Below are 131,206 nucleotides of genomic sequence, written 5' to 3' on the forward strand. Positions count from 1 at the left end.
TCCTATCTTGCAATCTCAGTTAAGTGTTTCACAGCTCCTCAAACATAATGAAACAATTGTAGGCTGTGTGTGACTGATTGCAGGCAGCTCGTCCAAGGGCCACCTTGACCACTCGGCACACGGCACATGGCAAGGCCAAGGCTGACTGGCCATTTGCTTGCGCTCTTTCCGGGCAAGTTCTGGTATTTGGTAATCCACTGGCCAGAGAGAAAATGATGAGGAGTTGAAAGCAGTTTAATAAACAGATCTCGCCACACAGTGTGTCTGCAGGGTTAGCATAGCTGGAAAACAGTTTTTATTTTCCATAACCATTTCCCTCAACTGTCCTCTGCCTTCCAACATCTCAGTTGTTTAGGAATCATAACATAGGGGTTGCTTGGGTAACCAAAATTTGTCTGACCACCTATATCCAGCTGTCTAGGAGACGCCATGTTCCAGGATGTGGACAAATCCTGGAAAGAAATCTTGGCTAGATCTGGCCTGGTTTCATTGTCACAGGCTCCAGCAAGGTGCACTCAGTGAACTGAGAGCTGTGCACGCAGATAACTGCTGACGTGATGCAAGGAGGGAATTCACATTGTGGTTTCCGGCCAGGGCACCTCTATGGGACAGCAGCATTTAACATTTGCACCCTCACGCAACTCAAAAGAATATGCTGGCTGTTTCCAATAATCGTGAGCCCATAGGATGAACATGTTGGTCTTCTGAGGAGCACAGTCATGTTGTTTGTTCAGTCCAGGCTGATGGCTGGGGAGCACCTCTCCAGCAGGGAAGAATAAGCAGGACCTGCCAGGCTTTCGGAAAATCTTTCTGGAGAAGAGTTGGTACATGTATCCATCTCAATCCATTGTTATATCCTCAGGGTGCTTGCTTTAGTCACAGTTTCTTTTTATTCATGTAATGTTTCTGAATCCATAAATGTGATTTTCGGTCAGAACTCTGTATGCCGTGTTAAGGATGTGTACTTAGGCTTGAAATGAATGATTGTAGCATATAGGGCACAAGTGCAGATGGTGTGGAACTATGTCTGGAAGCACCTTGTGTGCTAATGCTGGGTTGATGTTATCAGGCTCGTGCCTCAGGAAAAGCTCAAGGCTTCTTCCTTTTTCTTTTTAACTCTATTTGCCCGATATGTTTCTTTGAAATAAATACAGAGAGGAGACTACCCATGTTTTGTCATTGATTTACCAGAATGAGAAGGGTTGATGGATACTGTTTGTGCAAGCTGAGATTTCAGGACATGGCTCTCCCAGCCCTGTCAGGTCAGGGAGGCTCTCAGGCACCCTTCAATGAACAGACGCTCTCCTGGGCACCTGTACAAACTCAGTTTCTCATAAATTACCTGTTTCTCCTTGTTCATGCAATCCTTTCAAACTAATGAAACACTTGATGTCCTAAAAATTTTCATATAATAATGAGGTTTCTCAGGCCTCAAAACAGCTCTTCCTGTTTTGAAGCCAGCTGTTCCTCAAATTCTTCTCACAGTGTTGTATTCATCTGCTCCTTCTTATGGAACACACTAGCATTAGCCCTCAGTGGATTTTTAGTGTTTTAATTTTGATTTTAATGTCTCTTTGTTTGTTTCTGAGAGATAGGATTGATACTCTTGAAAAAAAATGTTATCTCTTCACCATTGAAATGTACATAAGCATCTGCTACAGGTATTAGAAGATGTGTTCTTGGAGACACTGAAAACTAAGCTGGGTAAAACAACAGGGTGGTATCACACAAGTAATCCCGCTATGCAAGAGAACAGGAGACAGCCCAGCATATTTCCTCCTGAGAGGCCACTGTCCTTCCTTCTGGAAGCAGCAGAGTTTGGTTACAGCTCAGATGAATCTGCAGGAAAGGTTCCTCATCGTGCCACTGCCCTGCTCCTCTGTCCACAATATTTTCAATGTGTATAGGTTTGCCTGTCCTCTTTGAGAGCTTTCCCAGATCTTTGCCTGGATCTCTAATTCTTCACCCTACCTTCAAGCAGACCCTGTCCTCCCTGCGGTCGTTCAAGTCATTTCCTTTTAACAGCTCTGTTAGGTAAGGGAGTGCTAACCTTATCTGAGAGATGGGGAATAAGGATTCTGTATGAGCTGCTCAAGACTTTCTGAAACATCTCTCATGGAGAAGGGAACTGAATCCCAGTAAATCCTTAGGTAATACCTAAATCACTGGATCCTGCTGCTTCTCTGAGCTTCTGGACAGTGCCCACTGTCCAGGCCACTGGCATTACTGAAAATAACTAGGAGCTTTATTTAAGATTTCAGTGGAACCACAACCTTACTCAGTGAGATTAGTAATAATTAAAACCTCTGTATATAGCTGATCCTAGAGTCACTGAATAATTTTCTTAATTTATGCTGGATTGCTAAAGCATAGCTTAACTTGCAGAAAGTAATACCCTTCTTTGTTACCAGAAAGCTACATAGTCCCTTGGATAAGAAGATAATAGTGCAGGGTGGCACTGGCTAACCTCGCAGCATATCCTTGCAACCTAGTTAACCCTGCAATGTGTATCCACAGACACAGAACACACCATCTCAGAGTACTGTCTTATTGTTCTGCCTTCAAACCATTGCTGTTTCATGACTGGTAGGTTAAATGCTTCCAGAAATTCGGTGCAGTGGATGGCCTTTTTTTTTTTTCCTGACAGGTGCAAAATCAGTTGTACCTGTCCTTTCCCCACAAATTATGGGCAGTCTTACAAACGCAAAAGTAAGCAGATGAATTGAGTACTGGGAACATTATTTTTTAAAATCTCTGTCATCTTTCCTACCATAGAATGCTAAACTCTAAGGTACGATGAAGAGGAAGACTCAACTTGGGAGCCGAGGGAAGAGGGGAATGAGCTGGCTTCCCTGATGCTTGACTGGAGCCCCAGTGGTTTTCAGAACTGCTTTGCCAGTATGTATGTTCATGTATGTATCTTCATGTATGTTTTGAGCTGCACATCCTGATTTGACTGTATGCTGGAAAGTTTCAGCCTGTCCCCTGAGGACACTGTGCCAAAAATCTTTTCCTCTATCTAATTTTCATAACTTATGTCATCCTAGTCCCTCTTAATTAATCTGATTGCTTGTGTCGTGCTGCCGCTTTCACAGTTATCCCTATAACCATTATTAGAAGTGTGATGAATCATTTGTCTTTTTCTGGAAATGTACTTGAATATTCTTCAGACTTGCCTTAAGTCCATCTTCTCCCTTCTAATCCAAAAATCTGCACGTGTGTCTGCTGTGCTGTGTGGCTGGAAAGTTTTACTGAGTTCAGGACTGATCTGCTCTAAGCATGGGTTCAAAGAGTTGTTACAACAACATGTTCCTTTAAAAATAATCATTTATGCCACTTTCTCCAAAAAATATGCAGTGATAACAGAAAAAATGTGAGCTCCTTGCTCTGGATGTCCGTATTGCAGTAGCATTTCAGCACTACAGCCTGAGAGCCCATTGCAGTAGGTAAGGTCTAAACATAGGGCAGATGGTCCTAATCCAAAATGCTTACAATCTAATTGCCATGTCCATGTTTTCGTTAGCACGTGGGCACTTTTCCCAGTCAGTGATGCTTGGCTGTATGTAAGCCTGGACTGCTTATCAAAGTAACGACACTCGTGCTTATCTGCTCTGGTTTCTCATTGTAACTGCTAGCAATATTGGCCCCAGCTTGCCAACCTCTTGAACTGTCTTCACGGCTTCTTTGTTGCCAGTTGGCCTACTCCTGCAGAGAAACTTGCAAAGCCATCACACCAATCTTCTCTATTACTGATTTGTGTTGTATCACTTGTCAATGTGTCCACCAGGCAGCGAGGCAGGTGGCAAGCCATGAGAGTGGCCCATGTTGTGCTTATTTGGTCCTGTTAATAGGCACTTGAATACCCATCAGTGCATACTGATTAGCTAGAAAAATGTTCTCTCTTGTTTCTGTCACCTGTATGTCCCTTCACAGAATGGTTGAGGCTAGAAAGGAGCTGTGCAGATCATCTAGTCCAACTTCCCTAGTCAAGCAGGGTCACCTAGACAACATTGCCCAGGACCCTGTCCAGATAGCTTCTGAATATCTCCAAGGATGGAGACTCAACAGCCTCTCTGGGAAAACTGCTACAGTGCTCATCCATCCTCACAGTAAAGAAGTTTTCCCCCGTTCCTGTGTTTCAGTTTGTGCCTGTTGCCTCTCGTCCTATTGCTGGGCATGACTGAAAAGAGTCTGGTCCTCTCCTCTTTATACTTCAGATACTCATATATGTTGATACAATGCCCCCTCAATCTTCGATTCTCCAGGCTGAACAGACCCAGCTCTTGCAGCATCTCCTCATATGAGAGATGCTCCAGTCCTTTGATCATCTTAGTAGCCCTTTGCTGGGCTCTCTCCAGTAGCTCCATGTCTCTCTTGCACTGGGAAGCCCAGCATTGGACATAGTACTCGAGATGAGGCCTCCCCAGGGCTGAAGAGAGGGGAGGATCACCTCCCTCGACCTGCTGGCAACACTCTTCCTAATGCACCCCAGGATACTGCTGGTCATCCTGGCCACAAGGCATGTTGCTGCCTCATGGTTAACTTGTCCACCAGGATTCCCAAAATCACAGAACTGGTAAGGCTGGAAGGGACCTCTGCAGTTCATCTAGTCCAACACCCCTGCTCAAGCAGGGTCACCTAGAGCATGTTAGACAGGGTTGCATCCAGGCGGGCCTTGAAGATCTCCAGAGAAGGAGACTCCACAACCTCTCTGGGCAACCTGTTTCAGTGCTAAACTTTTCCAGGTTCTTATCTGCAGAGCTGCTCTCCAGCTGGCTAGCCTGCAGCCTGTACTCGTGCCTAGCGTTATTTTTCCCTAGATGCAGGACTCTACACTTGCACTTGTTGAACCTCACAAGGTTCCTCTCTGCCCAGATCTTCAGCCTGTCCAGGTCTCGCTGAGTGGCAGCACAGCCCTCTGGTGGATCAGCCACTCCTCTCCATTTTGTATCATCAGCAAACTTGCTGAGGAGGCACTCTGTCCCCTCTTCCAGGTCGTTGATGAATAAGTTGAACAGGATGGGACCCAGTACTGAGCCTTGGGGGACGCCACTAGCCACAGGCCTCCAACTAGACTCCACACCACTGATGACGACTCTCTGGGCTCTGCCTTTCAGCCAGTTCTCAATCCACCTCACTGTCCACTCATATAGCCTGTACCTCATCAGCTTGCCTGGGAGGATGTTATGGGAGACAGTGTCAAAAGCCTTGCTGAAGTCAAGGTGCACAATGTCCATTGCTCTCCCCTCATCTACCCAGCCAGTCACTCCATCATAGAAGGCTATCAGATTGGGTAAGTATGATTTCCCCTTGATGAATCCATGCTGGCTGCTCCTGATCACCTTCTTATCTTTCACATGCTTGAAGATGGTGTCCAGGACGAGCTGCTCCATCATCTTTCCAGGGATGGAGGTGAGGCTGACTGGCCTGTAGCTCAGTCTGGCAGTCTTCCCTAGAAACACATATGTTACTATAAGAAATGGTAGCAGTAGATGATAAATGAACCTGTGTCTACCTGAAAGGCATGTTCTGTACCCATTTTAGAATCAGAATAGCTGTCCAAGGCTCACTTACCCTCATTTTGTGTTTTCTTCCTGCTATGAGTGATGCTGTGGTTATCTTTTGTTTTTCATACTTCTAATTTACTTTCTCTGAAAATATCTGCAAGTAGTTAAACGGTGCTAATATATATCCATCAAGAGATGCTGTAAATTTTTTTAATGGTGATTTGTGTGTTTGGCAGACAAAGGTAGATTGTTCTGTCTTTCCATGATCTCACACATCACATAGGGGTGAACAAGGGATTTTCTAAACTGAAAAATCCCAGTGCTGCTGTCATTCAGCAATGCTGGAAACATACATTGAACAGCTCCTATTTTTATTGGAAGTATTTCACTACATCAGAATGGGTTTGAAAAACAAAAAACCATCCAGTTTCTCAGCCCCAGAGGTGGCTCCCCAGAGAGAGTCAGGGTTGAATGGCTCTGGAGGATGCTGTGGTTGGGGAAGTCTGCACTTTTGTGCTCTGTAGATAAAATTCACCCTGGAATATAGGATTTGGTTAGGAACTTTGGTGCCTAGGCCTTGTATTTTCCCTTTTTACTGAGCTGAATTCCACCCTACAGGAACAGAAATGAGCATTCTTCAGAGACTTCATTCAGATACTTTTAAGAAAAAAATCACATTACAAATATAGAGAAATAGACAACTTCTCTGTATTGCATACACCAGGAACATACTGGCACACGGATTATCATGTTCCTGCTGTAACCTACTGAATATCACATGCGCTCAGTCACACCAAGGGCCACGAAATAGGAAAATGCAGTACATGTTGATCTTTCAGATGCTTTCTGGTTTTATATGTTCCCGTGCTGAGTGATTTCTCTTGCTTTTTAACACACACTGAAATACGCTATAGAGGAATCTGAGCAGAAGGCTTTATTTCAGTGGTTGTGGCTGGAACAGCTTTATGTTGGTGCTGAGTATATGTTTATGTTGATAATAATGACACATAAGATTGAATTACACACAATGAATTACATGCAGATTAGTCCCATACCTATAAAGCCAAAAGGATTACTCATTTTGCATAAGGTTAAGCATGCACATATATCTATGCAGAAGCTGGATCTCAGCTCACACACTGTAGAGAGCTGTACAGTTTCAAAACATTCTCCAGACTTTACCGCAAATTGCTGAACTAGTGGACTCTGTACTCAGATCCAGCCAGAAGCTTCTCAGATGTGATTTAACTGCACAGAGTGCCAGGGAACAACCTGCTCCAGGAGCCTCAGCATCCCATGAGCCAGGCTGATTTTGCACAGGAGAGGGCAGTATCCTGGAGAGTGCAACTCCCCCGCTGTCAGGGTCAAAGAAAAGCTTTTTACTACTTCCAAAAAGCTCAGTTGCAGGAGCACACTTGGTAGCCAGTTTGCTACAGCTTTACTATCTGCATGGAGTTATACCTGCTTCACAAATTTCTGAAAAGGATCTGTGCAGAGCAGCAAGCTGCGTAGAGGAAGCTTGCAGAGAAACCTTCACTTTCTGCAGTGGGGAAATAGTGAGAAGAAGGGATTTCAGATGTTAATTCTTAAGGCTTTCCTATTTCCTAGTAGCAACTTCTCAGAAAGAGGGAAAAAAAAAAAAAAAAAAAAAAAAAAAAGAGAGAGAGACAGAACAAATCTGTCTCTCTCTATTTTATTTTATTTTATTTTATTTTTTTGGAAATGTAATCTGGTACATAATGTTCTGAGTTATCAGTCTCTGATATTCTGTTGCTTCAACTACTCTAAATATCATCACTTTCTGCAGTGTGTTTTTTGTTTTGGTGTGTACATCTTTGAAAGGTCCTGGAGAACTGGAGAGGTGCCTGAGGACTGGAGGAAAGCCAATGTCACTCCAGTCTTCAAGAAGGGCAAGAAGGAGGAGCCAGGCATCTATAGGCCAGTCAGGCTCACCTCCATCCCTGGAAAAGTGATGGAACAGCTCATTCTGGATGTCATCTCCAGGCATATGGAGGAGAAGAAGGTGATCAGGAGCAGCCAGCATGGATTCACCAAGGGGAAATCATGCTTAACCAATCTGATAGCCTTCTCTGATGGCATGACTGGCTGGGTAGATGAGGGGAGAGCAGTGGACTTTGTCTCCCTTGACTTCAGCAAAGCTTTTGACACAGTCTCCCCTAACATCCTCCTAGGCAAGCTCAGGAAGTGTGGGTTAGAGGAGTGGACAGTGAGGTGGATTGAGAACTGGCTGAAAGGCAGAGCCCAGAGAGTTGTCATCAGTGGTGTGGAGTCTAGTTGGAGGCCTGTGGCTAGTGGCGTCCCCCAAGGCTCAGTACTGGGTCCCATCCTGTTCAACTTATTCATCAATGACCTGGATGAGGGGACAGAGTGCCTCCTCAGCAAGTTTGTTGATGATACAAAATGGAGAGGAGTGGCTGATCCACCAGAGGGCTGTGCTGCCCTTCAGAGACACCTGGACAGGCTGAAGATCTGGGCAGAGAGGAACCTCGTGAGGTTCAACAAGGACAAGTGCAGAGTCCTGCACCTAGGGAGAAATAACCGTAGGCACCAGTACAAACTGGGGGCTGACCTTCTGGATAGCAGCTCTGCAGAGAAGGATCTGGGAGTGCTGGTGGACAACGAATTGACCATGAGACAGCAATGTGCCCTTGTGGCCAAGAAGGCCAATGGTCTCCTGGGGTGCATTAGGAAGAGTGCTGCCAGCAGGTGGAGGGAGGTCCACCTGATCCTGTGATCCTGCCCCTCTCCTCAGCCCTGGGGAGGCCTCATCTGGAGTCCTGTGTCCAGTTCTGGGCTCCCCACTACGAAAGAGACATGGAGCTACTGGAGAGAGTCTGGCGTAGGGCTGCGAAGATGATCAGAGGGCTGGAGCACCTGCCCTACGAGGAATGGCTGTGAGAGCTGGTCCTCTTCAGCCTGGGGACAAGAAGACTGAGGGGGGATCTGATCAATGTGTACAAATATCTGAAAGGAGAGTGTCAAGGGGACAGGGACAAACTCTTTTCAGTTGTCCTGTGTGACAGGACAGGGCAGTAACTGAAGCACAGGAAGTTCCACCTGCCTGTGAGGGGGAATTTCTTCCCTGTGAGAGTGACAGAGCACTGGCACAGGTTGCCCAGAGAGGTTGTGGAGTCTCCTTCTCTGGAGATCTTCAAGGGCCTGCCTGGATGCAACCTTGTCTGCCATGCTCTAGGTGACCCTGCTTGAGCAGGGAGGTTGGACTAGATGATCTCCAGAGGTCCCTTCCAACCTTACTGATTCTATGATTCTATCATCTGTGGCCTTACCCCGAATGATTAAAGAGTACCATGAATATTTATTATTCAATATCTACAGCAATAAAGTTTCTCTTCAGTAACTAACCACTATTTTCCCCATAAATGTCTTGGCACTAGAAAGCCATTTTATTTATGTGGTCACAATTCATTAAAATATGCAAGTGTCCTTAACTTTGGGACATTCATATAGATGCTTTAGCAAAATACATCAGGACATGCTGAAACCCTCCTGAAAGCAATTCAAATGTAGGGCTAAATGTACCTCTGCCACTTGAATCGACAATAAAGGAAACAGAGTTCTCAGTTTTTAGCTTTGAGAATCAGTCGCTGCACGGGTGCTTTCAGCAGGCAGGGAACCAAAGGCACTGGCAGATCTGATGCCGTGTGCCGTGGACTGCAGTGCTAGTGTATGGTCTCACAGTACGCGATCGGTAGTATCACCAGCACGTACTGCCAAACCCCGCGCTGCGGCGTTTCCAAGGAGATATTACATCATGTCACCCTCTCGTAGGAGTCTGAAACCGGCCCCATCTGACATGTTATTTAATATTTCCATTAATAGAGCTTTGTGAAACTACCAATTTATGGACAAATTTCTCTCCAGTCTCTGTAGCAGAGACCAATAAGTCTCCCTGCATGCTGAAGAGAGTTTCGGTGTTCACATGTTAAAGGACATCAAAAAAAGTGCAGAAGGGAGCTTCAAAAATGCTGCAAGGTTAGAGAGACAACCTGGAATGAGAGACCTCAGCAGACTCTTTGGGTTGCTGGGGACAGGAACGAGAGCAGAGATGGTCAGAAAAATCTTCAGTGGAGCAGAGGAACTCACCAAGAACCTGTGTCTGTCAAAACGGAAATGTTTTGTGTTAGCACTGTGCACCTTACTTGTTTTGGAGGTAAAAAGGGGAAACCACTGACCTCTTATGTATGAAACTCGACGGTTTTTCTTTCTGAACAGTGACATCCTTTTCAATAGCGATTGAGCACAGAATACACAAGAGACATTTCCAGGGCAGATTAGAGAAGGAAACTCTTTTCCTCAGCCCACAGGGGAGAGGCTAGTGGAGAAACAGTGCTAACCTTTACCCCCTGAAATGTTCTTTCACTCCCTCGCCTGTTCTCACCTATCACAAATCATGAATTTGTCAGCAATAGTTTCACTAGTTAGGCAGTGGTGGAGTTTTGACCCCAAACCCTATAAATTAGCAATAAGCACTAAGAACCCTCTTATCAGTTGTTACATTACCTCCCTCTGGAGCAATGTGGCACAGAGGAGGTAATCAGCTAAACTTGCAGCAGAGAGATTTAATTTTCAAACTTTCTAATTATAAGGATAATTAAAGATTTTTAAGACAAGGTCAGAGAAACATCTGCCGGGGATGGCCTGGATGTGTTGCAGCCCATTTCAGCACGGGGGTTTGGACAGCATTTTCTCCCCAGGGGCTTTCCAGCCCTGTGCTTTCTTGCCTTCTGATTCCGTCGGAGCAATGCAGCCTGCTCTGTGCTGAATGCAGCAAGCTGCCTCACCGCCTCTGCCGTAGGAGGCTTTTTCGGCAGAGGAATGCGGGAAGCTCTCCAGGTGTTAGGACTTCAAAACTGAAAGCAAATACAATCTTGCACTGTAAATGCCAGAGCTGAATCTCTTCTTATGTGTGCCAGATTTGCTCATTTGTCACCCCATTGACTTAAATTTTACTCTTGCTTTTTGTTAGTGGAAGTGAGGACTGGATCATAGGCTATTACTCCAGAGTGCAGCTGCCTTCAGTAAACCCTTGCACGCCTGTGTCTTTCAGCCTCAGGAGAGGCTTTCATGCGAACTGCAGTCACTCTTCAATGAGCGATGTAGGTCATACCTGATAATTTCTTTTATATGATTAGTGGACAAAGAAGAAAGAGTAGGCAGGATGTATCCAGTGGCCAGGGGCACATTTAATACTGCATTACACAACAGATAGACTCGCAAGGTCAGAAAGCATGGTATAAAATAGGCAGAAAAATACTGAAAGGGATTAAAAATGGTCTAAGGGCAATGCCATTAAGGGTAAAAATTTTAAGCACATTATCCTTATTACTGAGCCTTTTTTTACTGCCTATCACCTTGAGGAAAGGTCCTGGGAAAACAGCAAAGGGAGGGAGAATGTTATAATCTTAGAAGGTACCAAAGGATGCAAACCCAGATCTGAGACATCTTCATGTAGCTCTTTTTGCCCTAAGCAGCAAGGCACCAGTCTACATCAGCTGCTGATTGACCTAGGAAGCAGATCACATTTATGGACAGAGGAGTCAGTCTCTTTCTGGGTGAAGCTAGCATTCCTGCTTGCATACAAGAGGCAATAGAATAACTGAGATTTTCCCCTTAGCTCTCACACCTCTGCTAGTTCGTCTCTTGTTTGAAAAAGACATATAAGAACCTGCTTCTGATTCAGCCAAAAAAACCAATTCTTCCTTCTGATGATGCCAGGGCATGGTGATGCTCAAGGGCTTCTCTTGTTTCTCTTTGCCACCTGTCTGGCCAGGCTAGGTAGTGCTGAAGCCATAATCCACAACATTTTGGGAAGACTTTACAGAATGAATAACACAGAGAAGGCCAGCTCCTCTTCATCTTTCTAAACATTTCAGTAAAAATGGTTAGAATGTGACACTTTGAACACAGCCTGGCTGTAGCCATCTGTGAGGAGTTCTGACTCCTTCCTGGCTTGAGAAAAATTACAGTTAAGAAATGTGCAAATTTAGATTCCCCAGCAGTGCTATCTTGCCTCATTTTTATCTTTCCTGTTACCACTTTCAGATAAACTTCTCTACACGATAATTAGCAGGCTTAATGTAGCCAAGATAACACTGTTCTTGGAAACTCTTTTTTTCTGTTGTTTTGTTTTCCTGCTTCTTCCTGGTTTTTAGATTTAACACATTTTCTTTTCTCAGCTATATGCTAAGTAACATCAAACTGCTATGAGAGAGAGTAATTTAAAAAATAGCTTAAAACAGCCAAGAGTTATAAAAATAACATATCTTGTGGGTTGCATCCAAAAGACTTTCTATCATGCTGACTGACTAGAAGGCTCACTTAATTGTCTTTAGGCAAATTTTGTGTCACCAATCCTTGACATTCAGAAATCCTGAAATTTTTAAACTTAAATGTTCACATCACTTTATTTGCATTTGCTGATTCTGTTACCTCCAGACTACAAGGAGTCTTGTGTTTTCAAAATTAAGAAAATACATAGATTTCAGTTTCAGAATCTCCTTTTTCCAATATTAACACATTTCCACAAGCAATTGGACTCACTGTTTGTTTGGACTCACCATCTGGTGGCTGTTGGGCTTTTTACTTGACCAACAGTGTGAAATGGACCGGGCTTGGTAGAAAAAATAGGCCATGTAACATAACTTTTTCAGGACTACATCCTAGAGGATGTAAAGTCTTGATTTCAAGGTCTTCTGCAATCAGTGGAAAGGGCCTCACTGCTCTTCCTTGTTTCAGTTATGCCCATCACTGTTTGTGATATACACCATGAAAGCTCACTATTGCTTTACATTAGACTTCTTTAATACGCCTCAAGAGCATCTCCACTCCCGTCCCCATCTTGTGTGAAGAAAGCATGACAGGGCTGCACCCACAAGCCTTCTGGCTGCTACCTGGAGGTGCAAATCCAATGTATCCCAAGGGAAGCTGGGCTCCCTGCAACGTTCACCCAAAACACGTGGTGACAACAGCTTCAGAGCTGGCCATGATGGGGATAGCCACCCCCATCGGCACCTTTCCCAACAGAGGTATGCGCTCTGGTTTGGGACCAGAGGATCTCGCCACCAGAGTGGGTGGGATTGGTGTCCATCTTATGCAAGGGCAGGTTGGGCTGTGAGGATGGACTCGGTGGATTAGGAAGTACACAGTCTGCAGGCATATACTAGTTTTTGTTTCTCTCAGCATGTTCTTCAGTAAAGGTCGGCTAATGTTTCTCTCTATCTCTCTGCTGGCTTCTGTTTTACACTCTGTTGTTTTCAGGCCTTTTGCCAGAACCCAGCAGTGCAGAGGCGTGTGATCGCGTCTGAAAGCCATTGAGTCCCTTCCTCTACCACTTGCTGTGCTTTGTGGCAGAATCCAGTATTCTCCCAGAAAAGAAAATGCTGCTTATATTTCCATCTCTGCAGGCTGATGTGCTGTATGTTTACAGGATTTTTAAAAATATTTAACATTGCAGTGAGATGGCTTCAATAAATTGCTGCTGGCCATTGCACAGCTGTGTGCATTCTTTCCTTAGGTGAGCCTTCCAGGCTCCACAGCGTCCAAAATTTCATGGATGGGAAAAGAAAGTTTCTTTCCCTGCAGAGATCCACTGTTGACAGCAGACAGGCGTTAGAGCATGTTATGATGCAGCCAAGAGGGGAGAGCTGGCGGTAGGGTTCATGGGCTCTCGAGGATGGAGCGCAAGGGGAGGCACAGTGTGGCCATTGCTTTCGGTGACAACGATTTGATGAGTCCTGATGCCAAAAAGGTAGGAGAGACTTTAATTTCTGAGGTCAAAGCCTGCCCAAGGTGTTGCTAAATGCAACCTGTATGTTGATTATTCAACAGCACTGGGAGCTAATCAGTTTAGCTCTCAGATTTTCCTGTAGCTGAAGACACATACGTTAGCCAACAGGTTTACAGAAGGAAGCAGTCTCAGTAGCAGTCACATTGTCCCTAGCCAAACTCTTTAAAGTTTATCACCATCCACATTTTGGAGGATTTAGTTAAATCAGGGATCTATTTGATCAAATAAGCCAATGTCTTAAAGTTTAAAAGTTATGTAAAAGTGATATAACTATGTTATCAGTTCTAACACCAAATATGAATGTGGCTATAACTGAGCTTTGCGTGTATTGTTATTCTTTAAAAACGACAATCAGGCCAGGCTCTTCTTGATTAAGAGCAGCCAGATGGACACCGTAAATCAGCTTGAAAACTCTGTGCCAAACTCCATGCTCTGACAGATTCATACAGCTCCATTTAATGTCACAAGTGGGATTTGTGCAAATGGAACCCAGATCAGAATTTGGCCTTTTATGTTTGTTTAGATTAAGAAATTTGGACAGTAAAAGCCCAATTATATTCTGGCTAGCAGGCTGGGTATTACCGCACTCTGACTAGTGGGAAGCCCAGACAGATGGCTACATGAATCACAGCGAAGTAGGTCTGATTATATCGATATTTTCCATGTGGTAAAGCCGAGGGACATTGTGCCATATGGTAGAATATGGTTGAGAGACCCTTAGCAGCTGAGCGGGATGTGAGCTTTTTCATATGCAAGTATCATAGTAAAGCACTCACTCCTGCGATGAGATGGAAAGACAAGGTGGAGGAGGCTTTCTGGGACAGCCATAGATGCTGCTCCATTGGAGCAGCAGTGTCTTGTGAGGGTGGGACAGTAAAACGACACAGAACTCATATGCCATAGGTGTCTGGATTGCAAGGATAAATGGTGAGGTGTTTAGTGGCCGAAGGGTGGTGAGATGCCAGTTGTGTGCAACTCAAAGCTCCACAGCCTGTGGCAACACAACCTTTGGTGAAGACCGCTTTTCAGGGTGGCCTCCCAGTGAAAGGGTGCATGGGTCTGCTGGGGAAAATGAAGATCCCCGTGCTTAACTTAAGGTGCTTTGATTTGAGCACAGCTTTGTTTTTTGAGTGCAAACCAAACTGCAGAACATATGAGTATTGCAATGATTAGGACCTTCCGTAGTCAGAAAAGCAGCGGTTGGACAGGGCTGGCCAGCGTTGTTCAGAGCCAGGAGGGCAGGCAGCTCTCATTGCGTCATGGGGCCAGAAGCACATCATGGCACAGGGCAACAGGGAGGGAGAAAGCGAATGATTTAGTTGCAGATGAAAAAAGAGAGAGGGAAGATAAATTTTGAATGGAAGAGAAGGAAAACCAGCAGCTTTTATGGAGCAGAGAGTCTGCAGAAAGTTTGAAAGAAGCAAAAGACCAGTGCTGTCAGTGGAGAACAGATATATCTACCTTCTGCTTCCAAATGGGCGCTGCTGGACCACATAGGCACACTTTGCCTGCTACCCTGGAATAGAAACAGGCAATAGTTTGCAGCTCTGTGTTCTTCTGAAAACCACATACAAAAAGGAAATTGCAAAAAAGAGTGGATTTCCACAAGCTGTTTTTTAAACTGAACTTGTGCATCAAGATCATTTAGAGCCACTTCACCTTCGTGATTTGTCAACTGAGGTTGTTGGTCAGAGGCTTTCCATTTCGTGTATAGCAAATCCATTTGCAGAATATTGCATTTTTTGAAAAAGATACTACCTCAAAGCAAGGAAATTTGTTCTTCTAAAGCAATCGAAGAAGAAAGTGGTTTTATTCTTTGGGACCTAATGACAGCAACGGATACGAAAGAGCAATGTTTGGAACAGCCTCCAGCACAGGTTGCTGCCTGATGCTGGGTTTTGGTGGGAGGCTAGAAGAGCTCTCCTACAAATGGGGCCTGGGACCTGCTGTGGGCCTGCGCTGGGGGCAACATTGGGGCCGTGAAGCTCGATGCTGCTTCTGAAAACACGGCGCTCACTGCGAGGCTCACCAAGGACAGCTCTGCCCCAGCATACTGCTTGGGCCAGTCACCTCGACCGCCAACCCAGAGCAGGAAGAAACACCCGCAGCAGCTTCGAAGGCATTTAGCAGCAGCTCTTTGGTTAAGAGAGGAATGTGGGGCTGGTCTGCAGCACACACCGAACGCTGGAGAGGGAGCAGGCGCTGAGGAGGGAGCCTGGAGCAGGCTGCAGGGAGAAACGCACGGGCCTGGATCGCAGCTTGGCCAGCGTTGGCCGAAGGGATGTTTTATTTCAGGGGCTCGCAGGAAAATTGCACATATTTAAATTGGGGAAGTATTACAAGTTGTTTGTGTCTGATAGCAGATAAAAGAGGGAAATGAGGAATGAGTTTTCTTTTGTTTGGGTTCTGTGGTTTGCTTGCTGAAGCCTATGGCTGGCTGTATATTTAGCAGCTCTGAGAAATACAGCTCGGCACATCAGCAAGCAAGTGGAAAAGTACTGGAAAGAAACCTCACGAGGGCTGCCCAGCCGCTACCGCATAGCCTGGCCGAGCGCGGGAGCTTTGGGCAGCCGCTTGGCCGAGGAGCACCTCTGCCCCACGGCCCATCGTTTCGCTGATGGCCGATGCGGCTCCGCTCTGTTCAGGGCCATCTGCGAGCAGAGGTTTTGTTCCCAGGAATAAAAGCACTTCCGGAGTGTCTGCAGGGTGGATTCCTGGTCCCCATCCTCAAAAGGCACCAGGCCTGCAGGCAGAATGGAAAGGGAACATTGGAAAGCCAAGTTAAACCCTTTTAATAGGCAAAATATCAATAGTTTAAACTGTAAGTAATAAATACAGATAACTCTAGCTAAAAATAACAAGTATTTTCAGACCAAATGCCTAACTTTACACATACTCATGTGTAGCTGCCATTCAGGTAGCAGCTCCCATTGACTGATCTCTAGCCGCGTAATTCCAGAGTAAAACCATAATTTCTACAGTAGACTTTTCTGTAAGGTGCTTTGACTACAGGTGCTGGTAATACAGTGGCAATTTTTATTTTTTCAAAATGGAGTTACACCCTACTTTTTCACTTTAAGAAGAAGGCAGGCTTGAAATTTCTTGCAATGAAGTCATTATCCAATAAAATAACCAATTCCCTTTTGCATGCTGAAGAAATAGTTAATATATCCATTTTGTCATTAGAACATAAAATGGACAGATGACACAAAAGAGGAACTCTGGCCTTTCGCATGGAGCAATAGCTGTGTGCAGTAAGTAACGGCCTTTTGAGTTAGCGCACAGCTTTGTCAAGAAATATGGGATACATTTGCACAGACATAAAAGTGCCAGGGCTTTACTGACTTCTTGCTATAGGTATTTAATAAGAGAGACCCCAGGGCATGGAAGAGGTATGGAGCAATCTCATTATGTTCGTGAGGTGTGGTTGAACAGCAAGTTACAGTGCATGTAGGAATGATTAACCATGGTTGTCAAAAAACAGGATTTAGGGTGAGAAAAGGAAATTGATATCAAATTTAATGCTGAGGCATTTCATGGAATGACTTTGGCAATTTGTTATCCAGATCAACATATGATTTCTACTTAGAGAGGAAAGGTTCGTCTCTGTTAGACATGCCACGAAGAGGAATGGATGCTGGTGGAAACAAAAAAAGGCCCATTTGCCTCACCTGGCTTCCTGCTAAATGTCTTTTATTTTCAGTAGTTTATGGTTTCTATCTTTTCTGCATAATTCTGCACTGCTTGGTTAAGAAATATCTCCAGATAAACCCAAATAAAATGAATTCAGAGGCACAGACATCAAATCACTTGGCAGCAATGACACAGCAAGTGGCTGAGCAAGGAACCAGCAGCCCTGATGCTGAGTTCCCAGTGCAGCCATCTGCCTGGGTGAAGCAGTACTGCTCCCAGCCTGAGCTCTGCTCTGGCGAATGCCAGGGACGGGGTGCAGCTAAATGAGATGTTCCTCTCCCAGATCTCTCCTGAGCTCAGCAATGACGTAGGTGAAAAGGAAGAAGCAAAAGAAATTTGACTTCTGCTTCATGGGAAGGATGGGGAAGGACTGGGGAATCAGACAAGCAGAGCTTGAGGAGGGAGGGGGAAATGGATAATATCCAGAAACCTGGGAACACTAGCCATAAAGAGAGGAAAAGACCCTCTCTGGGAGTGACAGAAAGTAGGTCAGTGGCTGGGGACAGGTTCTCAGTGAGCTTCAACGCATACCCAGCTGCTGGGGCCTCCATGAAAAACAGTTACCTGAAGGGGTTGTGAAAGTCGGAGCTCCCATTTCGCGAAACTGATGTGGATTTGCTGCTTTGCTTGAGTTCTACGACTGTAATATAATAACGTAGTGTGTGCAACGACTGAACGGCAACTACCCAGTTTCAGAACTGAAGTCACTTTCATTACTGCCATGGATCCTCTTCGTCGTAATAAATAAAAGCTTCCCGGCGCAGCGTCTCGAAGCCCGGCAAAGGAGCTCAGCCACGCCGTGAGTCCGGCTTGCAAAGCGCAGCCCCTGACGCTTACTTTTTAAGGTGTTCACCTTCACGCAAGGACTGCAGGGGCCATTGCCCAGCTGGGCTGCTCTCCCGCTCGCACAGCTCTGCGTACTGGCCTAACCTCAAAACGGCGGGAAGTTACGTGGCTCCGCTCGCCTTTCCAGCAGGGCCGCAGGAGGGAGGGACGCGCAGCCTCTTCACAACTCGAAGCCAAGACAACGTGTTCGGCTCCTGCTACAGCTTCCTGGGATGCAGCAGAGCAGGAAGAAAATAGGAGTGCTTGGGAAGGGCACGGGGCGGGAGCCCGGCGCACGGTGCCATCACGCTCCTGCGAGCGGCCAGAGCAGCCGGCTGAAAACTGACTGGGGAAATCGGAGCAGATGGTGGGCAGAAGACTAATGAAGCTGTCTAGACAGGTGTATGTGTGTGTGAATGTGTGCACACGCGAGAGGTTCAGGGAGCTTGAAGGGCCAGAAATACATACAAGCGAACCCTCTGGAATAAACAGAAAAGATTATAGCGCCTTATATTTATCCCGAAGGAGTTTTTTCCTTGGTGTTACAGGGAAAAAAAATATATGTTGTTGTTGGTTTTTGGTGATCAAGAGAAAAATCTGGTGATCTGCCACTACAACAATCCAGAAAGCCTGAGTGTGTATAGTGTGATACTGAGTTTTGCTGGGTAAAGAGAGAACAGATCAGAAATGCCCAAGTACAACATGCTAAGCAAGAATCACACCTAAAGGACACCAAGGAGTCCACCGTTCCTCGCTGTGGGAAGCTCACTGTGGACAAGTGCACGCAGAGGTGACATTTGAGATCACTTCTCCGGCAGACAACAACAACCAAAAGCAACAAGAAAATGCATTTTCTGTAGTTTTGCACACAAATGTCAGCTGTTTTCTTTTCCACATTTGCATATTCATCCCATGACCTTTTATTCACAGTTTCAACACATAGTTCTCCCTGAAATATCAGGCCTCACTTCTTTATATGACAAGTAGTAATAATCACAAATACTCAGTGCCTGGTCAAAAGCCAATTTAAGCAGCAGAAAGCTTGTGAAAGGCATTTGATTTTACTTTTTTGTTTCAGACACAGTCTTGTCCTATAAAAGTAATTTTTACTCCCTTCAGTAGTTTCTAGAGCCCTCATCTTTCAGAAATATGGGATTGGGTGTTACCCTGTGAGATCATTTGCTCCAACAGCCATCACCGAGCCAGGACCAAGTTCACCTCCAGCATCCCTAGGAGATGTTTGTTCAGTCTGTTCCCACAAATCTCCCTGGATGGTGACTCTGTGGCACGGCTGGGAGGGTTGCAAAATAAGAGCTAACGTTCCCATCCATTGCAACACTTGTGGGATACTTTACCAGAATACTTGATTTTTTATTCTTTCTGAAGAAGATCCAAGACGAGCCATCAGAAAATGCACAGATTTTTGGAGCTTCTATGGAGCTGAATTTTACCTATTAGACCCTGTTTAGGATCAGTTTAACTAAACTGATCTTCAGAATCCAAAACATTGGGGATTGCTTAGGTAGGCATGAAAAACTACGTTGCAAACACTGCCCTGCTTGGGTTGTTTTTATTGTTGTTGTTTCCTTTTTTATGATGGGCTTAGTCCTGACCTGAGCCTGGATAAAGGTCAGATTTCACTCAGACTGAGTCTGATTCACCTCAGTTACTTTCCTTTCTCCTGGGCATCAGCCCCTCATTCTCAGCAGGACACTGCTGTTTCCCCCTCTGCTACTTCTAACTGTACCACTGTGAGCTGAACTCATCTCTTTCAGTGCTGATTTCAGAACAGAAAATAGACTTTAGCTAATTTAGTGACTCAACAGCTTTCCACAGGATAACTTAATCTAGGGACATCATCAAAATTCCGGATCTCTCAGGCATAGAAAAGTTGTAGCCCACTCACAGGTAACTCAGTGACTTTACATCTCTGTTAAGTTCAACGACTGCCTGTCGAGTCGCACATGGAATAACAGCTCGTGCGAAATGCAGTTTCAGTGCAAGTGTAGGAAAAACAACTGAAAATATTTCTGGGCAAAATTGACAAAATCACTGACTGGCCCAAAGCTGCTGTCTTCGTCTGCAGGAGGACCGACATAAAATACTGGCTCAGCACAAACTTGTCTACAGTGAAAAGCCCACAATGAAGAAGACAAGCGAACCATTTCAGCCACTATGTTGGTGAGAATTCTGTGCAGGTACCGTACAGCACAGCTCCATCCCCTTCTTGTCAAGTGGATGCCGTAAACTATAAATCAAGTAACATTATCTCTGACATCTTGGCTATAAGAAGGCCAGACCAAAAGATTTATATCTTGATCAGCAGAAAGTAGTTACAGCTTGTGTCTTTTGAGAAAAAAATCACAGCTGGAATTTGATGTCAGTTTTAAAATTTCTTTCTCCTTAAATCAAAACCTATTTATTATGGTGATTTAATTCAACCTATCTCCTGTCCTTACCACCAGCTGCTCAGAGATGCTTACTCAGCTTTCAGCTAGTAAAATAAATCTTTCTAGGAAGTCCCACCAGTGTTTTGACGCTATTGAGGCAAAAATAGAGACTCCATTTGAAGAAATTCAACTTCAGTCATATCAGAAATACGAGCCACCTCCTTCCAAACAACCAGTTCATTTTTCTCTTACATACTGAATGCATGTCTTTCATCTCTGCAAACACATCTGTAAGATTTCCAAGCACAAAATGTATATTTTGTCCCCTCACCTTAGGTTCATATATATATTAAAATATAATTTATTTAGTTGTCCCTGATGGTTCTCTATTAAGCATATAACAGTTTATTTTCAAACCTGCTCTCCCTGCAGTTAGTAGTAAACCATGCAGTTAAAGGAGTAGCTGGGTACACTCAAAGTGACCAAAAAGCCTACAGAGATGGAATTTCTGACTGGGGATAACATATTTAAACCTCAAAAACTTCCACGCACATGAGGCTGTATTTTAGGAAAAGTACATATACCTAAAAAAAAAGGACCAGATAGCTATAGAAGAAATGTGTCTTCCCACTTTCACGCCACATTAATGCAATGTTAAGGTTGAAAATGCAATTTTAAAAATTGGATTAATCTTTTCCTTTGGAATTTTCCAATTTCTCCACGTGCAAATGTTCTGTAGAAAGAGGTCAACCTGACGGGGCCGTGCAGGGCTGCGGCTGGGCTGCTGAGCCCGGTGGGCTGGCAGGGAGTCGAGTGCCGGGCGGCGGGGACCCGCCGCCGCCCACGCAGGGGTCCCGCAGCCAGCAGGTTCCCAGGACAGGCAGCGCGGGAGCACAGATGAGAGAGGTCAGCCAGCGGGTAACACGGACTGTATTGCTCCCCTGGGGGATCTGAAAACTGTAAAGAAATAAAGATTTCCTGACAATCACCCTTTTTCTCATCGCTAAAGATTTGGGAAAAGAACTTTTAGAATGGAAGGGAAAAGAAAGCTGAAGGCAATTAGTGCAGCAAATCTCTCCTGAATCTTCCCCCCACCTCAAGTGCTGTTTTTTTACACATTTTTCATTGGCTGGGGCTTGACTTACTACGCTAACTTGTGGTAAACCATGGCACAGTGGTAAACCACCACTCTGAGCTGAGAAAGTTCCTAAAACTTTTATTGCATTGGCATTGCTAGTGCATTTTACAAGTATTATATCTGCAAGTGATGAGACAAAATTTTTTTGGTTTGCGAAAGTAATAAACATCTGGGGGGAAAGGATGACCTTCTCACTGAGAATTAATGATAAAATAAACAGCCTAAACCATGTGGAAGAATAATGTAGTTCCCCTTGCATATGTGCTCTGCATTATAGTAAATGCATATATGAATTAAAATGATTAGGCAGGTATGAAACACACTTTTCCTCCTCCTTCCCCCTATATTAATGTAACATTAAGATCGAAAATATAATCATGAAACATCAAGAGGGCAATGGAATTATGTGCAATAAGCCACATGTGTTTCTAAATAAAAGATCTTGCCAGACAGTCTTGATTACATTTTATGATGGAGTTTTACCATTGCTGGACAAAGGGAATGACGTAAAGGAAATATTCTGTGATTTTAGTAAAGCAAATGATAGGGTATCTCACACGAAAGAATAATAATCAAAATTGGCCTGGAAATGAACATTGTCACATGGATTGAAAACTGGCTGGAGAACTACAAACAAAGTGCTAGGAAGGATAACGGAACAGCTTGTAAAGGAACCTCAGAAGGCACCAGGGATACCAGCCCTTGATTCATGCTTTCTTAAAAACTGGGTCTAACGGCCAGCCCTCGGGGTAGTCAACCTACAGATCAGGGCAATATACTGCCTAGAGCAGTTTATCGTCTGGCCTACAGTCTACTTTTTGCTGCCAGCTATCCCCAGAGTCGCCTCAGGCATAGGCAGGAAGTGAGCACTATCGAGAATAAATGACTAATGCTAGCAGATATTCAGAAAGATGAACAAAAAACAAACTGGGATGAAACATGGGAAAATACATTTTTATACCTCAGAAAATACTCCTTGCTGTAGGTGTCTGTGGCAGGTAGAGAAGATGTGATTATACTGAAAGGAAATTAACCTTGAAATCAAGCAAAATCAAAGTTCTCAGAGGTTTTCAGGTATTACCGTCCCATTTGTCCCTTGTGCAGGACAGCTAAGATATACCAGTCACAATATATCGGCCACAATTATGCTACTGAGTTACATTTCATTTCTCCACTTTCATTTCTTACACTTTCTCCAGTACTGTGAGGATATTCACTCCAGGAAGTCTCTGGTGCCACTCAGAAGCAAACATCAGTACTTTATTGGTGAATACGAAAATGTCTACCACAGCCGATGCAATACTACAATCTGAGACCTGCACATTTGTAAACGCTTTGTGGAGGTGCTGAGTGGCATTTCAGCCAAGAAAGCTCCTGGTTCAGATCCACTGTCAGCAATTCTCACTTGACAACAGCAACAAGCAGTAGATAAAATCATACCCACTCTACATCAGTCAATGTCTATACCAGAAAGTAAGTCAGATTTATAATGGAAGTCTTTCCAGGATGTCATTTAGCTATTAATTTAGCAGCAGGATCCTATTATTCCCTAACAAAAAGGTATTTATTTTACTGTCATACTTAATAGTATTTAAAGCACTGAGTGAAAGAAGTCGCTTTTAGTAATCAGCCCACTCTGATTGCTAGCCTTTTTGGTGCAACTCCCTGGAACAGTAAATCATTGTTATCCCTATTGTTAAGCACATTATTCGTTAGCTAATGCATATACGCCAATTATATACCAATCTTTAAATGCTAATTAAGCAATTGCAAAGCAATTGCAAAAGCCACCAAAGCCACAGGCTGGCAAGTCAAGCTCACCTTAGTCTCGAACGCAGTTCAAAGAAATATCTGGGTTTTGTTAGGTACCATGTGAATGCGTATCTGAAAATACTTGTCACCCTCCCTGCGTGCGGTCTGGTGCATATGGAGCAGTATAGCCGTGCAGTATAGCCCTGCAGCTGCAATCACCTCCAGAGCGAGCCCTGGGCACCTTTCTCTGCACTAGTGCTAATTCCCTGAGGACTACCCCGCGGAGCAGGGGACGGCCGCAGCGAAGGAGGGCCCCGGGTATGGCAGGGGGCTGGGGCGGCGAGAGAGAGCAGCTCGCAGCTCTCTATTTCCAGATACTTTGAAAAACAAAGGGAGGCAGGTAGAGGCTGCAGTTTTCTGGCATATTGTTGTAATTTAGCAGGTTAATGAATTTGCAACTGATCTTGATCTGCTGGACTGCGTGACTGGCCAGGGTTTAAAAAGTGGATTCTCAAGTTATAACTTAAAGAGCCGACATAAATTCTTTCCATCAAGACTTGTTACATGCTACAGTACAGGCAAGACTTGCTTGGCATAGGGGCTGTTTATATGCACTAAAAACTACCATGTAATTTAGAGATGCACCAAATTTCCCTGTAAAAGCCTGAAAGACTACGTACAACTTTGCCTTTACACTAGACTTCCTTCCACTTACTTTGTACTAGAAAAGGGCCTTAAAAGAAAGGGATCTTTCATTTAACGTAAGGAGCCCTTTACATTGCTGGAGTGGTCTAAAAGGGCCTTACTGCAAATGGGAAGCAGGTTCTGCATTGGACAACAGCAATACTGTAGTGTTTTGGGACCAATACTGCAGAGTAGTCAGGACTTTGGAATTTGCAATGTAAACTATTCACGAGATGGGATGGAGGATTTTTATTATTCTGCCAATAGAAGCTTTTGAACTAAAAAGAACGGGAAAGCTCTTAAACTGATGTAATTCAGAGAGGTTCCACTGATATCGCTGGAGGTATATGAACATATATCATGTGAGCTCGCTTCTGCCTCAATTTGCTTTTCAAACACAGTGTTAGTCTAGAGTCTTTATTAACATTAGATTATAATCCCCTGTAAAAGAAATATGATTTACAAGCATCTTTCATGTTAATACAGAAGAAGACCTTTTCTGGAATATTTTAAATACATTTGCATTCAGGTAGAGGAGAAGGAGAGGTGAGTAAGGCAGTGACTGGTGACTTAGTATGTGAAATAACATTCATTTGGCAGCTTTTTACTTTTCCTCATCAATCCAGTGAGGTGACTGTGAAATTATGGCATCCAAATAACATTGCAAAGCATTAAATAAAGCGTAGGACCAGAAAATATTTTCAAATAAGTGGATAACATGACATCAGGGTCAGTTCAACCTTTCAAACATAGCAGAAGTGTTCTGAGGGCATAAAAATATGTGTCACTATGTCATACTGCAAAGCCTAAAAAGTCCTGCAAACTCTAGATTATACATCTATATGCATTTTAATTTGAGCTATTGAATTGGATTTTTTGCTGCCTTGGTTACCAAAGCTGGCTTACTAAGCACATGACTTGGCCAGACCCTCTAATTCACTGATTTTCTTGACAGGCCCCTCAGGTTCAACATTTTCCACTGACCTGTAAGTCTTCTAGCCAAAGGCAAACTGCTTCTGTGCAGAATTAAGCGCTGAAGCTTGAATGGCAGCAGAATCAGGATGATAGTCTTGATTACTTAATTTCATCATTCTATTTAATAAATGCACAACTATCTTCGCGACACTAATTTTAGCCTATATTTTAAATTTTATGGCCTAGTATGCATCCCCACAGCCAACTATGCTTTGACATCTGCAAATATATAAGATGTGAAGCTAGCAGACTTGCATTTCATCCTGAGAAGATGGTACCAGGGCATCTAATAGTGATTAACTATGCAATTCCATTTATTTTTCCTGAGGCCTACCATTAGCATATCTCTTTAGTACTCTCTCCATTCTTTTAATTAAATGGATAGATCCGGATCCTGTTGTATTAATGACTATCTGTGCTGCTTTCCATTACATTAAAATAATTTTAAGGGCTTTTTTTTTAGGTTATATGATAAAAGCTTGTTTCCACAAGCACAAAAGAGCAGGCAGGGCAACCCGAATTGCCAGCTCAGAGGAACGAGTACCCTGTTGCAGGAAACCAGAGGGAAAAGGGGGACAGTGCGCTTGTCCGGCCATGCCCTGTGCCTGATGAGCACTGTCCTATCTTCTTGCTAGGTGCCTTTCTAACTGGTTTTCTGGGTGAGGACTCTACTCAATGTGCCCTGGGAGCTTGTACGCTCAGGAGCCATCAACTGGGGAGACTGGGGATCCAGAGGCAGCTTCTGGGTGGCTTGGCTAAGCCCAGCTACCAGAGGGATGACATTGTACATGAGTAGATATATGTCCTGCAGCAGGACCTTCCCCCTGATCAGCCAGAGGGGAACAGGGTGAGACTTGTGCAAGTACCGCCTGTGTCTGCCTGGGTTGATCTGTGCGACTGTGCGACATATATATGTATGCGTGTGTGTGTTGAATAGATGTATTTGTGTGGGCCCTACTGGGGATACACGCTCAGCCTTGCCCCTGTCTGGACCTGGGCACATGGAGCTGCAGCAGCCTTGCTCCGTCGAGTGACCGGGTCTGGCCTCCTTACCTAATGCTCATACGCAGTTGTGTTGCAGCGTGTTGCAGCATGTACTAATGGTATATTGCTAACTATAATTTAAGGAGACCAGCTATCAGACTCCAAGCCTGAGGGTGCTCTCACAGACAGCTAGATCCTCTAAGTGCGATATTTAAAAGCATCTAAAAGAAAAAAAATCGTGTTCCTTTAAGAAAAAAGCATGGCTTTCAATGAAGTCATTTTAACATGCCTCTCATTAATTAGTTTTTTTCCACACTCTACCCTTCTAACAGTTATAATTAATGCATGCACAATATTTACGTAGCTATTTTTAGATTCAAGGAACACCCAGTTGTTCACTCGCCAAGCGTATGCTGCTCCCGGCTCCCAAGGCAAGTCAGGCAAAGGAGCCAAGAGGTTTCCCATCTGGTCTGTACAGGTCAACCATGAACAATGCACAGGTAACAATATCAGTAAACCAACAAAAATGATGCCGATGGTTGTTATATATTCAGCCCATATACCACAAAGGGCTGTACCTGTATCATTCGTGCCAGTGCCTTTTCCCTTCTGGCTGCACGTGCTGTTCCTTGCGGCAGTGTCCCTGCGGCTGTCAGCTCTGTGCCTACTCTTCCTCCCACGTCACCCTTCCCACCCCCTTCTCTTGGCTTCTCATCCTCTCTCACTGCTCCTGTGCTCAAAATCCTGAATATTCACAGAGATGTACTTTTTCACTCTTCCAGAGTGCTGGAGGATTTTTTTTTTTCAAAACAGATTAGCAAGTTTGTGGGTGTCTTTTTTTTCTTTTCTACATTGTGATCTGCAAAAGCTTAATTTTAAACAAAGTTTACAGGTAATCTGAAAAGTTTCTGTTTCGAAGAGGATGAGAGCTGCTGTAGTAATGAAACTTTTTTTTTCAAGTTTGAATCCTGAAATAAGTGTTCCATGGTTTAGGTTTCCACCCACACGTATGCACTTCAGCAGCAATTACCTTTCTGTTGATTTACAAATAATAACCATTTAGGAAGAGATCGTATTTTGCTTGATAACAAGGGCCAATATCCTGCTGATATAGTTGAAATGCTAGGTCACAGCTTTCATATAGAGAAATGAGTATGAATATCTGCCGAAATCTTATCTAAACTTACACCATCCAAATATTTTAATAACTGTAAGTGTATTTTCTGGCTTTAACATTTATAATGACACTTAGGAAACATAAAACTAATATATTTTTCCTTGCTAAATGCTCCTTCCTGTCACCATGGAGAACAATGAATATTAAAAAAAATATTAATGATGGGCTGCCAACCTTCTCATACCCCTTCAACAATTTCACCTTTCTTCAGTTAATAAAAGAGCTGAGAAATATTTTGTTTTGGAAGTGGGGTGTGAAAGGAAGGGAAATGTGCATGATCACATAGTCCTTAAAAACAAAATGTATCTAGCTTTGGACATCTTAGCTCAAAAAGGGTATGTACCAAACAGGAAGAATTTAGAGGAGCACAGGATTGATCAGAGGTCCAGAAATTATGAACTGCAAAGAAAACCCGAAGGAATTTGTATTGTTTAGTCTAGAAAAGAGGATTGTGGGGAGATAGTGACCAAACATGTAAATGGTAGCTCTAAATAGGACAGAATAAACTCTTTTCATATCCCCTGGGTTTAGGACAAGTTGTAATAAGCTTAACTGAAGAGAAAGCAATTTCAGTCAGATATCAGGAAAAAATAGTTTCTAACTGTAAGGTCAATGCAGTGCAGAGACAGGCTGACAAGGGAGGCTGCAAACACTCATCGATGGGAATTTCTATGAACAAGTTATCTAGGTGTCCTTTAGGAAAGACATTGGTAAAGCTGATTAGTGAATGAGGTTATCTGATCTCCTGAGGTCCTTTCTAGCTCTGTTTCTTATCATTATGATGTTGGCCTCAGGAAAAGCTTGGATACATCCTGAACCCATTGCTTTTTTCTCTTAAAATGGTGTGATATTGCAGGTAGTTCTTAAGAGGCATTGGGGACCCTGTGGGAACTGTGGAGCGGTGATGGAGTTTGGCAGCTAGCAAGGGACTCCACAGAGCTGCTCTGTGCTGATGCCGGATTTCCAGGAATTAAACCATCTGTCACTGCAGCACAAGTCAATGCAGTCAAGCTCCATTTGGAGTCTGGCGCTCCTCATTGCCCACATCAGCTAGTAGATCCACAAACTGGAACCCAGGAATTTCAGTCCCCGTTAAATGGACCATTCAATCTGTAAACCCCTAGTGGTATGGTTAGAGCTTGATACAATCAGGAGAGCCCAGTCCTCACTTGATATACTGTAGTAAAGCTCGGGTTCCCATCTTGGTTTACAGAAGCTGAGGATATGGCCATCAGGTTATACTGAGTAATTCAACACTGGATACAAGAAAAAAATAGCTATTTCTGCTTGAAGTCCCAGTCAGCGGGAGGATGTCTAGCTCATTTTTTATTCATCTGAGTCAGTTTTAAAAGCATCCCACTCTTGCAGTGAAAGATTTTGCAATGCGTTGTGAAAGGACAGCTAAAAATCCTGCTCATAATTTTTTTATGTCTGTCATTCACAGCTTGACAGTCCCACAAGTTGTTAGAAAAAGAGACTTCTCTATGGTGAATGGAAAATAGTAAATCTAGGGAGAGATCAGAAGTGGAATACAATCCATCAGTGTGTAAAAACACAAACTGACAAAAAATATGGTCCTCTGGGTTCTTAAACACACTCACAGCAAAAGCTGTCTAGGTTGTGAATTAGAGAGAGTGAAACCAATACCTGAAATGAATCCACAGCAAGGATGATAATGTGATAACTTTTATGGATGATTGCGTGTTACACTCGAAAGGGTCCCCTGTTCAAAGGAGATTCCTTCATGTTTCCTTAAGAGCCAATGTCAACAGTCTCCTTTCTGTTTCCAATAAATTTAAGTCCCATTAGCCATAAAACAAAGATGTTATATTCTTAACGTAACCCCAGTGACTTCCCATTCTAGGTACTATAAATGTTCCTGTTATGAATGTAAAATTCTCACAGGGCACATATATGCCAACCTTACTCATGTTATGTAATTTATTGCTCCGTGCCTCAGACCACTGAAATGAGAATCAGGCTGTCCATATGGCCAACATTTTGTAGAGCTCCAGGGAATCTGCCAGCAAAACCTGGCCAAAAAAAAAAAAAAAAAAAAAAAAAAAAAAAAAAAAAAGTTATTTACAAGCTGTATGCAGACAATAGCTTTCTCACCAGTAGTTTTGGGACCAGCATTGATAACACACCGTCATCACATTTTAGGTGTATATCTCAAATATACCTTGATGAATAGAAACCAATCCCATGCTGAGCATCGTTGTGAGTCTTGTAAACTGTGGGTCTTCCAGGTCATTCCAGTAAGGTGATGGGTATACAGTGAGATTTAAGAAAGTTCAAGCTTGTACTAAAGAATTGTGTCCCCTGCACATATTTGAATACTTAGTGTGTGTTTCCTCAAAGCTGACCTCCCTTCTTTTAGTGGCACCTGCATTTTGTATTTATGATTACATTGCAGGTACTGCTCTAAATATTTGCATCACTACCCGTCTAGCTGAGAGCACAAGTTAAACAGCTCCAGGTGCAAGTGCACAGATTTACTTCAGAAATATTGCCCAAAAGGAAGAGATTAGGCCTTATCTTAAATTAAATGCTGTTCTTCCATGTCAAATACTTACCTCCCATGTGAGATGTCTCATGGATGACTATCTACTTACTGACTTTTAACTTTGCCTCACAATTTGCAATTGAAAGCTTGGACTCTGGGCAACAACAGTAAGAAATCTTCAGTGATGAGAAACCAAAAATAAATAATCTTAGAAGTGTATTAATATGAACAAAAGAAATAATACATAAAAATAAAAAGTAAAATATAAGGAAAACATGGAAAATGTGAATGCTAGAAAAATATGAATAGCACTCACTTATGGGTGGTTGATATCAGGCCATATGCATGTTTAGGCATTTATGCTGGTCCTATTTGTTCACAAGAATAGTACTGGTTTAACTACACTGATTACAAAATCAAACCAAGTCAAACCAGAGCAATGTTTGCATGCAGGAAACATGCAGCCCTTCAAAGGCGAAACTCTCTTTGATGTGCTGGACTGAATTTCATACAGCATATGTAATAAGACCGAAATGGATACTAAAAATTGGTGGGATCATCAAGAGTGGTTCCTATGCAAGGCCATGTTGTGACAATCTTTCCGTATTTTGGGAGGACAGCTCTAGCTGGACCATAGCTCTGAAATCTAAACCTGAAACACTGGCCTAAACATAATGCAGAGCCAAGGGCTCTCCAAAGGACATTGCTGGGATGGAAATAAATGCGAGTAGTGAGGATATCATGTGAAGCACTTAACACTCGGGCTCTGCCAGCACTTGTACTGTACAATACCCTATTTGTGCAGTACAGTTGTTAACTGGGGTTCCCACTAAGGGATGCATGTTCGTTACAGCTCCTGGAAAGACTCCACGTTCTGCAGACTCTGACTCGTCATTCAAACTGGGCCAGTCTACATTTTTGGAGAGAGGAAGAGCTGGTACCTCTTTGTTTATTTGACAAGCTTTAAAAGAACTACACAAGGGAGCTATTTTCCGGAATTTACAGAGTCTCTGAAGCAGAGCATCTGGCATAAAAAACCTGTAAACTTTTGAGCATGCAGGTGGACAGAACAGGGTATTTCCTGTTAATGTGAACCTGTATGAAAAAAAGTGTTAATAACTGCTGTGGCCTGAATCCCAGAAAGTTTGAGTTGCACTTACCAATTGCACACATAACATTCAACAATTATATTAGCAAAAAATAATTCAACAATTATATTATGAAACAAGAAAACAGGGCTTGGTATCTGGGCTTTCTTCTGTCTCTTCCCTTGGGGATCATGGAGCATGGAAGATGTTCTTAGCTTATCACAGCCTTTTTGGCATGGAGCAGCAGCAAATACTGTGAAGATGAGCAATGAGGGATTCACACCACAGGGGAACCTTCTGTTGGTAAATATCTGCTGCTAAATCTCCTGTGCTGAATTCCAGAAAACAGAAAGAATGACTTTTAGTTAGCATTCCCAAAGAATGCTCTAATTTATGCTAAGAACCAGCTGGACAACTCCAAGCTGAGGAAAATGTGAAGCTGTTAGTGTCATCCACCCAATTCTTCTTTTCCAGATTTTCTTTTCAGTTCAGCTTTTCTCTATTTGAAGAGTTCCAATCCGCCCACAATATAGTCCTCTGCAAGCCCTGTTTTCAGCTGCTTATAATGCATGAGCAGCACTAGATTCTAGGTATTAGGTTATTAGAACAGAAATTTGGTACATCAAATGTTGCTGAAAGTATAATTGTGTCTGGAGTTTAGATCTACTGTATGGCTTTAATTGTATGCAGCATTTATGAGTTTCATAAAATTAGCGTGCAGGCAGACATCTTTCGCAGGTAGGTTTGGTAGAATCATATTTATTCAGTGCATCCTGGTAAGTTAAGTAACACTCACTCATTTCTAGCCTAACATACTTCCTTGGATATCATGATTTTCTTGGAAGCAAAAGTCTGCTAGTGCTAACATGTTTAGAAAGCTCATAAAAACTGGAAGTAGCTACAGCTTGTGTATCTAGCATTTATTAACAGTTCACTGTGGGTTTTCCTAATTTACAGGGTCATATTTCCATCTTGGATGGGTTTGCCCTTGAGTAATTTTTCTGTGTCTTGTGCACAAACACGTTTTTTTCCTACAACACCTATATATTTCTATGTCCCAGCTCCCCCCTCTGTCCCCACAGGATTTCATCTTCAGACAACACTGACCAAGACAAGACAAAAGAAATAAAATCTTTCTATTACCATATATGTTCTTTTCTGTGCCTTGTATGTCTTTTCTAGCACGTTTTCTAGCTCAGGTAGCATTGTAGCTGGTATTGGTGATAAGTGGTGCAGTTTAAGGAAGAGCTGTCCAGTAGTCTTTCCAGTAACATGGCGCATGTCTGAGAGGGTCTATTACCGAACCCCAGCACCATCCTGTGTGCTCTGGCTCAGGCACGAATAGAGCCCTCTTTGCTGTTCTCCCCAGTCCAAGGAAAACTCGTTAGCTGCACTTCAGTTCCTGCACCATCATGCATTAATGCTCTGAAGTAGCTGAGCCCCACTGGGCAGGGGGCATCAGAGTGGGGCTAGGCTCAAGCTGATAACCAGAAGCACTGAGGGAGCAGTATGGAGGCTGGGGCTGGCCACGAGCTCTCATCCTGCATGCTGAGGGATGAACGGGACTGAGCTGCCTTTGGCAGTAGTAGCTCCGTTCCCACGGCTGGCTCTGCACCAAACCCCTTGGGAATTTCTGCACCACTGGCAGGTTTTGTCTGTAGCCTGGACAAGCGAGTTAGAGAGAGTTGCTAGTTTTCCAATTGAGAATCCCTGCACAGATAATTGGGATTGCTGTGCAGAAACTGCTCTTGGGGAACGTTGCGCAGGTTGCAATCACATCACATGAACAGTTTCTACGCTGCACACCATTGAGGTACCAGTGTTTTCAAGGGTCTTCAAAAATCCAAATTCAAATCAATAATCAAAAAAAGTTGTTACCTGCCAGAAATCAACCATGAGTTAAACTTTGAGCAGTCCTTTGCGAAAATCTATTTTTTCTCTTCCCCACTTTTGGCAGTTCTTGACATGTTTGTTTATTATTTTTACCCTTTGAGACTAATCACTGTAAGGTGTATGACCTTCTAGCTGCCAGTTCTACACCAGAGATCTTTTTATAGGTGCTGTGCTCCAGGTTGCCTGTACATTGCTATTGTATCCTGCATGTTCTCTCTGTGGCTGCTCTGTCATTTGGCTGCAATGCTGTTTGTGCTGCAGTGAGGGGAAGCAGGGCTTGTAAACTCAAGTTTCCTCTGAGTCACTTCTGAGAGCTGTATGTCTCCAGGACAAAACATCCCGTTTGCTTTTCTGGCAGAGCAGGTTAACAAAAGGTATGTGAAAGTTAGTATAACGGAAGTACTACAACTAAATAACATTCTACGTCTGTATGTTTGCATATGCATTTGTGAGACACAGAGAGGAGAGCTTCTTCTCTCATCTTACTTGCCTAGTAAGCAGATTTTAATCTATTTATCTTAATGAGTAGGTGAAAGAGTCAGGATTCAATAAATATTGTAGGAAATGTGTCTATGTTATTAGATAAAAGAACACATCTAGGCATGTGTGAACATTTAGGAAAGCTTATGTAACATTTCCTTTGCAAAATAAATATATACTTAAAGTCTAATTTCCAAAACATCACCAAGAATATCATCACTTGTAAATGTTTCTGAGGGAGACGTTGCCAATTTGCTAAATATATTCCAGGCTTTGAATAGATATTTTGTACAGTTTCCTTTCTACTCTGTTAAATCTTTTCTTAGCTGTATCGCAGGAGCTTTGAGAGACCTGTATCAGGATCGTATTCCATTGTGTTGGGTACTGTGTAGCAACAGTCCTTGCCTCAAGAGTTTACAGCCTTGGGTTCAGAGCCAGAGAAAACCTCCAACTGTGCTTTTTTCCAGCTTGCCTAAAAATAAGCATGTATGCAGCTATTTTTATACCTTCACCCCCAAATCTACCTGTTCCCTACACTGCAAACCTCTGGCCTGCAGGTATTGCCAGCACAGACCCTCTGCAGTGCACAGGACCCCACAGTGAGGCTCATTCACTCAGAGGAGTCCCAGGGCCGTGGGGCAGAAGGGATGCCGCCCGCTCTGCTCATAGCCAGTACAAAGGATGCTCTGCTGCACAGACCCAGCTCTGTCCGACTGGGACCGTGGTGGAGCAAGAGGCCACAGGCAGATGAACCGAATGGATGTGAGCAGAGGGGCAGGCAAACATGCAAGAGAATTGAACAAGATCTGCATGATAAGCAGCAATCACAGCTTGCCACCTGACTGGAGAGACAGCTGGGTCCAAGGCCCCTAGCTGCAAAAATCAACTGACATCATGATTTTTGATTTTTGGAGACTCGTGCTTTAAAAATTCAGGTTTTTACATGTTCTTGTGATGTATGGCCATATGCTTGTAAATTAGTGCAGGTACTGAGAATGCATCATTTCAGGTCTTCTATGCTTCAAACGAAAGATCGCAGAAATTCAATGAACAGGAAATGGTGTAACTCATGAAATGTTAATATACATAATACATGTAAACCTCTGCCCTAACTACCATTTCTCTTCTTCAAGGGTATTAGGGGCAGTCTGGTGGGCTTTCTGAAACCTGACAAATAGGCACAGTGTTATCCAAGAGCTGTTTCCCAGTAGCCTACTGGTCATAGATGTGAAGATCAGGCTTTTTAGGTTAGGGATGTGGAGGTGGCAGGGGGTAGGGAGGAAAAGTGAACTGCTGAATATTGAAAAATACAATACTTCTGCATGAGGAAGCAGAAGTACTCATACTGCATCCCAGGCTTTAATATTTCATCTTTCCTTTACTTCCGTGATTCCACTGACTTGCAGAAATGAGAGTGCAAGGAGAGGGCAGATGTCCGTACCTATTTAAACAAAAAGATCACTGAAGCGCTATCCCATGCAAATGTTGGGCCTAAATGGCCACATAACATGAAACTAAATATCAAGAGTAGCCTCCATCAACTCTATGGAAGCTGCACATATTTTTCTGCGCCTGGGAGGTAAACCAGACCAGGAGCTGATCCCGATAAAAACACACTTTATTGAAATTAGATCAGTTCCCCATCCGGTTCATCACAGGGATGTAGAAATTTGTCCTGGCAGGAGTAGAAATGAAAAGCTGCACATAAGACAGCAGGATGTCTCTTTTTTTTTTCTTTTTTTGTACCCTTCTTTTTGTGGTCAACAAGAGAGAAAATGCATCTAGACCTGAGAAGGCTGGAGATAAAAATATCAAGTGTAGAAAGACAGGATAAGAAAGAACCTCCTAGGTGATGAGGAGTGCTTCCTTGCTGCTGAAGATGCTGCATTTAATAAGGCTATACGATTATGTTTAAACACCATAGATGTATCAAACTGCCATCTTTCAAATAGCTGTCAATGTCTTTTGCTTCTGTTTGGTTGGGCTATTCCACAACCTTGCTGTTCTCGCAATTAGCACACTTTCTTCCAATTTCCAGCTGAGATTTATTCATAGTCTATTTACACTCATTTGTTCTTGAGCCAACATGATCCATTAGCTTAGCTGGTGGTTCTCCCTCCTTATTGTTCCCTGCTTTCCTAGAGCACAAGGGCACCCCTCAGCCTCCCCTGTGCTGCTCTGGGCAAACTCTGAGCCGCCCTGCTGCAGCTGCCTTCTCCTCGTGCACCTGCCAGGGCCCTCCTCGCACCTGCACCAGTCAAGGGCTCAGATGGGGGATGGGATCCCCAAAGAAGTCTCTGGAAGCGACTGTGTTTCTGCCCTCATCTGCCTTCCAGGGGTGAGAGGGTAATTTGGGGATCATGCAATGCCCACCCTAAACCAAAGCACCCGAGTTCTGGGATGGTGCAGATGTAGGGGGCCAATCCAGGGCCCTCTTGGGTACCATCTCTTGGGGGGGGGGGTGGCATGCTGGGGCTCCCCTCAAGGCCACACAGGCCCTTACCTTCGGGGGTACAGCCAGGGCCCCCTTCAAGGCTGTGTAGGCCCCCCCTCTGGGAGTCCCACCAGAATCCCTTCAGGTCTGGGCAGGCCCCACCTCTGGGGATCTTGTCAGAGCCCCCTCAAGGCCATGCAGGCCCCATCTCTGGGGGTCCCACCAGAACCCCGTCAAGGCCACACATGCCCCACTTCTGAGGGTCCCACCAAAACCTCCTCAGGTCTGGGCAAGCCCCACCTCTGGGGGTCCCACCAGAACCCCTCAAGGTCATGCAGGCCCCATCTCTGCAGGTCCCACCAGAACCCCCTCAAGGCCACACACGTCCCATCTCTGGGGGTCCCACCAGAACCTCCTCAGGTCTGGGCAAGCCCCTCCTCTGGGAGTCCCACCAGAATCCCTCAAGGTCATGCAGGCCCCATCTTTGCGGGTCCCACCAGAACCTCAAGGCCACACATGTCCCGTCTCTGGGGGTCCCACCAGAACCTCCTCAGGTCTGGGCAAGCCCCACCTCTGGGGGTCCCACCAGAACCCCTCAAGGCCACGCAGGCCCCACCTCAGGGGGTCCCGCCGGGGACCCTCCGGGCTGGACAGGCCTCCTCCCTCTCCCGCAGTACCGACGAGGGGCTCCCTGACGCTGACCCCTCCCCCCCGCGCCTGCCCGCCGGCCGCTGCGCGCGCAGGCGCAGAGTGGGGGCGCGCGCCCCCTCCCCGGCACGGGCGGCCCCCCCGCTTCGTCTCCGAGCGGCGGCGCATGCGCATCACCCCTCTCTCCCTGCTGCCTCCACAGCCCCCCGCTCCGCAGAGCGGGGCGCGAACCTGCGGGGAGGGGGGCGTGGCCGGCGGGAGGGGGCGTGGCCGGGGAGGGGGCGTGGCCGGCGGGGGCGTGGCGCGGCCCGGCGCGCCCTGTCCATGGTGCGGGCGGCGGCGGCGGCGGCGGCGCGGGCGTCCCCGCGGCGGCGGGGCTGCGGCGCGGGGCTGCATGGACGTGATGTCCCCGCAACAGGAGCATCTGGGGCCGGGCCGCTCGTCCTCCCTGAGCGGCGAGAGCAGGGTCTTCGCCGCCGCCGACAGCAAGAAGGTGAGGCCGCCCCCCCGGGAGCCCCGGCGGCGCCGGGCGGTGCCGGTGCGGAGGGGGCGGCGGGAGCGGGGGGCTGCCGGGGGTCGGGGCAGCCGCGGGCGGGCGTGCAGCGCGGTGTCCCGCGGAGCGGGGCCGCCGGGGCGAGGGGGGCTGCGCCCCCGGGAGCTGGGGGCTGCGGTGGGTACCGGCGGTGCTGCGTGGATGTCCCGGGAGCGCGGGAGGGCGTTGCTGGACGGGGCTCACCGGCGCGGAGGGGCTTTGCTGCCCGGGTGTCCCGGGGAGCCGGGGGCTTTGCTGCCCGGGAGTCCGGGGGGAATTAGGGCGGCTTTGCTGCACGGCGGCGGGCTGGATGGGCGGCTGGGTAAAGGGGTAGAGGGATCTGCTGGACGGGCGTGCGAGAGAGCCGGGTTGCTTTGCTGAACCGATGTCCAGGGGAGCTAAGAGGGGCTGGCTGCAGGGATGGCCAGGGGGAGCTAGGGAAGGGTCTGCGGCATAGCGCCTCGGCGGTTTTGCTGGGTGCTCTCACGCGCGCTTTGGACAGGAGAAATGTAAGAGCAGCTTCCCGACCAAGTGCTTCACTCTCGCTGGGTGTTTTGCAGTTGATAGGAAAAGCGTGTCACCCCGTCTTCAGAACCGGCTGTGAAATCTGTTTGGTGTCTAGAATAGCTTTGCAGCATCTGACATGATCAAGTGCAAATGCTCACTTCTGTGTACGGCCAAGTACTTGTTTCTGTAACGAGTGAGCTGTAATAACCACATTTTTTCCTGTGTAGAATAGGAACTCGTTTTCCTCCCCGGTTTAGCAAGTGCTGTAGTGTTTTTCTACCCAAAGTGGAGCTGGATACCTTCCTGCCTTACCAGTTTTGCCTCTCAGTGCCGTTTAGATCTATGCAACCGTCTGGTCTTTAGGGGAGTACAATGCTACTGAGTGCCAGATACACTGGCAGGATTAGAATGACTGGCCAGGTTACAGTGTCCTTTATTAAATCTGTCCAACCTGACATGATTTAGGATCCACAGTAGTAGAGGATGAGCTTGTGTCCTGTCCTGCTCCTGAGGGGACAGGGCTTTGCTGACCAGGGGACTGTGGAGCCCAGTCCTTCTCTACCTGGGAAGCTGAGCTATGTGTTTCCGTGGGAAGTGTCCATGCATGCCAAGTCCTGCCAAGGCGCGTGGTGCTCCGACATGAATACAGCCTGGAGACCTCTTCTCACAGCAGCAGCTCTCAATGCTCAGAAAACTGAAGTGATTGCCTGGAGTGTGTTTGGCCGAGATATCTACCACGCTTTTACTGTGCTTACTATCTGATAGGTTTCTAAAGAGGGAGTGTGATAAACCCACTCAAAGTGGTGGCGTATCTTCTACTGGCTAGCTAGCCAATGTGGTGGAGTAGATACCCTCTCTAATTACTGTGATCTAATTCATGGCAGCAAAATGTATGGCTTTGGTTTTTCTTCTATCATTTCTTTGGTCTTTGCTGAAGATATAGTTCCTTGTACCATACAATGTGGCAAAGCCCTGATGTCAGATGCACACCTGAAATGAGAAGGATACTCAAATGCTATGAAGCTGAAAATACTTTGTTTTAAGCTCTACTTTATGATTCAGCATTCTGAGGACACATATTAATGGTAGCACTTGTGTTTCCTACTCCTGTTCCAAAGAGCCCACAATCCAAGGAACGCAGACCTTGTTTTTGCCAGTGCTGACAAGGGAGTGGGTATATTACTTTTTACGGACCTTGGCAGCCCTTTTGGAATTCCTCAGTGTGGAGGCACGTGCGCTGGGGGTACATGTGGATATCTTCCTGCGGAGGAGCAGCGAGAGGCCCGGCTGCTCCGCGCAGCAGATGGGAGCTGTGCACCCCGCGCAAAGCCGACATGGGCAGCAACCAACATCCAGCCACCCATCAGCCCAACGTCCTGCTGCTCATCCACGTTCCTGCTGTTCCCTTGAGACTGTTGGTGCGTCATCTTCCTGTCGCCTCTGGGGAAGAAGATCCTTGCCTTTATGCTTGTTCAGCAGTGGGCCAGTTCTAATTTTGTCTGGAGTTGGAGCTCACTGACAGTTTTGTTCTGTTTTGTTTTTACTGCTTAGGTCCTACAGACTCTATAGATGCTTCCGTTTTCTTTTTACATAGTGCAAAAGCATGATGCTTTTTGACAACAGAGGAAGTCTTTCTTATTACGGTGGGAGATTACACTGTCTGTAATGGTTGTGTGCAGCTATATGGGAGAAGATGTTGGCAGGAAATCAATTTTGATACTGGTGACAACAAGAACACGGCGTGGCAAGTTGAAAGATTCTGTTCCAAATATGTATGTAACAGTATTTTACCTTCTGACACAAGTCCCCCCCCCCATATATGGGATGCTAAGCAATGACTGAACTTTTCTATCTTTTTATTATTCTGACTATGCTTTTTTCAAATTAAATTTATTTAGGTGAGCTTTGTTACATTGTTCTGTGGTTGTCTGAACTCCTACTTCATCTTCCACTTGGCTATCAAAGCAAAATTCCAGGATGATATATTTGATAACATCACAGGACCAAAAGATAGATGTTATTAAGGGCTTGTATCGTGTATTTTGGGTGACTTTTCCAATTATTTTCATAGAATCATTTCTTCTCTCCTTTTCTTTACATGAAAAGCGGTTCTAACTACTAACCTACCTCACAGACAATGGGAGGTTCTCTCTATTAAATGTTTGTAAGGCATTCAATACTCCCTGCTAAAAGATGACATGAAAGTGTAGTGTTTTAGTTAATGTTTTTGGAAAATTCCAAATTTCGCACTTTACTGAACTTACTAGGGTCACTGAGCTTGGCTGGCCTACACAGAAATTTTGTACTGTCTTGTTTAGTTTAGTAACCAATGCCAGTAAATTGATGCAACCTGAAAAGGGTTGAAGTAACATGAGGAAGAGCAATTATACTGGTAGAGGTTATTTCTACAAATTTATCAAAACAAACTATTCAGTATAGACATCTTCTATGCCAGTAACAGTGTGTCAGCAATAGCAGCTGCAGTCATTTAACTGTATTTGTGAGTTTCTGGTGTTTCACTTCTCCCTTCTTAGAGGAGTTAGATTCAAATAAATGCTGAATATTTTGTACAGAACAATATTTGGTAACATAAGCCGTTACTCTTAGTTTGTTTTTTTTTTTTTTTGCTGCCTTCTCGATAATTTCAAGTGACTACTTACAATTTTTGTGAGACGCAGCAGTGTTTTATATTTACTCATAAAATGTGCAAAAATTAACCATTTGTGCACAAGGTTCAAGCTAATTAACAGTTTTTGAAGAATAAAGCTCCTCATGTGTTTGACTCTTCAAAGATGAGATTTGGGTGTGTATTTGCCATTATACCTGATGACACCTTGATCTCGTGTCCTTATTTTTTATTTTTAATGTGAAGCTCCTTATGGCAGAGACTGCTTCGTTCTGTGAGTCCTGCTACTATGATCATAGTCCTGCTACTATGATCTTGGCTCCGGATCTGGGGGCTTCTGTCAAAATCATTCCTGCTAGTGCCTGGAACTTCAGCTGTCCAGGAACACTTTTAGCATCATTTAGTGAAGTGATGGACAATTCCAATTGTCCTGCAGACATGTGCTGTAGAAATTTTATCTCTGATTAGGACTGATAGAGTCCCTATTTTAATGGTGGCATCAGTGTAGCTGGTCCTTAGGGTGGAATCACTTCCCCAGGCTGTGCTGACTTGTCATAACATACTGTTGTAATGCGCCTCATGATGCTTCTTTAATTAAAGATCCAGAATTAGCAATCCCTCCTCTGTCTGTCCATAAACCTGGAAGTTACGCATAAAATAATGTGTTCTAGTTCATAAGTCTCCAGATCTTGTTTTGAAAGGCAGGAACTTACCACGTCATGCAGGATCTGCTATCCAAGAACTGCATATATCAAATCATTGTCTTGATGCTTAAGACTTAATGCTGCTTGAAGCATCCATGTATGGTGGATTCCAGTGGATACCACACTCTCCATTCCCTGCAAACTGCTGCCAGGACAGCTTTGCTGCGCAGAAAGCCAGGCAGGACTGTGTGCATGTGTTGCTGGTCCTGCTTTGTGCAAGGTTGAAAGGAGTCTGACTCCACTGAAGCCACCACAACCGCATTGCTGGACTGAGTGTTGTAGATGCAATGCAGCTGGCACGAGGACCCACACGCTTAATATTCTGCACTTCTCTCCTCTACATATTTAGTAACCTTACATTTCTTCAGCTTTTGATGTAAATGGGTGAGATCTTTCTCATACATTTATATCAGGGCTTCCAAGGAATTTGTAACCTTTGGGAGAGAGTTAGTAGAACATCCTTGACTTACAGTTTCTTTTGTCATTTTTCTTTCTGCTCTGAGTTAGCCTTTAGTCTCTGTCCTTGCTGTGCTCTTTAGCAGCTGTTGTTCCATGATTACATATTTTTCCTTCCACTATGTTGATCGCTCTTTCCTCTTGTGCGCCTGTAATTGTTTTCTCCTTGATTATCCATCCAAACATGGCTTTCTTTTTAGGAAAGTCCTTGCAAGTAAAAATATTCTGCCAGAATAAACATAAGTATGTAGTTTTGTCACCCGCTCTGGCTTTATGGTAAATAGGCTCATTGTAGGACCTAGGCATCCCTCAGGCACGCAGACACATGCACTGCTGTTTGAGCCAGCAGTTCAAAGGCAGCCATCTTCTGTGTTCGTAAGTGCTCAAGAATGTTATAGGTCAATATAGGGCCACTTCTTGCTCTATCAAAGAATAAGAGATTCATATTATTTCTGGTAGTTTTAGACAATTATACACCATAAGTCTAACAAAGACTGGATTATAGCATATAGGAAAAAAAGGATTTATTGCCTCTTGTAAGCAGCCTAGTGATAACACAGGAAAGAGTGATGCACTGTTGTCTTGGAAAATTAGCTATTAAGTGATGGGAATTGTTATGTTTTTTTCATTGCTGGTAAAGTAGTTAATTGAACTTTGCTGTGCAGATTTCTGTAAAGGTTTGTGTTCTGTTCTTTGGTTCATGGCTAGCTAAACCAGAAATGTGTGTCACAGATATGTTTTGTTGCTCAGACAACAAGAATGGAGGTTGCATATGCAAAATCCCTCATGATTATTAACTTAGATACTTTTATAGAGTAGGCTTTGTTAAAATCAAACTTCCTTTTATTAAAAAAGTAAGGCAGTGAGGGAAAGAGCTTAGCTGCTTCAGTGAAATCCTCAGCTCAAAGGTTTTGATATGTCTGAGTGGTGTCCCTGTCATCCAGTTAAACAACTCAGGCATGTGTCTCAGCCTTGACCCACTTCTGGGGCAAGCCTGTAAATCAGGGGCCTGAAATCCTTTCGTCTTTGGGGAGGCTTTTAGCAAGGGTGTTGGCACATTGCTGAGATGGCATTTCTGCTGCATTCACCCTTCAGTTAGGAACTGAATCCTTTTTTCCAGCTGTTTCATATATGAATCTCTAAATTCACTAAGAATTCACTATTCACTAAGAAGAAAATTGTTCCAGATGTTATTAGGTTTATAAGTTTGTCTCTTCCCTGTCTTTCTTCAGATAGCAAGGATAGGATTCAACTGATTAATTCAACTTTGGTAGTCACGCTAGGTTTCTTTTACAGTCAGTGGAGGAAATCAGCACTTCAGTGATAAGACTCATTTCATCTTAATGAAGACAACCAGAACACGATAGATGAACTGTGTGTTCAATATGTCCATTTCTCTCTATTGGCTATAAAAAGAGCATATAGCAAATAGCTTAGGTGTGCAAGTCTGAAGTTTGATGAGGGAAATGCCCCTGCACATGTCTGACCATAGCATTGGTCAAGCACAGTAACTTGGCAGTCTGGGCACGATGCTCCTGGGGAAACACAGCAAGGTCCCTCCACTAGCTTGCCTGTTTCTACTTACTACACCTTTGCAGTCATTGCAGTAGGGTGTCTGCTTAGTGCACAGATTTTAGCTTCTCTGATAAGCACTGTACTTAGGGGGGATCTTATCAATGTGTACAAGTACCTGAAGGGAGGGTGTCAAGGGGACAGGGACAAACTCTTTTCAGCTGTCCCGTGTGACAGGACAAGAGGCAATGGGCAGAAATGGAAGCACAGGAAGTTCCACCTGACCGTGAGGGGGAATTTCTTCCCTGTGAGAGTGACGGAGCCCTGGCACAGACTGGCCAGAGAGGTTGTGGAGTCTCCTTCTCTGGAGATCTTCAAGGCCCGCCTGGATGCAACCCTGTCTACCATGCTCTAGGTGACCCTGCTGAGCAGAGAGGTTGGACTAGATGATCTCTAGAGGTCCCTTCCAACCTTACTGATTCTATGATTTACATCTGGTATTTTAGTTATTTTTCACCAAAAAAGAAATAGTAAGTACCTGTATTTTTTTCACGTTCTTTATTTATGTTCTGCCATTCTCTTTCCCAATTTAGTACAGTTAAGTGACATGCATAGATCAGAAGAATGTTTTATCTTCAGTTCAATTTTTTTTGAAGACAGTACTTAGATTCTGTTGTATGTTCTCTTTTTAACAGAATGAGGATTAAGATCGTAACTCAGCAATACATTTGTTTATATAGATCCCATTTGGTGGCAGTATATCCACTTCATCTGTTAGCCAAAATTAGTTGAATGTTGGCATTCAGAAATAGATTTTTCCTATAGCCAAAGGCTTGTGGAAGTTTCACTGTAATCCAGCTCTCCATTAGAGTTCTGATTCATGAGTAGAGGCAGCATAATTTCAGTGATGGTTTGCAAGGTTGCTTTTCTCAGCATGATAGGGTGATCTGTTCGTAAACCATCTACCATCACAGTTTACAAGACAGCATTTGAAAGTGTAGGTCTGATCAGTCTGGTGTAAATTCATTCTTTTGAAGTCCATAGCGTTATTTTTGTTTATATCAGATGAGAAATTAACCAAATACTGAAGTGTACCATCAGTTCAACACCTACAAGAACAGAACTTTATGCTGCATATTTGTTTCTGCTAAAAAAGAAATCAAGACAACCACCACCAGAATTGCAGAAAGTATGAAGTCAAACCTGAATTGTGGGACAGGGGGGAAACAAAGACTTTGAAAGTGAGGAAGATGACGATAACTCCAATTTCACCTGCCTGATACAAGAGGTCTTTGCATTGGCACACTGCCAACATTCAGTATGGATACTGATTTTATGACACGTTTCATGTGGATGTGACTCAGCCAGCAAGTACGAGGATTTCTCTGTGTTGATCTTTCTTATAATTACACAAAAAGTTTAGGTTATGATGTAGGACATATGTTGAGAACTACTTCTGTGTATCCCATACTTAGATAGTTGACTATCTCCTTTTGTTCCCAAACATATTCTTTAAATACAGCTGTCCAGGATGTGCCTGCTGTTCTCCATATTGCCCAAGGCTGACATCCTTGCATGTGTAAAAGTAGTGAAACTAAGGATAACAGACATGCGGGTCCACCTTAGCTGAAGAGGAATTTGTCCTATTCTATCTGAAATCATATCAGTTCAAGTCATCATGATTACCTGTTATTTTCTCTTCTCCAACTCTGTACATGGGAAAATATACAGTCATCTTATCTATCTTTAGTCAACATCTCCATATGAGATTTTTATTGCCATAGGGCTGATCTGACTCACTTGTCTTTTGCTGTGAAAATTCTCCTTTCCAAACCTTAGCAATGATCCTTACATGTTTTAAGGCTCCTTTTTTGTAAGCTTTGCTTAATAGTTTAGATAGTCTGTATCAACAAGTTGCCCAGAAAGTGGAATCTCCATCCTTGGAGAAATACAGACCTTGACTGGAGATGATCCTGAGCAGCGACCCTGTTCTGAGCAGGGGCTTGGACCAGAGAACTCTGGAGGTCCTTCCAACCTGTGATTCTGTGCCAGTCATTTGACTTCTCATTAAACTTGCTGTAGTCTTCCTCTTTACCTTAGTCCTTAAATATTTAAGTCAAGACCAGAATCTCACTGCTGTAGCCACTTTTCAGCACTGCTAACCCAAGAATGAAGCATTACCATAACAGAGAAATATTTGAAAATGCTGTGTTTTTATTTGTTCTTTAATATCTTTCTTTTCAGACAGAGCAGTCAAAGGATTTAGGATCTCTTTCAAAATAAAGCCAAATCTCCATTGTATTCACAAGAGTTGAGACACACTATTTTTAACCACCTCTGAAAGCCACCTACCCAATAATGACACTAGCAGTAAATTCTCAATTGGGAGTTGATGCTTTATATAAACTTTATATAAAGTTTATATATAAACTTGTATAAAAACTGCCAGTTAGCTGAAATCTGCAGCCTGCCTTCTGTAGGATATTATGCTACATTGTTACACAGGTCTCTCTTGGCATTTGTATTTGTAGATATGCTGCTTTTTAAAATGTTAACAGTTTCTCAGATTTGTTATTACTATAAATAAACTGATTCCGTTCACTAGAAAAATTCAGCAAAGTGAATATTTTCTTTCCTTTCATGCTGAAGACTACCAAAAAAATGGCACCTATTTTAGTTATCAATCTACTAAGTTATCCAGTTAATCTCAGATTGGTTAGAAGACATCCAAATGATCCCAGGCCTGATTTATCAGGCTTCATAAGGTTATTTTCAATGGAAGAAAGAGGAAGGAGGGGATAGTTTTTAAAGACAAATTGAAATTACACAGCTGAATTCATAAGTCATTGTACCAGAGAAGTAACTGAGGATCTGACAAAATAAACAAGCATGCTCTACAAAAATAAAGAAGGAAGCAAAACAAAAACAGAAACCTCAGTTACAAATGCACCGGTACACACTTGTCAAAATCAAATAAAATGCATAGTACTGTATAATTTCTTTTCGCAGAGTGGTGCATACTGCGCACCTGCCCAAACAAGATTTATGCCACATTCAGAATATAAATTGGCAGAAAAATCAGTTGTTCCCTAACATGCATGTTCCCAGCATTCAGTGGTTATTTGTAGTAGAAAGGGGGAAAATCTTGCTTTGTGATTAGTAGAAAACAGTCACTTCATGACAGTCAAGGGGTTCATTTGTTTGTATGTTCTCAGCAGTTTTTAGGCTAGTGCAGATGACAGATCTAGATCCAGTTAGCTTAACAGGGAAGGAAATTATCACTATCTTTTAAGAGTTCTAAAGATTTGTGGAAAAATGTAGGCAGTTAGGCGCATAAAGTTAGGTGTGTGGAATCCAGACCTTAATTTATTGCATGTGTCAGTCCTGACACAGAAATGTATCAAGCATTTGAAATTTGAACCACCAGCTGGATATTTGACATATTTAAAATACAATAGATCATGAGGTGTCAAAAAGTGGTTGAGCAAAAGCTCTAGATATTTCTTTATTTCATGCATGGAATACCTCAGGCATTACTGTATGGGCACATTAGCAACTTGTTTTCTAGATCACTGGCTTTCTGGCCATGTTCCTGTTTTTCTCAGTATGTGGTATTTTACAAGCATTTCTCACCTCCATCCCACCTCCAGGGATGTTGTTGGCGATAACTCACTCTCTTTCCTGTGGTCTGAAATTGGATTCTGGGTGCAACAAGTCTGTATGCAATCAGTTTTTGTTCAGAATCTCACTTATGATTTCATTTTGTTTCTCTTTCCAATCAGAAAATGAAGAGTTTGGCCCAAAGACGCCAGTCTGCACCATCTTTGATCTTTGTCAAAGCACTTAACAGGTCTAGATCTGTCTCAAGGTGAGTCAGTGAGTTTTGCTGATGGTACTATTCTGCAGTTTCTCAGCCCAAAACTGGAGATGTCTTGAGCTGTTGTTCATATCTGGCTATCAACCTGTATAAGAATATCAGGCAGTTATGTTGAGAAGGAGGGGCTGTTCACTTCTGGGTGGCTGCACAGCTGTAACACTTGCTGAGAGATGTGATACATCCAGCAGAGACTGTGGTTGATCTCCTATAAGGGGATTCCTGTGTTCTTGCTCAGTACTGCCACTCTAAGCTGTTGAGCCAAGTGGGCCAGCAGAGCTGCTCTTCAATTTGCAGTCACACATACACCATTTGGGCTGCTTAACTCTAGTTGTTTTATGACTAGCCATGATTGCCTGCTGGGGAGATGGCATGGGCAGAAAAAAAAATGAATGTTTCCCATTTTTCACCTTGTACATTCATACTGCGCCGGGCCTAACTCCGCTGTGGTTATTGTGGGATTGCACAATTTAATTTGAGCTAAGTTTCTGTCATGGAGTGCTGCATAGCTCAGCATGGTACAGTCTCTCAAGGGCTCTGCAACCAGATGGTAGTTTAGGACAATGCTATGGGCCAGGACCTAGTGAGCACAACCCTTTTCCTTCCAGCAGGGTCATTCTGTGGGGCTGAGTATGTGAGTGTGTGCAAGTGTGAAGCATTCAAACTTTTTTGTCCTCATCTTCTGCCAGGATGTGCTATTCCTTCTCTCTTCCTGCCCCAATATAAAACCACCATAGAAATAGTTGGATATTCCAATAGAGCTATTCTGTTGTCCAGCTCTAGCCCATGACCTGCAATTTGAACCACTTTGAATAGATAACTTTCATCTTCTTATGTTACAGTTCATTAGAATTTAAACTTACAAAATAGAAGTGTTTATCAAAAAATGAACCATCTGGTAGGCTGTTAGTGCTTCCAGCTGTATAGTGATCTTTACTAAGAAACATTATTGAGGGAAACTAAAGTGTGGCTTGGTAAGGAATATTTTTCCTACACTGTGCTGTATGTGAGCTTTGGAAAGTTTTCTGTGTTTGATCTAACTAATACCTGGTTTCATATTTGTCATCATGCAGAATTCCAGTTTTTCGGAAACCTGTGAAAGTATTCTGAGAAAACATCAGAGCTGCAAAATAGGAAAGAAAAATTAGTTGAAACTACTTGCAGGTCTTTTTACTGGCTATGACATAAAAGAGGAAACTTAAAAAATGAATTCCTAAAGGTGTTTACACCTTTTTGTGTAGTCTAGTGGCCTGAGCATAGACTGAGAGCCAGGAACATGTGTTCTAGTCCTGGCTCTAAAGTTTCCTCTGTGGCCTCTCTCTGACTTTGCTTTCAGGTCTCTAAATAAGATGAATAGGTATTTTGTAACCCCTTCATCAGAGTGCTGATTTTTTTTAGAATGTCTATATTGCCATATCTATTTTTCATTTACTATTTTTTTCATAATATTTGTAACTATGTTAATACATGTGATAGCACATTTTGGGCATAGATCCCTCTTTCAGAACTGAGGTTCTAAAATCAGAGAGAGAGAGAGATTACTCCTATAGAGAGTGGCCACAACTGGAGGGTACACAGCACAAGGGATGGGATCCCTCAAGCCTGGTTTCCTACAGTTTATACATGTGTCTGTAATGTCTCCCTGTCAAGCTGTCTTAACACTTGCTCCACCATACAAAGAAAATGAACTATATTCAAAGCTCGTATTTCAAGGCTTCTGTCATTTGCCTGCTAGGCTTCAGAAAAGAGCGTTTTTCCTTACTTCTGTATTTTCTTGTTTTATTGCTTGCTTCCTAAGTATCAGAGATTGGCTATAGCTGCAGACAGGACAGCTTTAATCTCCACAGAGTGGGATAATGCTCAGATGTAACTTTCACCTAAGCGTTTTATACTCTTTCCTGTTGCTTTGAACTGAAGCCCATGGCCTTAGTGTAGGGGTATCTGGTGCAGTCTGAGGACACAGGGGGCCAGAGCAGGTGATTTTGTAGCTTCAAAGTCTATCGGTAAAAGGGTAACTCTGGATGATGTGGTGTTTATTATTGTTCATGAGAACAGTAATTCTCACCTATGCCAAACTTCCTTGTTTGGCTGTGCAAAATGCATTCCTCTTCATCACTAAACTGATGGATGAGTTTGAACTTTCCACTTGGTTTGTTGTGTGAATGCTTAACTCTTGTGAAGTGCTTTCTCTTAAGGCAAGCTAAAGAGCAATAAACTGACTTCTCATGGTTTCTAATCTTCTCCAAATGTTTTATCTCAGAGCTGTCTCAGACCTTAGTTTCCTTTCTTGTAGAACAAGCCAGCCTGTGAAATCCATTATTCTCCTCTGGCAGTGAACCTTAATACCGCCACTCCAGAACACTGAATTGTTAATGGTTGATTAATGACTTGTAGATAATAAAGCTCCTATGCAAAGTTAGCAAACATCTGTGAGGGATTTATATGAATCCTCTCACCTCAGCAGCTGGCTCACCTCAATATTTGTTGAAATTAATGAACAAGTGCAAAGTTTAAAAGGGCAGGAAATACTTAAAAGCACAAGTCAGTTTGTCTTTTTGTACCACTTTATATATCAGATGCCCTTGGATTATATACAGGGCACCTTCATAAAATGTGGAGGCAGCCATTTCAGGCAGACCTACCTTTGGGCAATTTAATGGTATTTGTTTAACAAAACTGTTGTGACATCTGGAGATGGCTATTTCAGCACCCAGAGGATTGGGGTTTTTAAATGGTAGTGTTGCAGTAGCTGTGATAGGATAAGGACGTAAGTGAGACGAGATTTGCAGGGAGATGTAGTTCTTTTATTAGACAAATTGATCTATCTGGAAAAAGCAGACACACTTGCGCTCTTGTGCTCTTCTTCACTCCTGAAAGAGAAGCGAATCTGAGTTGTGTGCTTTGAAGTATATATATTTTTTCCCAGCTATATCATCTAATTTAAAGAAAATTAAACCTTTCTTACGAATCTTGCCATGCCATGTAGGCCATATAACTGCAACTATAAATATCTGGCCTAAGAAGAATTCTAAGATGATTGTGTATAGTACAGTGGTGTTGTACAGATGTGTAACCATGTTGTTGCTGTTATGCCTGTCTCACTTGAGTGTAACCATGGACAGCAGAGGAATTGCTTCTGATTTACATAGGAATTTTAGTGGATTTTGTGCCCTTACTTCCAACAGATGAAAATATGCAGACTACTTTTTGCGTCCTGTTTTTGCTTCTCTTCCTTTTCTCGCACAGTTTTTCTTTCCTCACAAAGTGATAGATAAGCATGTAAGGACTGTTTCACATCATCAGATGTCCTTTTTGGAAGCAAAGTTATTTGAGAGATGCATTGGAAAAATAAGCTTTTGATATTTTTCTGAGCTGATATTTGATACAGAAAAAAGTTTGAGAATTAACTCTGTTAATATGTGTAAAATCAGCAAAGGGTTTAGGTTAGTTGTATTTGGCTATGGAGCTGTTCTGCAGTTATAATTTTCCTCCTGTTTTTTCTTGGTACCCTTTAATGACAACAGCACAACTTCTTTAATGTTCGACTTCAATGCAGCAAAAATTATGGGCTTGAAACAGAAATTGCTGAGGTGGTGATTTAAGCATCAGGCCTTGTCATCTCAAAATAACCAATATATAGTATTGAAAACTTGTTTCAAGCCAAATTGCTCCTCTGTCCCTTAAAACAATCTTCCTACATGACAAAGCACAAGCTACCAAGTTTCTGCTTTGTGTAGCTGGACCTCTTTCCCAAATGAGGATCCCTCATAGAGCCAGACAAATTCTGTATTCCTGTCACTGGCGGTTTCCCTTTTCCTCATACACACCTCACCAGATCTTTGAAAGCGGTATGTATTTTTAGCAGTTTGCACAGTTTTTACATGCTGAAATTTATTGATCTGCTTTCATGTTCCTGAGTGTTCATGATCATTTATAAATATGCTTCTCTACATCCTAAAGTTCTTAAAATGTCAGTAATGAAATTATTCTTTATTACAGTATTGTATGTTAATGATGTTTGGTGTAAGCTAGAAGGAAGGGTTGTTTAAAAAAAATCAAGTATCATTTTTAGAAGTTTTTTTGAAGAAATCTTTGATGACCCTTAGAAGGAAATACCTAAGAGAACAACCCCAAGCCTTATATTATTTGGATTTTACAGTTGAAGATGTTAAGGTAAAAACAGAGGATCTCAGAAATATCTATGGTGTTTCTTCTTCTCCCATAAATAGAACAAAAGTTCCTCTTCATGGAGAGGCTGCTCTTTCTTTGCCTAATCCACAGTAAGTGATTCTGGCATGTTATCTGTGAAGGGTCCAGTGCCAAATGCTAAATATCCCAGATGATAACAAAGCTCGTATGACTAATCTAGTATGATATTCAACTTGGCTATAGTCAAATACAAAGTGTTCCCCAAAGCCTGGGCACTGCGCTTGCAAGGTTTTACTCAGAAGGTGCGTGGATGAGCCAAGCTATGTGACTCCGTGAACAAAAACATAGAGATTTTAAATAAATGTAAATTGCCAGACGGCCTTAACTGCCTCTTTTTCACAGAGAAGGTGAATTTTTGGTGTTTTAGACAAATCCGATTGTAGAGAGAAAGGAAACAGAAGTTTGTTGTGAATAACTACTTGTTAAGTACATATTCCAGTTGTAATCGTTTTGCTTGTTCTTCACTAGTTTCCATGGCAGCAAATAATTTTGCCGAGCGGAATCGTTTTTGCGAGGTGAGCTCGCCTAGGGACCCTTACCACGCCGAGGGCTTCCTCCCTCTCCAGCGAGCGTGGACTGCCTTCGAGCCCGCCGCATCCCTGAGGAGTTTTCCTTGGCAGCTGCCTCGCGAGGAGGCCGGGACGAGGGCGCGGGCCGCGGTCCGGGCCACGCGGGCACCTGCGGCAGCGGCGGTGGGGCCGGCGCGGGGGTCGCTCTGGGGAGGGGCAGACAGCGAAGTCCCGGGTGGGGCTGGTGAGGTGGCGCCCGCCATTTTGTGTGCGCGTGGGCGCCCACCCCCACTGTCTCGCTTTTTGGTTAAAATGGAGGCGTCGCGCTTGGGGGAGGGAGCAGTGTTTTGGAGACTGCAAAATGGAGGCGAAGGGTGAGGCTAACGCGGTGACGGGACGCTTTAAAAACGACGCGGCGGCAGCCAGGAGAAGGGCTATGGCCTCGAAGGCAGACGTGCCTCTCGAGCGAGGCGAGGCCGCGCTTCGGGGGCGGCCGTGCGGCGCTGCTCCCGCCAGCCGCCCCCGGGGCTCGGGTGTGAGACCCAGGGGTCCCCGCAGAGCGGGGCGGCGGGCGCAGAAGGGGCCGCCCGCCACCGCGAAACCCCTGCGGGATGAACGTCACCTACTGCACATGACAGAGCCACGTGGTTATAAAAGTCACAGTTTCATTAGAAATTAAGCTCCTAGTCATCAAGACGAAGGGGAAATCCTGTTCCTAAAGACTCAGCCAATGACGCATATGAAACGTCCTTCACTTCTGGATTGAATTTTTAACTTACGCTTATTCAACCACAACATTTCCGATCAGTTTTCTTTTTTCCTGAAATTTTCAGTTTCATGAAAATTTTTCATGATTCAACATTTTATCCTTAATCTGAATGGACACAAATCACTGTATCAGAATTTCCCCAGATTTCTCCTCTCAGTATGTTATGTTCCTAAATATAAGGCAAGGAAATATGAATTTGCGTAAAAATAGTGGGAAATCTTAAAGAAGCAAAAATATTTTGTATCAGTGCTCTTCTTTTTAATGTAATTGCACATAATTAAAAATAATACTGTGCAAGTTGTGCTTTTTATAGTGTTCCTTATTCATGCTTGATTTAAGTCAATTATGACACTGGAGTATTGTTTCCTTAAACCATGTGCTTGAACGCAGAAGTTATTTTTATGTAGTAATAGCTGGGGATAAAATTTTATTAACTGTTAACAAGGAACAAAGTGAACTTTTTGAGGCCTCAAATGGCCTTTTAACTCAGAGATTGGCATTCCTGTCCTCCTGCTGTGTTTTTTTGTTTTGTTTTGTATGTGAGCATGTGCCTGTATGTGTGCATATGTTTGCTTTTGATAAAACACATCAGTTCTTCATTTATTACATACAAACTGGCTTATAGCGATATTTGTACATCTGGAGATTGAAATGAGCTGAGGCTCTCAGAGATATGCTGCCCTTTTTATTAAAAGAAAAGGACTAAAGATAAAAAGAAGGCTTGGAAGCAGGATTTTGGAGTTTAAATGGGGGATTAATTTTACAATAAATGACTAATTGTTTAACACTAGCCCTTTAAGCCGATTCCCCTTTGGATAGAGTCATGATAGTTTTAAGACAAAAGCAGCATGGGGCACTTCTCATCGGGATGAGTTCGGAGCTCCGGTTGTCCAGATGTCTCGCTGTCCTCATGCACTTTTGGATTAAACCCTTTGAGGGGCTTTCTGGATTAGGCCTTGAGGTTGAGCAACATGCAGCTTTTGTCCAGCCATCGTGTAGCCATGATTTTAGACAATCAAATATCTGCCAAATGACAGTCTGGCCAAGCAGTTTGGGCAGCAGCATACCTGAGGAAATCATAGACCTGACTCGGTCAGAGTTCCTAGTGATCGTTTATCTTGTGTAAACAAGCAGAAAGCCTTTAATAATGTGCAGCTGATGTGCTGCCTTTGGTGCTCTCATCCTTGACAAGGGCTAGGATTAAACATGCGGTGCACTCTCCTGACCGATACAGCACTGCCTCCTCATGGCACACAAAACTACTTGGGAGGAGCTTTAGTCACGCCACAGATATAACAGTCTATCTTTAGATTGCTTTTGTGCTCATTTCTTAAGTGTTTGGTAGCAGGGGCTAGATCCAATAAAGGAAAATAAACTTCAAGAGCAAGACGTGGAAAGAATTTAAATACCTGAATCTAAATTGATCCAGTAGTCCTCAAATCCTATTTAACTTGTCCTGCCAATGGCAAGAGCCCCACAAAAGCTATTGCAAATGTTGCTCTCTTAAACCTCTGGCTCAATCCACTTTTCTGGAGTGTTTTTTTTAATAATTGTTTAGGACAACGATTTCCAAATACTCAATATCAGAGCTGAGGTAGGAGGGAATCCAGCTCATTATGTATTTTGACGTAGAGAGACCTGGTCAGTGTTGCAACTAAGGTCTGTACCATCTTGCAAGCGTCATGTAAGATATGCTAGGTCATTTCTAACCTGCTCCTGAAGGGCTCCACAGACTGCTTTTTGAGATACTGCTGGCCTAGAAGTTAGTATGCTTTTGATGGACCTGGACTCCTGGGTTCAGTTCTCTGCCTCCTCAAACATCCAATCTTCCATATCCCAGAAAAGTGTTGCAACTAATAAAGCAAAGGATGTCTGGAGTGGAGACTTTCTTCTCTCTCCTACTCTTGAAGCTGGCCATTGTGCAGAAAGGCATGCAGTATTCCTGGAGCCAAAAAGTTAATGTTCACAGGAGGAAGTTTGGCTTTTTAGCTGAATGGTAATACCACTTACCTGGCAGGGGAAAGACCTGCCTGGATTATTCAGAATTATTTTTGTGTATCACCTGCTGATGCACCCATGTTCAGCATTTCCTGTCACCTGGATCAAAGTGGTATGCACTAAGACAAGCGTGTTCGTTTGGATCCCTGTGTCCTCTGTAGGAGGGTTTTGTATTGAACATAGATTGCCTTTGGTGGGTCTGGGTATCTGAGTATATCCTAAGAGCATTCTGAGTCTTCATGGATTATTCATAATTCAGGATGATTCATAAAATGCAGATTTTTTTTCTGCCTCTTGTGGTGAAGATCCTCATCTAAATGAATAGTCAGAGCTGAGGTGTTTTCACCCACTTTATTTCACTCACTTGTAAAATTGTGTGCAAGACAAGGATTTTGGAGTGCATCCCATTTGTCAGCGCTCCTCCGGAAACATGGTCTGTCACTCAGCTCCTCTGATTAAGGGCAGCTTCACACACATTCCCCTCAGTTTTGCTATCCAAGAGCAGAACAAGCTTCCCAGTGAATGGTGTGTCAAGTATGATGTGCATTTTCATATGAAAGTCACTAATCAGATATAGATGAGCTCTTCTGGTAAATCAAAGGCCCCAATAAAGATGGAAGAAAAATGTCATCAAGAAAAAGCTCTTGTGCTTTCCTTCTCTCCAGGCTCCCATTCTTTGCAGCCAACTTGCCTGCATCCAGTTCTCACTTGTGTGAAGTAATTATGATCAGGTGCAGGGATGTGGAGATCCCTGTAACAGCTTTCTTCCCCAGCTGAGATCACAGGCTGAATAGCAACTTCTGACTAGCAACCTCTGGAGGAGCTCTGCACAGAGATTTGTTGAATATGAAGGCAGTTAGTTTTAAGGGAGTAAACAGGTGCATATGGCTGAAACCAATTTGTCTGCTGGCTGTTCATAAGGAATCTGGGTCAGCACCAGGCAATATCTGGCAGCAGCAGGCATATCAAGTAATCTCTTCACTATAATAGGATAATTCCTTTGCTGTAGTACTAGTATCAAAATATTGTTTTTAAAGACCTTGAGGCAAACAAAAGACAGATTTGTTACTGTTACAGCTGGAGGCAGGTAGAGTGAAGTGACAATCATGTCTTCCATGGGATGCTGCAGATTCAGAGCCTGTGTTGGTCATTCCCCATATGGAAATGGTCATTAAGGGCTTAAGCCAATGCAGTGGCTGGCCAGATCCTCCACTGGTGTTCAGTGAATTCTTCAATTTTCACCAGAGTCCCTCAGCTGTGGGCTTGCAGTCAAGGCTGAGCAGCCATAGGCTTCAGTGAGAGCTGCAGCTTGTATGAGGATAAAGCATGGTGAAGGGGCTTTTCTTTTAGTAGTGATGCTTGCAGCCATTTATAGGTCAGTTTACGTGTAATTATTTATAATCAGTAAATTTTCTCCTGAAAAGAAGGAATCATACAAAAAGTTCCCCAAACTAGCAGCTGGTAGAATTTACATTTGTTTTCCTCTGGCCACTGTTTTGAATGCCTTTGTTTTTCTTAAAAGTCATTGTTGCCTAAGTGCAGACTGTGCCCATGTGGCATGAGTTGAAGAGAACAGCCTTGCTGAATCATTTCTTGAAGAATAGGAAAATTAGATGCAAAAGAGGAGTGAGTGTTAAGCAAGATTTTGAGAGACCATGAGCAGCCCACCCTGATATTACCTGATAATTGTGTGAGGTGACTGGCAAGCAATAAACCTTTGAGCAGTCACCTAGAAACTGCTGTGTTAAAAGGATTCAGGCACACAAGTGCCTTATTTCTGCCTTTCTACAGCCTTGAGTAACATGTAGGTACAGACAATAGGGTAGGTAGGTATTTATGCACGAGCTCCCTAACAGCCACAAATGATAGGCCAGGAGGGATTTCTAAAGATTCCTACACTAAGCTTTTCACCTCATATGCATGCTAGTTTGAAAAGACTAGTGCTGCCTGTTTTTGTTAACTCAGAATTTTTTGCAATTATCTGTCCTGCATTGATTGAACCCTAGTAATTTAGTTTGCAAGGAGACATTTGAAACTCATGTTTGCAGGAAGGGCTAATTTCATCCCTGAGATAGCTCAAAATCAGTTGAGTTGAGCTAAGCCTTTCAATGTCCCAAATGTGATCGTTGCGTCATAAAAAAATAAAATAAGACAGAAACCTCATCTCTCCAGTCCACTAAAATAATGCTGGATGCTTCTTGGGGCAGTGGGTGAAGCTGGGGTCTCAGAGTGCCCCCCTGCCTTGTGCCCCGGGAATGAGTAGGAAAGAGCATTGTGGAACTGGCAAATGTAGCCTCTGCCTCCAGACTCCTTGTAGGCCATGAGAAGCTCTGAAAAGCCCATAAAACCATGATGCAGAACAGCACTACTAAGTGTTGGTGAGATGGGGTAAGTTCTGGACTTTTCTTTAGCCTTTTTTCATCCTTCCCTTCCTTACCCCCAAAGGTCACTTTTTGATGACAAGGAAAGAGAAGGAACAAAGAAATCTTTGTCTAGGTAAATAGTGCTGGGAATGGTGCACCTGTAATGGCAGGGCAACTCAAAGTGGTCCTGCTCTGTCGCTCGCCAAGTGAATGGGAATGCAGTGAGGAACAGAGGATCAATTCTTCTAAAGGCCAGGAAAGATTTTATTGACTTCTACAAGAATATGACTTCTGAATATGTCCTCTCCTAAACTTTGCCCCTCATTAAAACCTCTTGGACTTGTTGATCACTAATAAAGCTGTATAGCAAGACTGGAGAACACCCACACTGAAAGCGCGTTTCAGTAGGGTTTAAATAATTTGTATTAAATTCTTTTCTGTTGGAAATAGGCAAAACACATCTGAAATGTGTGATACTAATTTATATCAATAGAGAATTTTGTCCTTGTGCTAATTTTTCAGAGTAAACACCTTGCAGCTGTTTGTTAAAACAAAACAAAAAACTTTGGAAGGAAACCAAACCACAAGCATGTTTCCTGTCTCCAGCCACCACACTGTTGTACGTATTTGCTCAGCAAAGAATGTTGTCCTTTTGGCTATGTAGAAATGTAGAAATTACTTAAGTGCTTTTTGTTTTCAGTCAGGTTGCCAAGCTTCCATTCTGAAATATGTGGAGTTTCTTTTTTCTTTTTCTTTTTTTTCCTTTTTTTCCTTTTTTTTCCTCTTTTTCCTCTTTTTCCTCTTTTTTTCTTTTTTCCCCTCTTTCTTTCTTTCTTTCTTTCTTTCTTTTTTTTTTTTTTTTTTTTTTTTTAAATAACGCATATTACCCTAAAGGCTATGTGGTATTTTACTGAAAGTCTTAATTATTTATTGATTTGCGAAAGACTACAAAAAAATAGATGCCTGTATGCCTTGACATCTTAAACATCGGTGTAAACCATGTTGATTTGTCATAATCATTTTAATTACTTTTAGTAAGATTTTGACATCATACAAAGTTGATTTCAAATACAAAACTACTTTTAGAATCATACAATTATTTAAGTTGAAATATTTTCTCAATATATATTGAATTAAAATGTGTATGCTAATACTGGTAATAAAGAGATGCATTTAATGGAACTTGGCATATTCCAGTCAGTTTTAGAAGCAGAGAGTGATTTTAGTGATTACCTAAATCGAAGTGATAGCCCTGATTGTACAGGGCTAAAATGTACATTTATCTATCAGAGTAAAACTTGCTTTTACATACTATTCATACTCATCTGCCTTCCTGTTTCCAGGCTTGTGATTGCCCTGCCTGTCCTGCAAGGTAGGGGGATGATGACGCATTTTGATACAAACTCTCTGTGATCCTTTTGGGATTTCTTATGTTAGCTTGAGTGCAGTGCTTTCTGTTGCACCGTGCTCAAGTCCAGTGGCTTGCACAGTGTCAGGATAGTCCTGTGCTAGAGGCTGGGTACAGGGAGCAGGCTGCGCATGTCGCAGAGGGCTTTCTGTGAGAGCCACAGTTACAGTCCATAACGGAAAACACAGAAGGTGAGAGGTGATCGGCTCTTATTTGTGTAAGTATGTTACTTGAAAAAAGAAATTGCAAACAATGAAACACATTTACCAAATAGGCATTTTGACAATTAGAAAAAAAATAAATAAAACTAATGCTGTTTGAAATACAGAGCAGACCTCTTTTGTTTCATTGTACAGAATATACTGTCCATGATAGTGATGACTTAGGAAACTTTAATGCAGTGCTGCACAAAATAGACTTGCTATTTTCGGAATGCTGCACTGTTTTCATAAAGTGCTGCTTCAATTATGTAAGATTTACCATAGGTAGCTGAAAGCAGACATGCCCGGCATCTTCAGAAAGAAGCTCCCTTAGCCATAGCAGGGATCAAGTTGACTCTCCATACGATTAAAAGTGTTTTGTGCTCATCTGTCCAAGCCCCTTCTATAAATAGTCTGTTACAGATTACAACAGCATAGTAATGTTTTATCAGCCCTTATCTTACCTAGCATCTTCCTGGAAAACACTACCTAAAAACTAATCCTTTTTGTGCTTACTTTCACCCTCTAGGCATAATTATTATTTATTATAATAAACTGCCTGCATAAACTTAGATGAAATGCATATTCCAAATCATGAAAAGCTGAAGTGGGAGAAAGCACCAAAGATAATGAGATGTGGATGACTGACTGAGTGCCACTGGTCTTGGCTGAGAGGCAGCGACAGCAGTGAGCAGTTAGCACCCTTAAAAATGCAGATTTTTTTTTTTTAATCTGACTGTCTAAACAGGGCTCTGAGCCTGTGAGTTGTTCTGTGTGGGTGAGCCTCACTCATGGCAAGAGAAGCTGCGAGTGCTCAGCCCTGAAGCCAGGGAATCTTGGTGTGGCCTTGCCAAATGGCTGGAGGGGACAGGGCCAGCTGGGCAGAGCAGCTAACGGGAACAGGCCTAGCTGTCATCATCTGCATTTTCAGCATCTTACTCCAACCGCAAATGGTGTGTGAATCTGTGCCAAGCCAGAAGCCATGTTGCATGGATTTTTCTAGCTAGATATCATTAATGTGCAAAACCATGTAATATTTTGCAGGTTGTGACCCTTATCATCTGATTTATTTCTTCAGCTGGTTTGAGCAAATGAGAAAGTACCTAGGCTGGGCTTCGATTAACCCACAACAATTCTTCAAAGACAAAGAAATACATCTGCTGTGTGTAAAGCAATTATGGCTTTCCCCAGGCTTTCTAGGATGGGGAGTGAGGTTTTTCAAGCCAGGTGCTTTAATGAGCTATCAGCGTGACAGAAACTAAAGTCAGGAGAAGCATGAGCAGGAGCATGTCCATTGTCTTGTGTTAACTCCCAAGAATGGTGATTTGCTTTCAGTGTGCAAGAAATGCTCTTCTTTTGTTTAATTTCTTGCTTTTCTTTTTTCTCATCCATAAAGTAACGATCTGTTATCATGCTATTGTCAAGTTAGTCAGAATATGAGTGCAAGACATGTCTAAGCTATCATTTATTGTAAAAATAGATAAATGTTGAGGTGCTGAAATATTAACATTGCAATTGAGTGCGGTATAAACAGCCATGAAATGTGGATTAGTAGTCGCTGATGTGTTACAGACTTGGTTATTTTTCCCCACTTATCTCACGGGAGACAGAGCTGCAGTCCAAACTGGAGGGCTTTTCTTTTGGTTGGCTAAAGAATTGTTCTCAATACCTTTATAAATTTGATAACTTGAATGCAAGATGTCCTCTAGCCACATGATATACATTATATGTCTATGCATTAAAGGATTTCCAGCAGTAAACCATCTTGGCTTCTAAATATGATGCAAGGTTTTATTAAGCTGACATTGAAGTTACTTCTCACATGAACTTTTATGAGCTGAAGGATCTGAAGAAAAGATGCATAGAACGCAAGTGCAAATATTGTTACCTGTTTTCCAGTCAGAGTAAAAGATTTCCAAGGCTCAGGCAACAAAATTACAAGAGCTTGACTCTTTTAGATCAGGGTTGCTCTTTGGAGTATCTCTGCTGGTCACAAATTGGATGTCATTCCTGACAGATACGCCTGTTTTGGCAAAAAGTCATAATGTAGGCTGGGCTGCAGACATTTCTCTCGATGCAGATAGCTGGTGTTTTCGGTAGGCTTACAAGGATGTGAATAGGTTCTGCTTCTCTCCATAGGTTGCTCTAACCCAGTGAAGTGAGTACTGATAATAAAGTAAATGCTTTGCTGAGAGAACTGAAGTCTGAAGTGTATTTGTTTTATTTTTTATGAAGATAAAATGCTGGTTCCTCAGAGTCATCCTAAACTGGCCTTTGAGTTACGCAGAATAAGCCTCTGGCCTCTGAACATTGCTAGGACAGTTGCCGTGTGCTCTGCTTGGTGGTGCCTGTAGCCACAACAAGGCTTGTGTGTGTTGCAAGCCGCATGCTGCACATGTGTAGGTTCAAAACTGGAAGAAACTGCTGGGTCCTTACTGGCACAACTATGTAATATTTTTGCTTAAGGTACCTATGTGTGAAAGAGTTTAGACAGAGTTGTTCACTGTTGTTCACAATTTGGAAAGGTATAATATGTGTGTTACTGTTTGACAGGGAGCGCACAGCCTCTCGTGCGGCTGGGCTGACTAGGACTTCAGCCTTTCGAATAGTAGCCATTTTACTGCTCCACTAATTAAATGGTGCTTTTCTCACCTACCTCTTTGTGAAGGGTTTCAGCGATTAAAGAGCAAAGTATTTTATTTCAGTAAACCCCGGTCATGCAGAAAGTGTTGGTGCCTGCATCATTAGAGGAAATTGACTTCTGTGAATGCAGAAGATATCATCAGCAGAGGGAAACGTCTGCAGAAAACCATAACCAAAACAACTTAATGAGTTTTAGAATGGAGCGTGAGAGGGATGTTATTTAGCTGGGATACCTGCAATAGCTCATGACAGCCTGGGTACCTTGGAACAGATTGTTTCCTGGAGGCATCTTGTGGTTTAATCTAAATCATAGATAGGCTTAAATCATCATCTACTAAAACCAATGCAAAGCTTTCCATTGGCAAAAATGACATTTGGATCATGGACTTAGTAACAAATTAACATAGGTTATTAAACTCTCTTTTGAAGAGTATGCTAATTTCTTTCATTGTTTCCACTACAAATAGACATTAAAGCTAACATCTCCATTGCAATGAGGATTAAAATAAACATCTTGGGGATCACACCATTAAGATAGCTGTTTTATTCAAAAACTCCAAAGAGGCTGTGCAGGGGGAAGAACATGTATTATTTGTGCTTTTGTGATTTCTAGTAAATACGGCAATGAGTACTGATGTGTTTGCTTTCACACTGAATGCATTGGGGATGTATTTTTCAATGTTTGGCTGACTGCTGATAGCTTTCAACTCCACATATTGCACCTAAAAAACTGAAGAGTTCTTTTAAATTGCTCTGTACTGATGTCTATTTTGATAATTCAAAAAATAATGGAGGTAGAATCTAGGCTGTGGAAATGCCAGAAGAAAAACTCAGATTGTTTTTCTACAGATCTCAGCCAGTACAATGATTCTAATCTATGCCTTCTGAATATGTCTCCAAATTACAGAATTAACTTCTTGGTTAAAACTATGCATGGAAACTTCAGACTCTAAAATAGTATTTTCAGGAAGAAATATGCACTTGAGAATAGAGAGTTACAATGGCAGTGCCATCTCAATCTTAGTATTAGTATTGCTTCTACACAAAATAGAACATGACTGATTGTTCACTTTGCAGGATATCCGTCTTTCAGAATTCAGTTCACAGTTCCTTTTTCTCAAGAAAAAAGAATGGTGGCTTTTTTCTGCCAAACTGGAAAGGTGACTGTTATTTTGTGGCTTTTATTTATATCTTAGTCCTAGAATGACTTTTAGGGGAACACAGGAATGGTAGAGAAGGTCTTAGATCACTGTCTGAGATTTTATTGTTTATTATATAAAAAATCACATTGACTTTAGTGCTGATTTTTGCATAACTCTATTAAAAGGAATTTTCAAAGAGTATTTGAGTGCTTAGCACTTTTCAAAATAAGTCCCATTTAATAGCCTGAAAAATCAGTGAGCTATTAAAAAATGAAATTCAAAATTACCTCTCGCATATAAATCCCCAGGCCTGACAGTATAGCTGATCTGCATTTTCTTCAGTATAACAAAAATTCATTTCATTTATGTCTTATAATGATAGAACATTAGAGAATTATGAGGATCAAAACATACTTTCTAAAAGACATTTTTGTCACTGTTGGTGAATTTTCTCCCACGTTCCTTAGATGTAGGGCTTTAGCAGGTTCTGGTTAAATTAATGGCTTTGATTTTTTTTTTTTTTTAACTTTGTTTCAAAGGAAGAAAAGATTGTTACATCATCTTTTGGTAAAAGTTATCAGGTAAACTATTAAAGCATGCGAAAGTGGTTGTTAAGGCTCAGATGATAGAGATATGCAGAGGGCAGCAGATCAAAAGGCAGACTTCATTCAAATAACTGATTTATGTTGTTACATCTCCTGTTCTAAAGTCATGTTCATTTTGCTTGACCTCTACTGGCCTTAATAAACCTGCTGGACCTTCCTTTGCTTACCTGGATGAAACAGATTTTGCTTAGTTTAATTTATGAAGTTCTCAGACTGACAAATCAGGATATAGAAAATGTACAAACAGAAATGATCAAACTGAGTTAGACACTTATGGGCTTGAACCTACAGGGATATCACTAGGGGCAGGCCCTGGAGTATGATTTTATAAATGTTTCCACTGAATTGGTGAGAGCAGTAAAATGTGAAACATTTTGTTCTAACCATTGTTGATACTGGGTTAAAATAGAAGTGATTTATTTCCTCCACTTGACCTTGAGGTAAATGCCATGCATGGGTTTCACTTAGGTCGACTGGTCATCATTCCTGAGATGTTTCTGTGTTGAGTGCTAGTAGGGAGTTTGTGGAATTGAATTCCCAGTACCAATCAACCATTGACAAACTGATGAATTGATGAATTCCCAATTATGCAAAAATGGAGGGCTAGGAGCTACTTGTGTTGCTGGCCATATAGCATATTCACCCTTCAGCATATTGTATTGGTCCAAAACTCCTCTTTCTGCTTTATCCCCCACACTCCTGAGCACCCGTGCTGCTTGGGAAAGATCAAGTAACAAGTCTGAATTATTCATTCTGGAAGTCATTCCTTCTCCTTTCTCTCTTGCCTGAAGAAGTAGGTAATTAAAGACAAGAGGGAAGCTTCCAATTAAGTTTAGGAATTCTTTCAAAAATTCAGCCTCCCAGCCAGAACAAGAAAACCAAGGCCAAGAAAGGGATCGCTACAACAAGTGGAGATCCTCATCCGCTCCTTACAGATCAGTGAAAGTATGTCCTGCTAATGTAGGCCAATCTCAGAGCTTATCCTTTCTCTGCCAGCTGTCAGGGTTTCCTAAATTGACCGAGTAATCCAGCCACAGGCATCAAGGGACTATGCATGGAGAGGAGGTTGGAGAATCAGCAGGCTCTAAGTTAGATGCAGGAAGGTTTGTAACCTTCACTGAAGATATTGTCTGCTCTCTTGTTGTCTTTGACATCTCTTCCCATGTCTTTTGCATTGGGTGTGGGAAGTTTCTGCCTGGTTCTTGCTCACTGACAATTGACTGATTTGCTTTCTTTTATTTCCTTTTGCAGGGAAGGCTGTTTCTCCCCCATCAGCCCAGAAGCATGTCCCCTTGTGCAGTCCTTTATGTGCCACAACAGAATGTTTATCCTTGATGGCCACGTGCAGCTGAAGACAGGCCTGCAAACCCAGGAACGACACCTTTTCCTTTTCACAGACCTTCTGGTTGTTGCCAAGTCCAAGTGAGTATGGCATTCCAGGCAATACTTCCATAGAGCAGCCCTTCTTCTCAGCAGAGGATAATATGGACTTCCTTAATGCTTTTTCAGAAATACATTCTCCCTAAATCAGAGAGAAGCTTTTTATTTGGCCAATGGATGTTAGATGCCTGACTTCCATAGGTGCTTTTGAAAACCCGTAGCCTGTATAGGAAGTCCAGGCCACAATGTATTAGAGCAGTAGCAGGTGGTCTGAGTTTATAATATTTCCTACCTTGGGAATGCAAGTGCTGAAGAAAAGACTCCTCAGTGTTGAACTGTCTCCTTTCTGCTGCCTTGAACTGGCTCTTCTGGTTTAGCCAGATCATCGTTAGCCCACGGAGTATATGTACCATGGGTGGCTGTGTCACACAGTGGTTACCGGCTACTGCTTGTCTGGAAGTTGCTTTGATACACTCCAAGGGAGAGGAGCTGTATATGTAGAAATAGAGATCGCAAGCAATGCTGCAGTGACTGTTTCTGCAGGCTGTACAGGAGGAGCATGAGGAAGGCGAGCAGTGCTGAGCAGTCTGGGTAGTGTTCATGTGTAATCAGGCTTGCTGCTGAGCTCTGATTATTCACTCTACCATTCACAACTAAATCAGATTTACAAGCTGTGTTTAGCATGCCAGCTTCCTGCAGCATTTGTGGTTTAAGGCAATTTTCGAGGGTGCTTTCACTTGCTGTTATGGGTTAAGGGGAAATAATAATAAAAAATCCTGATGTGGCTTCATTCTCTGTTAGGCACAGTGTTTGTGGTTCCACAGGGTGGGTAATCTCAATTTGAATCCTGGGCTTTTGCAACGTGTCTTTTTGCTTAAGCAACCGTCTCAGAGGCTACCGGGAAAAGCCAGTATAAATCCATGTTTTCTGTGCAAATCTGAGTTGTGTCCATTTGAATCACACACAGTAAACATAACCCTCCAGCTGAACTCCTTCACTTTATGTGGTGTGACAACACGGAGGATATTTTACCCAAAATATGTTCCACTACTGGTGAGGTGGCGAACAGAAGGATCTTTACATTTGGTGAAATCCTGCTATTTTATCAGCAGTAATAGTATTGTTACTGTATTTATTTATGTTTGTGTCTGGCTTTAAGGTGGGACTTGCCTCATTCATTTAAGCTTTTAAACATTGGGTATTTACATCTGATTATTTTTCTAATTCCTTTTGTAGCTACTGAGAGAGAAAAGCAGGACCTTGCTGTAGGCAGAAAGATGTCAAGGGTGGATAAGGAGAGCCACATTCTGGAGAAGTCTCTTGCTCTGTCCGCTGACTATAAAGCAGATATAGCCTGGCTAGCTTATTCATAAACTCCTGAATTTTAGAAGAGTAAAGTCTTCTAAAAGAGTAAAGTAAAGAGTAAAAATGAATCCCTCCCCCTAGGAGCCCTGGTCAGCATGCTGAGCAGAAGCAATGTTACAGCCCCAGGCTCAGCTGTACATTAATGCAGGTTTGATTGGGACCCAGTGGGACTATTTGCATAGGAAAGCACCACTCCATGTAACCACTCCAAAATCTCATTCCCAGGGAGTAATAATGTCTCTTACAGCACTTGACTTAATATGGAGGAGAGTCTGCAGTTTCTGAAGAAGGCAGAACAGAACAAATTGTGCTTCTGCATGTGAAAAAAAGGGGGAGAAACAAGTCTTTGCTAGAAATGGTAAAAAGCATTTTGAATGATTTTACTTTATATATTTTAAAGAACTGATTGGGTTGTTCTCTCTACAGCTGCCCTGTCAGCAGTTAAAGCATCAGAGCTGTCACTAATGATGCTATTTAAAAATCAGCATTTTTGAAAGATATCACATAATAAAATATCATTGCTTATTCCTAGAGGGAAAAGCTGAGTGGTGTGCATTGCTATTCAGCAGGAACTATTGATTATTACTGACATTAGAAAAGCTGATGCAGGGTCAAGACAGCAGGTCACCGTGATAATATCTAGACTGAGTTAATGATGCAGTTGAATCTGACTTACCTTCAGAATTACTCTCTGTGAAGGTGCTAAAAATTTGTGATACTCCTTTGTGTTAAGTAATTGTTTGATTTGGGACATGTATGTGCATAAGAGACTTTTTTTTCACTTGAAAAAATACTATTCTATGGAATCTCTTAACCTTGTAACACATGTTTTGGCTCAGCTGAAGTTAGCCAGTCACCATACAAAGGGAGCTCATTTATAGTTAGACTTCATATGATCAGGGTTGGAGGTTTTTCTAGAGAGCAAGAAGTACTTCGCGTCCCCTGAGCTTGCTGGATAAACTCCTGTAAGGTGCTGTGTTCCTGTTGAAATGAATTGGCATTGCTCCCATTGAAATTTGTGGAAATTTTCCCTCTCCACAACTGATCTTTGTACTCTAGACAAGATGCCAAAATGCCCGTAGGTTCATTTTCTGGTGCTTTCTAAACATTTTTTGAAAAGTAGACTGTTACCTTTTCAGTTCATCCATTAGCCATCTTATGAAAAATAAGAATAATATTCACATGCTGCACTTCTCTCTTTACTGACCCTTTCTCTACTCTCTTCATGTGAGGATTAAGTCATAAATGAGTTGATTGAAGGAGTTTTTCCTCACTAAACCAATATTAAATATGTAAAATTGTATATTGTTTTCTATTTACTAATCAGATTTCTTACAGGCAGCATGTATTTTAATGTGGCAGTAGTAGTAAAGTAAATATTTCATGGATCTGTCCATTGATCAAAATTTCTCACATTTTTCTGTGTAGGACTCACATAAGAGTGGTTTCCTTATTACATTTTAACATTTTTTTTCTCCCAATGTGGCTGGACTTAGAAATTAATGGTTGAGTAAATGCATGGAATTATGGTAGCAATCTCCCAATGGATCCATTAATGCTTTTGTTAGAGGGTCCTAATAAAGAGATTAGCAAATTTAGTGAGAAGTTAATCTTCCATCTGTTACAGCTGCAAGGTATACAATTGCCACTTACAGAAAGCAAAAGGAACTGAATTTCCTCTGTGGGGTAGGAGAATTTGGGATGTATCAATACCTACACCACTAACATTCATGACTTACTGTTGATTTTATTGAGATCTGGAAGTTGCCTGATACTCGCAGTGCAACAGTTGAGGCAGGGACTTACTACCTAAAAAAGAAAATAAAATCATCCTCATTAGATTGTTTAATTTTTAAAAAAATGTTCAGTTGTGCTTCTTCCTTAGCGAGTGATGATATATTTGTTTCTAGAAACTGTCCTTTGGTAATTAAATAGAAGACTCACATTTCACAAATACTGAGAACCCATGGATAGCATAAAGGATATGGCAGATAGAGATAAAATTATACTTTAGGCTCTTTAGATGTTAATGGAAGCTACAGTTTCAGCGCTTCTGGAAACCAGGCCACTTGAATACTGATGATAGCTGAGAGCTGTGACGAGGCATGGCAAATAGGGTAAGAATATACATCAAGTGTGATTGGGAGAACATCTCTGTGCTTCTGCCAACACCCTGCCAACACCTGCTACTGGCACTGTAGGGGTCTGGCTTTATGAACTGTAAATGTTAAAGTGAAAGAGCATGTAGAGAGTTCACTGAACTAGATAACTGAAGAAAGAAGTTGAGGAAGAAAGGAGGCTGGACAGACTGATTCCCTGCGTAACTGTAGTCCTATCAGTGGAGTCAGACCAGGCAAGCATTTATTAACATTTACATTTGGCTAATTACAATTTGTGTCTATTTTTTTTTTTGTTAATCTACATTTTTACAGTTCATTCTGTGATCAGTCTGTTACAGTTATTTCTGTATTTTTGACAGATCTTACCTGCTACATCACAGACATCAGCATGATTTGTTGATGAACATATTGAAATGTTCTCTTGAATTTTAAGTCTTTGGTGGGGTAACAAAACATAATAGATCAAAGAGAGATAAATATAGCAGGAAATGCCATGGTATAATTTTAAAAATACATGAATATGACATTTTATTTTACACTATTTGATAGTGATCTAATATAAGTGCACCTTTTTGAAAGTGTCAGCTGTGATATGCAGACATAGTCCTTTTTTTGCCCACCACTGTAAATATTGCTGGATTATTGGTGGTGCTCTATCCAGCCACAGCTGTTAGCACAGCGTCAGCTGAGAGTCTCAGATCTGTCAGGGTACTGTAAATTCATCTAAGTCCTTTTTCAAGCCACAAGGTTCAAGTACTTTTGCGTTTCAGACTGATAGTTCAGACTGTCCTAAATCAAATACCTTGTAAATGAGATTAATCTTGAAGAAGGTAGTCCAGGTGCACCAAAGCTCTAAGAAACTGCTTACCTCACGTATTTATTTATAGGGCGCTAATCACCATAGTGTCTGGTGCTGTCTCCATCCACATTTGCAATACTGTGATGAGCTGACATGCTCTTGTTTGCAGACCTTGGATTAGAAGGGCAGAACATTTTCAGGGAAGAGCCATTTTTCCTTCAGCCTATTCCTGCTCTCCCAGCAGAGTCAGAGTTCAACACTTGAAGGCCATCTGGTAATTCAGTCTGCAAGGCCTCTAGTGGGAACCTGCCTTGAAGTGACTGGTTGTTGCCTTGAGCTAAATGATTTTGTGAGATTTTAATTGTTTCTCACATAGTACAGGTGCCACAGATCCTATGAAGAAAGGAGTCTTGAGAAATTAAGTGGAAGCAAAGATTTGAAATAAAAAAGTGAAAATCTGTAAATAGCCCTTTACTGTATTTTAATGTTCAGTGGGATAAAATATAGGAAAGAAAAAATAAAAAAAAAGGGAAAATTATGTAATATATCCTCCTTGTAGATGAGTAAATGTTTTGAGAATGCAGGAAGTCCTGGATCATTCTTCAAGTGATGTGGGCCAAAAGTTACCATGCAGTCAGTTTGTCCTGTAGGTGACCTGTGCTGTAGTGCCCACACGTAGCAATTTAGTGTTCTTTCTTCAGGATGGCTTCAGTCAGCCTGTCCTGATTGTCATTACTCAGAATCACCCTGGTTGTTGACTTCGGGGCTGAGCAATCAAACTGTATGACAGACTCCTCAATGACATTAAAGTCACTCCAAGGAGTTCCCAGCACAAGTGACAATCTTTACTTTGAGGGGACTCCAAACATGAGCAGAAGTTTTGCAAGAAGGAGGATGTCCAGGGATGCCACAAACAATCTGTTTATACCAGGAATAATATATCTGTTGATCCCATTTGGATCAGAAATTGTCATATCTAAATATGCAACCCAAATAAAACATTAATCTTAACAAAGAGAGAGTGCTTCTTCTGTCACCTCCAATGCAACTTTCACATGAGCCCTAAGGAAGAAGAAATTGTGAGTTTTTTAACTTGCCTTGCTAAATTTTTGTATGTGTGACATACCTGTGAATTTCTGCCGGCAGGTCTCATTCTCATTTCAAATTAAAGTGCCAAGCACGTCTCTGTGAGATGTGGACAGCATTTTGTACAGAAGAAGTCTGTGAAGGCAGCACAGACCCAGAAAGGTCCTTTGTTTTGGGCTGGCCCACCACAAACTGTGTGGTGAATTTCAGGTAAGAATTGAGATATGTTTTATTTACCAAGTTACCTAAGTTTACCAAGGCAGACAGGCAATGAGGTTATCACAAATGCATTTCAGCACCAGTGAATGCAAGCCTGAGAAGTAAGAACATGCTGGTTCTTAAACCAACTCTTCCTACTGCTGTGAGCAAGTCACATATCCTCCATGCTTCCTCTTCTTCTCTCTAGAAATATGGTAATGATATTCACCCATCACTTAAAAATCTTGGAAAGTAGGTGATTTGGCAAAGCACAGTCTGTGCTGCAAATTTGCTTAGTGGGGATTCTCTTTTTTCTTTTTTTTTTTAGTGTAATTGGACAAATACCTTGGTTAATTAATAAGATGAGCTAGAAAGCATAAACAGCAAAGATAATGAGAGGATCAAAGGGACCGTTGTAGGACACTTTTAAGCAGAAGAGCTTGTATTGGAAGTAGCAGAAAATGTACAGTGAAATACTGACCTTGTCCTACTTCTCTTTTTAATTAAATTGTGCCAGAGAAAATGACAAAACTCCTCCTAAAACAGAATCTCTGAATTCTAATGGAGAGAAAGATTCTTGGTCTGGTTCTTTGCAGCATTGGCTGTAGGACACAAAAGGGCTGTGGAGGTAATTTTAATCATTAGGCTAATTTTATTCTCAGCAAGAGGACTTTGTTGTCACTTTGGATAAGGGAGGGCACCATCCCCCATAAATCCCAGGTGATCAGCCACAGTAATTTGACTGGGTTCTGGAAAATGCATTTGTCTCTTTACCAACAGAGAGCAAAAGCTGAAGCATGAGCTTAATTTGTATGTCACATTGTCCATATGCAATGAGAATGCTGTGCACGAACTGGTGTTTATTGAACTATTTGTGCTATTTATGCTTTTTTCACTTAATAGTCCTGAAACAAAGCTGAAGATTTCTAACGATTTTCAATTGAACTCATGCTAATAAACATGAACTTTGAGCTAGAGACAGTATCTGATCCCTTATAGCTATCAAAAAATATTTGGATATGAAAGCAATATCTTCAATCCAAATTGAATCATGGATTTTATAGAAGTGAAATGATTTTATTTCTGGAGGTAAACAGAAAAACTAAAATGCCCCATGTGAGTCCATAGGTAACATACTAGACAACTGAAGCAGCCAAAGCAGAATCAGACTTCTAATGTTTATAAAGCGTGTACTCCTGAAACAGCATCATGTTGAAGGTTTGCAGTTCCTTAAATACTTGCTCTGAAAATGTGAATAACTTGATTTGTAAAAGCAGTAGCTTTTACAAAAGCAGTAGGGAACAGCAGTTACTTCATGTAGGGTAGTATTTAGCTCAATAAAGTTGAAGCAAAATTAGATTAGATTCATCACACAATTCTATTATTAGCTCTGTTTAACTGGGTGATTTTGTGTCCTTGAAAGTGTATAAATAAGAGAAGTCCTAAAAAATCAAAACTTAAATATTTATTAGTAAAATGGGGCCTTGTTCTATTGTGGTACACAGGATTTTCCCTAAACCAAGTAAGAAATAAAGAGAAACTGAACAGTGTAAATTGCAAGAGCTCTGTATACCTGAGGAAATAGCTTTAAATTTCTGAATAAAGCTCTTCTTTTAAAGCATCCTGCTCTTTTATTTGGACGTTAACTTAAGAGCTCAATTTGTAAACAGATATTTCATACAAATCTGCAAAACCCTTTCCATTTTTATATGTATTTGTGGAAGTTTCAACCAAAAAACCCAGTCCATTCCACCATGGTGTACACAAGGGCTATTTTGGTACTAGAATGTTGGCTGATTTGTCCCTGTTTTTCTATAATCCTTGCAGGTCTGCTGAACAAAAGGAAACTTGGCTTTCTTTTTTGCAAAGGTATTTTTATTATACAGTCTTTGAAGACATAGAAAAGAGACCAAGTGACCTAGACCAGTGATTCCCTGCTCATTCCTGTCTGCTGCTTATGACTGGCTGTATCCTAATATGAATGGAGAACAGTGGAGCTAATTTTGGTCTTACAAAAGCAAATACTCTATAAAACATAGCCCAAGCCAGAAAGTGTGGCTGGAGTGTCTGAGTAAATGTATCTGTCTCAGTTCAGCCAAAGTTGGACAGAGAACTACTAGCAGTGGTTTTGGTTTCTGAACACCCAATTCTGCTAATTGTGATTTGTGTTTTTATCTGATTCTTCAGAGTTCATGGGGTTGTTTAAATCATTCTTTCTGGGAATGATTTCTAATTCGCTGTTCTTCAGTTCTTCAAACTCTTCTGTACAATGGGCTGTAACTCATTCCACCTGGAGGCTATAGTGCAGCCTAAGGCATCACAGCAATAGGAAGTTTTTCTCTCTCTTTTTTTTTTTTTTTTTTGTTTAAATGTGTCCTTTCTTTGCTGCAGCCTATTCTTTTTAGTTAGGCCTCCTTATATAACCTCTCCTGTGCAACAGCTCTACTCTAGAATTTATATCCATCATAAGAAAGTGTCATGATCTCAAGTAATCACTGAATTATCCTATAAATTTGGTATGTATGCACTGCTCCAGGATGTAAATTCTCTGTTTTAGCGAATCTTCCCAGGTCTGATGGGGAAAATGAGGTACAGCTCCTCAGGTCCAACTTTGGCTCATAAATTCCTGAGCCTCCAGGGAGCCTTCCTGCAGTCTGGGCCGTGAGAAAAGAGGCCCAATTGCAGGAGGGCTGAGGGAGCTGGAGCCAGGCTTGCAGGTCTTCCCAGATGCAGATCCTAGGGAGGCTTGGTCTCCTTACCGATGATTTTGGGCTGTTTAGGATTAAAATTGCAGTGAAATCAATATGTAGATTTTAAAACCAATTTCTCTGCTGCTTACATTCGTTTTTGCTCTAACTTTAATATAACAGGGCATTACTGGGGCCCTTGGTCAGCATCCCTTTCAGTTACTGCTGGATGCTGGGTTTCCCCAAAGATCTTTCTGTGGAGAGTACATCTGCAAACAATCTACTTCTTATCCAGTTACTGCTTGATCAGTATTTAAATATCAATCTTACCATTTATATTTATAATATTAAAATTTTATTTGTTTTGTACTTGTTTTGTCAGTCGAATAAGAGAAGAAAAGGAAAAAGACTATCCTAAAAGTATTCCTCTGAAGATAATTGCAAAGGATGTTGGAACCTGTGCATATGTAAGTGATTTTGAGTGAACTCTGGGTCTAAATCTGAATTACGTATGAGAGCTTTTCACCTATAAGTTGCAATGTGTTTTGTTTTTTATAATGGTTGTAAATCTGTAAAGCTGTGCATATGAACACCCTGAAATTGCCTTAAACCTGTTTTTTATCAGTTAACTGATATTGATAAATTCATAGGCAGGTAAATTGATAAAGAAAGATTATCCACAGAGGTATTTCCACCCTTTTCACTAAGTAATTTTAACCCAATTTAAATGAAATTCTTGTAGGTAGACAGTTCCCTACAGATGCACTAGCATTCACTGATAAACCATTCATTCTCTGTTTACTTCTTATATGTTTATACTTTCTTTCTACCTGTTTTTTCTAAGCCTATATTTCATGCTAAGAAGCCTCAAGACCACTTGCAAAGACCTGAGATGTTTTTGCAGAAGTTAGACCTTACTGGAGATTTTGGCCTAATGATTAATCTCCACTTATTGGAAATTCTCCACAGAATCTCCAATTCTGTACTTCCATAGACCTAGTCATAAACAATTCCTCCTTTTTTCAGGTAATCATTATTTATGTAAATGTAGTTAGAATTACGAAATTGCTAAGAGAAATAGTAGTAATAATGATGGTAACCGTGTCCTTCAAATGAAGGACTGCAGATCAACGTGCACGTAAGTGTTTCTGTGTAAATGTCTATATATCATACATGCCCTCAGGTATTCCACTCTTATACCGGGGGAAGGGGGGAGCTTGTTTCTCTTTTCTCCTTAGATAAAATAAGCTCCTGTGCCAAATTTGGATTCCTGATACTGACAGTCTTAGGAATTACATGCTGTAGTCTAGCTACTAGCAGCAATAAAGCAATGGAGGAGCATATGGAAACTCTGTGATCCAAGCAGTTCTTACAGCACTGTGGTCCCTGTGCTACAGCAGCTGGAGATGCCCAAGAATTAATTCTTTTCTGGAGGATGGGGGAAGGGTGAACATGAAGCTTAAACATTTTATTATATTCTAGCCAAGAGCAAAACTTATGTAAATGTGCTGACCTACTCCTGAGAGCCAGATGTCATTGCTTTTGGCAAATGTTACATTTTTCATGGTGTAAACATTCAGATACATCCTGAAGCAAAATGTACAGTATTCTCACTTCTTTCCTTTGATTGCCATGGCACCTGGTTACCATCAGGAACTTGTACAAAACTACGGCTGAGATCTTTTTTAAGTGCAAAATATCATGATGTTTTTTCACCTGAATGCCCAAATGCCAGTATAAAATTGCTATGCTATGTATGGTAGCAGGGTTTGTTGAACCACTCCTAAGACTGATGGTGAGCATTTACATCCTGGCTCTGCCTGCCATCCCCCCTTATTTGGGCCTCCTAGGTTGTTCTTTGCAAACAGGCATGTGTTTGTCCAGCCAGTGCTCTAGGCTGGCCACAAACCAGCTCGAATCTCAAAGCTGTGTAGTCTTGTTAGCAGAGCCAGACTACCCTGCCCCTCAGGAGGGCACTCTGGACCTTCCCAATTGTTTTGTCTCTACAAGGTGACGGCAGTAGTGCTGCCACATCCCAGCCATGCTAAGGATGGGTTCATGAATACTGATGGTATGTTTGAAATGCACTGACCTGCATAACAACAACATGATGTGACAATATAGATGACATTTCTCTGCACAGGAATAATATTGGTGTCAGGCCAGAGGTGTCAAAATCTCATTCTGGAAAGACTGTTTTGTGGAAAGTGGCACTTCCTCCAACATGCTATGTACCATAGAGGCCATCAGGCTGAGCCACCTCATCCTTACCATTGAGTCACTGTAGCTGTTTAGGACTCAGCGTTTCTGGTGTCCTCCGTGCTGCTGATGAGCAGATTCTGGACGATGCTGGAGTAGCAGCATTTTGACTGAATGAAAGAGGAAGTGTTCCTGGTATTAAGCCAATTTTTTAAAGTATTTAATTATAAGAGGATACTGCACTTCAGATGATACTCTTTGCAAATCTGTATTTTTAATGCCACTTTTTCCTTCTTCTTTTTTCTGTTCACAGTCAAAGACCCTAAGTGTAACCCATGTTGATACAGCAAATGATGTAATTCTAATGGCCCTACAGCAGTTGGGAATTACTGTAAGTACTTGCACTGGTTTTGATGAGTCTTTTCTTAGCCACTTTTAATGAAAAAATCTTCTATAGCACTTTTCCGGAGTTTTAGAACATGGATGTTATTTGAAAACCTTTATCGTAGCAATGTTGTTGAAATGAAACAGGTGGCTATTTAATATATAGACCTCCAGAGATCATCAAATGCCTTGGAAGTGTTAAATAAGTCTCTCATCCTTGTAAGGGTTCAGTCATGTTTGAAATTGTTGTTAAATCTGTTTTGCTGATGCCTAAGAGAAGATATCTTGACACAAGAAGTGGGAGTTTGTCACAGCTCCTTTTGCATGCTTCAGTGTGAACAGGAAACCTGTTGGACTGATTTTTTCCTTTTCTGTTTCAAAATTTGCAAATACATGTGATCACTTGTGTCCTCAGATTATATATACAAGCACAGCTCTTGAGTGTCCAAATCAGACCATTCTCTAAATATCCATGGATCTTTAGCGTCACATGAGATATGAATGTCAGAGTGATTGCACAGAAACTGAATGCACCCAATTTAAGTAATGGCATGAAACTGTTTTGGTAAAAGGTCTTTAAATGAGCTAAGATAGTGCAGAATAGTGCACCAAGTAGACGCAGTGATTCCTAGTAGATCAAATAGTGCCTAAACTGTCATCTTTTGCCCTAAAACAGAAAAGGAGGTGCCTCAGGTGCTAAAATGAATCAGTGCCATGGGTGAAAATTCAGACTCCCTCATTGCTTTTCTGTCATTTCACAATGTGGCTCCAAACAACACTGATGGTCATAGAAGCTCCTGGATGACAACTTTTTACCTGGCCTGTCAGCATGCTGTTTGGGTAACAAGTAGTTTTTTAAAATGTCTTGGTCTTGGTTCCTGTGTTGATCTTGATGCATGGAATCTGACAAGCCTTTTCTTACCACAGCCCTGAGTTTGAAAAGTCATATATGACCAAATGCCACTCCTGTACTTCCCTGGGGCTTCAAGAGACCCCCAGCAAAAGTTAAAGCATCCCCAGAATTTGCATTTCCTTGCCTTCATTGTCCCTAATTTGTACTGTCCTTTTGTACATCCAAGGAGCTGTTCTGCTAGCTTGGTATTTCCTCAACACAGCATTTTCTGCCTATCCATCCATCTTGAAATGTTTTAGACATCTTATACTACACCATGGCTGGGCCTCTGGCCCGCAGTTGAGGATCTTGCAGTCTGACCGATAAAGGTAGCTCTGGAGTTAATAGACGGACTGTAAGGCAAAGAGGATAAGATGTGAGTTAAAATCCAGCTGATTGTCTCCTCCAGTTTGTACTGTAAATTGAAGAGACTGTGCTATGTTACAACTGCAAGTCTTTATTATGATATGTTTCATTTTTGCCCTTTTTATGGATTTCATTTGCATTTCCATATTTTGCATATAGAAAAATCAGGAAAATGGTAGTACTGTAAAAGAATGTTTTGTTTGGGATAAGCAGGAGGAAGAGCTGGTTTCAACTTTGCATTCTTTGGTATGTATCAAAGCCATCCCTTTCCTCCACTTTATTTTTATTTTGAATGGAATAAGAATTAAAAACATTCTGAAAGAGGTAAAATCTTGCCTGATGAATTATTTGACCAAGTAATATATTCTGTTTTTTCACTGCATCCTCATGACATAAAGCCTTTTTCATTAGAAGCATATCATAAGATTCACAATAAAATCAGACAAGCTAAATAAATTAAACTGTAGCCTGTAGATCAATCAAACTCACCCAACCCCCTCCTAGGATTGTTCTAACCACAAGGAAGCTTCTGCTTATGCGCCAGCTAGAGGGTTTTTTTATGTTCAGAGAGAACCACTTGAAAGGAACTCTATGACTTTTCAGTGGCAATTATAAAAACTGCATTTCACATGTTGTGTGATTAATGGGGCTATTACTTTGCCTGAGTTCACTCCATTTTAACGCATCAGAGTTTCTTTCTCTGTGCTTTCTCTGGTAAAATGACAACTAATTCCAGCAAAATGGCATCGATCATCTGTTCCAAATTATTCAGTGGGACAGAAAGAAGAGCTTTGAGTTTCCCAGCTCCATAAGTACAGTTGCTGATTTTTCTGGGACGGTGACATTTTTGCTGTCAAATGGCCTCATAAAGCCCATAAAGGACAACATTTGCAATCGGGGGATGGTCAGTCCGCCTCTTGAAACTGTGCTTCCCAGCTCTTCCCCTTCCGCTGTCTCCCCTTCACAGCAACTAACCCTTTCATATATATATTTGAAAGGCAAAGTAAATACCTTTTCTTGTGCTCCTCAGCTGTATTTATTTGCTCCTGGCTGCCTGCCCTGAGGCTCCAGAGATGTCTCCATAGCCTATTTATTTTCCTTCTGCCTCCTGCTAGCTAACTTAACAGCAGTGCAAATACGGCCCAGAAAGCTCTGTCGGCCAGAGAGCAATCTGTGAGGGCTTTATTGGGCGTATCAGCATTATACCAGATGCATGCAGCAAATAGAAAAGAGTCTCAAGAGCTTTGGGGACACTGGAGAAAAGTCCAGACAATGCAGATAGTAGGCAAATCTGTTTAAAGGGAGGTAGGATTTAATTTTAGAACTGAATAAATACTATCAATAGGTATTTATCAGCATTTGTAGTCAGAAAACTTTCAGACTTTAATTTTCCTTATTCTAACACGGTCACTGAAAAGGGATTTAAAGTGTAATAGATCACTTTTTACACAGTGTATTTATCAACTTTCTATTACCCTTTGTCCTGAGAGTGGCTTGTGTTGAATGTTATTCTTTTTATTTCCCTTGCCTCGCTGCCTTATTTGAGATAACGCACTGTTTCCCTCCTTTGGTTAAACTGCAACACTCACATACATTTATGATAAGGGCAATATTTAGAATTTACTTTCAAAACAATGCTTTTTCTAAAGGTGTTCACATTCTCCAATCCCTTGGAAATTGTCTCCTCTGGTGTAAATTTTATCCCCTCCGTTGTAAATTTTAGAGGGGGCTCTGCAGCCTCGGGAGTTGCCAAGCTCTTCGATGCAGAAGGGCAGCAGAGCCACCGTTTGCCGCCCTGCGAGGCGGTTTTGAGGCAGCTTTCAGCACCGTGGCCCACCGGGGCTGTCCTAGCATGGGTTCAGCAGCGTGGCGCTTGGCCCACTGCCTGTGCCCCGCGCAGCAGCCCTGGGATGCTCTTGGCCAGCGGGGCCAGGGATGGAGGGGAGGTAGGGCAGACAGGTCTGGTCTGTGACTACGGCTGCGGTCTGAGCCCGAGGAGCGGCTGTGCTGTGCCACAGCAATCCCTGAGGCCGTGCTGACTCTGATAAGCAGGACCAGGCTGTGGGGTCACCTCTGCTTGCACAGATGCTTGGTCTGCCGCATGCTCTGCAGTGGGCACCCACTTTTGCGCTGCTCTGTCTTAATCCATCCAAGGGGTTGGACTTGCCTCTCCTCCAGGCTGGGTGAACTCAGAACCTGCAGAGAGATGCAGGATGCAAGAGAACGGGGAGCCAGGACACAGCACTTGAGGCACCCTCTTTCCTTGCTGGAGATGGCTGATTTTCAGCCTCAGGGAGGCAGCAGGCAGCAGGGGCAACTGGCTCAGCTGCATTGCAGGGTGCTGTTGGCATGTCTAGTGCCTCTGTCTGGGCATGAAAGGAGCCCTAACAGCCCGTAGGCTGTTGCTTTGGCCCCTTGGCTTCCAGAAGCAGGGAAAAACTATAGCACATTACCCCCTTTCCCTACTGAAAGAGATGGACCCCATAGCAAGCTGCATGGAGGGTCCTAGAAATGAGGGGCTCCAGCTATTGCCTGCTTGCTCCTGCCACAGAGAGAATTCAGAAGCTCTGGTGGTGGCAAATTTGGGCACAGCAGAAGTAGAGAGGATTCCTTTGCTCCGCATGGCAAGGTGCAGATTATCCTATAATTGCAAGAAATCTAATGCAACCTCCTTCTTAATGGCTGGTCAACTTAGTCTTAATTTTGGTTTTAAAGGGCTCTGAAAAAGACTACAAGCTATGGGTGATTTCAGGAAGAGAAGATGCTCCTTACCCTCTTATTGGTAAGTTCTTCAAATGGTTTTACTTTTCAGCATTTACCCATTAATTTTTAGTGCTGAACGAAGCAAGAAATAGAGAGAAATGCCGTTTCCTGTTTTGTTTTGTTTTGATTTTTCTGGTTTTCTCTTACTTCCCTGTCACGCAAGTTCACCTATTTAGAGAGCTAGTCAGACACTGCTTTTTTGCCTTTTTTTTTTTTTTTTTGAAGAGCAAATGTGTTGAAAAAGTTCCTTTATTTCTGCATCAATTTTGTTATTTTCAGTTGCATGAGTCTCAGTCTTTCTACGGGACCAGCATCTCCAGTCACTCACCTCTTGGAGCTAGTCCAGCTCTGCCATATTTCTTCCTATATTTCCATAGCATTGTTTACTCCATTCTCCTCCTCAGCAAAACTCAACATGATTTGGGGAAATGTTTTGTTTTTCAGCAACTGGACATAACTGATTAAAGATCAGTTTCCAATCCTGTATTTCTCTTACTGACTGACAGTTCCCCTCTGAATAAGAGCAGAATATTACTTATTCACATTATAAAATGCTTTTCAAAACATCCCCCTCACTAGGAATCAACCCAAAGCTCAGAAGTGATATGACCAAGTGATCTGATTTTGGCCCATAGTTCATTGAGAACAAATCCCTTTCCGTTATTAAGAGCCTATCCCTGTAGAAGCCCTGCATTACTTTTGCTGTATAAAAGTCCATAGATGTTTAGAACAAGAAAATTTTGTGGATTTTCTGTTTTCCTCTTGCAAATCTAACTCCAGTAAATCCTAACATTCCTTCTCAAAGCAGCCTTAGCTACAAATGCTTTGCTGGAGTCAGACAACATTAATATTTATAAAATGTCTAACTTGTGCACCTTATGGACAATGCAAGCTGTTTTGTCTTTGAAACCTACCAGACTTTGTCTTTTAGACTATTACGTGTAGCTTATTCAGATAAAATCACAGCTGTGGTATTAAATATAGCACGAGAGAATTCCAAAATGGGAAAGGCCTTTTTAATTGACTGATGCTTTCTCACTGCAAATTCAAATTCCAATCTCTGGAAAAGAAGAATCTGATGTTAAAATGATGCTGCACTGGATATTCATGCAAGGTTTATTGGATAAGGCCCCAGCTTTTATCTCAGGTACACATCAGAATCAGAATTTGACTGTTTCAGCTTCACACTACTACTAATGTCTAATAATGATTCTTCCACTACCGATGTTCATTTTAAGGCAAGTCTGCAGGTAGGTTAACTAAAACATCTTAACATTGCTCCAGATTTGATCTATTTCAATGACCATGTCTGTAGACAGGTCCAAAAAATATCTTTCTGGTGGAATTTTTGAAAGCTTCTCCAGAAATTAATTGCCTCTGTATAGTCCCTGAAAATGCTGGTTAATGCAGAGCATAGTTTGTTTGCATTAGCCCTGTGATTAACATTTCCTTCCTGTTTCAGCCTGAGACAGGAACTTTTCTTGTGTCTTCTTTGACTACATTGTTGCTTATTCCACTTACCTTGGAAAAGGAGAGAAGATCATATTCATACTGGGTTTTTTTTTGCATGCGCAGCAAAAAATTGACAAAAATCTAATTTCTTCAGAGAACCATGCAGGCAACCAGTACCTAAACTCTGAGTAAAACAGTAGAACAAATAAACAGTGAATTCAGAAATATTCACTCGAATCTTTCTGATGGACTTTTATGTGATACAGCTGTAATGGGTCTGATTTTTCCTTTACATCTGTTTAACTATCCTGAACACAGTAACTCCATATTTGCAAGTATATGATTTATGCCAGTGTAAATATGCATAAAAGTATCAATTCTGAAGCTACCGAGAAAGTACTGTGAGCTAGTGTGCAAAATCTCTTTTTCCTCCAAGGTAGATGGAGCTTTGCAAGTCTCCAGTCAATCCAACCCAGATTATGATGATTTCTCTTTGAACAGGACATGAATATCCCTTTGGAATTAAAATGAGCCACATTCGAGACGCTATGCCCCACGGATCAAAGCACTGTGCCTGCCCCAGGCAGCTGCAGGGGTCCTTCCTGACGGAGCAGCTGCCCCAGGAGCTGCAGTGCCAGTTCGTGCTGAAGCCAAGTCGCCTGGCCGTGTGCCAGCAGCTGAGCGGTATGTCGCAGTCGCTCTCCCCACACTAGCCCCATTCAGCTACTGCGTGTCTACGGCTGTGTCTAGAAACCAGGCATGTGCCAGGAGGGGAGGGAAGTGAAGAGGAGCATGCGAATGCACTTTGCTGTGATTCAGCTGCATGGGGGATTTTGTAAGGTAGCTCTTCCTGATTTGAGTGTGCTGTTATATGCATGCAGTTTTGGTTAGTTAAATTTTTACAAGCTGCATGTCAAAAGGTTGTTCTAAAACCAGCAAAGAAAGGCAAGATCTCTTCCCTGCAATTTTTAAAGTCTATTAGCTGAACTTCTGCAGCCCTCGCCTTGTTCTGTAGCGAGGCAGGGTGGTTTTACGGGTCAGGACTCAAGACTTGACCCTGCCACAGAGTTCCCTGTAACGTTTGTCAGCGTTCTTTATCTCAACAAGGTACTGACGTCTCCACACTGGGACCCTCCACATGGCAAAGCCTCCGCACGTGTTTGAGAACCTTGATGAACTGAGCAACTATGACCTCTTTGTTTCAGTTCTCTTCTGACTAGGATGAGGATAATACCCTCTCCTGCCTTTGGCCTTAATCCTGCAAAAATATGAGCACCTGCTCTTTGTTTTGCACTCTGATAACAATGACACAATGACAATATACTGCTCATGGGTAACACAAAAGAGCAGATCTTTACAGGACGCAGATCTTTACAGTATTGAGGCCTTAGACTGTAGACTCAATAGGGCAAGGATGCCCCCCATGGTGTGTTTTTATTGAACTTTACACACTAACACATTAAGCTCAGTTAGAAACTCTGTCATACTTCACCGTTAATGACTGTATAATAATAAAAATAACATACACACACTCTGTTATCCCTTGCCTGCCCGATAGCAAAGATCTCCCACAATGTATGAATAGAATCCATTTGTAATGTTTTTAGAAATTAAATATAACAAGGCTATATCAGTGTCTATTACAAATTATTCTAGAAACTGATTACCTTTTATATAAATTAATTTCCTTTCCAAACTGCTTTATCCCCCCTTCCCCAGTAATGTGCATCATACATTACTTCATGGCATATTTTAAGAATGAGGCAATCTAGCAAAAGAGTGTAATTAGGTTTACAGGCCCTGCTTGGCAGCTGACATTGACTGGCAAGAGAAAATAGAAATGCAGATCAGGCCTGTAAAGCTCTAATGCAGATGTGCTGTGCTGTGCAAATTGCAGGAGGGGAAAACATGGCTGCTTTGGGGCAGCATGCTCATGATCCACAAGGACTAGGCTAAGCGGGAAGAAAAGAGTCTGATAATCCATTCACCTTTTCTACTTTCATCCTTTGTCAACAAAACCTTTTAAACTGATATACAGGTCTGGCTGCTTGTAAACCAGGATATCTTGCATACAGCACTGTACATTGTGCTCCTCCTAGCTCCTTCTCACCTATTTTGGTTTTGGAAAATGGAAATGGGTGTCTGTGTACAAGCCAAGGCTGTGATTTGATTTTAGGCTCATTTTCACATCAGCAAGCCAAAGCTGGTGTTGCTGTTAGGTAACCACAAGGCACAACACCACGTACAAGGCACAGATGTAGGGGAGGTATCATAGAATCATAGAACTGGTAAGGTTGGAAGGGACCTCTGGAGATCATCTAGTCCAACTCTCAAACGAGTGGCCCATATGGGGATCAGACCCATGATCTTGGCATTATTAGCACCACACTCTAACCAACGGAGCTAAACCTAACCCTCGTAAACCCCATGCTTTGCTGCCAGATGTGCTGTGTAACCTGCCCTCCCTCCCAGAGAAATCTGTCCCAAACTGAGACAAAAGAGGGATTATCTGCTTGTCGTGAAGTGATTGATGTGCTAGTGGCTCATCTCATTATAGCAGAAATTACCTGAACACTGAGATTTTTCTGTTTATTTTTCCTTAAAATGAGATAAAATCATAAACTTGGAAACAGAGTTTGAGCATTCTCCACTACATTCTCTCAGCTGATGTTCGTAGCTATCTCTTATTGTAAACTAAATCAAGACATGGCATTTACGGCTGGCAAGCTTAGAGGTATAAGATTTTTAACCAAGTGTTGCCCTGGCAAAGATCAAATGTGTGTGTGGCCAAACAGTTCCTGTGCCAACCAGCCAACCTGTCCACCTTCTCCTCCTATGGCTCTGCTGTAACCTCCTCTAAAGCACAGCAGCCCCCATGATACTGGTATCATGATGCTGGAGACCCTTTCTTTTCAGGAGGCAGCAAGACATAGCTGCCCAGGCTGCACTGTGGGTTAGGCAGATACTGTAGGTCCTGACAGGCAGACACGACTGACAACTGGCTGTCATGTGAAGGGAGTTGCTATGCGACACCAACTACACTGTTATAGTTGCATCATCTGTCCTGGCAGGGTGGTTAAAAAAAGTACAGAAGGCTTTACTGTGTGGAAGAACTGTGTTTCTGTTGACTCTTTTGCAGCCTTTTGGCCACTCACAATTAAACACAGCCATTCACTAATGCTCATTAGCACATGTCTGAAAAGCATTGTAAATACTCACTTGCTTAAAGCTTAACCTGAAAGAACTGACTGCTGTCAGTGGCTAGTCTATCATTGAAATTGTTACTTAATCGCCCGTTAAAAGAGACAGCAAATTTTTAACAGGTTGTTCTCAAAGAAAGGAGATCTTTGAAAACTGTTTGACAGTTAAGGATTTGGTCAGAAAGGAATAGAAACTACCTGTATATAAAATGTAAGCAGAACTGATCCCAAGGTAGATGAGAATCACTCTTGGGCCACTCTTGTGAGCTCTGAGCATGATCTGCAACAAAAGCAATATTGCTTTTTTCTAATTCTGTCCTGGAATAATCCACAGGAACAAAGCCCTGAGGGCAACACTGCTATTCTAGTATGGAAGCGCTGTCTTCTGCATAGCAGTAAGCTGCCTTGGTCATGGCTGGATGGAGGCTGGACAATGCTGTAGCTTTGCACGGGTTCAAGAAAAGAAAGTGTACGTCCTCCCCCCTCATCTGCTCTATGCCTCAAAAGTCCTTAATCCCTTTTGCTTTGTGTAACACATAAGTGGCTTTCCTATCTTTAGGGCCTTTTCGTATAAAAAGGATGAGTTCTCCTGTTGTTCAGCAAGTGTTAATTTGGTAAGTGATATGGTATTGCATTGCTTTATATAAGTTGCTGCTTTCTGCGCTGATATGTTAAAAAATACTGGTAAAGATTTCCCTCCTGTCCTGGAAGAGCACTGCATTTGATCAAAATTACCCCTTGCTTACACTGTCAGTTTGGGCCTTGGCTCATAAGACTGAAGTAAATAGTGAGAGATTAATAAATCTTTCTGATTTTAAGAGGTTTTTTTTTCCCCCCATTTCTGCTATTCTTTATTCTCCAGCATCTTGCCTTAACTTTTACTTTCACTGAGATCTATAGGGTTGCCAAAACAGAACACAGATATATATTTGCCATTGTGTGAATAGCACTCCAAGTAAAGTAAACCTTGGTCACATGCTGATGGCTTGTTCCTCTGTAAGAAAAATTGTAGTTTAAAAGTTATAGGTTAGCTGTATTCTTCCAAAACATGACATATCAAATAAAACCTTAGACATTGCCAAGCTTATATTTCATGAAGCTTTGGACTGCTCAAAATGTATATCCTTCTTATTATTTTTTATGAAAATAATTTTTCATTAGCCTTTAGCACTCATATGCTCACATTTTGAGTTAAACTGTAACTTTTCATCCTGTAAACCTGTAAGAAAAGGACTTCCACCCACTCCCAAAGGGAGCATGATCTCCTGGAATGGCACGACGTATAACAAAAATCACTATTTGGACTAAGAAACATGTCTAATAAAGTACAGGAGATGATAAAAATCTAATCTTATACTTCAATCCTTGTTTCTGTCATTCCCTCTGCCCTTCAAGACGATATAAAGTAGAATGTTTGATGAGGTGAAAGAACAAGCTAATGGAAAGGTGCACAGGGTAGCTGAGCAACTGAATCAAAGCTACTTGAAGATATCTAGAAAAGGAAAAATTTATCCAAATAATTTTTTCCCATTTAGTATTTTCTTCACAAGCAGTATCACCAATTCCAGTACCCCATGCTGTTAAATAAGCATTTACACTGGCTGATGTTGAGAGATGTAATTGAAAGAAACCCCTTTCTGCATCCTAATACCAATATTTCTTTCTCTATGCATTGCAAATAAGACTTTCAATTAGTGGTGCTCTACAGCACTTTCGCTATTATGATATCTCATGAAATCCGTTAAACTGAAGGAAGACAACCCCAGCCCATCAGTATGTTGGCAGCATGCTGAAATGCCACCTGGAAGGCACTGAGTAAAGGGCAGACACCTTCTCTGAGCCATGGTCAGCAAATTCTTGGAGCGAGTGCACTAATCATAGACTTGCTCTGCGAAGAAGAGAGCAAAGACAGTAACTTGAACTGGTCTGAAATGTCTCACCCATTAGTGGGTTCTCTGGTGCTACTTGTGGAAAGAGCTGGTGCTCTCCCACATTGCCAGGGGAGCTAGATGCCTCCAGACAGCAAGCCAAGGTGATGGCAACAGGGTTTATTTATTAACTTTTTCAAAGATCTGTGGTTTTGTGCCTGTGGATGGGAAATGAGTCATTTAGTACAGTCCAGCTATATGCAAAGTCAGCAGGCTGAGGTTCTCCATCCTGTACTTAGAGGTAAATGCTCGTGCTGTGGTCTACTAGGGCAGTGCAGATCCTTGTGATCCTCTTAAGAACATGAGTAAGGGAGCACATTCTCTGCACACACACGCACAGGTATGCACATGGTGGATTTGACGGAACTGAATGCCAAGGAGTTGGTTGAGTTCATGACATTTTTCGTTTGAAACCGTAGCAACCACTACAAAACAAACAGTGGAATTAGATTTGAAATACATTTCTTCTAATAAACACCTCTCTCTTTTCCCAGACTTAAGCCAAAAGTCGTTTAAAAGGAAAAGGTCTATCATAAATTGGGCTTTTTGGCGTGGCCCAGGCACTCACTTGGACAATGCACCCCTCTCCTCAACATCTGCTGCTCCTGGGAAGCTCTTTGGCCTCTTGCTAACAGCCATCTGTGAAGATGACAACCTGCCCAAACCTCTCTTGGTGAGTCCCAGACTCTGGGCAGGCTCTTACAGTGGTGGAATTTCTTTGTGTGGTAAATGAGAACATGGGATACTGTGTAAATGGGATGCTGGAATTACTCGAGCAGAGAAACCAGAAGGAAACCTCATCTGTGGTTCTCAGCAAGAACTTTGATTTTTAACATGTGCTATGGTCAGGCCTGGTTAATATGACATAGCTTGCAGGTTGTATTGGATCAGTCTGCTTCTCGGGGGAGTTTCTTCTTTATAGCCTATGCTGTAAGACTGGTTCTCTAATCCTCACTTATGCAATATAAATAAACTTCATGTTCACACATATTTTTTAAGCCACTCCCAAGATCACTGTAAAATCCCACACTCTAAGAACATGGCATCTACTGTCCCATATAGACAGCCCACACTTGCATACACATGCCACCTGTCCTTAAGCAGACATTGTCGGAGCCCCCCTTGAAGGCATCCAGGTCAAGGAAAAACTCTGGGTCCTCATTTTTGATCTGACATCACCATTGCAGAAGCAGTTGGGTTGGCTGGAGGCTGCAGGAGTGCCTCAACATTATTTTGCCCTGTCTCAAGGGAGCTCTCATGCTGGGGGTCTTTCAAAACTGCTTTTCCCCCCAACCTGGGGGCATGAGAAGGGTTGCCCTAGAGTCCATTCCTAGGGATAAGTAAGGTAGATGTGTGGCATTTTTAGTCAGGCTGTCGTGAGGACTGTCTTACTATTGATGCAGCAACTGAAATATTTACTCAGTGGAAGGGAATAGTGCCTGGTGTGAGCCCAGCAGAACTGGGCCCCTTGTCCTGAGAGCCAGACTTTCAGCTGCAATAACTTGCCAAAGCGCCACTGAAATCAGAGTGGTTACATCAATTTGCAGTAAAAAATGGTTTGTCTCCTAACCTTGAGCTTGATATGCTGCTTCATAATTCCCTGAATATTGATCATATCAGACTTTTAAGTCTTTTAATAACGTGGCTATGCTTCTGTTTTCTTGAGAGAGGAAATGTGTATTTTTATTATATAGGTTATTTAAATAAGCCCTGCAGAAGTGGATTCCATACAAACCATCTCTCTCTCTCTCTCTCTCTCTCTCTCTTTCTCCCCCCCCCCATTTGAGAGATGAACCAATGCTGCACTTTGAAAATATTTTCAGAACTTAAATATCACAAAACCTTTTTTTGAAAAAAGGTAAAGATATTAAGTACAGAATTACAACTTGGTAGACTTTGTGGTTTTAGTCTTAAACACTGTGTTTATGCCACAAAATATAATTTACTTCTAATTTCGTGCAGCATCTCTGGAGAATGGAATACTGCATTTGAGGTACTGTGTGGGATTTACCTTTAAGTGAAGGAAAATATCAGGGTTGAATGCTCCAGGCATGTTTGATATTTCTGCTGAAAAACTTCAAACTTGCTTTCACAATTAAAGGGCTCCCTTTTAGCCATTACCGCACTGACATATCTTACACCATTAACTTCATTGATATAATTTCTTTGGATTTACTACTTTAAGAGGAACTTTCCACTTTTTGTTCAAAATATATTTTAAGAGTGTTTAATCATGTGCTGAGATCTTGTGCTGTGGGACTGAGCCCACTTTGGCAGCAGTTTCTAAATCTCTGCAAAGAAAGTGGAAATGCTGACACAAATGCTGTTGTCATGAATGGTGCTCTTCTAAAGTATCTGCACATACATGGGGGCTGGCTTTCAACTTCTGCAAAAGCAAGAAAGAAACATTCAAGAAATAAATTTAAAACAATAGTTTCCATTAGACATATTTGCATTGCTGTATGTCAGGAAGACCTGTCTTACAGCCCAGACTCTGAAAATATCCAAAAACCACTGCTTAGCCATTACTGTTAGAATAACTTGGTTTAATGATGACAAACTCTCCCCCAGCATCTCTTTTCTTGCCATCTCTTTAAATAATTTGGTCCAGAGACCACAGCGTGTGTGCACATAATTATAGATACTCTGTCTGCACACTCCCCCTAGGAAGAGACAAACATGACAAATACAACATTGCTTGGAGTGACTGCTCCTGTGGAGAGCCTCTGAGGTGATCAGCACGGATAAGAACCTACCCGAAGGAAACTGCAGAGAGTTAAGCAGCTGGAAAAATATCATGTACATATTACTTCAGGAGAGGTCTCTGATTTCAGCATTTCCTTTTCTGCTGATTCTCCTCTCTTATTTATCAGAAGAAATCAGGCCCTCCTGTTATTTTAAAGACAGGGAGATAGAGATAGGGAGAAATCTACTTGTTTACCCTTCTCTCTTAAATATCCCATGTTGAGAGCTGTCTGCCTGTTTACTCCTATGCAGCCTCACTGACTTCAGAGGAGCTGAAAGCTGAGGTTTTTTTTCTTCTGGGTGACCTCCCAAACAGTAGCACCTTGCCCTAGAGATGGTCCCACTAGCATCTTTGAATTGCTTGTGGAGTGCAGTATCTCACAAGAAGCAAAGATGGTAAGGTCTGATCTGATGTAGAAGTGCAGGTAGATATTAGGAAAAGGAGCACTTGGATAAAATCTCAGGATTTCCAGACTGCAGACTGATCAGCTGAAACAGAAGCCTTGGTCTGAGGTCTGTGATAATATTAAGCACACTGATGAGCAGTGAGGATTTTATATCATCCTGTGAAGCAGCAGCTGCCTGGAGCCCATCAGATGCAGGGCACTGCACTAGGTAGACTGCTAGCCTCTTCCTGTACCACCATGTTTATATATTTAAATAACTTGACTAATACTTGAACAGTATCTGGAAAAGATCATGCACTAGTTTAGTGCTGAGCAGTGATAACACAGTATTTCTGAAGGGGGTGTTTTCTAAGATCGATGCCCCAGACTGTAGCTTTACCATTAGATTTGGCGTGGCCTGGAGAGTGAGCCTTGACGTGTGTTTGATTTGTGAACTTTTGAAGTCAAAGGTTTTTTCTCACCAAAGTCAGAAATGGTGCAAGCACATTTTAATGGTTCTACACAATTAAATCTGTTTCTGAGAAAGCCTCTTTGCCTTTTCAATTTTGTTCAGGACATGCTTTCCCTCCTTTACCAAGAGGGCCCTTCTACTGAGGGTATTTTCAGACGCTCAGGAAGTGCAAAAACCTGCAAAGAGCTCAAGGAGAAGCTTGATTCAGGAGCTGAAGTGGACTTAGCCTGTGAATCCATATTTGTGACAGCATCTTTGTTTAAGGTATGTGAAGAACCTTCCTTTTCCCCTTTTGGGTGAGAGCAGCACAGATTTCAGGCACAAACAAGTGGGGCATTTACCCAGGGACTGAGTCAGAGAGCACTTGATAGGATGAATGAAGAAGGGGCTGACATATTAAAATTATGAGGATCTCTGAAAGAGATTACAGCTGAGTTAGGATGGGGATGAGGACTAGCCATCTTTCTTACTCTCTTCAATAGGAATTAGGGATTTTGTTCTGCTGTCTGCTTTCCTTAGGTCTCTGTATCTCTACTTAAAGTTAATAAAATACTGGAAAGGAAGTTTTCAGGCCTGTTCCCTTATTCATCAGTAATACCTTACACTACAGACCGTTGTGGTTGTATGAAGTTGTCCAAAATATTTGGATTAACTTTCCCATGGATTATCTTTTCTTACAGATTCATATATTAACGACAATGTTGCTCGTGCAAAAAATATCACAAGCCTTCACTAAGGCATCAGCACAGGAGGAGGATCAGTATATTCCTCTGCAGACATTATTACAGTGCATCTTGATTATGTGTAAATTTTGCTTAAAAGAAATTTTATTGTCCTTTTTTAAGCAAGCCCTGCTTGGATGGAGTTTTTTTGTTACAGAAAGTCATTCCTCTTGCTGCTGTGTGAGAGGTTTTTATTGGTGAGACTTACACATGCACATTCGTGCTGGTGGGTTTAGGGCAGGCCAGCTTCACCATGTGAACTGTGCAGTACCCATCGCACGATAAGAGATGCATTGAGCGGTAATTGCTTAGCATTTACCACGCTGAAGAGCATGGAGGCAGCTACCAATGTAGCAAATGTGTTATTCATGCATGCCATGGCTTCCCTTACCCTAACCTCTGTGTGTACCTGGGTTTTGAGCTTCTTCTAATTTGCAACACTCTGCCCGTTAATGGTTGAAGCGTTAGGTGACAGAAGCAGGGAGGCTGTCCCTGACTTGTGTAAATACTCCATTACTGAAAGGATTTGTGGTCAGTGAAAGAAGGCCTTCTCTTGGAGGGCTTGTGGTCTGGTGCTGTTGAAGTTTACCGGCTGAAGAGAAGAAACAGGGACTACAGATGAAGTCGATGATGAGTAAAGTCAGACATTATACAGCATCAAAATAACTGGCTCCACTGCATATTTTTTCGTTCTGTGATACCAGATAAAGTATCCGAATACCTCTATTTTGACAGGAAAGGGTGAGGACAAGGCAGGAAAATATTCACTTTAAACATAATCCAAAATACTTCCTTATCTCAAATGATTTGCTGCTTGCTTTAGTTGCTTTGTGGATGCTTGTCAGCCAGTGCTGTCCCATCAATACGTCCTCTTGTATCTGCATAGCTTTTTCCTATTCCCTCCCACGCTCTAGAACAGCTGTTTACATATTTCGTTCTTCTTTTCTCTGGATAAGGATTTTCTTCGCAACATCCCAGGCAGCATTTTGTCATCCCAGCTCTGTGATAAGTGGGTCTCTGTGATGGATCAAGGCAATAATGAAGAGAAAATAAAAAACATCCAAAGGTAGAGTTCCTCATGTTCTCCATACTCTCCTCATATATATGTACACACACATATATATATACACACACATATATGTATATAGATAAATAGATAGATACACACACACACATATATATATCCCAGAATGCAGAATCCCAAACATTCAATTTATAATCTATAATTAAAAAAATACAGCATTTAAATAGATGTGTAAACCATCCTTGTATATGCAAGTGCACTCAAATTTATTTCTGATTCTCTTTCGTCTTGATTTATGCCTTTTGTGGGTGCCACTAAACAGAACCGATCATTTCTGTTCATGAGAAAATATTTATAATATTTATAATCATGCTGTCCAAGATCTGGATTTCTGCCTGATATCAGAAATAAAGTAAAATCAGGAGAAACTTGGGGGTCCTGGGAGAAAGGGTAGCTGCAATCTCTTTCTCACATTTTCCCCCTCATTCATCTCAAATTCTAGTGGCCATTTTGAAGCCATGATGGAATCATAAATGAAACACTGGAACATAGTGACAAGGGAAGCCTCCACCCTTGCAGGTGACATAAAAGAGAGAGTGGGCAAAATTTATATCATGAGAAACACAGTTTTGTACACAAACAGGAGGATGAACTAGCTGACATCCTGCATACTTACATACATACATACTTACGCCAACTAGATGGTACGTAGTGAAAACTGAACTGTTTGGAAAAGTGAATACTGGATTATCAGGTAACTGAGGAGAAATACAGTTCAGTCTTATACATTGTACTTGGTTCATTAGTTTGACAAAGTGTGATTTGAATGATTTCCCAATGTATTTGTGTCATCCCAGGAAACTGTTCAGAGATGTGTCATGGTGAGGGAGAGCAGCTGAGTAAGAACACCTCTCTGACATGCTCCCTGCTTTAATTAGTAGACCATATTAGCCTATTTCTGTATTTTCATTGTTTCTGACTTGTGTGTATGCTATATTGAAGTTTTTTGTTTAGTGCAGTCACTAATTTGAGAACTTATGTTTGCATATGTTTTCAGGTTAATAGAGCAGCTCCCCAGAGCTAATGTTGTTCTGTTACGATACATCTTTGGAGTACTGCATAGTATAGAAATGCGATCTGAAGAGAACCAGATGAATGCATTTAATCTTGCTATCTGCATTGCACCTAGCCTGCTCTGGCCTCCTGTTTCCTCCAGTCCTGATACAGAAAGTGAATTCACAAAAAAGGTAGGAGAAACTGTGATATAGTTTAAAAAGGAAAAGGAAAAGGAAAAACTTCCTTCTGCTCCACCAAATTTGGCTGCAAATGTAAGGACAGTCAGTATCTCTGCAGATCAGTACTTCTCCGATTAACAGGGCCCCAGAAATCCTCACTGATCCATTATCACAATCTTCCTTGAAGAAGGGAAGAGAGATCATAAAGAAATGCCCAATATACTAGAGAAACACTTCTGTCATGAAAGAGATCTCCAATTATGGTGGCCTTGGAACAGAACAGAGCAAAAAAGGAAAAGATGTATACAAGGAGGCCATCAGTACTTGTACCCTAGTAAAGGATCTCTAGGGCATAGAAGAGATAGAAAGAGGACTGCAAAAGGCAGCAGGGAAGGAGTTAAGGAGGGGTGAATACCATCTATCAGCTCCTTTTCTGCTGAAGAAGATGGAATTTGGTATGATTTGAAAACATTTGGTAAAGATAACTCTAGAGACAGGATGTAACAAGAAAGATGGTCAAATGCTAATTAGAAAAATACAGCTATTCCGTCTTAATTCCCAGCAGTGAGAAGGCAAAGGGCAAGGTAAAATCCTATTTATAGCAAAACTGTGTGGCACTGCCTTTAGAGGGGGGAAATGAATTCATGCATGGTAGCCCTAGCATCTTTGCATGGCTAGTGCCAGGCATTTCAGTAGGCTGGCCACTCTTCTACGGCTTGGGATGTCTGGAGAGGAGTTCTTTGCTGCTGGGAGGCAAAGACAGCCCATCTCACTTCCTCATGGCCTTCTTTCCCAAAGTGACCGACCACAAAAACCAGCCAGCTGGCTGCCCACCCCCTTCTCTTGCCAGCATGGAGGCTCGTGGCAGTGGGAAGCCAGGCTGCTGCAGGATGGCATGGTCAGAAAGGACAGCGTGGTGCAACCAGTGAGCCAAGTTCTCACTTGGCAGTAAGAGCAGAGCAAGGAGTTTTCACTGTGGTCAGTGTGTAAAATGCCATCAGGGCACTAACAGATGCACCTCTGGCTCCAGTGGAGGATGTGCTGCCACTCTGCGAGTTATCATAGGAGCAATAATCATTGCAGAAAGAGCAGCACACATATGCAGGTACCTTAGGTGCCACAGGAGAAGCCATCTCGCTCTTCTGGCTCCCCACAATGACTGTGCAGAGGACACTCCTGTGCACCCTGGCTGACCATGCTTGCAGGAGCACAAAAGAGCCCCAGGCTGGGCCACCGTGCTGCGGCAGGGAAGGGTATGCCATGAGGCAGCCTTTCCATTGGGACTGCTGGGGAAGGAGCATCATGGGTGGCAGTTTGTTCCTGTTCCTGTTGTACAGCAAGTTTCCCCTGGATTTGATAATGTGTCAGAAGATCTGACAGGACATTTCTCTGCCATTGTTTTGTTGCAGATTTCTAGACTGGTGCAGTTCCTCACTGAGAATTGCTGCAGGATTTTTGGAGAGGAAATTACCTCCCTCTTTGGAGAAATGCTTATGACATGCAAGAGCAGAGAGAATGGCTCAGGTAATACAGATTAATGTTTCAATCCAATTAAACATCTAAACCCAGCTACACAAAAGATCAGGTGTATTCTATGGAAGGATGCTGTTTCCCCTTCATGTGGTGTATCCAAATTAGTGCTTCTTGCTATTTTCTTCCCCTTCAGCAAAATATTAGTGGCAGTCAGTAATTCAGCTTGTCATGGCTGGAACCATCTCACACAATGGTCTCCCAAAGAATCCTTTACTCCTTTTCCAGCCATCTGAGTAACTTTGTTAAAAGGGGTGAAAAAAAAAAGAAAAGAAAAAGAAAGAAAAAAGAATCCAGAGAAATTTTCCTCTCAAATATAGAACTTTTGCACCCCAGTTATGTTTTCTCAGACTATCAGAAAGTCAGAGATCTGCAATGAATTTAATAAAGATGTCATAACGTCATAATAGTGTTGAAAGCATCTATTCTTTGTTGCCAAAAGAGACTTTTTATGAAATTTGCAGATTTCTTGCCTAGCATAGAAAAATCCTGGAATTTGGAAGCTGAAAGTGTCTCACTGATTGGTTGAAAAGATGAAAAGTGTTTCAGAATATCACTAATCCCCTTTTTGATTCCAGTCATGTGTCAGTATCTGTTTTTATTGGAGGTTGAGATCTTCTCTTAAAATATTTCTAGAACAGCGTTTATGTAAAATAAGTGTTGTTATGGCTGGCCTACACTAACAGTGGTAATGGCACTTGGCAATGCCAGATTGACTCAGTGTGACCATCCTAAATGTCTCATGCACTGTCTGCAGTGAAATCTGGTGAAATTTGGGCTTCCCCCTACACCAGTGAAAGCACATGGGATCTGCTGATTTGCTGTCCTGGGGCTGAGTTCAGCCCCACAGTAGCTTACAGTAGCTGATCAAGTTTTCAAGCACACCCTGAACCATGGTAACTGCCCGTGCGTTAATTCAGTCTGCTGCAAATGTGCGATAATTTAAGTTAGTTTACCCCAGAGCAAAAGAGATTTATTGTAATCCAAATTGTCGCATATACAGAACAGGGCACAGGTATGGACTGCTCAGCTGAAATGAGGTAACTATTTAAACTCGTGTTTACGAACTGGGAGATGAGACCTGTCTTCACAGTGTTGCTGTTAAAACTATTGTAATTTCTGGAACACCATAAAAGTATATCCCCCTCTTTTATTCATTTGCATAAAAGAAGGGAAAAAAAGATTAAATGAATATTTCAAGACTGAATAACAAAAAGAAACATTCAATAAGTTACTAATTCAATATTCTATGTGTAAATTGTTATTTACAGTTGGATTACTAGTGCTGCTACAGAAAGTCCTGACTTACTTAAAAAACAAACCTCAAAAATCTCACCCTTACTTGTCTCATCATCCTATGCTTCTTAACTGAACTGGAATTTAACTCATTTCAGTTTTTCTATTTCAAAATTAGAAGGTAATTTCTTTCTGAAATTATAGACTTTTCTGCTTGAAGGATCTTTAAAGCACAAATGTTCCCTGAGCAGAAAGGATTCTTCCCAAACAAAATGTGACTGTCTATCACAGCAGGGTGCTTCAGTCACTAACATGATAACATTTGTTTTGTCTTTGCAGATGTTGCTTCCCTACATCTGAATGACTCTTCCTACGACAGTCTGGAAAACGAGCCGAATGATGAAGCCGACTCCTCATCTAGTGACTGGATTAAGAACCGAGATCAGGATAACAGGAGCAGGGAGTCTGTCTTTACTCTGAGCGATGGTGATTCGGAGCAAACGGAGGTGGATGAAATCCAAAACAAAACCAAATCAAAACAGTTGACAATTTCTGTTGATGTACACCATAAGTTTTCGTCGCAAGAAAACTCAGAGAACGAATCTCTCTGCTGCAGTGGGTTGGGCTTCTCTTCAGCAACTACCTCAGGTGCTCTTAAAACTCCAAGGAGACACAGGCGCTCCTCAGAGCCTGCAATTGGCCTTCTGGCCCCTGGTTTCACCCGCCTCAGTGAAGGTCATGAGAAGGCAGCGCGCAAAGCCAGCTGTGATGTTGTTCTGTCTCATGAAGATGAAGACTATCTCCACCAGCTTCGTTCTTTACAGATGGAAGGGCAAAAGCTTATCAATCAAAGTTTGATTATAGGGATTAATGTTGGTAAAGTTGACAACACAAGCCAAAACATTGAAAAGAAAGACCTGTCACATTGCCTCCTGCCTCCAACCCCAGAGGGATTAAATATTTGCTCAGGATTTAGCTCTTCTAGCCTGTCTTCTCCTGGGACATCTCCATCTGTGTCATCAATGAGCTCCCTGGACAGTGCTTTCTCTCAGTTTTCAGACCAATCTGTGTTTACCCCAACTGAAACCTCCTCCCCTTTGGACAGCACTTTCCAGTTGCTAAAGAAACACGAAGACATTGCTACTGAAGCAGTTGATGACTATTTGGTTAAGCCCACTGGGGCACCAGCACCTCTACAACCTACTGATGCTTTGGTTGAGGGGGGCTTCATGGAGACCAACAGCAGGCTAACATCTCTGAAACCTACTGAAGCAGTGGATGGCTATTTGATTAAGTCTGACATTCAGCCATTACCTCTGAGAGTCACAGGAAGATACAGACTTCATGACCCAAGATCAAAGAGGAGGTCTAGAAGAGCATTGCAGCAATCCAAAGTTTGAAGAGATTGACCAAAGCTTTTTGCAAAGGAATCTTACACTTAAAATAAACACCATAAAAAAATGCCTTTGGTGTTAACGTGTGTTCATTTTAAGTTTAATATCCAGGTTGTTTAAATTTAATTGAGCGGTCCCAAAATTTTAATTGAGCAGTCCCAAAATTCATGGGATTTCTTTTTTTAGGGAATTGTTAAAGTAATTTTCCTATGTAAAGTTTTGCAAGAATATTGTAAGAATAACAAAAGTAGTTAAAAAGCAAGAAAACAGAAACCTCCCTGGAATCTGAAAATGTCCCAGGAAATAATTAAGAGAAGTACCCTCTTCACTGATCCTGTCAGGGCAGTAGGGTGCTTGTTGGGACTCTGCCCTTGACTGCTTGTGTGTTGAGCCTTGCGGATGTGAGTCCCAGTCCTTTGCGGTTTTGATGTAGTGTGCAAAGTCAGCCTAGATCCCGTAACTGTGGTATTATACTACTGGTCTGAAACTGATAGTTATTACTTTCATTGTCCTCCAAGGAGTAAGTGTATTGTTTTCTGTATGTTTATACAGTACGTTTGATAGATGTAGTTATTTCTTTCACACTGCAAAAGAAAGAAAAAAAACTCATAAATATGTAAAGTTAAATGCTGAAACTTGTAACTAACACCTCCCAACTCAGCGTGTTTCATTTGTTGTGCTTTGTTGGCTGTTCATATTTAAGTTGTGAATAGTTTCTTAACATTGCTGTAAATGGCATTATATATTATTGCAAGCAGAACACATGTAATTTTATTATGCAGCATCTAAAACATCATATAATATATTAAAAGTAATGCATTATCTAAATGCTTTGAGTTTGTATAATATATCTTGAAAAATTTTGCTATTATATATGTTCTGAAAAAAATGTGTATTTTTGTACTTGCAAAAACTGCTGCTAATTTTATGAGTTCTGTTTTGTTGTTACAGCACTGGTATTGATGTGTATGCATTCAATGCTATATATTAAATATTATTTGTTATGTCATAAATTCAATTTATATCGTGTAATGTTTTTTAGGTGTCAGTTCTACAAGCTATTGCAGAAGCAAAAGTCCCAGCGATCCCACTGCAAAACTTGCATGAGAAAGGACTGCTGCATTTTTCCTTCTCTTTGGGTAGCATCATTCATATTGTATGTCATCACGTTGTTGACTTCTGTAAAATTTTAGCCATATTTAATGAGAATTCCTACCTCTTTGCTCTTCATTTAGAGGGAGGAGGGTGTTCTCAGCTAATGGGATGGAGTTAACAGTATGGAGGTACAGACAGAGCTTTTCAAGTAATAGAAGTTAGACTTCAAGGGAGCAAGATTAATTCTTTAGTATTAGCAAGGTTATAGAGAAGGCAATAAGAATCCCAGTGTTAAATTAACATGTGAACATGTGTGCTTGCACACCATGCTTCTGAAATTGTATTGATTCATCTTTCCATTTTCAAAAGCTGTCCACCACTCCAATTAACACTGGCTGATGCTGGGTTTTCACTCTGTTCTATTTAACTACCCCCTGGCAGTGGTACCTATGATCCTAAATTGCTAAGCACTTCTGAAAGATGTAAACACTGTCTACTACTCTAAGCAGTTTCCAAGTATTATCAGTGTAGAAGACTTTCAGCTTTGTGTCAGAGAGAATGAATAGTCTCCAACAGATTCAAGGAGTGTTTTACAAAGTTAGAGATATCCTTCCTTGAAAACGCAGGATCAGAGCCTTACTGTTTTGGGGTCTGATCCTGAAATGGTTGTGTCTGTGAGCAAAGCTGCATCTGTAGAGACCCATGTAATGCAATAAAATATCGTGCACTTAGAACTAAACTGGCATGTATAATTGCAAGCGCAAATACTTCACTGCAATTTGTTCTTATATTTTTCAAATTCATCTAGCTTTAATGAAAATATTGATACACAAAATCTGATCTGTAAGAGTTACCTTCCAAAGGTAAATTCTTTTGTATGTATTTTGAGTCCTTTTACCTAATAGCCCTACATATTCACTTCCTTTAAAACAAAAGAATGATGCTATTTTGAAATAAAACAGCTACTCTGCATTTCTTTTCAAAGTGGTAAAAAGCATATTGCTATGCTATGCTGCCAAGATTACATCAAGTAGCAAATGCTGATTCATTGTAACAATAATAAAGGTTTAGAAAAATCTCTAGTCTCTACAATATAAATGTTCTGTCCTACAAATGATATCTTCCAGCAAGTTATTTATCTCTGCTAGTCTGAAGTAAAAGTATATCCAAGAGTGCTTCAATGTGAAACAAATTATGTGTCTGCTTTTAAGCTGTGGCTAATGGTAGAGTGCTTTCAGATTTAAACATATGGTGAACAAGCTGGATGTAGATTCAGTACAATTTAAAATGCACTTCTGGCTTGTAAGACGTACACCCTCCTATTGCACATGGCATGCTCTGTGACAGCCACCAAGAAGAGCACTAATGGGGACCATCACGGCCTGCAACTCTGTACTAAAGGAATTAAATGCTGCTAACCCCCTGAATAAATTATATCAAGTATTTTCAGAGTATCACGTGCAACTCTGAAGACTCCAATACAGCAGCAGCTTTGGGTTTGCTATTACTAGGAAGCAAATGGTTAATGTACTGGAGATCCCTACCTCTCCCTTTCCTATGGGCATCCTCAGATCCTGGGGAAGGGATCTCTGGTCTGGAGCATGTTAAAAAGAAGGTTTTGTAGCTCATGAGGGCTTTTTTTATGAGCCTACTGATGGCTTTTGAGAAGGTTTTGGGCTAAAGATGGTCCCTCAGGTCAGCAACTGAGAGCTGCTATCCTGCATGGGGCTCCCCAAGCACTGGGTCCTGGCCCGGGCACATGAGACACCGCGTCTTCCACTGCTGCCTGCCTCCCATGACTGCCATGAAGGGTGGCTGCTTTGGACTAGATGTCCGAGCTTGAGGTGGCAGGTGGTGGGTGAGATGTTTCCAAAACATTTTCTTCTTTCCTGGAGCAGGAAAGAGAAAAAAAGCCTGTAAAATAAATGACTGACTGAGGGAAGAAGCAGCGACAATGACTCCTCATTCACTGCTGTCGAACACACAAAATGAAGTAAAATGACAAATTACCACTCTCGCTACTCCTTCCGTCCCACAGGAGTTCATGATCTTCTCAAAGTTGAGCATCCTGCCTCTGGTTCACAAGTACTAACCAGCTTTCCTTTCAGGTGGTTTCAGAGATCAACTTAATTTAACTTTACAGCAATTTGTTCTCAACCTACTTTGAAAGTTGCTAGCAGTGGCGGGGGGTGGGGGGAAAACAGGACTTTTTCAGTTCTGTGTGTTGATCTCATAAATGCTTTTACTTCTTCCCTGCAAGCTTTATTTCTCCAGTGCAACCCAATTCGGGACAAGAGAAGATATATGTCAAGAATACTTCACTTAAACTAGTTCATACAGTTCCAGCAAAATAGATTAGAGATCCTGGGGCGTAAGCATAACCTTTAAACTGAAGGTGTCCCTTTATCCATGCCCCTAAACTGCCAGACTCTTGTTAGTATCTGCTGGTCCAATTTCTTTCCTGTTCTGGGGAACATAATCTGGCTTCAGGATCTCATGGTCCATATTTTATTTCCCATTTTGCTACCAATCTACTTTGTGGCACTGGGCAAACTTACCTGACTGTTTCCTTTTCTAGTCCCACTGCTGGTCTTGTTTCCATATAGTGTCAGTGCCTGGGACAGGGTCTGTCTGCTCATGACATTTGCACAACACCCAGCCTAGCACAGGGATGTCATCTGAGTGGGACCTCAACAGTGGGGCTGCACAAAAGGCAGGATGAAACCTGCTGACAGTTCTGGTCTTATTATAACTATAAGGACATCTGCATAGGACAATAAATTTGCTAATGACATTGCTCAGGAGCACAGATTCGTTATTTAATTTTCTGCCACATCCACAGCCCAGTCTTGGGGCAAGCAGGGGAACAGAAGTTGCTGCTTTGGTTGATTTCCTCCAATGCCAAATGTAACTTTTCCCAGTTGCTTAACCAGACACAAAGGAGATCTGCTTTTATAGTGGAGGTATGTCTGTTCCGCTTGGCTAACAAACTTCACTCATGGGGAGGGGATGTGGAGACCCGCTGTCGTTTGGGTGGCTCCTGAGCTGATTATTGAAGTCCTCTGGGGCTCCTTCATGGGAATGAAAATAAGCAGCTGAAGGAGCCCCCTGAACCCACGCATAATCACCCAGTCCCAGGGCAAGGCATGGGAATGCCCCAAAGCACAGAGCTGAATACACAGCACCCTCTTTTGAAGTCAAACCCTGCTGCAAGGAGCTAGAAATTGAAGCACAGGCAGTTCCATCTGAATGTGAGAGGGGATTTCTTCACTGTGAGAGTGATGGAGCGCTGGCACAGACTGGCCAGAGAGGTTGTAGAGTCTCCTTCTCTGGAGATCTTCAAGATCTGCCTGGATGCAGCCCTGTCTGCCATGCTCTAGGTGACCCTGCTGAGCAGGGAGGTTGGACTAGATGATCTCCAGAGGTCCCTTCCAACCTTACTGATTCTGTGATTCTATGACCCAATTGCTAACGGTTAGATGAAAGTTTCTCACTGCAAGTCCTTGCATGTGCCTTTATACACAGAAGAATCTGCACACTATTGCTCAAGACAGCTCTTGTGCCCTGGGCCCGGATCATTGCCCAGGCCAGAGCCTCCTCTCAGCATTGTCCTGGCTGTGAACTGCCTGCTGCATCCTCTGGCTTGCAGACAAATCTTCGTTGCTGCTCCTGTGGGGTCTGTGAAGTGTTGAACTGTTCAACCAGCTATTTCTGTCTGGGTGCCCCTCTAGCAGATCCTGCTGCACGTGGAAAAGCCATCATTAGACACTAATTTTAAGCAGTATCTTGATGTCCTAGAAGGTGCTTAGAGGATTGTGAGCTCAGGGAGGGGGAAGCTGACATTGCAGCATGTTTTGCTGATTGGCTGTGCAGCAGGAACAGCCAAATGGCTCTGTCTCTTTGCTCTCATTTTAGCGGATGCATTGGCAAAAGCATGGTTTGAGCATGGGTTCATCTGAGGCAGATTTCCATCTTCAAAGCCAGCACTGACTGGTTGAACCCTTGCAGAAGGCCAGTGCCAGGCCTGGTCACAATTCCCCAGATCTGGGATCTGCTCAAGCAGGCCTGAACAGCTGCCCATGCCCCAAGTGTCTCTCACATTCAGACGTTATTCTCCCAGGATCATAGAATCAGTAAGGTTGGAAGGGACCTCTGGAGATCAGCTAGTCCAACCTCCCCACTCAGCAGGGTCACCTAGAGCATGGTAGACAGGGCTGCATCCAGGCGGGCCTTGCAAATCTCCAGAGAAGGAGACTCCACAACCTCTCTGGGCAACCTGGTCCAGGGCTCCGTCACTCTCACAGTGAAGAAATTCCCCCTCACGGTCAGGCGGAACTTCCTGTGCTTCAATTTCTGCCCATTGCCTCTTGTCCTGTCACACGAGACAACTGAAAAGAGTTTGTCCCCGTCCCCTTGACACCCTCCTTTCAGGTACTTACACCCATTGATAAGATCCCCCCTCAGTCTTCTCTTCCCCAGGCTAAAGAGGCCCAGCTCTCGCAGACGTTCCTCATAGGGCAGATGCTCCAGGAGAATGCCAACACCTGGGACAGTCAGCTTTTGACTAGGTGCAGCACTAGTTGCTGCATGGTGGGACACAATCTCAGATTGCTGGGAGGTGAGGGTGAGAACTTTGGACCAAACACCCTTGTTGACCTTCCTCAATTAATTTCTATACTTGCCAGTAGTGGAGATTTGGTAGTAGACTGACACATCTGTGGCTCCTCTTCTTCCACCTTCTCCAGTCCACCCCCTCCTGTGCCAGGGTAATGGCACTGAGCCCTGCAAATATCCAACACATGCAGGAAGCACCAGCCTGTCTGTGCCTGTCACAGACAGTGCTTTTGGAGACTGCATGCACACAGACACACACACATCCCGCTGTGAGGCTGCCATGACCCAGAAACACTGACTGACTTCATATGCCTTGTGCATCTGCAATGCAGGCAAGACATCACCAGTGTGTTGGACCTATCAGCCACCTTTCATTGGCATCCATAAAAACATAAGATCACAGGATAATTCATGTGGGGAGGGACCTTGGCAGCTGTCCAGTCCAACCTCCCACTCACAGCAGAGTAAGCTCTGAAGTCAGACCAAGTTGCTCCAAGTTGCCCTAGCTGGGTCTTGAGAACCTCTGAGGACAGAAACTGCACAAATTCTTGGGCAACTCATTCCATTGCCTGACTGACCTCATGCAGAAAAGCTTCACATTACATCCAGTCTGAACCTCTCTCATTCCAGTTTATGTCCCTGTCTCTCATCCTCCCACCATGTGCATGGAGTCACACACCATGAAGAGTGTGACTCCATCTCCTCAATGACCTCCCCATAGGCACTGGGGGCTGCTGTCAGGTGCCCCTAAAGCTGTCTGCACTCCAGGCTGGACAAGCCCAGCTCCTCCAGCCTTTCCTCATAGGGCAAGTGCTCCAGCACCGACCATCTCAGTGGTGCTCCCCGAACTCGTTGTTCATTGATGTCTTTCTTCCATTGGTGGGCCCAAAACTGGACGTGGTATCTAGTATGTGGCCTGATGAGCGCTGAGTAGAGGGAGATAATCCCTCCCCTTGATCTCTGGCTTTGTTCCTGTTCATACAGCCCAGGGTGTTGTTGGCTGCCTTTGCTGCCAGGGCAAACTGCTGGCTCATGTCCTGCTCACTGAGACTCTTGAGGCCTTTTCATCAATAAGTGTGACCTTCTGTGAGCTACTGTGAAATAATATTCATCCTTAGTCTTTGAATTTTTCACCTAGGACAATTACAGTTAGAGAATAATTTTCTAGTAGTTTCCTATGCTGAAATTGCCATGTTGAAACAGAAGTATGGTATAATACTTCTTTTCTGATTAGTTTTACCTCTGTGTTACATTTACTGGCTTTGATGATCCAGTATATCCAAATTCTGTCCTGCAGGGCCAGCTCAGAGAGTGAGTAAGGAAGGCCATGACCCAGAGACAGTGACTTGCTTCATATGCCTTGTGGGCCAACCTGTGCATCTGCAACACAGGCAAGACACCTGCAGTGTGTTGGACCTACCAGCCATGGTGTTTGACACTAATCCCAGCCACCTCCTGCTACTGAGACGTGAACCCAGAGGAGGTAAGATGAGGTTTCCAAGGGATACCAAATACTTCATTGGAGAAATGGAGTAAATACAATATAAAAAGTATCAGGGGAAAATGTGTCTGGGTGGTCTGTATAAGATTCATGGCAGCAGCTCATTCCCCCCTACAGGAAAGGAAACAAGAGCATGTTTGTGCGTGTCTGTTCCCAGTTGTCATCTGGGAACTATAGGGAAGAAGTGACTTAAACCAGACAGAGGAAAATTTTATATATCAAACACGGATTCACTTTCCAGAATACCCTAAGCCTAGACACACAAATAAGGAAGTGCCAGGAAGACAGCATGATGGCAGGAGCTCTCACATTTTTCTGGGACATCAGCATGCTTGGGAGCCTCCCTGAAGTGCCTGTATGCTAACACATGCAGGATGGAGAGCAAACAGGTGGAATTAGGAATTATGATCTTACTGGGATGACAGAGTGCTGTGGAATAGCTCACACAGCTGGAGCACTGCAATGGATGGATGGATACAGGTTCTTTAGGAATGACAGGCTGGGACAGTGAGGAAGGGAGGAGTTGTCCTGAATGGGAGAGAGCAGCAGGATCATATGGAGCTTTGCCTTGGGATGGATGATGAACCACTTGTGAGCTAATGTAAGATTAGTGGGTGCATCAACATTGTGGTGGATGTCTGCTACAGACCTTGTGAGCAGAAAAAAGTAGATGAGGCCTTCTTCAGACTAATAGAAGAAACCTCATGTTCTCAGGCACTGGTCCTTATGGGGGACTCACCACCCCCATATCTGCTGGAGGGACAACACAGCAGAGCACAAGCAATCCAGGAGGTTTTTGGTGTGCACTGATGATAGCTTCCTGAAATAGGTGATTGAGGAGTCAATGAGGGGAGATGCTTTGGTGGACTTCATTTGAATAAAGAAGATCTGGTTGAGGGTGTGAAGTTTGGGGGCAACGTTGGCTGCAAAGATCATGAGATGGTAGAGTTTAGATCCTGAAATGAAGATGCAGCAGATCATAACCCTAGAATCTGTGACACCAGACTTCAGCCTGATCAGGGATCAGGAATCAAGGATCTGCTTGGAAGAATACCAGGGGATATTGTGGTGGAGTCTCCAGGAGTCCTGGAGAGAAGAGGATTTCAGGAGAACTGAATGACTTTCATGGATTACATCTTCCAAGCTTAAGATTAGTCCATTCCAATGCACCAGAAGTCAAGCAAAGGTAGCAGGAGGCCAGCAAAGATGATCAAAGAGTTCCTGACTAAAACATAAAAAGGAAGTGTACAAGAGGTGGAAGCAGGAACAGGTGACCCAGGAGAATACAGGGAGGTGCTGTCCACACGTGCAGGTCTGGCATTAGAAAGAAAACGAAACTCTCTTGGAGTTGAATCAGGAGAGGGAGATGAAAGGCACCAAGAAAGGCTTCTACAAGTACATCAGCTGCAAAAGGAAGACAAGGGAAAATGGGGGCCTGTTGCTGAATGGGGCAAGAGACCTGGTTACAAAGAACACAGAAAAGGTGTCAATACCTTCTTTGCCTTGGTCTTCACAGGTAAGCTTGGCTTTCAGGCCTCTGAGGCACATAGGAAAGTCTGAAACAAAGAATACTTCTCCTTGGTAAAGGAGGGTGAGGTCAGGGAACACATAAACAGTTAGATATCCATACCAAATCCATGGGCCCCAATAAGATGGACCTACAAATGCTAAGGGAACTGGTTGTCATTGCAAAGCCACTTCTGATGACCTTTGAAAGGTCATAGTGATCAGGGCATTTTCCTGAGGACTGGAAGAAAGCAAATATCACAGTTACCTTCAAGAAGGGCAAGAAGGAAGATCCAGGGAACTACAGGCCAGTCAGCCTCATCTCAGTCCTTGAGAGGGCGAAGGAGCAAGCCCTCCTGGAAACCATCTCCAATATGAAGGACAAAAAGGTAATTTGAAGAAGTCAGCACGGATTTACAACCAACCTGATAGGCTTCTATGATGAGATGACTGGTTTGGTGCACAAGGTGAGAGCAATGGATGTTGTTACTTTGAATTTAGAAAGGAAATCAATACTGTCTCCTGCAACATGCTTATAGACAAACTCATCAAGTAAGGCTAGGTAAGTGGACAGTGAGGTGGGCAGAAAACTGGTTGAACTGCCAGGCTGAAGGATTGTGATAAATGGCATGAAGTCCAGCTAGAGGCCAGTCACTAGTGGTGTCCCTCAGGTGTTGACACTGGGACCAGTATCGTTTATCATCTTCATCAGTGACATCAACAGTGGGACAGAGAACATCCTCAGGAAATTTGTAGATGATACAAACTGGGAAGACGGGCTAATACACTGAATCATTCAGAGGGACCTTGACAGGCTAGAGAAATGTGCCAGTAGGAATCTCATTAAGTCCAACAAAAGAGAAATGTCATATCCTGCTCCTGAGGAGGAATAACCCCATGTTACTACTACATGCCACTCCAGTCTTCAAGAAGGGCAAGAAGGAGGACACAGGCAACTATAGGCCGGTCAACCTCACCTCCATCCCCGGAAAGGTGATTCTGGAAAGCTCATTCTGGATGTCATCTCCAGGCATGTGGAGGAAGAGAAGGTGATCAGGAGCAGCCAGCATGGATTCACCAAGGGGAAATCCTGCTTAACCAATCTGATAGCCTTCTCTGATGGCATGACTGGCTGGGTAGATGAGGGCAGAGCAGTGGACGTTGTCTCCCTTGACTTCAGCAAAGCTTTTGATGCTGTCTCCCATCACATCCTCCTAGAGAAGCTTAGGAAGTGTGGGTTAGATGAGTGGACAGTGAGGTGGATTGAGAACTGGCTGAAAGGCAGAGCTCAGAGGGTCGTCGTCAGTGGCGTGGAGTCTAGTTGGAGGCCTGTGGCTAGTGGCGTCCCCCAGGGCTCAGTACTGGGTCCCATCCTGTTCAACTTATTCATCAATGATCTGGACAAAGGGACAGAGTGCCTCCTCAGCAAGTTTGCTGATGATACCAAACTGGGGGAAGTGCCTGGTCCACAGCCCTCTGGCTGTGCTGTCCTTCAGAGAGACCTGGACAGGCTGGAGAGCTGGGCAGAGAGGAACCTCCTGAGGTTCAACAAGGGCAAGTGCAGGGTCCTGCACCTAGGGAGAAATAACCGTAGGCACCAGGACAAGCTGGGGGCTGACCTTCTGGAGAGCAGCTCTGCAGAGAAGGACCTGGGAGTGCTGGTGGATGACAAGTTGACCATGAGGCAGCAATGTGCCCTTGTGGCCAAGAAGGCCAATGGTCTCCTGGGGTGCATTAGGAAGAGTGTTGTCAGCAGGTGGAGGGAGGTGATCCTGCCCCTCTCCTCAGCCCTGGTGAGGCCTCATCTGGAGTCCTGTGTCCAGTTCTGGGCTCCCCACTACAAGAGAGACATGGAGCTCCTGGAGAGAGCCCAGCGTAGGGCTACAAAGATGATCAGAGGGCTGGAGCATCTGCCCTGTGAGGAACGGCTGCGAGAGCTGGGCCTCTTCAGCCTGGAGGAGAGAAGACTGAGGGGGGATCTTGTCAATGTGTACAAGTACCTGAAGGGAGGGCGTCAGGGGCAGGGGGACAAACTCTTTTCAGTTGTCCCATGTGACAGGACAAGAGGCAATGGGCAGTAATTGAAGTACAGGAAGTTCCACCTGACCGTGAGAGGGAATTTCTTCCCTGTGAGAGTGACGGAGCCCTGGCACAGGTTGCCCAGAGAGGTTGTGGAGTCTGCTTCTCTGGAGATCTTCAAGGCCCACCCGGATGCAACCCCCTCTACCATGCTCATCTAGTCCAACTCCCCTGCTCAAGCAGGGTCAGAAAGGATACAGACACCTGACTGATGGTCCCCATGAGCAGTTTCAGTTGTGGACACCCTTTCTGTGACGAGATGAAGTGTAAGTATCCATAGCTGCTTGATGTAGACAGGGTGTTGTTGTTTGAAAAAGCAAATCCTCTTCCATAGTTGAGTAAACATTTACAGTTTAGGGACATCTCCCATGTCTTTTCTCAGTCCATCCATTAGCTCTGTGCCTTGGCTATGCCCAGTCATTCTGGGAAAAGCAGGCAGACCAACTTGCACTTGGTTTCCTCACATGAAAGTTAACAAAATCCAAGAAAGCATGGAGTTAGGAGCGAAAGAGAGGGGGAAAGTCAGAGCCACTTTGTGACCCAAAATCTAGTGGCTGGCGAGTAGCTGGAGGAGATGTTTATGTAAGATTCTGCTCAGTTTTGGTGGTATTTTTCTAATTCCAAGGATGTAAATATATTGAGATTTTTTTTTCCTTTTTCCTCTCTATTTCTGCTTTCCTGTGACTCTCAGCCCTCTGCAGTAGGTTATATTACCTGTAGAGTTCAGGGCTTTTTTTTTAATTAATGATTCCAGGGGTTTTCTACCTTTCTCTGACTTTTCTGCTGGTTTTCAGTCCTTGTTTCTCTGAAAGCTGCAGATGGGCTCTCCTGTTTGCTTCCTTTGGTGCATTAGGCAACGAATTCAGATTTTTGCCTAGTGCTTCCCTTTCTTCCTCATATGCCATGCTCTTCCTTTATTCGTTGTCTTCAGATGCTGTTAGTGACATGTGCTGGCAAGCCTGTAGCTCCTCTCTGGAGGAAGGATAGCAATAAGCCCAGAACTCATCCCTGAATCAGCAGAAAGGCAGGATCAGACCCCTACTCTTCATAGCTGGGGAAATTCATCAAAAGGTAGCTTTTATCTAGGTACCTTTTTTATCTAGGTATCTTAGACACCTAAATAAAATATTTTGGAACACACAATGCTGTTGATTTTTGAAATAATCCAGAAAATTTCTAAGAAACCAGCAAAATTTCTAGTCTTACACCTAATCTTCAGATTATCTTTTACAGCAGGAATGGAGATGATGATATGCATTTCTCCACAATATTTAATGCCTCCCCATACCCTGAATCCAAGATAGGTGAATACTTACAGAAGGATAACCTAGGCGACCCCATTGGAGGAGAGCCTCATGCACATATAGCATTTGAGGAACCATCTAGAGAAGAACTCAAGGCCCCGGCCACGCTAGGGGCATCTCACCCATCAAGGGCTGAGTGTGAGAAGAGGAGAGCACGAGCAGCCCCATCAAGCCTCGTCTCTGGCATTCGTGCAAGGCCACTTCCCCTGGGAACAGGCCTTCGCTCCTGCCAAGTGTAAAAGGCGGTGAAGCATGATGTCTGCCGGCTATGAAGAGCCCTAAATAAATATTAAGGGAACTGAGCCAGCTTTCCTTCATTTACAGAAGCACTTGCATGATTTCACTTATTCTCAAGATTAGTTAATAATGTCTCTGCATTGAGGCCCCTGTAAAGATAAACTAATTGACCCATTAGTGTCCAAAGGGAAACACTATTTGGTTTAAGGTGTTGAGTATTTCTGTTACCACACAGTTACCACACAGGGCCTAAAGGTCTTGGGCATCATTTGTGTTTGATAAATACATACAATACATCCTGTAATGAATTTTCCTAATATTAGGTTGGCTCTAGGCCTTATTTTGCCTAGATTTTTTTAGTGGCTTGACTGTAAATGTCAACAGTTCCTAGAGGACAAGTAGTCTGGTAGCTACTGCCAGTTGTGCTAAGTTAAATATCTCAGAATTTAGCTGTTCAATGACCCTGTGTAAGAGAGGTGTTTCCAGTCTAGAAATTATTTTTCTGCACTTGATGCTCTTGTCACATACTATTTCAGTCAAACTGCTGTAAACTCACTCTTTCAAATGCAGTCGTAATTCTGACTTTACCATGTAAGGAGAGGCCACACTCACAGCTCTTCTTTCCTCTTTCATACGGAGAGCTCCCACATGTTTCCCTGCTGAAGGGGCTGAGCCGGGCAGGGGAATCAAAGGACCATCTATGGGCCAAGGGCAGAAGAGAGACAGTACCATGCTGTCGACGTGCAGAGCCAAGGCTGAGCTATCCCAACTGATGCTTTAAATAACGAATCCACACGACGAGTATTTACAAAACAAGAGCTGCCGGTGCCATGGGCCTTACCAGGTTTGGTGATTAAAGTCCAACCATCAGAAGCATGATGATCTGGCAAGCACCAGAAGGGTGATGCCAGCAGGGAAGCCCCATAACTCATCTGTGCTGGTGGACCCCCTGGCACAGCCACTCACCAGGACATATGGAGTAGAGTGATCAGTCTGTGGCCCGGGGTGAAACCCAGCAAAGGAGCCAATAGCCCCAGAGCACTGAGGAGGGTGAGGACTCACAGAGGTGCAGGACTCACTGTGGGCTGCAGGAGGAAGAGCATGCAAGAACCGCACAGAACTCATTACACAGTACTTTAAAGGCACTGTGATAACATGCAAGACCAGCCATGGGATGTTTAGGGCAAGTAGAAAAGGTGGGGAAAGGGAGGGATTGAGGCAGACTCTAAAGGAACAAGTATGCGAAAACAAGTGTGAGTAAAGTGGCTAAAAGGGGCCAGTCTTGGGTAACTAACTGGCTGGTGAGTATCCTTGTCCGACTGAACCCTGCGCTTGGTCACCACAGCCTATCCGATATTCTTATTAAATTCTATCTATCCTCTGCATGGGTGCACTCTGGTCTGAGCCTGTGGGCAGGAGCACTAGCAGACTTCATGTCAGACTCACAAGTGAGCAGGATAAGAGAGCCAAGCACCAGCAACTGGAGCAAGACCAGGAACCTCAGGTGCCAAGGGTCCAGGAGCCAGCACATGGGGAAACTGGGGTCTGAGGCCAGCTACTGGACAGACTGGGTGGCTAAGGCTGGAGGGACCCATTTTCTGTGAGAGTATATATTTCACTAGTGGACATCAATCCTGAGCAGCTGGAGAGGAACAGGATTTGGTCCTCTGTTCATGTGTGTGAGCAGTGTGCATGTGTCCATGAATTCAAAGAGAGATGATCCATCCTTGGATGGATCCAGCCAGAGCAGCTGAAAGGCTCTGTTGCTGTTTGATATGGGAGCAGCTCGTGCGGACTCCTGTTTCACAACAGGTAATATCAGCTTTGTTAACTCAAGCTATCTGCTTCAAGTAACTTGCACAGAGCCACTGATTTTGTCTAAAATCCACTTGTGAGCATGCGGATGAACCGTTCCCCTGGCAGAGCTAAGGGGAGCCAGTCCAGCTGTGAGTGTGGCAGGAAAGACTTGGGCTGGGGCCAGGTCTTGCACGGGCACAGCCACTTGCAAAACCCATGTCTGACACCACTGTCCTATTTTCACAAGCACCTTTGGCTGCAGGAACCTGGCATGACCAGGCAGTCAAGGCAGTACATGCCCCTAAGCCATTTTTCAAGCAGAATTTGGTCTCTGAGGATCAAAGACATGAGGACAAGTTGGAACCTAAAGATGCACATAGTTGCTCAGACCCACCTGAATATTTTCATGGCATTGCTATCCCTCTCTTTAAATAGATAAATATTTGCAGAAAAGTGGCCAGAAGCAAAAGTTAGTGCGTTAAAAATGTTTTTCCTATAAATTTTTCACCTGTAATCTATTTTCTAAGAGGTGTTTAGCTCTGAAAAAGTTTTAATTGCCTGAAAGAAACCTTTCTGTGTGTAAACATCTGAATGACGCCATGCTTTTCCATGTAGAGAGTGTTAGGAGTTTGGAGGGTGCTTATGCTTAAGCTTAGCTTGAATGTGCAAATAGTCCCGGAGAAGTCTGCTAAGATTGTGTATGTGCTTAAATTCCTTACTGGCCTGGTGCTCATGTACCTATATTCTAAATAAATTAGAAACCATACCAGATGTTCCTGCGTTGCTGGAAAAATTGCTCCCTATCAAGTTTCCGTCTTCAATTTTAATTTCTATTACAGAGATCTATTTATTATTTTACCAAGTAGAGATTTTGAATATATTTTTTCATTGTAGTAAGAACTAAGTAAAAGTATTCAGTACTTCTGCATCCTGTCTAGATTAAAAAAAAAATGAAGAATTTGTGCAATAAAATGTTTGGCAAAGACAAAGTCTAAATTTTTTTGCGTATTTTTACTTTGACATATGAGTTTACAGTATGCTTGTCTGAGGTGTATAAATTCAACGGCATAGTAATTAGTTTATTACACAGAAGCTGCAGGCTCCAACTTTGCCAAGAATTTTTATAATGTAAATTCTTCACTTTTCTCACCTTCAGAAAGTCCATAAAAGGCATAGCTCTGCAAATAGGTCTCTGTAAACAAAATCCTAACCCTACCTTGTGGTCAGGAGAACCACGCAGTGTAGGCGCAGAAGAGGTCCAGTTGCAATATGAGTTGTTGGGCCAGGCCTACCATTCCAAGATATTTATATCTTTAATATAGTCTGCATATGAATTTACTTAGCTTTCAGTTAGGAATGCACAGACTCTAATCTTATAAAGTGATGAATGTTCTCTAAGCTGATTTTCCTGCATGGCTGGCACACAATCAGGCCCCGAAAGCTATATAACAGAACCAGAAAAAACAGGTAGTTTATTGCAAAAATTCCAAGTAATAAACGGAGCAAACAAGTCCAGCCTCTGATACGCTAGTGTCAGAAAATGAATTATGTGTGTGCCAGGTTAAAATACCCTCTTTTTGGCTGGAGTACATCTGTGCAGTGCTCTGGGCTCAGCCGACATTGCCGTACCCTCCTCCCACTACACGTCCACCCAGCTCACGGGGGCCATGGAGGGCTGCTGCCCAGCGAGTGATCCCAGATTTGCCAACGAGCTGAGATTTCTGCAGCATAAAGTGGTGCTGGAAGCGTTCACACAGCGTCACGTGCCCAGGCCCCTCCATGGTGCTGGGGAAGAGTGGGAGGCACCAGAGCAACCCAGGCCAGCAGGAGTGGGAAAGACCTTTGGGTGTGCAGATCACGTATCAACGAACGAAACAGGCACTGCCAGGGCACAGGTTTTGACATGCATGAGATATTTACCTTAGGCTGAGGATAATAAATGCCCTAGAAATGCCTATTGCTCCTTGTGGCTATAAAGGAAACCCAGGATACTCTAGACATCCATAAAGATTGCTTCCATCCCAAATAACTGCTCTATAACGAAAGGTCTGGTGGGTCTAAAAATGTTATGTGTGTCCCAGAGGAGACTAGAGGCTGAGGCCCTGGCCGGGAGGGTAAGGGTTGGGGAGACCATCTAGGCATGCCTGCAGCCCCAGACGAGCCATGGAGGTTGCTATCAGCAGTAACGGTACCGAAGGAAAGTTTGGGAGTTGCTCATCTATTATATCATAGTGTTGTTAAACGCCTGATTTTGCAAGCCTGGCTCATACGGATTTACTAAAAACAAGTAATCCTCCTCACCACATATAACAGTCTTGTGAGATTTTGTCTTGATTTGTAAGTTTTAGGTACATTACTTCCCCTCATTGCACATTTAAATGTACATTGTCTTAGTTGTTACTTGAATGGAAACCAAGGCTGCTAAGCCACCATTTAATATCACAACTGAGCTTTCACCCATCAGTGTTTGGCCCAGTTCTGCCTCTTTCATCCCAGTCTGCAGGTTATAAATACTGCACCTTCCTTTCTGATCCAGCATAATTTTGCAAGCTCTGTCATGCATTTCATGCTGCATCCAAACAGTACAGTAGATCTATAATTTACATGTTATATGATGATAATGGGTTTGTAAATAATTTTTCTCTAAAAGGCCATACTCTTTGATCCAGCCTTCTTCCAGGTAGCTCTTGTGACGTGCCGCTGCACCAAGGCTGAGCCCTTGCCCCTCATGCTGGAACAAGCACCAGCAAACGTCCAGGCAAGCCAGAAGCTCTTTGGGACTTTCTACTTTTGGCAACATTTTTATTCCAGCCTCTCTAGGCCCCATTTTGAGAAGGACAGACTTGTTGTGGCATCCACCTCCCTTGAACTGCTGGAGGACTAACTCCACAAAACATAGAGTGAATGAAGGGAGTGAATGAACTGGGAGGACACTGGGACTGGAAGAGAAGAGCAGATGTCCTCCATACTGGGCTCCTGTGGACGTCATAGTCCACAGGACTTCTCCTGCTGATGTCCAACATCGCTCCACTTGGTACAGAAAAGACAGATCCAGTTGGATCCCTCTAAGTATGGAGTCCAACTTGTTGCACCACAGAAAGGTTTTTCTGGGAATAGCTACCTGGCTAGACTTACACCAAAGCGAAGCAGAGCTGAGCAGGGGCCACAGTTTATACTGGCCTAAAACACCAGCACTGACTTCCCTGAGTAAAACAAAGTAAAAAACAGAAAACACTTTTTTTGCAGCACTTCTAATGTGGATTTTGCCTATCTAGAAATATTTCACATGGTAAAACTATCAGAGCAACAACAGGAGGCATCCCCCCCCCAGTGCACATGCTGCTCCTGAGACTTGCCTGTATGGCCTTGGCCCTGGGACATTCAGCAGCTACGGTTGAGGCTGTGAGGAAGAGGAGAACATGCCATTGCTGAACAACTCAACAGGCTCACCCTGGCTGCTGGTGCCACTTCAAATATGTGCAACCAACACCTCTCTGCTCTTCAGGTCTGGGTCTCCAGCCAGGCTACTGCAAGCTGTAGGTTTGCTTATGTGAAATATTTTCCCAGGAAAGGGAGGGAAAGTGCTGCCTGTAGCTCTATTGCCTTCTTCTAGCCTCTCTTCTTGAACTATTTCATAGTCTTACAGGAAAGACAGCCAAGGGTTGCAGCATAGGCCAGAGCACTTTGGACAATGAATCATACTCATGAATGAAGTTGCGTAAGGAAAGATCCACAAATGGCTTGGCTGAGAAGCTGAACTTCCTTTTATGCTTTTGTACACTGGTCCCACGGGGTCAGGCTTCCAGCCTCCTGGAAGCGAAGTGGGGAGCTGGAACTGGTTGCAGCTGCAGGAGGAGAGCACAAGTCATTAGCTGAGAAATAATGCTGAAAAGGCTGCTGCTTTCTGTTTGGGGCACAAGCTTGCCATGCAAACATCCTCACGTTTCTCTTCATCTGGATTTTGATTCTTTGCTACCTTTCAAGGGCTTGAGAAACTCTTACCCCCAACTTCACACTAATGCTGCTTTACCCCTAACAATCACTTGTCCCATGGAGAGGAGAACTGTGGAGGACAGGGCAAAGGTAGCCTCTACCACCTCCTGGTAGATGTATATAGCCCTGCTGAGCAGGCCAAAGACAGATGTGACCAGGACACCTAAAGCTTGGATCCACTCCCAGAACAAAGGCTGATTTACTTCTAGAATCCTGAAGGCACCTGAAGAGTCCCTTCATCGCTTATTTGCAACAGAGAAACATTCAAAAGCCATTTTATTTTTAGTTGTTTTCCAAAAAAAAAAGAAACAGTCTCACTGCGGGTGGCAGTTCATCTAGTGGCAGAACATCAGACTGGGAGCCAGAACATACAGGCTCCATCCACAGCTCTGCACAGACTTGCTATGAGATCTGGGGTGCTTCGTTCCCCTTTTTCAGGGCCTTTAGATGTAAGGGGGGAACGGCTACATCCAGGGCAGGCTCTTACTTTGCCTGCACATTTTCAGCATTAATGCAGCAGCTCCCTCAGGTAAATGCAGGCACTTCCAGTGTAGTCAGCAGAGAGAAGCAGATGCATTAGAGGGAGTCCAAGGAAGACCCTCTCTACCTATATTTAGGCACCTAAGCTAGGCAAACAGCTTTAAAACCACTTCTCTCCACACCTATGTAGGGATTGCAGGCTTTAACTATAGGAAAAATGATTCATTAATTCCCTAGTGTCACGGATAAGAAACATTCCAAATTCATTGGTGAGACTGGATCCCACTCCATGTTTTTTAGTGAGAAACTGACTCTCAGCATGTGGATGATCTACCTCTCTTCTACGAGTGTCCATCACACTCGAAGTGTGGCCCAGTTGGCACAGTTGGCAACTGTGGCACAGTTGACAGCTGTGTAAATCTCCACACCAGTAAATCATCAGTCCCTGATCCCTCCTGTATTTCCAGTGACATGAGTCTCATATATCATACTTGTCATCTTCACTGAAAGAACTCATAGTCCTTTTGTTATTTAAATCACCCTGCTATTTTTATATCTCTCTTTAATTCTTTGATCTTCTGCCTAGGTAACAACAAAAGAGCTCAAATCCACAAAGTGGCTGCATGTTCCAGATTTAGCAGTTTGGGGTTCAGCTTCAGCAAGCAGGTCCATGGGGAGAAACACATTTAATTTTACCATGAATCTCCATACATTTGCAAGTCAAAATGAAGATGAAAATGTCTCACATCCTACACTGGCGTACTGAAAAGGGACTTCAGGAGGGAACAGGTTTAGCACACTGACTCCCAAGCCACCTCTCTCCATCACGCCAGCAGCATGTTACCATTGATATCAGCGGAGCCAGGATCGCAGCTCAGATGCTCGAGCACTTTCCTCTATCAGGTCTTCGAGGGCATTAAGGAGAACACCCAATGATCTCAAGAAAGTGCACCGGGTCTTAGGCAAGAGACTGGATTATTTTGATTTATTTTCCTCTCAGCAGATGTGATTATAAATTAGGTCAGCCCAAATGTTACAGATTCAGCCTCTTCCCTTGCTGATGCTTGATTTCAGCCTTTTTAATGTGGATGTTATCGATTACAAGGAACTGACAAAAACATGTATCTAAGATTTTTTTAATGTCAGCTTAGCTATTTCCAAAGGAAAAGAAAAAACTTTTTTAGAATGATCTTTTTAAATGGAAAAACAAGCCATACTTAGCAAGGTGACCTTATTCTTTAAAACAAATAAACAGACAAAACAATAGCAAAAGCAGCAAGCAAAAGTATGTGATAAATGCTTGAAAAGCTCATGATTTTTAATCATGAACGTCGCCTTGCAGTCCCAGGGCTGACGTAGAGCCAGCCCTGCTCTTGTCATTCCCAGTTTCAGCGTCTCATTTGGCTGAACCTCATGAAACCCCTTTCGGCACAGCCCTGGTATCAGTTATTTGGGCTCTGGGCAGTGCAGGAGTCAGCACCTTCCTCCCCACACACCGATCTGAGCGGTAAAACTGGCCCCACCACATCAGCAGGTTGCTCCCCGGAAGCAGAAATTTGCCTCCCCTCAGGTCTCGCCGAGGATTTCACCAAGGAGATGACGGCAGTCGCTGCAGGCAAGATTTCTCCGCTGTGCCCAGGAGATGCCCTGGGATGATGAGCTGTGCCTGGAAACGCCAGAGGAGCACAGGCATGGCTCTGCGTGTCACCACCAGAGAGGAAGGAAGAAACCAACCTTTCGACTCCAGATCAAGGACAAAACAGCCATGCAGTGTCAGCAGCTTTTGGTGGGGCTGGCGTTAAAGTACTACCCTTGGTGCTGTGTCTGCTCCTGCAGCAGCTGCCAGACGGGCAGAGAGCAAGTGGGGGCCAGACACTGGCCATCTTGGTGTAAGGATGTTCGTGCACATCCTTTTTAGTGGGCAGGCTAGGCATAAGGAAGCTCAATGGGGCTGAAAGATGGAAGGAGCATTTGGAAGCGTTTGTTTTGTCGAGAACGTGTTGCTTTTCACACGAGAGGTGACACTGCGCTGGTGGGGTCTGAGTGCTGCTGGGGTGCCCCTCACATCCTGAACATCTATCCAGAGAAAGAGGTTTTAAGCACACTTGGAGGTCCCTTTCTCCAAGGGGCCAATTTTTGCTGTAAGTTCATTTGACCAGTGCAACAATTCGTATGCATGAAAGCTCTGGGATTTTGAACTCTCTCACAGAGTGCTGATACCCATTAGGAAGGGGGCAATGCCACCTGAGAGAAAGTGCTGATGAAGAACTGACTGAAATCACAGCCAAAGTGTCCCCTCAAGAGCCTGAGTCACATAAAAGTCTGCTACTTTCACTAAGACTGACACTTCACATCTCTCTGGTTTTACACAGTTTTTTACTGGCTATGGCTGTACAGGAGAGGTTTTCATTTGTCTGAATATCGGGAAATTAATGCGTTATGTAGGTGATATTGAGCGTTATATAAAGATCAGTCCAGAGGGTGTCATCTGCACCCCCGAGAAGCCCTCATTTGTGGATTTATCACGTGCAATTGGTCTTAACTGGAGCCTGTGTGCTCTGTGAACACCCGTGTGCAAGTACGAAGAGTGACATAAGCACATATGCATGTGTATGTTCATGTGTGTGCAAAGACGAAGCTCATGCTCAGCACCACTTACTGCTTCCGCTCCCGTTCGAAGGTTCACGCAGCCGTTCACAAGCCCTGGAGCCTGTCGCCCTCCTCGGGCCACGCGAACACACACGCACTCTCTGCACAGCTAAAAAGCCGTGGGACAAGCCACCGGCTGCGATCAGGTCGCCCAGGCTGTTGAAGAAACACCTACAGCTATGGGAAACAGCATTAAAAAAAAAAAAAAAAAAAAAACAGGCGGGGCTTGCAAACAGCAAAAAAAAAGTGGTCTGTATTCTTCAGATCGTTTATTTGCAATAAATGATTCAGCTGGCTTTTGCTGTGAGGCTGCATTAAATACAGAGTGTTAAGCACTCTGAGTTTCCCAAATAAAGAGCATTATTTGCTCCAAGCACAAAGAAATATTATTTGCTCTCATTAATTAACTTCCATACAAAGCCGCAGCCTTTCCGTTGAGTTCTGAGAAAGAATGAAAGCAGAGTGTGAGCACAGAGCTGTGATAGTTTCCCTTCAGTTGCCCCTCTCTCGAAACGCTCTCTAGCTGCGGGCTCAGCTTGGCTCGCTGCGTCTTCTTTGTCAGCGCCGTCTCTGTGCCGGAGCGCGGACAGGCCCGCTGCCGCGGCGGGGCGAGATGCTCCGTGAAAACCAGCGCCCCCTTCGCCCCCTCGCACTCGGCTCCGTGCTGAGAGCTCCTTGCTGAGACCGTCTCAGCTCATGACTTGCGTGATTTTGACAACAGGGAAATGTCCAGGCCTCCCAGCCTGTGTGCAAAGGCAAAAGCGGGTGGATCGTGCATGCTGGCATTCCCTGAACAGAGTGAGCAGCTTGAAAGGACTCAGATTGCGCTGAATAAACCTTAAAGAGGGAGAGATGAATTTGCCTTTGGGTGATAAGTTAACAGTCTGAATGCTCCATCTACCTAGGCAGGGATAGAGTTTTTTAGCATTTAATGAGCCTTTACCCTAATTAGCTCTCTGAAGTCTCTCATTTGAAGTACTAAGCATTAGCATAACCAGAAATGTGAATTCTTAGCAAATATTGGCAATTATTATACTGCTGCAGCAGCAACTGGACCATAGATCTTTGCAAGGCAAAAGGAAGATATGATGCTTGTGCCTGGTGGTTACACAGCCTGTCTTCAGCTGTTATACCACACTCTTTGCGGATGGTTATGTTGAAGTTCATAAATAAAACTGGAAGGAGATGTTTGGGCAAAATATTTTTCTTTTGGAAGACAATATTTTAAGTTAAATTGAAACATTTCCTAACTATGTGTTGATTTTGCTTGCTTGCTTCTCTTTAAGAAGTGCTCAAGTCCTGCTCCCTCTGTCCATGCCAGCCTGTGCTGAGTTTGGAGACATACTGCTGACTATGGGGAGGGCACAGAGATTAAGGAGCCATTTTTTTAACTGGGGGAATAGCTGACTAGGATAGATTTGGAGAAAAAGGCCTAAGTTTCTGCCCAGAGTTCAAGACAGTCAGCTAAACCCTCCAAGCTTGGCAGTCTGGGCAGCTCTCCCACCCCAGATGCTCTGCAGCCTTTCATGCTGAACCTCCCCTGGTTGATTTGTGGTTATTACTCCAGTTTCCTCAGATCATTTTGGATTTAGATTGTCTTTCAGGAATTGGTTTAAGACAAAGACCCCTAAATTTGGGTATTCCCTTGTCAGCGCACACGTGTGCCAGGTGTCCCAGCTCCCACTGCAGTCAGTGCAGTCAGCAGAGCTTAGAAAAAAGTTTGGCTGATGACTGATGGCATCAAGAGTGATTTGGACGGTAAGATACATTGCATAAACATAGGCTTCTGCAGCCATTTGAAATGCCCTAGGGACATTGGACATGCTTGAGCCGGGCCAGCAGATCTGTACAGGATGTCCAGGATCCCTTGCCCCCTGGACAAACAGCACCTGGGGACCAGGCAGTATCTGCAGTGCCTAAAATGACACCATCACCCACACTTTGGCAGCCAGACCCGTCCCTCAGTATTTGCTTTACGGGAATTGAGTTTCTCTCTGGACTCTACTAACTGCATTGACTGGATCCCCTCAAAGTATAGTGGGAACACAGGGACCTAACTGGTCCCTGTCATGTGGACACATGTGCCCTAAACCTAGGTGGGAACCCAAAAGCCTAGACCCAGTCTGAATCCCGGCTTGCACTCACTTTCAACTTGTTGTCTGCAAATGTCTTTTCAGGTCCATCATCCAGAAGTTCAGGAGGTACCAAGGAGAATGGGGCAGGACAGGCCCCCCTCCAGCACAGCCAGCCACAGGTGAGTGTCAGCTATAGATGACTACTCTTTGAACGTAGCTTTTCATCCATATCAGATTTCTCCTGTTCCTTGTAAGTATACCATGTTCTTTGGCATCAGAAGTCAAGAATAGAGCATCTACTGCTTCCTCCAGCTTCATATACCCAGATTTCCTCTTAGAGCAGGAAATTAAGCAGAAAGAAACACAATTGGCAGAACAGGCAGAAGAGCCATGTAAGAAACTTGTTTTACAGTAGGTAGTTTGGAATTTGATACAAATATGTATTTTTACTTCTATATATGATTGAAAAGGCAAAGATTGAGCAGGTGCACAGGTGTGTGCATGTGGGGCAGGAACGCACCAGGTGGGCTCTGTTGGGGAGGCCCGCGCTGCTCATGAAGCCCTCATTACTCCCCCTCTCCTGGCTCTTCTTGTGAACTTTTTGCCAGGACAGTGGCTCAGGCTTTATTAATTCTTCCTGTCTAGTCCAGTGGACTCTTCCTCTAATTAGGCCACTGAGGCAACGCTTCTGCAGCAACCGCTGGTCTCTGCTCTTAGCAGTTAGTGACGCACGGTGCAGAATCTAACAGGGCAAAGGCGGTGAGTCTTTGCCTGTGTAAGAGAAACCAGCTGAGAGGCAGAGAGCAGTGTATTCAGGTGGCATGCCAGAGCTTCTATTCTAATGCAGCCTCTCTAATGAACCCCTACTGGAAGGGTCATTTTCATTAACTGTGAAGGGCAGACAACCCAAAACCCACTGATGATGAGGCAGAGGGATGGGGCAGCCATCTCCACCCCCCTCCACGTCCTGCGCAGCTCTAGAGCCACCTCCAAAATAAGACCCACAGTCCTGATTCCTGAGCTAACTTCCGTAAAACTCTCCTGCAGCTGAAGGAGCCAAACACTGAGATTCAGCCCACGTTTTTCTTTGAAGTTGTGCTCGCTTTAAAAGCAGTTTGTTACACAGCTTTGGACTCCAGTATGGCATGGCAAAAATGAACGTTTCTCAGTGCCGTCAAGGCTGTGCTCAGACATCAGCAAAGGGGAATTGGTGCTAATTTGCAGCAGGAATAGGACAATTATGCACCTTTTTGAGATGATGCATTATTTTTCCTTCCTATTTCTGACTTCTTTGTGCTTAAATATTATCCAAAGGCTACAGAGGAAGGATGTCTGCAAAGACATTGCTCAACAGCTCCTCACCTAGGATTATGTGCCTTGCGGGTAAGGGGAAAGGGAAAGGGGAAAAGTGAAGGAAAGTAAAGAAGAAGAAAAAGAAAGGGAAAGGGAAGGAGAGGGGAAGGTGAAGGTAAAGACAAGAAAGTTGGTGCAGTAGCTGACGTGGTACTAATAGGACAGAGCAAACAGTCAACGACTGAGATACAACTGCTTACTCAGTATAACTGCTGAAAGTCCTGGTCTTCCGAATAACACTAGGGAAGTGTCAAATTCTCCTGTAGCATGCCCTTAATAACCATGTCAATCCAATTTATCCATATTTCTCAGATCCTTTCCTTCTCTCTTCAGAAAAACAGCACTGGCTTCTGGCTGGAAAATTAACCGAGCGAATTCTGGGCTTTATCTCTCTCTGCCATAGGCTGATGAGAAAATTGAAGTGCAGTTCTTTCAATCTGTCTCCTCATTAGGCCAAGAGCACAGTCGACTCTCCTGGAGTGGCTGCAGGACTTGCTGTGGCCCAAATTGTCATCCGTGCTCATTAACGTCCAGGAAGCAGTTTAGCGGTTCCGGGCAGAGGGCAAAGGCGCGGGTGCCTATTTCCCAGCTCCCACAACAGTCTATTGATTTCATTGGGATAAGACTTTTTAAACCCCTTTCAGTTTAAACTAGGACCAAGGCCAGTTAGCTACCATGAGTACAACAGAGGTGATGCTCACCGAGCCCAGAGGTCCTTCCTAACACAAACCCTTAACAGGCAAGGGAAATACCATGAAGATCAGACATATGGAAAATGGAAAAGTTCTCAGTTAAAATACTTAGCTACAGGACAAGAAAATTGTGCAGGATAGCCCAGAGAGTAATGGCAGGAGAATCCAGGGTTCCAGGCAAGGTGTATGCAGTAACTAAAAGGAAACAAATTGCAATACAAATGAGGCAAAGTTGCTAAAGATACCATGTAGTGGAGACCTGTGGAGAACCATGGAATAATATATGCATTTCTAATTCCCACATTTTTCAGACCATTCAGTCATGGCCAAGCCTCAGATTTTCTTGTGGGTCACCCTGTACCCTTTGTACTGAAAATCCAACCTAAAGAAATACTGCAAACCAGATGTCTGTCATGCACTACAGCCCTAGGGACCTCTGACCGCACAGGGACCACAGGGTAGGGATGTGATGTTCGTGATTACCTAGGGACTGTCCCTAATGATACAGGAGATCCCCAGCCCCAAATGATTACTCACTAAATCATACTTGCGGTCCCAGAGGAGAGCTAGTTATAACTTAATGTTCAACTAGTAAACACGTAAAAATGCATTTTGTTCAGTCCTGTCCCTATCAAAGAAAAACCAGGAGCATTGTAGGGAGTTTCCAAATGAAGATTTTTTTCTTTCTTCTCCCTGCAGAACCACTTTTTTACACCCAGATCAAGCACCTATGTTAAGCCTGTCTGTGCCTGAATTTTAGGCTTCTATCTGAAGAAGGGGATGGCCCACTCTCTTAAAGCCTGAGTAAGATTTCAAGCACCCAAGAATTATCCTGGAATTAGTGCTAGGTTTCCTGTACGGCTGAAGGAGCACTCAGCCGGTGTCTCCTCCCACCCTCGGCTGCTCTTTGCCAGGAGAAGATGCCTCCTTCTCCACGCTCTGCAAAGGGAGCCTTGACTGCCAAGTCAGTCTTCTCAGGCATCTGACCATCGGGTCCCTGGAGGCGAGTCAGACGAGCCCAGTCACGACCCCGGTGTTCCCATGCAGTCAACGGGGGCTGCACTCAGGTGCCTCCAGAGGACAACTTCAACCAACTACATTAGGTATTAGCCCTCCTCCTGCACTATACAGGGAGCTGATGGAAAAGCTCCTGTCCGAGGGATCCAGTTCACCTGCTCCTTAAGGAGAATTGCTGACTTACCGCATCAGCAGTCGGGGCCTGTGATCGTGAGGCTGCTTCCAGGTGTCTGTAGAAGGCCTCATCAGCTTCCCCTTCCTGGTCAGGTGGCCTGCAGTAGACACCCACAACAGTGTCACCCGTGTTAGCCTGCCCTTTGATCATTACCCACAAGCTCTCAACGGAGCTCGATCCATTCCTGTTGCTCTCTCACATAAAGAGCAACTTCCCCCGTCTTCCCTAGTTTAAAGCCCTCCCTACCAGGCTGGACAGCCTGTTGGCAAAGACCCGTGTGCCCCGCTTAGTGAAATCAGAGAACGAGCACATTGACATTACAGACGGCATCAGAGCTGCTGATAACATGGGAGAAGATGGAGGAAGTAAGCTCAAGATTTCTGATGCTTCATCCCTTTAAAAGTAATTATGATAATTTTTATTTAAGGAGGTTATCAAAGTTAATAGCAATTTAAGGGAAAGCAGCATCTGGCAGGGACAGGGTACAAAAGATGCATTGCTCAGTGAAGCTATTCAGACATCACGTTTTTAAGTAGTCACTAATTAAACTGTCTCTCGTAGTAAGTTCAACCACCCAATGTATTTTCAGCACTTTGCAGAACGAGCTCTGGCAAAAGTGGCGGAGCGGAGACGTGAGACCCGACACGGCGGGTGCCACCGTGGGAAGAGCTGCCGGCGGCAGGAGACGCTCCCACGACTTCGCGTCCTTGCGCCTTTGGGTGACGTTTCTCCCTCTGGATTCACGGCTCGCGTGGGAAATGAGAGGCACAGTCAGAAAGTAAACTCATTTCGGCTGCTCTTTTATAGCCCTGCGCATCGAGCTGTGCTGCAGCGCTGCACAAGGGCTATGCCCTCAAATTCTCTTTTTTAAGATTTCACAGCTGTTAGTAGAGTTAAGAGGGGTCAAAAACCATAAGTAAGCACAATGCAGCACTAAGCCCTATTTCTTACTTTCCTTTACTTACTTACCTTCTTCACTTTCTTTTCCTGTTTTCTCTGCCACCAGAGTTTCTCCAGGCCTCGTGGGAGGGCAGTCGGGCCGGGGAGGCTGCCGGCTGGCTCCCCTCTGCCCCGAGCCCCGGGCGCCCCCACCGCGGCGAATGCCCTCCCCGAAGGCTCTGCTGGCCTCTCCCCGCTCCGTTATGACTGTCTGCGTCCCGACTTTTTTTGTTTTGTTTCTACCCAGCGGGGTTGCCAGACCTCGCAGTTACTCAGAAAGCCCTTTCGCAAGAATTTGATGGTTACTGAAACTAGCAAGAAGTTTGCATTGAATACAAATATTGATTTTGTTTTTGTTTGTGTGGTTTGCAGGATACTCAATGTCTCCCCGACATCCTTTCAACACCATAAAATGTACGTAAACGGAGCAGATAGAAGAGCAAAGCAGCTGTGCTCCCTGCGTGAGGGGAAGCTCGGGGATTTGCATAAGGAGCCGCAGCGGAGGGAGCAGGCGATAAATCTGCAGCTCTCCAAGGGGAGCAGCTTAGGGAGCGGAGGAGGACAGTGCCGGTGAGCTAAACGCAGGGAGCAGCGGGGCCTGGCTGGGTATTTTATTTTTACGTGCAAACATTCAGAGTGCTCTGGAAGGAATATTGCTGTGTTTTCACTTCTGAGTAGTGCTGCGACCTGCACCAGATGTAATTGGTTTCAACATTTTTGACAAACCAAAACATTCAGTCTGCTTATTTTGGAGAGGTGGGAAGCCAGTTGCAAGGAGAGTCTAAAGCCTCTTTTTCTGCCCTCAGTGCATTTGGGTCAAGTGCTTACAGATTCAGATCTGTTGTCAGAGCACCAACCGCTGAAGTTTGCTCCCAGGAGCGAACTGCTCACACAACCCATGTCTCCTTCCAGGGGGTAAAGGGTGGTTAAAGGCCACTTCTGTTTTCAGCATTGGGACCTTCCTGTGTGTTCTTCTATGTGCTCTATATCTGAAGGAGGCAAAAAAGCCCTTATAGTGCTGGTAAATAATACCTCATTTTGATCTCCATTAGCTGCTAACTGTGACTGCATCGTGTTATTTGGAAAGTGCTGGGGCAGTTATATTAACAATAAGAATACAGCCATAAAAATTTACTTTAGGCATGGAGCTAGGACTAATAATTCACTTGCTGGCAAAAGATTTTGGGAAATTATTCTTCCAGAGACTAAAAATTTCTGGCACCTGACACTCAGAGAAAGGTTTTTGTTAAAAAATTTCCAGGGTCTAGAGCTGTTATAGAGCCACTTCAGCTGGCACCGTTCAAGCAGCAGGAATGTATTGAATCGATTAATTATGGTGAACCCAGGGTTTATGGCAAACCGGGAGCTGCTCAGAGCTGGTCAGTTGACAGCACTAATTTGCTGGTTATATAAGCAGTGAAATACCTTAGCGAACAGCCTGCAGTTGTTCTGTACTTTTATTCTAAGAATTAACTCCTTTGCCTGGTAATTGATTTTCTGCCTTCAGTTCTGTACGCTGCTGTAAAGGTTTCTGATGTCTTGTGCCTCCTTTAGGCATTTTTACCTCTGAAAATAAGTAACAGAAGAGACAAATTGGAATGGAAGTTTTTCACATCCTTCCTATCCAGAGATAAATACTTAATAAGGTGCAAAAAGCAGTGGAGAACGAAGGCCTCTGTTTCAGGCTAATTTCCCATCAGAGGAAAGTCCAACAGCCTCGTAGACGGTGGTAGCCAGAAAAAAAAAGAAAGGTGTCGATCTTCTCACACTGCCCACAGACGGACCAGCTTTCAGCGCTGGTGCCCTTGGCAGCTCCTGTGCTTCTTCTTTAAGGTGGTCCTGCTGCAAGTGAGATGCTCTTTGAAAAATACTGCCGCAGCTTTGGTCTGTGAGATGTTCTCCCCCTTTCATCCCCTTCGGTCAAAGCTAACATCTCAGAGCAAGTGCTCTTTTTCGAGTACAACAAACAAATTTTGTTGGCTTTTTCACTGTCAGTTTTTGTTTAAGGGAAGCTAACTCTCCCTCCTGCAACCAAGCGTTTCGATGTGCAGCGGTCCCTGTTGGTTTATCCGCCTGCTGCCAGAGGCCACGCTGTGGTTCATCCACCAGTTCCATGGTGGCCATCAAAAGATCTGAAAATAGAGTTGGGCAGGTTAGGGAATCCCAGTTCTTTGACATTGGTTTTTGTTGTAATCCCTAATCTTCCCGTTTTGGAGACAGCTGGCGCCCGGTGCGGCGGGGCAGGATGCAGGGCCGGGCACCCTGTTCCTGCAGATGCCCCAGCCTCAGTGCAGCCCATGACTCATGAGAAACAGATAAGAGATGAACATGAGGCCTCCAGCCCTCTTCCCTCTTCCTCTTTGACACATGCTGCAAAAAGCCAGGACCCTGCTGTACTGTCTTGTGAGAAGATCTCTCCTCTTGCTGAGAAATAGCCTTCTTTTAAATTATGAGGTCCCTTGTAACAGCAGTACAACATGTCTGCACCCAAGGATATAACAGCTGCCGGCAGGAACAGGACATTCAGTACTCTGTGTGCAGTTACATTCACAGCTAGGAGAGCTGCATATTTTCCATATTACAGTTTAGCAAAAAAAAAAAAAAAAAAAAAAAAAAAAAAAAAAAAAACCACGCAGGAAAAGATCTGACAGCAAAGTCTGAGGCTAGCAACTCTAAAACATTTCTTTTCCTGGAAATGCAACAAATCTGGACAAATATCACTCAGAAGGGAAGAAAACTTCTGCACAGCAGTGACCTGTTACGTGAAATTTTCACAGGTTGTGCTTCTTTTGAATAGGAAGCCAGAAGCTCCTTGAACCACACATATCCTATCTGTGGTGGCACTTGCATTTGCATGTGCTGTTTCGCTGCACTAGGCTTGGACAGAGCAACAGACAGTGACAGCCTAAGGTAGGATGGCCAGTACGTTGGTTATGTGTGGGTGGCCCCAAGCAACCTTGCAGTTCCTGCCACAAGACATGATTCCCCTGCACGGACTCCATCACTGTCCCTGCAGACTGGACTCACCACAGCAAAGGTGATGGATGCAGTTTCACGGGTGGTTTAAGCGGTTCTGTCTTCTGCCTTCTGCAGCCAAGCCTGTGTGGCTATGTGGTCAGACAGATCAGCTAATTAATCTGGCTGAAAATAGTAATAACAATAATTTTTACCTGGACCAGCCCACTGAATCATTTGTGTGATGACAGGAGCATACAGCTGGTGTAAAGGAAGTGATAGGAACATTTCTTGGAAAGGCAGAAAACCAGATTACTCTTTTGGATGCCAGTGGAGCTGCAGATCAGTTCAAACTGGTCATAAGCACAGCCTACTTCTTGAGTGACTTTGAGTGTTAATGCTATGGCAGATACAAGGGACAGTGCTGGCGCAAACCCCAGGGTTCCCTTTTTTTTCAAAATATGATTTAGTTTGAATTCCCTCCCTCTGTCCATCCATCAGAAACAAATTAAAATAATCCTATAAACTGGAAATTTGAGAGAAACCTCATTTTGGAAACACCTTAGCACAGCATTTCCTAAATAAACTGTGCTGGCTGGACCTTGGGGTCCCCACTAAGCAGCCCCCCTATACTAACTAGCCTCAAGCCATGAGCCCATCCTCAGACTTCCACAGCCCACATCCTGGCTCTGCACAGGCTGGAAGATCAGCCAGCTCTGGCTCCTAAGGACCTCCGTCTTCAGTGTTCCTTGGTGCAGACCCGAGCCCTGATTGCATGGTAGTTCCTGTCTCCTGGCCATGGTCTCAAGCCCAGGAGGCTTGTGTGGAGCCAGAGGCTCCCCAGAGCCTGAACCCTTGTTCTGAAGGCTATTCATGGCACTTCGGCAGTTCAGCTTTATCCCTGCAGTCCCTAGGGCCAAGACCAAATCTGGTCTTGTGGCTAAGGCAAGAGCCTCCTGGCACGGTTGCCCCAGCACCAGAGTTGCCAAAAGCTCTGGATCCTTGACCAAACTGACCAAGAACATAGGCAGTGTCTTGTAGGAGTCTGGCTTTGAACTCTTCAAGAATTTCCCAAAACTTAAGTGTTTCAATTCAACAAAATATCTGGGATTTGGAAAAAAAAGAAAAAAAAGCATTTTCTAGTTAAACATTTTTTAGGAGAAGCTTTCATACAATGCTCAGTCTAGGCTGTTTGAATTGGAAATACAGCACTAGCTATCAACTAAAGGAGACCCCAACTCTGAAGTTTCTCTTCACCCTAATGATAGTTCCTGTCTTTTGCAGAATTCTGCCTTGTAGGCTCCTGTGCTGATCTCCTCCTCAAAGGGGCAAGAAACTCAAGGGCAAGGAAAATTGGCTGTTTTTCTTCTCTGTATCTGGGCAGAACATGTTTTTCCTAATATTCTGATGAAAAGCAAATGACTGTGATGATCATAACAATTCAATTAGCCTGAAAGAAAAAAAAATGTGCTGAAATCTCCAGCAGAAATTCTCATGTTCCAGCTGTCCCCTGCTGTGCTCTCCTGATAGTCATTAATTCGCAGGAACTGAACTACAACCTGAATGAACCTTCTCTGTTACTTTTAGTTACCATATGACTTGTCTCTATGACACCATTTGTTTTCTTTAACAGCCATTTTCATCTGTTGTTAAACATTCCTCCGAGATGAGACCTTCTACCTTTATCCTTGGCCAAAACCTATCGTTAACTCCCTGGGTGGTACATTTCTGTAGCTCTCCTAGATCCTAGACACTCCAGCTGCATCCTTCTGTGTTTTTGCTTCAGCTCGCTTGCTCTCTCTCCCTTTCTCTCCCTACAATCAGAATTTTCTGGGAAGGAAAGGCCCCTCTTTGAAACCATGATCAGTAAAGCCACAAGCCTGTGAGCACTTACCAGATCAAAAGATAATGATTGCTAACATCTATAGGCAAAGCAAGACAACTACCTGCAGAACGGTAAAATGAAAACAAGCAGCGCTCCTTCAGAAACTTGCTCAGATGTTTTTGGGTGGAATAAAGAACATCCAGCATGTTCAGATATCTGCTTGATCCACAACTGGATTAAAGAGGGCCATCTCTGATCAACCACCACCTGCAGGAGAAATGCCATGTACGGCCTGCCCTTTCCTTTGGCTGTTTAAAACTAAGGGGGCAGACTTCTCCAAACCCAGAGATCTCAGCCCATCAGCTGTCTGTGACCATTTGCTCTAGATGTAAGAAAACTGAGCCAGTCGTAGTTTCATCTCCTAGAGTTGGCTCAGACACACGCAGATTTCTCTGAAGAATCCGAAAGCAGCTCCTGCCTTTGCGTCCGTGCCCACGCTGGTAGGACTTCGCGCTTCCCCTTCAGGGGCTGCTCTGTAACGCACCTGCTTTTGCCTGCCGTAGTTCTGCAGAAATCAGGACTCCAGCTATCCCTTCCCGTAGCTAAATAGTGTTAGGTTGTGTGATCACAGGCTCATCCCCACGAACACCAAGGAGCACAGAGGCACAACAGGCAGCGGGAAGCTCCAGGGGCCTCACCAGGGTGGCTGAGTCCCTGGCCCGCTGCCCTCGGGCTGTCGCAGGGAGCGACCAGCCCCGTGGTCGGAGTGGACACCTCCCGGAGGCTACCTGAGTGTTGCTGCCTACAGCGACATTACGGGGTACCAGAAGAGGCATTTTGGGGTCTTCCACTAATGCATTTTCATCCTCATCAGCCACAGAGGGAAAAAAGTGAGGCCGCTGGTGCTGTGTGCGTGTTTGAGTGCTGTTTTACGTCTGCGCCGGTCTTGGCGGCCGGCCGCGTACCTGTGTACGTACCGGTACACGTGCGCTGTTGTGTGCTTCGGGGAACACGCGCCCAGCCACACTGCTGCCTGCACCCGGGGCACGGAGCAGCAGCCTTGCCTCTAGTATGCTGCCGGATTTGCCCCCTCTCCCCCGTAATTAGCAACAGCTCTTTTCCACTGTAACGCTGACAGCATGTTTCTCTCAGGCTGCAGACATCAAAGCTGGCTCCATAGTAACCAGCTCATACCCAGAAGCTGTCGATGTGCTGGGCTCACGTGCCTGACTGCTTTAATTCTGTGTGGTTTCCAGCCCCCAATTTTAATCCCTGCAGCTGTGCTGCATTGCATGGGTTCACCACCTGGGGTCAGCACCGGCTGAGAGAATTTCAGACCTGACCCTGGTTTGTAGGGAAGACAAGCTCTGAAAGAGCCGGAAGCAGGAGTCCAAACAGCTCCGTTACACCTAAGCGAACATAGGAATGGGTGCACCAGGTCTGCTCAAAAGCCTGCTTATCCTATTTCCTCTCCTGCAGACAAGAGAGATGCCTCCTACTACCTACTAGATACCTGTGGGTGGCTGGATGCACCCCAGTTTAGGAACAAGCAGGATTTTGTTGGCAGCGCTGCCTGCCTGAGCTAACAACTCTCGCGGTGGCACGTGGGCAGTGTTAGACCACTCCAAATAATACTTTTGCTGCTGGGTAGAGGTCAACCGAGCTTTCAGGGCCATGGAAAGGTTACTCCTCTGTATACAAAGCGGCCGTTACTGTAGACTGAAAACTTTCCCCAGTTACAAATGCTAAGTCACTGCTGGCCAGAAATTACTTTTAACGATACCTATCCGAGCTTGGACTGGTCCACATCAGAAAACCTTTTGATTTCACTTAAAAAAAAAAAAAAAAAAAAAAAAAAAAGTGGCCTATAACTTAAGAGTGTTAATAATTTCAGAATTCCCTTTAACACCTGTTATTTTACATGTGGACACTTCTTGTCACTGTACTGCAGCAGCAGGGAAGACAGAAAAACAGAGAAGCACTGTTACAAGCCACAGCAGTGAGTGCAGGGATATAAAAGGACACCCACAGAGAAAAACCACCACTTTCCTAGGATTCCCAAAAATGCAGGAAATCCCCATTCCCCTTTTGTATCTTTTCAGATCATCTGAGGAGAAATTATGATGAGTCATCTATAGCAGCTGCAGCCTTCCAAATAGTCTTCTGAAGGTTTTCTACTATTTAATTAGCGATTCAAGTTGAGTCTCTCTCCTTCTCCCCCTCGCCCCTTTGAAGATTTATTTTTCCTTTCTCCTCTTAAGGAATTTGGATTTTTTTCATCTGCCCTGTCTTCATATATCACATTGCCCTTTGTAAAGGCAAAATGGAAAGCCAGGCTTCAGGAAACTTCTCCATACCCCAGCCTGGGCAAGCGGGTGCGGGAAGCACTACTGCTTTCCCCGCATCTTTTTTTCTCCTATGTGCCCTATTGAACTTGCCTCCAAGTAGGGTATGAAGCTAAATTTGGACATAGTTTTCTTAAGTTTTTTGTAGCCCTGAACCCAAAAGAGCTGAACTTACTAAGACTGTGGAGTTTTTCTGAGTACATAACAAACTGCTAGGAGGACTTCTCTCCTGCTCTCTCCCATTTCCCCTACACTCATAGGTTGCAACGCAGATGCTGGTATCTCCCTCAGCAAGACTAGATGTAGTGATGGCAAAGCACAAGGCCTGCTAGCTCCTTACCATATTCATAAACTTTAGCTACACCATGTATTTAACACACACAGCAGAGACAGGCAACGTGACAGGAACTTATGGAACTTCAAAGTCTAATCTTCAATGGCTCGTTTCTGATTTTCCTTTATATTTACTGAAGCCACAAAAGCCAAAAACAAGCATTTTTGGAAGGAAAAGAAAAATCAGAAGTGTATACACACAAATTCCACAGAAACAGCAAAAGCAGAGTGCCTGCTCTTGCCATAACTTCCCTGTCTAGAAGAGAAGCCAGTATAAAGTCCATTCAGGAGAGGGGTTCAAGATGGCAGGAGGGAAGGCACAGCATTATCTAAAGCCCCAGACACTCCCCGTGACACCCAAAACGGCCAAACGTATTACAAAAACCTTTCTTTTGGCCAGAGGATTTTTTTTTTTGGCTTGGCTTCTTCAAAAAAAACAAGCAAACATGAAGTGCTTTTCCTCCCTCAGAAAATGAACAAAAGTCCTAGGAATTAGAAGGTAGCACTTCCCCCACCACTAGTGAAATACAGGCCTGTTTCTCCAGACTACAGACTTACCTTGTAATAGGCCTACAGTCTTTTTTTTAATTAAAGAAGCTTAGAAGCAAGAGGGAATATAG

General features: G+C 43.4%; 1 protein-coding gene across 1 annotated transcript; it reads left to right on the plus strand.

Annotated features, from left to right (window-relative positions):
* The first annotated feature begins 36,396 nt into the window (after positions 1 to 36,396).
* Positions 36,397 to 95,753, plus strand: ARHGAP20 (Rho GTPase activating protein 20). Its single transcript, XM_062577391.1, is given in 16 exon segments — positions 36,397 to 36,495; positions 46,122 to 46,207; positions 63,311 to 63,481; positions 68,870 to 69,019; positions 70,835 to 70,876; positions 72,077 to 72,161; positions 74,207 to 74,284; positions 78,251 to 78,317; positions 80,252 to 80,434; positions 85,373 to 85,551; positions 88,584 to 88,745; positions 90,160 to 90,269; positions 91,285 to 91,474; positions 92,872 to 92,986; positions 94,568 to 95,574; positions 95,576 to 95,753. Coding segments are annotated over 16 exon segments (2,853 nt in total). The 3' UTR covers positions 95,705 to 95,753.
* The last annotated feature ends 35,453 nt before the right edge of the window (positions 95,754 to 131,206 follow it).

Source organism: Rhea pennata, chromosome 1, assembly GCF_028389875.1.
Source record: "Rhea pennata isolate bPtePen1 chromosome 1, bPtePen1.pri, whole genome shotgun sequence".
In the NCBI taxonomy this organism is placed as follows: Eukaryota; Metazoa; Chordata; class Aves; order Rheiformes; family Rheidae; genus Rhea; species Rhea pennata.